Genomic DNA, 132,783 nt, shown 5'->3' with positions numbered 1-132,783 from the left:
ATTAAATATATTATAAAAAATATCTAATATATATTTTTATTATAATTTAAATAAATAATATATTAAAAATTTTATTTAATTTTAATATATTATATTGTATTTATCCTATATTATTATTTTTTACTCGTAATTTAAAAATTACTTAAAAATGTATTAACATAAAATTTTATTTTTAAAAATGTTCTCTATATTTTAAATCAATTTATATATATATTATATATTTAAAGTAGTAAAAATAAAAAAATAAATAATTAGGTTATTTATATAACTTTTTATATATTTCAAAGTATTTTTTTGAGCATTTAAAATATATCATTATTCTCTTAATCTTATATTTTCTATTTTTTTTTAGATTCATTACCTTATCTTGTACTTCCACATCTATATTATGATTACATAAATTTATAATTTTCGTAAAATTCTAGCAGATTATTATCTTAATTAAATTGAATCTGTTATTTTATTTCTTAAATTAACTTTTAACCATATTCTTGATTATTTTCTGCCTGATGAATATCATTAATTATAAAACATGCTTTATCAAGTGTTTCATTCGAAAAATCGACATCTTATTAAACTTTTTATAATAAAACTTAAAATAAAGTTAGGTCAATGTTATAATTTGTATTTAGAAGTTTTATTTAATTATTTTAACTTAATGAAATATGAACTAATCCCTTTAATTTATTAATTTCATTCATTAAAATAGAATATTTTTCATCCTAATTTTTATTATTACTTTCTGATATCAATTTAACTATTTATTCTACTTTTAATGAAGTAAACTAATATTGTTTTTCTTCAATTATTTATAATATTTCTTTCAACTATTTTTAATATTCCTAATATCTTTAAATTAAATAATTTATGCTTAGAATTTCTTATTCTATCCCTTAGGAAATATTTTTTAAATTGCTTTTAAAAGGGTTATTATTGCTAAAAAAGTTGGCTATATTAAAGCTTTTAACTAAAAACTTTCTTAAAGAATAACTCAAACAATTTTAATCTTTTGCACATATATCACATACTGGCGTATATTGCTGAACATTATCTTGGATAATTTATATGCTTATTTTGTTTAGTTACTTATGTTAAACTGATTTTTAACAAGCTGGAAATTAGAATTAATTTAATTATTGTAATATTTTGTTTTGTTATTAAACTAGCTATTATTATTCATCGTTTTGAACTATGTTTTAGTTACTTAACATTTATTTTAACAATTAATATTATTAATTTAAAAATTTAAATTGAAATATATTTATAACATATATAATAATATAATTTTTAAATTTTATTTATTAAATTGAAATATTTATATAATTATTTTTCATATTTAAACTTTATATTAATACATGATATATTATTAATACAAAAAAATCATTATAAATGATAAACAGTTTACTAAAAAAAAATTGTAAAATAAATTTAAAAATTATAAAAAATATTTTTTATTTTTAAACATAAATTATAATATTAAAAAAAAAAAACATTATTTATTTGTTTAATATATTATTTGTACTAAGATATTATAAATAAAATAATTATTTATATATAATCTAATTATGTGTATTAAAATATTATATTTTTATATATATTTAATATTTTTTTTTTTTAATTATTTATAAATGATTAATGCAAATTAATAATAAGCAGAATAGAGAATTTTAAATTTGAAATAATCATTAATGCAAAAATGCTTTTTTAGATTAAATACTAATAAGCAAGAAAACAATAACAAAAATAATTTGAATTAATAATAAGTATTTTTATAAAATTAATTCATTATTAAAAATTATTTTTTCATTCAATAGATATAACATATATTGGATTAAAATTAATAGTTTTAAATACTATCATAAATAAATATTTTAAGGATTGATAATTAAATGATTCAGCATAGTTAATTAATGTAAGCTTTAGTTGAAGGAAGCATTTTTTAATGTATTGTAACAAAAAAAGATTTAAAAAATAGGCAAATAATAGTTATTTTAAGTAAGTTTTAATCAATATGTGATATGAATCTAAAAATAAACCAAATTCTACTTTTAAATCAAAAACATAGAGAATTAAAAGAATTAAAATATATTTATTAGTATAAAATAAAAGCTATAATAAAAGAAGCAGATATTGTAATTTTTTTAATAAATATAAATAAATTTATAAAATAAATAATACTTATGTATATTTATTTTTATTTTATTTTTAATTAATTTTAAAAACTCAATCAAATTTTTTTTATTAATTATAGACTTTTCTCTCATATTAATATTTTTTGATTGAGTTTTGAAAATAAAAAATAATAATAATAAAAAAAGGCAATATAAACATTATAATTATAGTTATTAATATAAAATAAAATATATATCAAAATAAATTTTTTTTAACAATTATGAATTAATATATTTTATAACTATTAGATTGAATATTTTAATGTTTTTAGTAAAGATTATAATTTTGAAACAATAACAGAAGGAGATGAAATATTTGCAGTGACAACAAAGAATAATTTTTATAATAACAAAAATTTAAATTAATATATAGAAAACGAAATATATTTATAAATGAGTTCTAAAAACGAAATAATATAAAACTTAAAATTTCTTTCAGTATAAAATATATTAGATCCTTCAACATATGATTCTAATAACGATTAATTTGTTCGATTAGGTCATATTTATACTAATAATATAAAAGTAACTGAAGATGAGCTTTTATATTTATATTAATTTGGAATATTTCCTTATGATGTTTAAATAAAGAGAAATAACTACATTAAAAATATAGTTGTTTATATATATATATTATTTTTTCATCATTTTTTTTTTCTTTTTTTATTCCTAAGGCAAATAAAGAACTCTTAATAAAAAAATTAGGTTTAAATGAATACAAATCATTAAATGATCATTTTATTAATAAGGAAATATTTTTGATATGTTAAATTGACTATAGAAGGTTTTAATTTATATTTTTTTTTTATATTTTTTAAAATTTTATTTAGTATTAGAGAAATCTAAAATCATGAATGGGCCAATATATCTCTTAGAGAAGCGGCTTAACTTATAAATTAAGATAAACCTTAATAAGCAATAGAACATTTAAATACTGCTTTATCCTTTGATCCATATATACCTTAAATTTATATTACTAAAGGATGTGCCTTAGCAAATTTAGTATTTTTGTTAATCTAAAAATATTTTTTAATTTTTATATTTTGTAAAAGGGAAAATATAAAGAAGGAATAATTGAATATAAAAAAAGCTTGTAGCTTGATTCTGATAATGAATTAGCTAAAAAATATTTAGAGAAAGTTTAAAAAAAATATGATGAACAAATGAAATTTTAATACACAAAATAAGCAAAATAACTATGTTTCGATAAATAAAAAATGTAAATGAAAAATAATATAGGAAACAATTTTAATTTTTAAGAATAGAATTATAAGATCATTCCGGAAAATGATTTTAATGGTTAGCAATACAATAATTAACCAGAAAAACATTAGAAAAAATAAAGAAAGTCTTCATATGATTCAAAAAGTTCTGTAAAAAAAAAGATTAAGAAACAAAAGAAAGATAAAAAAAAAAAAAAAAAATTAAAATGAACTAAAAAACAGATTTTATTATATTACTCAAATATTATTAATAATTGATAAAATATAATTTAATTTAAATATAAATGCAATAATAAAAATAGATAATTATAATAATTTGATAAAAATATAAAAAATAAATATAATTAAATAAATAAAAATCAAAAAATTTATTTTAATTTATAATTTATTCAAATTTGTTTAATATTTTTTATTTCTTATTATATTATATTTCATTAAGTATTGTTTTTTTTTTAAAGTTAGTTTTGTTTGAATTTTACTTTATCGTTATCTGTTAGAATTTCAGCTAATTATATTTTACAATTTATTGCAGTTTATTTAGTATAGTCAAGTTCGTCTTTCAATTATTTATAAACATGTAAAAAATTGTCTTTTAATTCTCCTATATTATTGCAATTTTAAATCTGCTATAAATTTTCATCATATAGATTTAAATTTTTAGAATTATTTTATGATAATTATTATTATAAACTTTCTATTTATTATTGCAATGCCTAATTTTAATTTTATTATTCTATAAATTTATTTTAACAAATTAATTAACACTATTTAATTTTATTTTCTTCTTTTGTCTCATTTAATACGATTTCATTTATATTTTATTATGCTAATTTATTACTTTCATTTATGATATTTTTTTATTTTTGTGTAAGTTCAATTACTTTCAATATGTAGCATTATACATCTTTACATTATATTTCAAGCAATTATTACTCTATTTATATCAAAGAATTTAAAAACTAATAATTATATAAGTATTCATATTATTGTTTTATTATATATATATATATAAATATTTTATATTAAATACATTTTTGTTATTTTGAATTATTATATTATTTTATTTTTCTTATTCTTATTACAATTTTAGGCATATGTTTTTGAATCTTTCTAATTCCTTTTCCTGATTTTCTAAATAAATATATATATATTAAGATAACATTTTATTTAATAATAAATTTTAATATTTATATATTTTATAATAAACTATTTATATTTTTTAGTCTTAATTAATTATCTGAGATGTTTTCACAGTTTTCATCTTCAGTAAAACAATTATAAATGCATTAATGAGCTTCTTTTATATATTAGATTTAATTTTATTCGTTTAAACTTTACTTTTAAGTTTCTTATTCCATTATTTATTGTAATTCTTATAATTTAAATTTAAGTTTGTCAATTATTTAATTATATTTATTGCACAATTAAATTTCTCTTTATTCTATAATCTTTTATATAAAAGCATATTTTTCATCCTTTTTTTCCATTTTTCATAAAATAAAAAAAAAATTGACACTACCCATTATGATTCGTCGTATATTGATATTTAGTCTAAAGCTGTAATTCTTTAAATGCTTTCTTTTCTTGCCATTTATCTACCTTAAAAAATGTTTAGCTTTTTTAAATTAAAAAAAAAACAATTTAAATAAATCCACTTATTTGTTATTTTATACATTCATTTTAGTATATATTACTTCTTTAAATTTTACAAATGATTTTTTTTTTTAAATTAAAAATATATGCATATATAATGAATTGTTTTAAATAAAATTTTATAATAAATACGATTTTTCAATATTTTATTTATTTTATAATATATTTTATTATTTTCATATTGCTTAAAATATTAAATTTAATTAATTAATAATAAATACATAGATTGTTAAATAAAAAAATATAATTTTGTTTTTTTTTGTTTTTGAATAAAGTTATTTTAATTATCACTCCAATAAAATAATAAATTCACTTTAATTAACTTTCCCATCATTATTTTTATCAAAAATTTAAAATATAGATTAAATTTCTTCTTCCAAAACATTTTTATTAATAATTAGAATTAGCTTACTTAATATGTATAATCTAAATAATTTTCATTATTTTATTTCATATTTTTATAAAGAACTTTTATATCAATTTTGTTTTATTATAAAGTATTTTTCAATTCTGTAATAATTTTATGAGTTTTCTTTTTAGAATTAATACTTTAGTTTATTTCATAAGATAAAATATTTTAGAATTCTTCAAAAGTAAATAGTTTATGATTATTTTAATCAAATTTACTAAAACATTTTTCCATCTCATATTAAGGTAAAGCAGGAGCTATACCTTTATTAATTATTAGAATTCTTAAAAGTTTAAAATATCATTTTTTTAGGAGTTAATGTTTTGAAATATTAAGTTTATATTTATATTATTAAAATGTATTATTCCTTTCAAATCGTTAAAAATGTTTTATGCAATATCATCTACATCACTAATATCAAATTTATTAAAAATATCATCGATTTATATTAAATTGACTTTATTTTAATATTATTTTTAATCTAATATATATATATATTTAAATATATATATATATATATATATATATATATATATATATATATATATATATATAATATTAGATTTATATATTCTTACTTAATAATGCATATAAATGATTTGAATCCAATGAAGTCAAAGAATATTCAATTTTAGAAAGTAATTTATTAAAGTTTTTTTAATCCACTTCTTCTTAATCATCTTCTATTTATATTTTCTTAAACTTAATTGATTATTATAAAGAATATAATATTAATTTGTCTTCTTTCTCTAATTTTAATATAGGTTCTTCAACAGGATATATTTTCGAAACAGCTATTAATGGATGTTAAAAAATCTTAATTTTTTAAAAATAAAAAAATATTAATTAAATTATTTGTATTATAATAATCTCATCTCATCCAATTCTATTTTTTCTTTTATCTGAAGACAAATAATAATAAATTATTTGGTTTATAAGTTTATTGGTTTTATATAAGGAAATCTTAAAGGCACATTAATAACATTTTGATAATAAGCGAAGAAATCTCTAGAAGGCCACGGACTTTTTTAAAAACAATGGTTTAACTATATTTAAAAATATTAAATACGTTTTTGAAAAAACTATTTCAAATACAATTAAACCTATTGACCAAACATCACTTTTAGAAGTATAAATCTAATTATCTAATATTTTTGGGGACATATATAATTATGTCCCTACTTAATCCCTCATCTTTTATTTTCCATTAATATTATGCAAGACCAAAATCACATATTTTGAAAACTCCATTCATAATTAAAATATTTTCAGGTTTAATATCTCTATGTAATATATATTTTTTTATTAATTCTTAAAATCCATTAACTAATTATCTTAAAATGCTAATTACTTCTTCTTCTTTAAGTTTACCTCCTAACTTATTGTATATAATTTAAATTGTCTAAAATTATTTTTTCTTTACCTTTTTTTTAAATGTACTTTCTTAAATTTCCACCTTCACAATATTTTACAAATAAGTATTTTTTCCCTTATTCTCCTAGATGATAATCAATAAGTTTAACTTTTTATTATTGTATATGTTATTTAAAATATAATGTATTACTAATATTTTACGAATTTAATTATTTCATAATCTCGATCTCATTCATTATCTTATTTAAATCAGATTAAAAAATTAATTTTTTACTAAAAACTTTCACAGCTAATATTTCATTTGATTTCTTATTCTTGCATTTATATACAGTCCCAAATGTACCTTAACCTAATTTGTCTTTTTTTCTCCAAATATAATTATCATATTCATAATAAAGTTCTTACATGATTTATTTTCTTATAATTGTTTTATTGAAAATAAATATTTAATTAAAAAAGTAAAACAACTATAAATCATAAACTAAATTAAAAATTTTAAAATTAATTTGATAAATATAAAAATTATTGTTATTTAAATTATTAAACAGCGATTTTAAATATATTCGAAAAAAAATAAAAAATATGAAGAAATATTCAATTCATTAAAATATACATATTAAAAATTCTATTTTTATTTATTATTAAAAATGATATAATAATTTATTTAATAATAAATTATAAATAATTTAAAGCTATTATATTAGTTGATCGGTTATAAAAATAAATAAAAAATAATATAATAAGCAAATAAATTGTATTTAAATAAAACATATATTTAAAAAATAATGACAGAATCACAAATAACAAAAAAAACAGGGACAGATAAAAAACAGATAATATAAAAACAACATAAATTCTTCATTAACAATATAAACACTGTAGTAGGTTAAGCATTAGTTGAATCATTGAGAAACGATCACGAAAATGATGAAAACCCTCATTTGATTTTAGGCTCTTTGGATAAACAAGAATAAAATGAAATTCCAAGAGGAATTTATAAAATAATTGATGTAAAAAATTATGTTATATTCTTTATTTTGAGTTAAAAAATAGACAGAGAAAATATCATAATTTACAAAAATAATTCTTGAATGTGATGTTATTATATATGATTTAAGTAATTGTGACTTAGATGAAGCCGAATTTATAATAAAAAGTAAATAATAAAACATTAAGTTACAAATATAGTTTGTTATAAAATAAAAAATAGTTTTAAAAATGGGTTAATTTAAAGAAGATAAAATTCTTATTTACATATCAAATGTAATGACATGGTCAAACACATAATTAAAAATAAGAGAAAAAGTATTTTTTTATTTATCATAAATTTATTATTAAAAAATAGAAAGATAACGAATAAATAATAGACGAAGAAGGTTTAGAAGATATAAAAAGTGATAATGATGAATTATTTGATGATGATGATAATTAAAAAAAAAAAATTTTTAAATATACAGATAAGGAATTTACTTTACGAAGACCTCTACCATAATATGAATTTTAAAAATAATTAGAAAATATGTGTCTATAAGCAGGAAATGTGAAATCTAATTTAAAAACTTATGTTTTATGTTCAGGGATAAAATATGGAAATGGTGAAGATTTATTTTATGGTTTATTTAAAGTAATTTATATAAAAAATAAATAAACAAATATTAAATAAAAAAAGCAAGCTTGGGTTTCGAACAAACCAGATCTTGAAATAATAGGAAACGGAAAAAACAGAATACCAACAATTCACGTAAAGGATTTAGTAAATTTTGTGAAAAAAATAATAGAAAAACACCATAATAATAATATATATTTGCAATAGATCATAGTGTTAAAAATTCATAAGCAAATATTGTTCAAGCCATAAGTAAAGCTATAGGAACAGGCTAAACAAAACATATTGATATTTCTTAAGCAGCTTTAGAAGTAGAAAATTTTGATATTTTTACACTTGATTTGAGATTAAAACCTAGTAAAATATTCGAAAGTGCAGAATATTAAGCCGAATTAGTTACTGAAGAAAATTATACTACTGGAGTTGAAGATAGATATGCTAAAAATGACTTTGAATGGAATTACAAGGATGGATTAGTAGCTAATATTGGAAAATTAAACAAAGAGTTTAATGAATATAGAGGCTTAAGATCTAATAAGATATTTATTTATGGTCCTCCTGCTTCTGGAAAGACTACCATAAGTTAAAAAATAAGTCAGAAATTTAATATTCCACATATTTAAATATAATATGCAATTGAGTAAGCTAAAAATTTAAATAGTTAGTTAGGAGATGAAGTACGTAAATATTTGGAAGAAAAAAGAGAAGAATTAGTTGAAAAAGCATTACAAGAATTCGAAAACGAGAAAAAAAAGAAAAAGAAATCTAAAGGTGAGCCTGAAGTTGAATTCGATTCTTCAAAAGTAGTGGTAAAATTAAGTGAAGAGTTAGTTTTTAAAATTTTCAAATGGCGGCTCTCTTTACCTGATTGTTAAAATAAAGGATTTCTTTTAGATGGTTTTCCTAAAAATTATAAATAAGCTTAAGGGCTTTTTTTAAGTAACCTTTTTATTTTTAATTAAAAAAAAAATATGATAAATAGAAGAAAAATAAGAAGAAAATTTTAATTAAGTTGAAGATTCACTTTTACCTGAAAATGTTATTTTTCTTGAAGGAAATGAAGAATTTATTAGATAAAGGATTAAAGAAATTCCTGAAGATAAATTGACAAATATCCATTATAATGAAGAAGGTATGAATAGAAGATTTACTTTATATAAATAATATAATAATGCTACTTAAGGAAATTAAGTTTTGTCCGATTTCTTTTAATAAAATAATATTGAAACTTTTAAGGTTGATATTTAAGATGAAAATTTGTTCGAATAAATTTAAAATTTTATTGAAAGAGTACTTTTTTTTTAATATTTTGTTTATATAAAATAATTCATAGAATGGAAAATTTAATATTAATGAAGAAGTTAATTAATTATAAGAAAATTTGACAGCGTAATATAATGAAGAAGACGATAATAAAGATATTTTAGAATAAGAAAATCAAAAATAAAAAGAAGAAAAAGAAAAAGATCTAAAAAGATAATAAGAAGAAGAAAATAAAATCAAACTTGAAAAAATAAAAAATCAAGAAAGAGAAAAACTTGATGAAAGATCTTACACTTTAAGGTTTATAATTTTTAATATATTATTTCATTTTTTTTTTTTAATTAGATAATATTTAGCTGATAATATAGTTCCTTATTTGACTGAAGCATTAATAGAATTATGTAAAACATAAACAAATGATCCTGTTGATAAACTTGTATTTATTATTTTTCATATTATTTTATCAATTTTTAAAAAGGCAGATTTATTGCTAAGTAAAAGTTAAGAAGAGTCTTATATAGAAAACTTATTATAAATTTAAATAAATTGAAAATTTTATAATATATTATATTATACTATATTAAATTTTTATTAAAAAAATAATAATTCTTAGTTGATATAAAAAAATTAAAAGCTCAATAATATAAAAAGATTAAAAGTTTAAAAAAACATAATTATATATAATGACTCTTATTTTATAGATACCTTCATTACTATTCCCATTAATTAATTATATTGGGAAATATAACATTTTTTCATAAAAAATCAATTAGAAATATTAAATAGTTTATATTATATTGTATTATATATATATTTAAATAAAATTAAAAAAAAAAATATTTATTAATTTAAATATATTTATAAAAATAATACTGTTAAATTTTAAATAAAGAAAATAAAAAAATGAATCAATATTAAATAAAAAACGATTAATCAGAGCTGAGTAAGACAAGCTCGAATTCTTCTTAATTTAACTATTTACCCAAATAAAATTCCTATAACAAACCTTTAAATTTACACTTAGCCCAAACAAATACAATAATTTAAAATTAAATTGATGAAGTAAATTCATTTTTTTTCAAAAAAAATATAAATTTATGCAAAAAAACTAAAGCCAAAATTTAAACCCTAATTAAAATAAGCAAACTTTTAATAAAAATAATCAGTTGTTTTTGATGTAAAATAACCTTATTTTTGTTTGAATTAAAATTAATTAAAATATAGTTTAATAGTAAAGATAGAATTGAAAAAGAATTTAAATGGAAATCAAGTATAAAATAAATAAATAATACTAAAAATTGCACTTAAACGTATGATATATATCCAGGAAATCCAAGGTAAAATATCTAAAATATAAAACCTGATAGAAATCCTATACTTGAAGGTGATACAAAAAGTTATTATATAAAATAAATAAGAGCAAAAAAGGAATTTTTACCAGTGAATTAAATTGAATATTTTTGAAATAAAATAAAAATAAAAAAATTTATTTGTTAATTTAATTATTCTTAATTGAATTTATACTATTAAGAAATATAATTATAAGCCAAAATTTATAATTTTCATAAAAAACAATTTTATAGATTAAAGAGGTTAAAATGCTAAATTTATAATTTTCATAATAAATAAATTTTATAAATTAAAAAATAAGAAACTTAATTATTTAATTTATATTGTATAATCTTTAATAAAATTAAAAAGTTTTATTAGGCATATATAATAATTATTAATTTTAATTTTTAAAATATATAAATATAAATCATTAATTTTTTAAAAAAAATAGAGAAAATATAAATAATAATATTTTATTATTAAATGAAAATAATTTATCACAATATTTTTTTAATTTAATATTTAAGTTATATATAATACATTTAATCTAAAATAATAAATAAATATATATCGAAATAATTTAACAAATAATTAATTTATATTATTTTATTTTATAATCATTATATTTATTCTATTTTTATTTTATTAATAGTTAATTTTTTAATTATAGAAAAAAACTAAATATGAATATGATGAAACAATTTAAATAAATATTAATTTTCTTTATATTTGTCTTTGTAAATAAATGCGAAAATATATAAATATTTAATTATTCTAATAATTAAGCTATAGAATTAAACTTAAAAAAATCTTAGTTAAACTATACTTTTGGTATATCTTTCTAATTTTTACCATTAGAACTATAAAATTAATAAATAATGATTGAAGGAAATGTAATAAACTATGATGAAGTTAATTAAAGATTACCTGTTTTATGTTATGATGTAAATCAAAAAGTTAAAATTGAATAATTTTATAATATATTTGGCTAGTTAAAAGAAAAATTTTCTTACAAAGCTTGTGATTTTTATTAAAATGCATTGAATTCAAATTTGTATTATTTAACAATAAAACTTCCTAATACTTAATAAAATAATATAATATATTTTACTTTTTTGGATGTAAATAAATAATTTACATAAGGTAAATTGTTAATATTATTATCTATTAAATTAAAAAAAAGAATAATTATACAAAGTAAGATTAACAATAAATTAGTTGTATAAAGAACACCCAATAAAGTGCTTTAATTAAGGCTATAATAGTAAGGAAGTGAATAATTAATGCATATGCCCTTTATTTGAAAATTACATGGGTCGATAATGTGATATTAGGAAGGAAATTATTTATTAAAATGAAACTCAATAAGTTAATTTATAACCAGGAAATTGGATTTTTTACTAAATAAATGAAAATTTAAATAGTTACTCATTAGAATTAAAATGGGATAATCAGACTTATATAAAGTTAATTACCTTAAAAACTTTAATAGGAAGAATAGATGAAAATTAGTTATAAAGTTTGGAAAACGCCTTATTTCATAATGAGAATATTTATATTTTTAAAAGTGATGGAGAAAATAATAGTTATCACTTTGCAAAATTGATAGATGATGATAAATATAGAATTGTAGGTATCCAAAACTATATGATTTAACCAATATAATTGGATATTCATATTGGAGAAAATTCCAGAATTTATATATCTGATATAGGTACTTAAATAATATAAAACTTGTTCAATTATATTATTTATTCAATTGCAGGTATTAAAATAAATAATTAAATTAAGTATTTTTTAATTAATTATCTAATAAATTAGGAATATTCATATCTTTAGTCTTTGTTTACTCTTTTTGCTTTATAGTAAGATTATTCCTCCATAAAAACTCTATTAGAGAAAGAAAATAGCTTTTAGAAAAATCAATGCCAACAAAAATATACAAGAATATTCCAAATAATAAAAGAGCAATAGATTTATCTTGCTCTATTTGTTTGATTGATTTTCAAAATAATGATACTTGTAAAGTAACTCCTTGTGAGCATATTTTTCATGGTATATGTATAGAAGCTTGGATTCTTAGAAAAAACGAATGTCCTATTTGTAGGCAAAAAACATTAAACGAATAAACAAATTCTTTAATTAATTAAAGCAGTTCTAGCATTTCTACTAATCATACTTTAGCAAATGCTTACTAAAATTTGATTGAAATGAATGGAAGCTGATAATTTTAGTATAATATTTATTATTTTATATATAATCTTTTGTTGATAAAAGGTATTTTTTTCATCTATTAATTTTATTTTATTGTACAAAATAAAGGAATTAAAAAATTAAATATATTTTGAATTATTATATTTTTAATTTCCATTCATTTTTTATATAAACATATTTTCATAAAATTTTAAAAATTATATTTTCTTAATTTTAATTAATTTATCTTAATTTTATGATATAAATATATTAATAATTTTTAATAATATTAATTTAATAAAATATATTTATATAAATTAATTTTTATTATTAAAAAAATAAAATTAATGAGATATATAATAATAAAAAATAAAATTGATTAATTTAAGAAATAAAAAGAATTAAGAATTATAAATATTTGAAATTAATTATATAATTATTTTTATTTAAAATACTCAAAATTTAATTTTAAGATCATAAAAATATATAATTAATTATTTTATTTTATTTTATTTTCTATATTATAAAAAAAAATTAATGCAAATATTTTTAAAATATTAATAATTGTTTATTAAATATAATATATTTTTACATTATTATTAGCATACATTATTAAAAAATATAGTATAATGTTATAAATTTTTTTATAAATTAATATTATTTAATTAAAATAATCATTATAAATATTAATATATTTATTATTATTATTATTATTATTATTATTATTATTATTATTATTATTATTATTATTATTATTATTATTAATATTAAATTTATATTTATTTAATTTTCTATACTTTTTTTTATTTTAATTTTATATATTTTATTCATTTTTGTTTAATTATTTTTTATAATCAAAATAAAATTAATTTAAATATATTTTTATAAATTTTTTTTATATATATTTTTTTTTAATTAATAAATAATTATAATTAATAATAAATATACTAATAAAATAAAAGATATTTATAAATTTTTAATAATTATAAATAAATTTAAATATTTTTATTAATATATATTTTTATATTAAATCTATTTATTATTAATTTATCGATATCAATCCTTTTTAGCATAATAATCTGGATGTAATGAATTTTCGAGTTTAAATTATTCTACAGATTCTATTACTTTAAGGTTTGTATAAGGAGATGAGACTTTTTTAAGCAAATCATTTTATTCTTTATGCTAATGTGAAATTAAATGAATTTCCGCAACTTTTTTTTCTTAAATTAAAACTTATTTAAAAGTCTAAATAAACTCATTAATTTAAATTTAGTTAAGTTTTTCAAGCATTAATTATCCTATTTTATAAAAAAGTTTTAAATTAAAATCTATATAATAAAAATTCATTACTCAAATCAAATTAGTAATTATGAGTTAAAATTTAAGTGAAAAATCTTTAAGTTTCTTTAGTCAAGTTAACATCTTTTTCCTTTATATTTACCATAACTGAATTTTTCAATACTTAAAATTATTATTCTGAATATTAATCTAACTACTTATTTTATTGTTCTTTTTATATTTAAAAAATAAGAATATTTAGTTTTTTTAATTACACAAGAAATCATATATTCTAGATGCTAAATACTATGGAGATTGTACACTTGATTAAATTATAAATCGAATATGCCCAACTCCTCTAACTTCAACAATTTAAGACCATATAATGTACCCTAATTATTCTACCGTTCTTAGTTATGTATAAAATTAATCATTCAAAAAGTTGCCCAATAATTCAAGCATAACTTTATTTCTTATATTTTTAGTTTGTTTGAACTCAAATATAATAGAAATATAACTGTTATTCTCGCACTCATCTAATTATACTTCATAAATGTTTCTAATATCATTTTAAAGCATTACAGTTCTTCTATCTAATATCTGGTTCTTTGTTTTTTTTTGATAAATTAAAATGTTTAAAAAAAAAATATATATTTACTCTTTAAATGGGTTTAGCATTCCTTTAATCAAAAAATATTGAAGAAGTTAAATTAGTAATTTCAATAGCCTTTTCTTAATTTAAGTTTCCTGCTAAATATATTTCTAGTGAGATATTTTTTAAGTATTATTCATTAAATTTTTCAAAAGTTTCAAATGTCACTTTTTATGCTTCTTTACTTAATTCCTTAGGTGAAAATGTTCTTGTTGTTAAAATAAATAAATTGTAAATTCTTCCTTGTTCGTAAGGAGGTTTTTTAGAAAAATTAATTTTGCCTTTAATTAGCTTATCTAAATGAATTTCGAATTTATTTTAAATTTCTTTTGGATTAAAAGTAGTAGTCTTTTCTAAATATTATTAAATAAAAGTTTAAATAGATTCTGAAAAACCAACAATTTCTAACTGAATTTCATCTATAAATTCTATTTTTGTTTCTAAGCCTGCAGTTTTACCTAAATAAGCTAATTCTCTTGTATACTCTTAAAATAGACTGATCCATAATTCTGCTAAAACTTAAGCTTAGGCATTTTTTCCTAAACCACAACTAAAATTCATATTTTTAATAAAAAAAATTAAATATATTAATTTTTTTTAATAAATACTCATTATTTTTAATTCTTAATTTAAAAACAACCTTTGGTATTCTAAATTAATTGTCTTTTTTATACCAAAGCTCTAATTTTTCATTTTTCAGTAAGTTTATTGGATATTATTAATTCTCAGATTCTATTAAATCAAAAGATTTAGGCAAAAATTAATTAAGTTAAGGTATATCTAAATTTAATTATTAATTTCTTTCTTTTTTGAAATCTTCTATTATATCTTGTTCCAAATCTTATATAGAATATTTTGTTTTATAATAATATTCTTCAAGATTTAATTCTTCATTTTTAAATTATTAAGATATTAAATTAATTAAAATATTATCAATTTTTATTTATTCAAAAGTTTATTATAGTTATTATTAGTTGAATACTTCTTCTTCTACAGCTTCAAATCTTAAAATATCTTCTTACTTACAATATTACATTTTTGAAGCTATTTTACTTACATAATTAATTGGTTCCATTTATTCATTATAATTAAACTTTAAAACATTTATTTTCTACTTTTCATCAAAAATCCATTTTTAATTGGCTTTTTCTTTTAATAATTTAACATATTCGAAAACATAGTGCAGGACTTTTTTGTATTCTTAAAGTCCTTTTTAAGTTAATTAAATTTCAATTTAGATTTCACTAAAAAGTATCATTCTTGATTTATATCTGCATTTTAAATCTTCTGCGAAACCTTCATTTATTAAAGCATTTAAAAGACCTTTATTTCCTCTATGATTTATTAAATAACTTATATTTTGTAAAGGGTTATTTCGATATAATTCTGTATAATCTTTATCAAATATCCATAATATATTCATCTTTTTTTATTTTTTTTAGAATTTTTTGTTATATAGTTTATAATATTTACTCTATTTTCTTATTTGCAAGGAGATATTTTTATTAGCTTTTATAAATTTTAATTATCAAAAGGCTTTCCTGTAAATTAAATCGGTTTAAGATTTTTATTAGGAATATTCGAGAATAAATCTATTGCAAGTTATTCTAATTCGTTAAGAGTAGAATTAGATAAAATAACACCTTTCATTAGATTTGATGAATAGTATGAATCATAGAATTTTATTAAATCATCTCTTATTGAAGGATGGTTTAAAGTTTCTAAGTTTCCTGTTCCGAATTTGTTAAAAACAGTATCTTTATTACTAATTGATCGAATTAATTAATATTCTCTCCATAAATCTTGTTAAAGGTTTTTCTGATTTTCACTATGAACCGCATTTATTTCTCTTTCTACAAAATCAGCATTAAATAGAGGTTTAATAAAAAACTAAGCAAATCTTTTATATTTTTTGTTAAATTTAAATAAAAATAAAAAGATGCATTTACCTATCTAATGCTTCTTTAAAGCTACTGTTAGAGCAATTAAAAAAATAATTTGTTTAATCTAAGGAAGTATAAGCATTTGAATATCCTGAATTATCATTTAGAAATTTATCAAATTAAGAGCCATCTGGATATTTTTCAGTTCCTAAAAATAACATGTGTTCTAAAATATGTGCCAGTCCTTATTTTAATTTTATCATTTTAAAAAATATATAATTTTTTATAATGACCTTATCTTTCTTTTGGATCATTATACTAACCAACATTAACGTTTACTGCTGCTGCACTTTTATCTATTTATGGATCAGAAATCAGTAATATCTACATATCATTTTTTTATAGTTTTACTAATTTGTACTCTCTTTAATCAGTTTTTGGTGTAATAACCTTAGAAAGTTCAATAGACATAATATAAAAATAATTATAATGTAAATTAAATTTATTTAGATTAAAACTAATTGTTTTATATAAAAACAAATAAATTGTAAGTTTTTATTTATAATGTTTATATAAAAGATTTTTAAGAAAAATAAAAATAAAAAATTAATCAAAAAATAAAATAAATAAATGAATATATATATATTATTTTTATATTTTCGATAGTGTTATTTTTATTTTTTATTTTGTATTATAATAACTTTTTTTATATATTTATTACATAAGTATAAAAATAAATATGAACGAGCTTCTTTAAAATCTACTTATTATTTAAAATCCCCCTAATGAATAAGCAAGATAGCATGCTAATACTTATTTAATAAATCAAGAACAAGATGATTATTTTGCTCTACATCTTATACAAATATTTTAACTTGATTAAGTATTTTAAAAAATATTATATTTCTTTTTTTATTTTTGTTAAATAACGATGTAAATAATATTTCAAATAGAATGATGTTATAAGATTATCTGCTATAATATATTTAAAAAATATTATATTAAAATATTGGTAGTAAAAGAACAGTTTTTAAAAGAATTTGAATTCAAAGAAATGTATCTATTTTTTTATGATAAAATTTAAAACCATATATTAAAATAAAATTATATTAAATTTTAATTAAACTATATCAAATTTTAATTTATTTAAAAAAAAAGCATGTATAAATGATTAAACAAAAGTAACGATTAAAAATTGCTTAGTTTAAATGTTACAAAATGTTTAAGAATAAATTTATAGAAAATAAATAGATAATTGCCTTGCTTTAATAATAAAAAATGATTTTCCGATAAACTTTTTAGATTTATATAAATATATACACTCTGAATTTTAATAATTTTTAATCGAATTAACTTAAAACTAAAATTTGAACACATTATAAAAAGCATAAAACTTGTTAAAAACTTGTTAAATTTCATTAAAATAGTAAAGCAAAAAAAGGCTTTTTAATAATACTGATGGATTTAATGATTTTCTTTTGAATTTTCTATAAACTGTTCATTAAATTTGGGAAATAATTACAAACTAACAGTAGAATAACTAACTTTCAATTTAAACTTCGATAAGAATGGATAAAATAATATCTTATACTATTTGTTCAATATAAATTAATTAATAGATTGAGTAAGAAATCATATAAAAATATTAAATTTATTTTAAATATATATTTTTAAAAATATAGAGATTTAGTAAAACAAATAATAAGAAATCTTTTAGTTAAATCAGCTCGAATAATAAGTTTACTTTAATAAGATAATCTACTTTATATAAAATAAATAAAAGTAATTATGTAAAACTTGTCCTAAATTTAATTACTAAATTCAGTATTGTTTCATAATGATTTATAAGATTTTCTATAATTATGTGAATTAATGATTAATAAATGCTAACTTAATGAAAATACCGAAAGTTTAATTAAAAGCTCACTTTTAGCTTTATATAGAATGCTAAAATAATTATCTTATTATTCTACTCCTGAATAATTTACTAAATTAATTATGAAAAATATTAATGCTTAAAATTAAAGTTAATGTTATATTGCTTTTTCATAGTTTTTTTCTAATGAAAGAATAGAATTTATTCTTAATTGTTTTATTGAAAAGCTTTTTCCTTATGTATTTTAATAAAATTATGAAAGTTAAGATAAAATGGTTGAAGAAGGTATTTTTTTTTATTTATATGTGATAAATAAAAAATTCTAAAATACATGAAAAAAAAAAAAAAAGAGGATGATAATAATATTGATGAAACTATAAATGAACTTGATAATTCTTTACATAATATACTTGTTTGTACTATAGAATAGTTAATATATAGATTTACTAACTAATGTTTAACTAATATATAATTATTATTAAAAAAACTAATAGAAAGTAAACTAAAAAAAAAATTGAATAATTATTTAAAACAAAAAAAAAATATCAAGCAAATTACTAGTTTTTAAGAATTGAATATTAAGAAGGATTTTTGTGTATTTTAGGATTAATACCACAAATATCGAAAAAAATTAACTTTAATCCATCATAAATACTAAATATATTAAGTATATTAGAACATTTATATATGAATCGTAAAACTGTTTCTTTTGCTGCAAAAAGAATTCCTATATTAATATTAAAATGGATAGATTTTATCTGCCCATTAACTTATTAAAAAATGATTGAAATATGCTTATAAATAATAAAAGATCATACTGAGCCTGTAACAAGATATGAATGTTGTATTTGTATATAATAAATTATATAAAAAGAAAATGTTTAGATAGATTACAATTCTTTAGTTGATTAAATTACTCCCATCATTGTATAATTATTTAATTAATTTACTAATTCAAATATAATTTGGCATTTAATAAACTTCCTAACAATTATCTTATAAAAAGCTTAAAATTCTACCTAAATATTAAACTCTTTATAAGCAAGTAATTTAAATTTACTTTTAAGTACTGAAAGTGAATTTCTTAGAGAAGCCATAGTTGATATGTTTATGAATCTAATAGTGTTTTTTGATTAATATGCTAAAATACCTTAAATATTTTAACTTGCTATTTAATTTATTAATATAAATTTTGAAAAAAAAAAATATGAATTTATTCTTATTAAATTTTGGCATTTTTTACTTAAGGAATATGATTCTTGCTAATAAATAGATAATGCCATTGTTAATATTTTAATTGTAATTTTATATCTTTATATTTTAATTTAAATAACAAAAAATATTATTAGTAAAATATTTCAAATATTATAAATTTATAAGACGATGAAGAAATTATTGCTAAATCTCTTAACATTATAGAAGAATATATTTTACTTGACCTAAATCCGTTTTCTGCATAAGAATTAAGTCTTTTGTTAATAAAATAATATGAATTAACTAATTAAAATTATCAAGATGAGCTTTTTGAAGAAGAAGCTAGAGTAAAAGTAAGTATTTTAAATCTTTTAAACACTTGTTGGGAAAAAGGATAACCTTTTTCAAGTTATCTGCAAATAATTAAATATGCAATTAAGGATTTAATGAAAGAAAATATAAGTAAAACAACTTAATTTGTACCTGAATATCGATAATCTTTATAAAATACAATAAACATGCTATTAATTTTAAACTTAGAAGATTTTATTTAATTATTAAAAAGTATATATTTTTATTATAATATATATCAAATAGTTTTAAAAAAAAGTTGAATAATATGATTTAAATGCATTTTTGAAAATGTGGATTTAAAATATGGAATTCACAAATAATAAAAATTCTTCGAGGTTAAATACTATATCATTGCTATGTATATTACCTAATTTCACAAATGAAATATTTTTTGAAAATATAAAATTTTTATTATTAAGAATGCTACCAGACCTTCATAGTGAAGAAAAGGATAAACAATAAATTGAAAAATATTAAAAATAAGCTAGAATGAGCGAACATGTATCTTCTAAAAGAAAATAAATATTAAGATTTAATTAAAAATATTTCAAATTAAATTTAATTGATATTTTTAAAGAGAAAATAAATGTAAAAAAATATATAAATATATATAAAAGTATAAATACAAATACAAATACAAATATAAATATAAATATAAATATAAATATAAATACAAATACAAATACAAATATAAATATAAATATAAATATAAATATAAATATAAATATATTATTTATATATTATTAATATTATTATAATATTCTTATTTTATATTATTTTTTATTATATTTTATATTTTTTTTTTATTTAGGAAACTTTATAAAATCTCTAAATTAATTTTTATGATTTACAATTACTTTTATAAGATGAAAATAAATTTTTGCAAATTAAATCAATATTTTAAATTTGATATCGAAAATTATATATTTTATAGATTTTACAATTATTTCAAAAAAAAAAAATTAATAATTATTTAAATATATTTATATTAAATAATAATAAAGAAAATATTTTTTAATAAAAAAACATATTGAAATTAAATATATATTTATACTTAACAAATAAAAATATTTTAAATTTTTATCGATTTTTTTTGTTATTTTGTTTTTTTATTTTGCATCTTATATTTGAAATTAAAAAAACTATTTATTTTATTGATTTTATATATTTCTTTTTAAGAAAAATTACTAATTTTATTTTTATTTAAATTTATTTTATATTCGAATCTTTAAAATTCATCAAAAACTTATATTTGAAGTTTATTTAATTTTCTCTATTTATTTTTAACCTTTTTACATTTTTATAATTTAATTTCTTATTAAAAATATATATGGTATTTTTACTTTAATTTTGTTAATTACATTTATTTTCAAACAAATTATGTATTTATTCTACATAAATCATTTATTACTCAGTTAAATTATCAGGATCTTTTTAAATTTATAATTATAATTATTTTAATTCTTCCTAAGTAATTTAAATATTATCTAGAATAAATTAGCTATTTAATGTTAAATTAGAATCAATTTGATTATTATCTACGTTTTTATCATTTTAGTTTAATTAATTTAAATTTTAAATAACATTTTCTAAATTGATTTATAATTTCATTTTTAATTATTTTGGTATATTTTAATTATTTTTGGCAAATGATTTTTCACTATTTTTAACATATTAAAGCATACTTTTATTTATTTAATTTTATTTACCATAATAATCAAAACTACTTTCATCTGAATCATTTACAACTATAAAAATAAAATAAATTAACATATAGATATAAATATACTTGAATTATCAGCATCTCCCTAATAAGAATATATTTTTTAATTTTCTTTTTATTTTCTTAAATTATTGGAAACCATATTTTTATCTTATGAATCTTATTCAATTTATAACTCTTGGTTATCAATTTAATTAAAAAGAGCTTAAGCATCAAGTCCTTATTATTTTAAAATATCCATTATTTTTTAAAATATTTTATTTTTTCTTTTGTATTTGCTTATTTTTAATTCCAATTAATCAACATAATCTTAAAGTGCTTAGTTTTATTCTTATAGATATTAAGAGTTTATATTCTTATTAATTTCTTATATTTCATTTGATCCAATAATAGTTTATGTTTGTTAATTTGTATACTTTTAGCTAGAATATTTTGTATTAATTTATTATTCAAAAATTTTTTTTTTTTAGTTAATTCTTTATTAACTATTTCTTGATTCTCAATTTATTTCTATAAATCTTTATTTTTTTTTATAAATAATTAGTTTTATTTTTCTAAAAACTAAACTTTCTATTCCAACTTTTGATATTTAGAAATTTAAATTGCAAAATAATTATTTATTTTACTTTTATCAATATATATTTATTTAACAGAAGAAATATTTTTTAGTCTAATTTGTATACTTTATTCTATTTATTTTAGACAACTTTCAGAATCTAAATTATTTTATGAAAAATTAATTTTCTTTAGTTCTTAATTGTTACTTTTTATAAGGTTAAATTATTAATATTACTTATTTTATTATTTTTATTAAGAATTATTTTTTAAATAATAATTAGATTAATAAAATTTATTTTATGCTCCAGAAAAACTAACTGACTTAAGAACATTTTATTGTTTATTTTTATTAGATAAACAGTTATTTTTTTATTTTTAATTTTCGAAATTTTTTGATTAATTCAATGAATTTTATTCACTATTTGAAACTTAATAGCTTTATTTTTTATTTGATTATTAATTTTAATATATTATTTATAGATTTTTATTAATGTTTTCTTATTTTTCTTTATATTTATTTTAATTTGAATCAACTTATATACTATTAAAAATGCTTAATACTTTTTATTGTGGTTGTTGAATTTTAACTTATTTATTAATATTTTCTCGAATTTTTTTGATAGATAATAAGTGCGTTTACTTATCAATATATTAATATATTTACTTTTAAAAAATTAGCATTAGTTATGTATATATAATTTATAAAATAAAAATTACTTTTTAATTTTATTCTTAAGGCTTTTTTATGTTTTTCAGTTTTTATTTTAAATCACATATTTCATTCAATTATATTTTTTTTAACTTTTTTGAGTATTTTGAATTCGAATAAGAATCCTAAAGTTTAAAATTATCTTTTTTTTTTAAATATAATAGTAAATTTATAATTAGTTGATTTTTTACTCATTTTTAACGTTAAATTATTTTAGTTTTAAATTAATTATGAATTGCTTAATGATTTTGAGAGGCTCTATTAATTTTTACTTTTATCAATTTATTAATTTGTTTATCCTATTGGTTTTATTATATTCTAAAGTCCTTAAATACTTAAAAATTATTTTTTGTTAAATTCTTAATGTTTAATCTGATTTTCCTCTTCATTAAAAATCATTTTATTTTTTATGTTCGGTTAAAATAACTAATAATATATATTATTATTTTTAAATATTTAAAGATAAAACAAATAAATAATATATTTAACCTTATATTCAAAAAAAAAAATATCATTTATTTTATTATATACAATAAATTTTAAAATAAAATAAAAATTTAAAAAATCATTATTCTCGAATTATTTAATTAAAATAATTTTTTTTTTCAAGTAATCCTTTCTCTTAAATTTGAAAAAATATTCAAAAATATAGATTGACCAGCAGGAAATGATTTAGACATATAATTTCTCCAAGATTAACTAAACAAAAATAGAGGTAAACAAGGAAAAATCGCAAGAGCAAAAAATATAGGATATATTAGAATTCCAATTAAAATAAAGAAGAAATAAGCAATATAATAGCAAAAAAAGCAAAAATCTAAGCTTTTTGTTAATAAAAACGCCAATTTACTATCATAATATCTATACCATAAATAAAATCCAAAAATCAAAGGATAAATAATAAATACTCCAAAAATAATACATAATAAAATAAAAATAAAAATGGCAACCCTCCTCAAATAAATTTTCCATTTCGGCCATTAATCTGTAGTAAAATCTTAACCAGACATACCTGGACACCCAAACGGATTAGCAATCATATAATGTCCATATAAAATTTATTATCTACATAGCCAACACCAATTATAATTACAGACAAAACAAGTCATATGATTGCATCCTTCTAACTTTTCAACACGAACATTACATTTAGGACATAATTATATAGGCTTCCCTTTAGCCCAAGCTTCGTATTCTTCATTTAATTCTTCATCACAACTTTTATTGAAGAAACAACAAATTTTCTTAGAATGGGATTTCCGAAGGCATTTTAAACATATTTTTTCATTACAATATTAACATTATATTTCTTTAAATTTTTAACGAATTTATTCAGATAACTTTATATATCTACCACAAAAAGGGGATGGACACCAAATTACGTTCGGATCTTAGTTTAATAAATAAATTTCTTTAAGTTTAAAAAACTTTTCGGCTTTTTCTGAATCTAAAAGAGTTTTTATATGCTCGTCTTGAAATATAAAAAGGCAATCATAATTTAAACATCTAATATTTATATACTAAAAACAAATATTTTTGCCTCTATTTTTATTTTTTTACTTTTGCCTAATTCATACATGATAATATATGTTTTTCTACACAAAGCTAACAATAAATATGATTACATGGCAATTTTTTCATATCATTATATGAATATTTCATAAAACATACTTCACATTATTGTAATTTTTTTATTTCTTGAAACTTTGAGTTTAATAATGAATTTTAATTATTCATATATATATTGTTTATTATTATATTATTAAAACTTTAATCTATGTTATTATTATGTTGTGATATATTGTTGTTTTAATTGATTTAAATTATACTTTATTAATTTTAATGTTTACTTCCAATTTTTATTATTTATAAATTTTTGTTAATTGGTTAATTATACGAACTGCAATTACTATTATTATCTGAAAAATTTATTAATACTTAGTTCAAGTTCTAATTTTCATGTTCTGATAATGTTTCATTGCATATTGCGCATCTTTTTAATTTATTAAAATTAAAATATTTTTATATAGACACCTGTTTAATTCATTTAAATCACTTGCAAATTAATGAAGCCAACCATTTTAACCTTTAATTAAGAAATTTAATAACTCTTCTATATTATCTTTTTATTTTGCATATTTTTGTGCTTTTATTGCTTGTTCAGAGGGGAAACCTAAAAAAAATTAAAATAATTAAATTTATAAAAAAATTTACCCATTTCAATTAAGTTTTTAACTATTTACATCTTATTTTATGAATATTCATTAATTAAATTATTTTATAATTATAAATGCATTTGCAATTTTTGCTTGAAAAATAATAATAAAAATAAAATTTAAAACAAAAATTTTTTTAATTTAAAAATTATTTGGGAATATAATAATAATATGTTATTTAATAAAATTAGAGTTTTTTATAAAAAAAAAATTGGATTTTTTTTTTAAAATAAATCTTAATATTATTAATATAGAATTTTATAATAAAAAATCTTTGAATAAGAATCATAAATAAAACAAATAATATAAATTTAATTTATGAAAATTAAATGAAAATATAATTTATTATACTAATAAAAATAAAACATAAATACACTACATTAAAAAAATAAATGAATTTTTATTTTTAATTTAAAAAACCTTGAAAAATATAAAATTATAATTTGTATAATATTTTTTAAATTTATATTATTATTAAAATATATCTTTTTAATATTTGTGTTTTTTGTTAATTAAATAAATTCAATATTTATTTAGTTTTATTATATATTTATACTTTTTTTCTTAATTTTATTTTTAATGATTTTATTATATTAATTTATTTTCATATTTTTTTAAATTTTTTTTTTTATTGTTTTATATATTTTTTATTTATTTTATAATTAATATTTTTGTATATTTTTAAATTATTTAATTAAATATTAATTATTTTTTTTATTAAATTATAATCGTAATTATATTGAATATTTTTTTTTCATTTGTATTCAATATAGATTTTTTAAAATTTTGAATTTATTTTAGGTGCATAAAAATATATTTTTTTATTTAAATCAAAAAATTTATATTTAAATCATTTTTTATTTATTTATTACAATAACAAAAATGTCGAATCTTACAGATAGGATTAAAGAAATTTAAAATTAAACATACAATACTGGTAATTTTGATAAATATTATGACGACAATGTAGCTAAAAAAGATTTAGATCCTGACAGAGTACCCGAAAATAAGGAAGAAGCTGTAAAAAAGGCAGAACTTTATGCGGTTTAAACATATATATATAAATAAATAATAATAAAAAAATATGTAAAAGTATTCACTAACAGCAACTAGAGAAATTTTTAAAGAACATAAAATGAATGTTTTTTCTGGTAGAAATGAAGCTAGAGAAAAAATAGGACTTTTTGACGAAAACATAGAACTAAGTTTTTTGGGATCAGGATACCCTATGTATTTTGATTTTGTTAAAGGTTGTCTTTTAGTACTTTTTATGATTTTGATATCTTCAGGTGCTTTTAACTTATTGACAAATTTTTAACTTGGAAAAGATTGCTAAAAAGAGGAAGGGTAATAATCTTATTCGAATTTCTTTTTAAAAAAAGAATAATTAAAACCCAAGATTGATTGCTATGATACTTGGACTACTAAATTATCTTATGTTAATAAAATTCATAATGAAAGATTAATTTATTTATAAGACATTATGAACTTGATTACTGTTTGCACTATAATTTTTATTCTTTAATATTTGAGAACAACTTAAAGGAATTTAAATGAAAGATGTGATGAATTATGCATTTCAGCAAGTGATTATACTATTTGGATTTCTTAAATCCCATAATATGGGGATGATGTTGATGATATGGAAACTTAATTAAGAAATGACATCATTTAATCACTTTAAAATGTTTTCAAATAATAATATGAAGAAGCTTTAAATAAACAGAATTTTATGAAAATAGCTAATCTTACTTTAAGTTATAAACTTGATGATATTAATAATGTATATAAGGAAAAGCAAAAAATTACTGAATAATTCTAGAATGTTTATCAATTATAAAATTTGAATTAAGAAGAAAAAAACTAATAGCTCTAAGAACTTAAGGCTAAAGCAAAAGAAATTAATTAATAAATTACTGAATTAAAGAGATAATATTATGACGGTTTAAATGGAAAATAAAATAATTAGATTTTTACAGGTCATGCATTTGTTAGTTTTGAAAATGAAAATGGTAAATATAAAATAATCATTTTTTTTTTTAAAATAAGTATAAAAATTAAAAATAAAAAGATAAAAATTTAATCTTAGATGCTTACTAAGCTGAAAATAAATTATTTTTTGGAAGTAAAAATTTGATCCTAATAAATGGATAAAAAGTCAAGGTTTAGTAAGCACCTGAATGTACTGATGTAAATTGGGAATTTTTGTAATACAGCACATTTAATTAGTTAAAAAGTAATATAATTTCAACTTTAGTAACTATTTTATTGTTAGTAATTTGTGGATTAATTATATTTGCACTAATGTATATTTAAGATTAAATTAATAAAAATAATGAAAAAGATAAACTAGAAGATAAATAATCTAAAATATTTGCTATTTTAATTTCTGCAGTTATTCCTGCATTAAATTATGGTCTTTAAATATTTTTAACTTAATTATCAATGTAATTTATTTTCTAAATTTTTACATTTAAAAATAATTTAAATCAAGTTTTGAAAAGCATTATACAAGGACAGAAGAATTAAGCTCATTGTCTATAAAATTAACAATTTCTTAATTCTTAAATACTGCTATAATGACATTTTTAATAAAAGTCGGATTTTTTTACTTTAATGGATAAAGAGAATAAGCAGCTGAGAATATATATTCAAAAAGTAAAAAAAAATAAAAACAAAAATTCTTATTTTTTTTAATTTAGCTGGGCTTGTTTTTAATCAGCAATATGTATTTATTACATCTGGTTTAATTGCAGTTGTTTCTTTAATTGTAGATCCTTCTAGGATTGTTAAAATTATAATGAGATATACTAATAAGAAAAAAATCTAAACATATTTTACTTAGAGATAAATTAATGCCCTATATGAAGATGTGCCAAGTAATCTTGCTTAAGATTACGCTGCTCTTATGAAAAATATGTTTGTATGTATTTTCTATAGTCCTTTAATTCCTTTAGGTATTGTTATTTAATTTGTTTCTATTGGTTTACTTTACTTTATTTAGAAAGTAATTTATTTAATTTATTTAATTTTATTTTTATAAAAGTGGAAACTACTAAACCATAGATGTGTCAAATATTAAGTTAGTCATATTGTTTCTTAATAAATGATTGAAATAATGGAATTCTTATTACCTTTATATACTGTATTTAATTTATTTAAATATATATTTTTATATAATTAAAGATTTCTACTGTTAGTTTTGAATTTGTTCTTTTGTATACTAAATAAATTTAAGTTAGTTTTATTTCTTACATTGCTATATTTTTAGGATTTCTCAATATATTAATACCTACGGATAAAGTTAACTAAAAATTATTTTATGTAAAAGAAGCTGACTCTCTTACAACAAGTTATAGCGATAATTTAACTAAATTTTAATATGTAAAATATTAATTTGTTTTTCATTTATTTTATGAAATTTAAAAAATAGGATTATGATAGAGCTAATCCTGCAACAGATGAGATTGGAAAAGAAGCCTTAATTAATAAATAGAAAGAAATTATTATTCAATATAAAAATAAAAATCATTGATTAAAATAATTTATTTAACTATAGATTAAAATAATAAAAAATTAAATTTAAAAATAAACAAATATTTACTTATTTTTTTTTTCATTTATTATTTATTTTATATTATTTTCGTAATTAAATATCTAATAAATTTAATTATTTTAACTAAATATTATTGAGTTTATATATAAAATAGGTAATAAAATGATTTACTAAAGCAATATAAATGTATATGTTAAATTTTATTATTTTCAATAAAAAAAATATTAAGGATAAATAAAATCTTTTAGAAAAATTTTTGAAAAGTGACAAATAATTTGATTATATATATTTATAAATATAATTAAAAAAAATAAATTGATATGTTTCAAATCATAAAAATAAAGTATACCTTATAAAAATTATTAAACTACAAATAACTTTATATCATATAAAATTAAATTATCAATAGAAAATTTTATAAAATATATAAAAAAACAAACATATTTAAATTATAATTATTTTGATTTTATATCACAAATGAAGTTAAAATTTGAATTTATTTCTTAAATATTATGTACTTTTCTTTATTGAAAAACATTAATTAATATTTTAAATATTTATTTTATAATTAATAGCTCATTTAAATGATATGATGAATATTTTCATACATAAATAAAATTTATAATATTTTTAATGTATTAATAATAAAAGAAATATAATTATACTCCAAATAAACACGAAAAATGTAATTAAATTTAAAATAAGGAAAAAAGTTCTTAAATAATATTTTTAATTTAAGAATTTATTAGAAAAATTAATAAAATATATTTTATACAAAATGTTATAGTATTTTCGTAAAGATATGATGAATTAATTTATAATATTTAAGTGGATATTCAAATCTTATTAAAGTATAGTAATGTATTTAGATGAATTTATTAAAAATTAAGTTATTGTTAATGCTTTAGTGAATAAATAGAAATCTTAAACAATAATTATAGATTATTGTAAAATATATATTTCGAAATTAAATTAAATTAAATTTGATTTTTAATTTATTTATATTTTATTTCATTTTTTAAAAATAACAAAAACAAATCAAAAAAAGTTAAATTAAAATTAATTATACTTAATATAAAATAATAAAATAGTATATATTAAATAAAATAATTATAAAGCTTAATTTAAATTAAAATATGCAAAAAAAGAATTAAAATAACCTTACAAAACTATTTATGAATTAAAAACTAGTTAAGTTTTTAAAATATACTGAATTTATGCAATTTTTAATTAAAAAATTAAACATAAATATAAATAAATAGAATTGGTAATATATTAGATAAAAAAATTAAAATATTTTTTTTTTAAAAAAAAAGTAATAGATAACTTAGTTGATATACAGGGAAAACAATAATTTAATTAAAAGAGGATAAAATTTTGGATTAAAATACTGAATTTATGGAGAAAATTAATTAATTAGAAATACAACAAAATATTTAATCAATAAATCAAATAAATTTTGTGATGAAGTTTATAAGTTTATATTTATTCATTTAAAAAAATAAAAATAAGAAGATTAAATATAAAAATATGATTAAATATTTCAAACAAACACTTATTTAAACAATCGAGTTAATAATCTTGAAAATAAATAATTAAAATAATAAAATTAAATAATATAAAATACATAATAATATTCAATATGAAAATTAAAAATAAATCATATAAACATAATTTATTAAGGAATAAATTCATCAATAATTAATTTTTCTTTAACAATACTAGTAGTATTATTATTATAATTATTAATTGAAAAGGGACTTTATCCATTTTTTTCTTTATTACTTTCTTTATTTCGATTTAATAAATGTATATTTGGGATCCCATACTTATTAATTAATTACTAAAAATATTTTCCTTATTCGTTTGCTTTTACTATTTAATCAAATTCGTTTTTGTTTAAAAGCTATTATATTCCTTCATCGTAAAGAAGAGAGTTTTCTTTTTTATTTTAATTTTTCGAATAATTAATTTTATTTTCTTCAGAAATTTTTTTATCATAAATAATTCTTTTTTTTATCCTGAAAATCGTTTCGAAATATCTATAAAAGCATAAATAAGTTCTTGAATTGATTCATCATTACTTTTTAATTATTTTAAATTAATTTTTTCTTCAGTCACTTATTTTTCATTGTTTCTGTTTATTTAATTCGCATAATTAGATAACATTTATAATGGATATATTATTGCTTTTAAATAAAAAATATTGTTATTAAAGAAATGCATACAAATGCTATTATTGTATATAATAAGCATAATTATACATATTATACGTTATCGTGTATATAAGTTTTAATTATCTCTAATTAATCCATTCCTTCATGAAATGGAACTTATCCTATTAAAACGTATTCATATTTTGAATTAACACCTATACTTATAAATTCTCTATATATTAAAACTTTTTCGTTTTTAAAGTTTTCTATTTGAAATGTTTAGTTTTTTTTATAATTTAAATTTTTTATTAAATCCCTATTTTTTTTTTATTTTTTTCTATTTTTTTTTTAAATACCAATTAAATTTAGTAAATTGTGCAGTTTAACCTTAAAAAACAGAATATTATTAATTATTTTTATTAAATGGATCTATTTTATTCAAATTTAATGGATCATTTAGAATATATCCAGTTGAGATATTAACTAAATAGTATAAATCAGTTTTATATAAGCACTCCTTTTAGAATATACTTTAGAAATCAAATTAAAGTATATCAATAGAAGCAGTTCCAATCATTTATTTTTATTTAGAAACAATAGGTCTTATAAGAGTAATAATAGGTAAATTAGTAGCAAAATCAGTATAAGGACCTTCAAGAAGTGCGCTAATTTTATTTGTATCTGAAAATTCTTATTATGCATTTTTATACCATTCTCTTTCTAAAGCATTATACATAGGTTTACTTTATTTAAAGTGGTTAACAGAGCCTGCTGGGTAGAAAATATTAAGATCTTTTTCAAAACAGAGATAAAGGGTTTATATTTTACTAATTTCACGCTAAAAAAAGATAAGATCTTTCAAAAAATAATTAAGATTTTATGCTGCTAGTAAATATTCTTATCCTTTTAAAGAAAGTTAGTCAAAAGTAGGTTCTTTAGCTTCTGAAGAAAAGTAAGTAAATCCATCCAAGGAAACTAACTAATTTTAAAAATATCTGGATTTGGATAATTAAAGATCCTATTTTGTTAGATTTTATTCTAAAAAAATGTGAGTGAGGGGATATTTTTTTTCTTTTGAACTTAAAGGAATTTTATTAAATATTTTATCATATAATCGATCATCATATAAGTCATTTTAATTTAAAGAACTTAAAAAGATTCTGGTTACTATTTCTAATGATGATGCATATGATGTTATCATTTATTTAATTTAATTAGATTATTCTTTTGTAGCATTTATTAAAGTTTACTAAAACATAGATGTTACTTCTTCTTCAACACTTTTTTCTATTAAGTATTTTGAAATTTATAAGGATCCCAATATTGAAAATATGGAAAAAAAAATACTACTGATAACATTAAAAAAAAAGACAACATAATTTATTAATATATCTTCCATTCTTTATTTATTTTAACAAAACAAATTTACTCAAGTTATTTAGGTTATTAGGAATGACTCCCTGAAACCTAATCTTTAGATTATTATAAATCATTTAAATTTTATAAACTTTCATTTGAATTTACAATAAGTTGTTAGTTTTATTAACTTTATTTTAACATTTTAATTTATATTTTAAATAATATTATTTATTTATTTATTTATTTATTTATTTTATTTATTTATTTATTTATTATTTTATTTATTTATTTATTAATAGTTTTATTTTATTTTGTAAATAAATTTAATATTTTTTTATTTTTTAATATTATTTTTTTTATATTTTATTTTATTTATAAAAATATTAATAAGCTATATTATATCATATAGAATTTCTTAATAAAAAATACATAATATATTTTTCATTTTTAATTAAGATTTTTATTTTTGTTTAAATTAATATTATTTAATTTTATTTTTTAATATTTTTTAATAATTTTTTTTTTTTTATACTTTTATAAATATTCTTTTTTTTTTATTTTTATAAATTTAATATTATAATTTACATATGTTTATATAATATAATATTATTTTATCACTATTTAATGTATTGATTTAATTATATTTTATTTATAATTTAATTTTAAAATAATATTTAAAATATTAGTTAAATATTTTTTATTTTTTATTTATTATTAGTTATGTTAAATTAAAAATAATTAAATTATTTTTTATTTTAAAATAAAATTAAAAATAATTCTATTAAGTTTTCATTATTATTATTAATTATCTAAAATATTATATCTCGTTACATTTATTTAATTATCATAAATAGCATTATATTAGCTTAAAATTTTAATACTTTTATTAATTAATTATCAATTTAAATTCTTTAAACTTTATTATTGTGCAATTCAGTTAACATTTATATTGATAAATAAATACTAATTTTATTCAGGTTAATAAGAAAATCTAAAATATTAATTTTGAATGTAATTTTTATGTATATATTGTACTAATAACACATCATAATTTTTTTTTTTCTTAACACAATAAACAATAAAATATTATTGTAAAAAATAATTTTTTTAAATATAACTCAATTGAAAATAAATCATTTTAAATTAAATCTTTTATGAAAAAGAAAAAAGAATTTATTTCTAAATTTTAAAATATCAATTAATTAAGAAAAATAAGAATTTCCATTAAAATTAAAATTTTTATAGGTTATATAAAAGGAAGTTACAAAAAAATACAATAATAGACTTTTATCATTTTATTGATAATATTTAAGTAAATTTGATATTAAGTTAATAATAATTTGAAAAATTTTATAATAAACATTGTAACAATAAATATTTTCAATTATAATTTTAATAATTAAGATTTTAATAATAAAATAAAGTTGAATATTATAGACACTAATTTGTAATAAATATTTTTTTTTTGTATTGTTGGTTCATATTATATATTTATTTTTTCTGATTTTTTTTTCAAATTTTACTATATAAATAATGAACTTATTTGGTTGTTGATAGAGTTTTTAAAAAAAATTATTTGAAATAGTACTTTTTATTTTAAGAATTTAAAAATAAAATTAATTTAAAATTATAAATATTTATTAATAAAAAATTATGAAAAAAATTATTTTAACGTTTGAAAATGTTTATTCTGTTTTTTTTTAATATTTAAATTTTAAAAATGTAAAAATATTCATTTTTAAATAATTCTTAATAGTTTTTATATTTAAAACTTAACTTGTAATTATTTTTAATTTAAATTAAAATTTATATAATATAATAATTATATTTTAAACTTAAAATATAATAATTATATTTTACACTTATTATATTTTTTATTTTAATCGTTATTTTTCAAAATTTATTTTATTATTTAATAAATTTTCTACAACTAAATTAATTTTTGTATTTATTTAAAATGTTATTGATAAAGTATTATTTTGATTCTTTTAAATAAATTAATTTAGAAAAGATAAATACTAAAAATTAAATTTAAATTATTAATTTTTTCTTGCTTTTATTGATTCTCATTAAGCTTTTAAAGAAAAATTAAATAAAAATAAAATAAATATATAATGTAAAAAATAAATTTATGTATTTTATATTTAGTAAAGGTAACAAAATTAATTAATAATTTATTTATCTAAAAATAATAAAAATATTTATTAAATGCAAAATATATATATAGAAAAAATATGTATATGTAAGAACATGAAAAAATAGTTTTTAACTTAATAATAATATTATTTTAGATATTTTATAATATAATTATAATTAAATTACAATATAAAAACGTACAAAAATTATATAAAAAACATGAAAATATGATATTTACATATATTATTTTCTTTATAATTAAATTAAATATAATAACTCAATTTTTTTATTTTCATAATCAATTTGGAGTTATTTAAGATCTTTGAAATCTTGCACTATTAAATCGATTACTAACATTAGTAGAATTATTTATCATATTTATATTTATAGCATTATTATGATTAATTTTAGCACTATCATATTAATAATCATCAAACATGCCTTTATTTTTTATTTTTTTTATTAAATTTTAAAAAAATACTTTAAATGGAATGTCTTCTAAGCATTAATTCATTTTGCTAATCAAGTTCTTAATCACTATCTTTTCTATCAATGTTAGAATGAAAATTATCTTCATTAGCCTTTTTTTAAATTATTTTATACTATTCATTTTATTTTACATTAGGGATATAAGGAGATTCGTAAAATTTAGCTACTAATTAATCCCATGGAAAATTTTTGAACCATGCATGATTTTTTACTTCTTCAGGACCATTTAAGCCTAATCTGTTTGCTGGTTTTCTTTAAATTAACTATTTTTTAAAAAAATAAAAATAAAGTTTTATATAAATACTCTATTTGCAAAATCTGCAGCTTCTATAGACCATTTATCAGGAACTTCATTTTTTTTAATTTATATTTATTTCGCTAATATTTAATCTCTTATTTCTTATCTTGTCTTGCCTACATAAGGCCTTCTTCCAATCATGCATTCATATACGATAACTCCTAATGCATAATAATCAACTGCAACACCATGGTTTTATCTACACATTACTTCAGGAGCTTTGTTTATTATTAATTTATAAATTTGCTTATATCAAGTTATATACCCATATATCCTGGAGTTCCTGATGTGTCACTATTATTATCAGGTTTCCATATTCTTGCTATGCCCAAATCTGTTATTCTGATATATCCTCATTTTTATTTTACTAATATATGTACATATATATTTATATACCACGGCTATCAAATACTAGGTTTTCAGGTTTTATATCTCTATGTATAATTCCGTTTTAATGAAGATATTCTAATCCAATAATTATACAAGCAGAAAAAAATTCTATTAATTTAATTTATTTAAGAAAATATATATATTATTTTAATATTTTATTTTACTAGTTTAAGTTTCATTAAATTTTCTTTTTCTTGATATATGATACCTTAAATCACCTCCAGTTAATAAATCCATTACTAAATATAAATTATATCTATCTTAAAAAGCTACGACCATATTAATAATAAAACTTAATAATATTTTTAATAATATCAAAAAAAATAATAATTCTATTTGCTTTATTTTAGTACTCATGCCTTAAAGAAGAAAGTAATTACTTCTCATTCATAACAGATTAAACACTTCTTTTTGTAATAATTCTATTAATATAAAAATTATATTTTTATTAATATTAATTTTTAATAATTTACTTTGCTTTTGACATTTCTTTTAATGCATAATATTATTTACTTTTTTTACTTTCAACCTTCCATACCTATTTTATATTTTTATACAAATCAATTTTTATAATTAAAATACTTTTCCAAATCCTCCTCGTCCAATGACATAATGAAAATAATAATTGTGAACAGATTATACTTTATATAAAATTTATGTATATTAAAATATAAATTTTATTTTATTAACTTGATATATCTTTTTAATCTGTAGGATTATTGCAATTTCCCATATTTATATATACAAATATAAACTTAAAATATTTAATGAAAATTTAAACGAAAGCTAAGTCATTATTAAGTAAAAAATCAAACAAAAATATAATAAAGATAATATATTATGTACATTAAAATATTTGATATAAACAAAAAAAAAAATTTAGTAAATTTTGTATAAAAATATTATATATTATATTGATATATATAATTATAATTATATATATATATATACATATATATATATATATTTATATATAAATAAATAAATAAATAAATAAATAAATAATGAATAAATTTGTATAAAAATAAAACATAATTTCATATTTTTATATTAATTAAAATATAATTGTATATTTTTAAAAAATATTATATTTATTATTATATATTTTTTTTAATTTTATATTTTTAATATATTTAATAAAAAATATTTTAAATACCATATTATCTTTTAATTTCTATTTATTATATTATTTTCATTTTATTATTTAAAAAAAAAAATAACTTAATATTATTATACAAATTTATAAATATTATTATAAATTTATAACTATTATAAGATATTATATATTTTTATTTTATTATTATAATTATATAAATATTTATTTAAAATCAAATAAATTAATTTTTAATTAAATTTCTAATAATAATAAAAGTTTAAAAATAAATATAAAATATATTTAATTTATTATAAAAAATTAATTTACTAATATATATTTACTCAATAAATATTCAATTAATTGACTTGGCTGAATTTTTCATTATAAATCTTATTGAAAGCCTCTCTAATATCATCGTCAGTTATAACTTACCTATCATGATGAATACAGCAATATGCACTTTCATTTATAACATTTTCTAAATCAGCCCCACTTAAATTTAAAGCACTTTTAGCTATTTCTTCTAAAGCAGCATCACTAACATTATGAGATTTCTTAAATATTAATAAGTAGGTAAAATTTATTTTAAAATATAAAAATTACTTTTATTAAATGAATGTTTAAAATTCCTTTCTTTTCTTCAAAATTAGGCAAATGAACAGCTATTTTAGAGTCAAATCTCCCCGATCTTAATAAAGCTTCATCAATAAAATTAACTCTATTAGTGGCTGCAATAACGACAACATTAGTCATTTCTTAAAAACCATCCATCTCAGTCAATAACTTTTTTTTTGTAATATATATATATATATATATATATATATATATATATATATATATATATATAAATATATATAAATATATTATTCACTTAGTTTAATGTTGTTGTCCTTTCCATATCCCCTGATTCCTAATCAGAATTTTTTTATTTTTTTCTTTGGCCTATTCCATCTATTTCATCGATAAAAATTATACAAGGTTAATACTTTTTTGCTTAAGAAAATAATTCCCTTACTTTTTTTGCTCCTACACCAACATACATTTCTACAAACTCGCTTGCTGTAGTATGAATAAAATAAGATTTTGATTCTCCAGCAGTTGCTTTTGCTAACATTGTTTTTCCAGTCCCTGGAGGTCCATATATTAAAACTCCTTTTCTTAATCTTGCTCCTACTTTTTTATATTTCCAGGGATTTTATAAGTAATCAATGATTTCTTGTAATTGCTATTTTGGTTTATCTAGACCATAAATGTCGCTAAATTTTACTTTACTTCTGTATTCATCATCGATTGGTTATATTTATTATGTTTATAAAAGCCTTTTTTATTTTTTATTTTTTTTATATTTTATTTTTAATTTTACTTTTAAGTTATTTGATATGATAAATATGCACTTAGCCCTAATATTACTAATTTTTAAGAAAATGTTATGTCTTTGTTTTAATCATCTACACAAGAAAATACTATATCTGGTTTATCTCTTTTTTTAAATAGGATATAATTTTTATAATAGTTTTTTTTAACTTTAAAAGTGTATATAATTAATCTTTAGATAAAACTGATGAATATGTTTAATAATAATCTTTAGTTCCTGCAGATTTAAATAATAATGTAGATCCACTTATAATAATCTTTTTTTTTTACTCGATTTAAAATATATATTTATTTTTTACTTCTTAAACCAGATTTTAAGATAATGCTAATAAGAAATAACTTAATTTTACATTTTGATATTCTTAGGATTTATTTATTTTTCTTAAACATAAAAATGCTATAATGGCATAAGGAACATACATTTTTTTGCTTTGTAATATCTATTTTGTTTTCTTGATTATTTTTTAAAGTAATGACATTTTTTATTCTTTTTATTTTTTTTAATTTTATATACTTTATTCTTTTTTAAATATTTTATTATATTATATTTATTATTATTATATACTCTAATATATTTAGATATAATTTAATTAATTATATAATGTAATTTATAAAAAAAATTATTTTCTAATTTATTATTTATTTAATATTTATTAATGGAATTAAATTTATTTATATTTATAAATAATATCATTATATATATTTTATTGCTTTAAAATGACATATTGTTATATAAGAAATTTTTTAAACCCAGACTATTTTTTAAAATGTAAATTTTATGTTTGTCTTATAAATTAAAAGTATATAGAATGATTGATTTATTCGATTTTCATTTGTTTGTTATAATATATATTTTATTATTATAATTTTGAAAAATTAATTAACAAGTTTAAAAAATAAAATTATGTTATATTCATAAAAATATTCTATTAGCAAAAATAATTACAAATGGGATTTCAAAAAATTATATAATTTTCTTGAATACAAATATTTAATTAAAATTACAATTAATAATAATAATAAATAAAAACTTAAAATTTATGATTAAAATTTTTTACGCATACAATATTTATATTTTATATTCAATTTTATTTATATTTTTATCTTGAGCAGCAAGTTTAGTATAAATAATAAACTGAAAAAAGATTTAAAGTTATAAAAATAATAATAAACAATCCAGTTGAATAGAACCAATAATATAAATAATATCTAATTCCAGTTAGAACAGGATTAACCATAAGAACTGAGTTTTGAATATAAATATCTACATCTTTCACTTTAATAATTAAACCTTGTAAATCTAGAACAGTATTAGGTAATTTTTCAAAAAGAGTTTCATCTAATTCATAAATATATTAATTAATATCAATTCCGAAAAAATCAAGTATTTTTTAACCTAAACTTTGAATGACAAGTTCTATTTTATTTTATTTTCTTTGATTTTAATTTAGGTGCAAAACTTTTTTTGTAACAAAGTTTTGGCCATTTTTATCTATTATAATTGTTTCTATGGGAATTATTCCTGTCTTAAATACTTTATAGTTTAAATCAAATAATATGAATTTTAAATTTATTTGATATATTTCGTTTTAAAATATTAATTCTTAATTTGCACTTGGTATAAATATTCCACAAAAAGTCCTCAAATCTATATCATATTCTTTAAATTTCAATACAAACTCGTTATCATAATCAGATTGCTCTAGCTTATTTAGACTTAGCGTTGCACATATTTACTATTTGTAATCACTGTTGAAATAATAACTTATATAATTATTTTAATTATCTTTTTAAAATTATAAATTCAAATTTTATTGCATACTTGGGATGTATATGTAATATATTATAACAAATAGTTAGATTGAAAGTGTCAAAAACAATATAAGTACTATACTCTTTATTATAAAAAATTTTATAATCTGAAGAATTTTGTTTCCTCCAAATAAAGAAAAATTTTAAATAATTTTTTAAGATAAAAATTAACATTTTTTATTTTTATTTATTAATAATAATTTTTTTGTTTTGAATTAATATATTTTATAAGATAATAATTTATAAATGTAAATTATATACTTTTTTATATTGTTTTTGTTTTATTTTACATTGTTTTTTTTTAAAAAAAACTTTATCAAAAACAAAAAAATCTTTCTTTTATTCTGTGCTTTTGTTGTTGTTGATTTGGCTTTAAAAATAAACAAAAAATATATAAATTTGTAAATATGAAATAACTAACAATAAATATGAAAAATTAATAATATCTTAATTATTTTTATGTATATATTAATTTATATAATTTTATTATTTTTAAATTAAATTAATTTTTTTTTTAAGATTATTAGATTATTTATTTATATTATATTTTTTTAAGATTACATATTGTTTTTTAAACAATTGTAGCAATATTTTAATTATATCAGATAATAAATTATGTCAATGATTTATAATATGCTTACAAATTTAAATTTCTATCAAACATTTGATTGCAAATTTACAATTAATTATTCAATAAATCAAATAAGATAAAGTGTTTGTTTTCTTCTCTTTATTATATAAATCACTCAAGTAAAATTTAAATATAACATAATTATAATAATATTAAATGAATTTATAAAAAAATGCTTAAAATTAATAAGTAAATAATATATTTTTATTATAAAATAAATATTTATATTAAAGAAGTTTTTATATATATATAGATATATATATATATATATATATTTATATAATTATTTTTTTAAAACTAATACAAATAAATAATTTGAGCAGGAATAAGAATAATTTTTAAATAAATTTTAAATATCGAATAATTCAATTCATTCTTAAATTTCATTAGATTACTATATATTATTAAGATTTTGATTATTTTCTTTAGTTTATTAAAATTTAATCAAGTCATTAGCATTTAGTCCAGGAGATTTGGTAAAATAAGTATAATAGCTTTTAAGTAATCCATTTTAAATACATTTTTTTTCTTTTATTAATTTTTGTTTAATCATGATTTTCTCTTAATACTAATTTTATTTTTAATAAACTTTTCCTTACAACTAATCAAATGACTAATAAGATAGTTTTTAGAAGTTAAAACCTTATAACATAAAGGACATTCTTGAGCTTTTTGATTGTTTTTAAGGAACTCTTTAGAATGAACTTCTCTTACATGCCGCATGAAACCTCTTTTTTCATATGGCTTATCACATATAGCGCAAGTAAAATAAATTAAATTTGATGATTTGTCTACTTTTTTAGTTTTATTATCCTTAGCCTATTTAGTTGTTATTTCGATAAAATTTTAAACTTTATTCTTAATATCTTCTATTGAGTCATGTAGATTAAATAAATAATTATCTGAGTTTTTTTCATTATTTAACCTTTCCTTGGATTCACTTGTAAAATAGCAATCGTCTTCTATTTATTACAAATTTTAATTATCCTTTAATTTAAGTCTTTTGCTGGATAACTCTGATTCATTTTTTATTTTTTATTTGCTTTTTTATTTTTATTCACTCACCTATTCTATTTAAAAGGTTGGCATTATTTCAACTTTTAATTTTTAATGGGTAAAAATTTCGGATTCTTATATTAGTTTTTCTAAAAAAAAATTATTTTATTTTTTATGAAAATCAAAATAAAAAAATTATTTTTTATTTTTTTCTTTTTTTTATTTAATAAAAGGAAATTTTTATATTTTTTTAATATTTTTTTAATTTTTTTTTTTTAATTATTATGAACTTTTATTTTTTTACCTTAATTATTTAAAGTTTATTCAAAAATTTATTAAAATTGACTTTTTTAAGGCAAAATAGGTTAATATTCAGTTTTATTTTCTTAATATTTGATTTCATTTTATGAATCTTAAATAGATTCTTACATTTTTTTAATCTATTTTTTATTTTTTTGTTTTTTTTTTCTTTTTTACTTTTTGTAAATTTTTTAAATAAAAAAAAAAATTTAAATTTCAATTTTCAATTTTTTATAATTTTTTTTTTAAAAATAAAATTAATAATAAATTATTTTTTTACATTTTTATTTTTCGAATATTAAATAAATGTTATTTTTCAAATTATCATAAAACCGCCAAAAATAAACAAAAATTGAGAGTTTTATAAAACCTTAAACTATTACACAATTTCTCTTTTACCCTTTGCTAATTTTAAATTTCTTATTTTTTTTTTTTACTTAGTTTACTTTTTTTTTTTTTAAGAAAATATCTATAAATAAAAAAAAATTATATATTTTTTTTTTTAATTTATATAAATTAATTTTAATATCTAATTTTTTATTAATAATATGTAATGTATTTTTTTTTTTTCTTTTCAAAGTATAAATTAATTAAATATATACATATATTTATAAAATAAATTAAAATATATTATATTTTTTTATTTAAAATGAATTTTTTTTAAAAAATAAAATAAATTATAATATAATATATTTTATTTAGATTTTTTTTATAAAAACATAATTTTTTTTTGAATAAATATTTATTATAAAAAGTTTTTTTTTTGAATTAAAATAATAAATAAAAATAAAAAAAAAAAGTACAAAATAATAGTAAAATCAAAAAAAATTTCATTTATAATATTTTATTAAAAAAAAAAAATATTAAAAAAAAAATGAGTACATAATAAAAACCTTAATTAGTATAAACGTTTGGAAGAAAAAAAAATGCAGTTGCTGTTGCATCTGTTAGACCTGGTAAAGGTTTACTTAAAGTAAATGGTTCCCCAGTAGATTTGGTAAATCCTTAACTATTATAATCTAAAATTTGGGAACCTCTTCTTTTACTTGGATCATAAAGATTCGCTAAACTTGACATTAGAATTAGAGTGAGAGGATCAGGATATACATCTTAAATTTATGCTATTAGATAAGCATTATCGAAAGGTGTTGTTGCTTATCACTAAAAGTACAAAAATATAAATATTTTTTAAATTTATATATGATAAAAAGATATGTAGACGAAAACTCTAAAAGAGAAATTAAGGAATAATTAATGTAATACGATAGATCTCTATTAGTTGCTGATCCAAGAAGAATGGAAGCAAAAAAATGCGGCGGTAGAGGTGCAAGATCAAAAATGTAAAAAGCCTATAGATGAAAAAAATATTTTATCAAGTTTATTATCAAATAATAATATAAGTTTAGTGTTTTAACTTTAAATTTATTTGTATTTAATAAAGAAATACATATTAATGAGATTATTTGTTGTATTTTTTCCTTTTTATTTAAATATATTTTTATACATTAATTATTTTTAATCCTTTTTACAACTTATATCTAGGTCTTTAAAATATCAAGCTTTAACTTTTTTAAAAAAATATTTATATATTTTAATATTAAACTATTAATAATAAATATCAAATTATATATAAAATTATAATTATAAAAATAATTAATTAAATATTATATAATAAATGTAATAATTATTATATCAATATTTTTTAAATTTTAAATAAATTGTTTTTTTTAAGTTTATTATATATTCTAAATAAATTATTTATAATTTAATATATTTAACTAAACTATAAGCATAAGCATTTCAATTTCATATATTATTTTTATTTGTTTATATAATAATAATAATATTTAACTTTACAAATTAATTAAAATATATTTACAAATTGAATATTATTTCATAATTTCTTTCTATTGTTTATTAAAATATTAAAAGTAAAATAAATTAAACAATAAACTCTTCTACTGTTTTAAATTTAAAATATAAAGCATTCTAATAAATCCGAGCTAAATCTAAAAATATTATTTTTGAGTATTAAAATTAAAATATATAATATAATTTTAAACAAACTCCAAATAATAACGATAATTACAAGCTTAAAATTAAAGTATTTATTTGAATTTTAAGTAAATACAATAATTTATTATAAAATTATTATATTTAAAATAAAGTTATTTAATAAAATGAAGAAAAATATAAAATCTCTAAAAATATTATTTAATACATTTAAAAACTAGAATAAATAATTTTGTAAAAAAAAGACTTAAAAATTATTTTGAAAATAAAATAGATTTAAAGAAAAAGAAATTATATTCAAAAATTTAAAGGAAGAATCATAAAAAAATATATCAACAAGTAATTAATAGGAATAAATTATATATTTAAAATAAGCAGATATTAACATTTTATTTAAATAATTAATTAGCAAATAGAAATATAACGAATACAATTTTTGAATAAAAAAAATAAAAATGAAAGTTCCAAAGAAAATTAAGCTTAAATATAAGATTTGAAAGTAAAAATATAAATTTATGAAAAAAGAAAGAAGTCTTTTATAGAAATAAAATTAAAGAAAAATAAATAAAAAACTTATTGGAAAAAATAAAAAAAAATTAAAAAAAAAAAAAATTGATAATTGAATAATAAATAGAAAAAATATTAAAACTGCATTTTTAAACAGAAATAAATTTAATTTCATAATAATAATAATCTAAGATTATTTTAATCAAATTTATTTAAATTTGATAAATACGGGTAAAAAATTTAAGAATAAATAAAATATGGATATCTATAAAAGTATTTACAAAATCAAGTTTCAATACAGGAATTAAATAAATATTTAATAAAAAAGTAAAGAAATAAAAAAAAATTAAATTGAACTTTTGAAACTCATAAGAAATTGAATAAAATATTGAAAAAAAATAGTTTATAAATTATAATAATTAAATTAATAGTAACATAAAAATAATAAAAATAAAATTAATAGTACAATATGTTTTAAAAAAATAATTAAAAGATATTAAAATTAAATATATATATATATATATATTTTTTTCTTATCTATAAATTAATAAATTAAATAAAAATATTTAAATTCGATAAATTTTCATTTTTTTTCTCTATAAGATAAAGATCCTTCGCCTATCTTGGTTTATTTCTTTTATTCAATCAATTACAAAGTAGATTTATTTCTTCTCAAAGTCAATATCGAAGGAAAATTTTTTTATGATAAAAAATGTGAAGCAAGATAAATTTAGAAAATTCTTAGTACTTAATCTATGTTATTATGAATGAAATAACGTTTAAAGCGTTTAATTTATTCAAAATCATTTATTTTTAATTCTTTTTTGCTTTTCATTAAGAAAAATTCGACTTCATCAAATAAATAATTAACAAATTGATTTTTGCAATCAAATTATTATTTATAATTGTCAATTTTTTAATGAAGTTTTGTAAAACTAACCTATTTATCTTCTGACTAAGCCATATTTTAAATATCTTCATTTAAATTATCATCATTTTAATGGCAAAAATTAAATTCAGTAATATCGAAATCCTAATATAAATAATTATAACCATTTAAATCTAAAAATTCTATATTATTTTCCTAAAAAGTTTTTTGTTATTTTTAAACGATAGAATTATTTTTTAATGTTTAAAATCTTTTTTTGCTTTTATTTTAACGTTAGTATCTTATTTTTGGATTTATTATTTTTTATTCATTTATTATTTCCTTATTTGTTAACTTTATTATTAATAATTATATATATATAATTATAAATAAATTACTTTTAAAGCTTCTGGTATATAATGCATTTTATCGCATTTGTTTAGATAATGATTGTTACTTTTACATAAAGGGCATGTTATTCCTAACTCTTAAACATTTTAGTAAAAAATTATATTGTCTTTTATTTGGCAAAACCTTTCAAAATCTTATTCATTTTCTTTAATTATATTAATGAAATCTTCTCTTTTAATTGCAAAAAGTGTAGAAAAATCTAGGCTTTTTGCATTAAAATCTCTTTCTTTATTAGAGAAGAAACTTAACTCACCAAAGTTTTATCCATTAGAAATTATTTCACGCGAATCGAATTAGTCTAATTAATTTTTAGTACCATAGCAAATTTAGATGTTTCCGCTTTAAATAAAATAAATAGAGCAATCATCCATATCTCCTTTATTAAAAATGATATCATCAGGTGTACATTTAACTTCTCTTATAATTGGGCGAATTTTTTATATAGTCGAATTTGAAAAATTTTTACAAAAAATTGGAGAATCTTTAAGAACTATTTTGAAATTTTCTAACATAAGTTATTATTTTAGTGGCTCTGATAACATTTAAAGAAATTTATATTCATCTTCTGAGGCATTATTTGTAGTCTCAAAAATATAATATTAAAGATATTCCCTAATTTAGTTTTAAAGATCATTTTTAATATGTAACTTATCCATATAATTAGTAGCTATGATAAGCATATTTTTTTTCTTTTTATTTTCTTATTAAAAAGCCTATTCGATATTACTTATTTATCCAACAGTATATGCAAATATTCCAGAACTAACATACATCATACATATAGTAGTAAAATATTCGAGATCATTGTAAGGATGAACATCTCCATATCCTACAGTAGTCATAGTCATGGTAACAAAATAATAAGCATATAAATATTATTTGTAAATATTTGTTATTCCTGGAAAAAGTTAATTAATCCAAGTATTAGGGTCTCCTTCTCCTTACCTTACTAAGGCAATCTTTACTTGTATGCAAGTGAATATATGTGCCAAAAAAAGTACAGTAGTCAAAAGGTCAGTTAAAGATATTATATACATCATTTTTCTTTAAAAAAAAAGCTTTTATTCTAAACGCTTTTTTAGGTCTGATAAAAAAGGAAGGCGGATAAAAAAAAGTAAATAAAATATACTTTAAGATTCTGATATATTTTAATTATCTAATTAATCTTCTGAATAAGGAGCTATGCGGAATTCATCAGTTGTAAAAAGGGGAATAATTGCAATCAAATCCAAAAAAAAACGCTTTTTGAAGTATTTATAGCATATTTATGTTCTATCTGTAATCAATAAACCTTTGGAATAATAAGAAGTATTGAAATTGATAAAAATATCTGTAGCTAAAATTAACGAAAATATAATAGAATATTAATTCTGGTGCATTTTTAGATTATAAGTTATTTTTAAAGGAATAAAAATAAAGAAATAAACATTTGCAATTAAGTTTAAGACATCCCACATAACTTTAAATTTATGAAAAGGATAGAAAGGTTGAATAACACTGATTTTTTCTCTTAGTCTTTAGCTTGTTATGCATTAATAAAGTCTCAATAATAAATAGAAAACTTTATTACTTGAAATCTTTTAGTTATTTTTTAATTTATCTTTGTATTATTAGTTATGGCTGTTCTCACAGTTAGCATTCAATAATAAAGATTTATCATTTAAAAATCTTAAGCAGTTATTCTTGTTGGTTAATATATTATATATTTCTAAGTTCTTATGTATTAGATTTTATTCTTTTTTATAAAATGAGCACCTTACACTTGATTAGGATTCCATATAGCTACTTAGACTTGAATTATTCTGAGTTTGAGCTTGATACTTTTCCTAATTGTGATTCTTAAAATTTTAAATTTGTCTTATTTGATTAGATTCACTTTATATTTTTTAATTTTTTGCCGGGTTTATTGTTTGTAATTCTTAATATGTAATATTTTACGAATTTTAATGAATATTGGGATTCTAAAGAGGTTTAGAATTTAAGCGAGATTTTGAATTTTAAGGAAGTCTTCTCTTCTCAAGTAACGGATTTATCATTTATTTTGTTGAATCTTTTGAATTTTTAGTTTTACTAAGCTCTTATTTTAAATTTATTTATTTATAATATTAATTAAGTTTTATTGAATTGCTTTTAAATAAAAATATTTTCAAGTAATAGAAAATTTTTATAAAAAATAAAATTTTGTCTATTTAAAGTATTTTATTTTTTTATTTTTACTGATATTTTTAAAATCAAAATAAATGAATTTTAAAGATTATTTATAAAAAAAATTTACTTTATTCATACAAACTTCATATTTGGAAAAGTTTTAACTTCAAAATTAAATAATTAATCATTTGCTTGACTTTTAAAACTTAAACTCAAATGTAATTTTAATATGTTTATTTTTTAATTAGAAGATAATGCTTAATGAATGATTTAATTATTTTTAATAAATAGATAAAGTAATTTTTCGTTAGTATAATAAATGATAAATTTGAATCTTATATAAATTAATAATAAAATATTATTATTTTGAATAATATTAAAGATAACAAGAAAGTATAAAATATTTTTTATTTAAAAAAAAATAAAAGTCATTTAATAAATTTAAATTTAGATTTTAAATGATATTTTTTTAGAAATTTTATTTATCCAAAATATTGCAGAAAAACAAGATTTAAATGCCAAAAACACATAAAATAGTTGTCTCAAATTTTATCTTTCCGATGGAAAGTAAAAAATATAATATCTAAATATTTCAAAAAATATATAAAATGCTATAGTAATGTTTATATAGGAATAGAATAAAAAAAAATAAGCCATATCAAATAAAGTCTACATTAATTATAAAATAAAAAAGTAAACATTAATTTATAATATTATTTTTTTATTTATATATTTTTAAAATAGATTTTAATAAAATAAGGAACTGATATTTAATTTAATTTCATCTTGTTAAATAACTTTAATTGTAAAATTATTCATAATTTAGACGATTTAATATAAACTTAAGTATAAAAAAGGCACATAGATAATAATTAATTATAATATTAATAACAATTATAAATTAATAATATAGACTATTTGTAATTATAGAATATAAATGAATTTATTAATTCGATAGAATCTGAAGATGATGAAGTAATTAATTAATGATAAATTAGAAAAAAGAAAATTAAAAATTTAAATTTTTTATATTTTTTAAAAAAACTTATTAAAATAAATAATTTTTTTTTTTAAATAATAAAAAAATAAAAAAAATAAAAACAATATAATAAGAAAGCAAAATACATATATAAAATAAAAAAATATATATATATAATATATCCATATATATATAATTGATATTTATCAGAGTATTTTTTTTAATAAAATAAAAAGGTATTCATAAAATTTATAATATTAATATTATTTTTTATTAAAAAAAAAATATAATAAATTTCATTCAAAATCTTTCACCTCTAATTCTTCTTGCCAAATGTAAATCTTTTGTCATAATAGTGACTCTTTTAGCATGTATAGCACATAAGTTAGTATCTTCAAAAAGTCCAACTAAGTAAGCTTCAGAAGCTTCTTATAAAGCTAATATAGCTTGAGATTAAAATCTAACATCATTTTTTAATTCTAAAGCAATATCTCTAACTAATCTTTAAAATGGGAGTTTTCTAATCAATAAATCTGTCTTTTTTTAAATTTAAATAAATAAATTATAAAAATATAAAAAATTTTACTGTCTTTTAATATTTTCTTATTTCTCTTAAAGCAACTGTTCCTGGTCTAAATTTATGAGGTTTCTTTAATCCTCCAGTTGAAACAGGTGCGGATTTTCTAGCTGCCTTTGTAGCAAGTTGCTTTCTAGGTGCTTTTACACCAGTGGATTTTCTAGCAGTTTATTTAGTTCTAGCCATTTTTTTTTTTAATTTTTTGGTTGTTTTTTATATTTTTTTTTATTATTTTATTTATTTATTATTTATATTATTTATTATTATTTAACTATTAATTTTCTTTTTTTATTTTTAATTATTCTTCCTATATTAAGAAGAGAAAAAAAATCAGATTTTAAATTAGTTTGATTATTTTATTATATATTATATTATTAGGGAAGTTTTTTATTTTTCTTTTAATTTTTTTTCCCCTCATTTGTTTTTTTTTAATTTTTTTTATATACCACTATAATTTTTTTATTTATTTTTTCTCTTTAGTTTTTTTTTTTCTTTTATTTTATTTCTTTTTGGATTTAAATAAATTGAAATAGAAAAAATATTATAATAAAAGTATTTTCTAGTAAAAAAAGATTAAATTAATTATATATTTGAAGGTAAAAGTATAATTATCTATTAAATTAATTTATAATTTAATCTATAATATTTCTTTTAATTTAGTAATTATTTATTATTTATTGGTAGTAAACTATAATAAAAAATATATTTATTTTATAAAAGTATTAAACATTGTTATGTTTAATGCAAAAAAAATAATTGCAAAGATATTAATATTAAATAAATTATATTACATTTGAAAAACTTATATAAATTAAATATGATTAATAAAAAACAAATATAAAATTAAAAAGATTATTTCTTATATCTGTTTAAATAGAATATTGAACTTTTATAATATAAATTTTTAATATTTTTAAATATTTCTTCGCTATTTAAAAATAAAAAAATGCAAATTTTTAATAATATTTTTTTTTTAAATTTTATAAAAAACTATATATTATAAATTATATAATCAATATATATATTCTAAATTTTTTCATATTATTTGATAAGAATTATAAGTGATATATATATTTTTAAAAAAAAAATGTATAAAAGTAAAAATTATAAAATATATTATTATGCTTATTTATATATATATTCATTAATATTAATTATTAATGTATTAATTTTATCAATTTTCTATCATTTTTATTAAACTTTTAAGCATAAAATATTATTCTTTTTAATTGACTTTTTTATCATTTTACATTTTATTAAAAATTAATATATATATATAAGATTTTTTAATTAAAATATAAAAATATTAAAATTTAAAATTAATTAAATTTAAATTTTTTATATAATTGTTGACTATTTAATTATAATTATATTTTTGAAAATGAATATTACACATAAGTTTAATATTTATTAACTATGATTTTTATGATAAAAATAAATTTACTTAAAACTTTATTGTTACTTAAATAAAAAAATTATTATTTTATTTATCATGAATTATGAAAAATATGATATAATTATAAAAATTTATTATAAAATATATTAAAAATAAAAATTATTTTTTTATAAATTAAATATAAATAAATAAGCAAAATCTAAAAAAATAACAAAATCAATATATTTTTTTTTGATATTTAAATTAAGTATTTAATTATTATTTAAGAAACTAATCTATATCACATATCTTTTATTAAAATCTAAATTTTATAATCCAATTTTTATTTAAAAGAAAAATTCTGAACAGTCCTAATTTAAATAATATCAATTAAACTATATATTTTTATCTAAAAAAAAAAAAAAAATTAAAAATAGTGAGAATTAATATCTAAAAATAAAGAAATCAATAAATGCATTATTAGTTAAGATTTTATATATATTTAAGTATGTTAAGTAAGATTCAAGCTTTTAACATATAAAAAATATAGTAAAATTAAAATAAAAGTATATAGCTGTGAAAAAGGTAAATTCACAAGAAGAAACATAGAATTATTTATCAAATTATATGAAATTTTGTTTATAAATAAAATTTTCATTTTTAAAAAATCTTAGGTTAGAAAGTAAATGATGATAATTCTATATATATATAAATATTAATTAAATCGATATATTATTACGACTATTATATTAATACAATATAAGATAATTTAATAAGAATAAATTAAATATCACTTTGTAAAACTAATTAAGAATTTTGGTAATTTTTAGATTATATTGTACAAAAGTTTAAATAAAAATAATAGTAGGTTAATAAATGATAAATAATATTAAACACCAAAAATTTATTTAAATATATAAAGAGATATTACAATAAAATTATTTAAATATCTAATATTATATTTTTATTTTTATTAAAAATATTTTATTATAATATTAAAAACAGTTAAATAGCTGAACATAAATTAATGCTAGAAAATTAGTGTGAATATAAAAAATAAAAATTAATTTTTAAAAATAAATAAAGAATATATTATGTTGGTAAAATGAAATAATATATGTAATAATAATAAATAAGATATTAAAAATTAATTACATAACATTATTTTTAAAATATATTTATAATTAAAAATAAATTATCTAATATATTAAATAAGTAAATATATAAAAAAAAATTATTATAAATATATTTTTATGTATAAAAAAAAAAATATAATTGAACAAAATAAATTAAAATACAATAGTTAAAATAATTATAAATTTTTATATAAAAAATATTAAAGAATATATAAAAAAACAAAAAAATGATTAAAATATTAAATAATAATAATATTAATAATAATAATAATAATGATAATAATAATAATAATAAAAATAAATATTTAAAAAAATTTTATTATAATAATAATTAATTTTCAAATAATATTAAAAATAAAAAATGAAATTAAAATATATTTTAATAATTAAATATTTTTATTTATAATAATATAAATAATAATAATATTATAAATAATATTAATTTTTATATTATTAATAATAATAAAAATAATATAAAATTTTAGATAATATAAATAAAAATATCAATATATAAATACAAAATAATTATATATTAATTTTTAAGAAAACTATATATATATATATATATATTATATTAAATTTAAAATATCATCCTTTTTTAAGTAAATATTTTTTTATAATTAATTAATTAACATATTTCATAATTAAAATATACAAATTATATTAAGAAAAATATTGTAATTAATTAAATAATAGCTTTTTCTTTTATAACAATAATTTATTATTTATATTTTAAAACTTTTAAAATAAGATGTTAGCCTAATTTTTTTTTTATAATCAAAAACTGTTATTATAGTTTTATCAGACTATTTTAATTAATTGTACAATATTTAAAGCCTATATTAATTATTTAAATTAATACTTTTTGTAATAATAATTAAATATAAAATTTAAATTATAATTATTTTAATAATCATAGTAATTGACTATTTTATGTTTTATAATGTATTAATCTCAAACAATAAAGTTATATTTAGAATAATAAATCATAATAAATAAATATATAGATTAATATTAAAATAATATTATATTCAAAATATTATTTAATCAATATTATAATCATATTCTATTTTAAAAATTATAATTAATTTAATTTTAGTTGGTAAATAAAGATACAAAAATATTTAATATGCTAATAATGAATGTATTATACAAACTAATTAAATCAATAAAATAATAAATTATGCATAAACTAGAAATTAATAGTTTTTATCGAAATAATAAATAAAAAAAATTCATAAAAATATTTTTATTTTTAAAAAAATTACATATAAGCTTTAATATATATATATATATTATATATATATTTATATATATATATAATTATATATATATATAATTATATATATATATAATTAAATATTGAATATAAAAATTAAATATTTTATAAAAAAATTTAATAAAATGTATAACATTATAATATTGTAATTAATATAATAAAAAAATCATAAAAGAAAAGGTAAATCACAATTTTTTAATCCGTTTCCAATATAACAATATCCAAATATTCTCGAGTTAGCTCTATGGTATCCCACAAAACCTGGCCAAGTAAGACTTCTTAAAGTTGCCTTTTTTCAAAAAAAATTAAATAAGTAAAAACAAAAATAAAATAAAAGTAATTTATACATTTGTTTTAGAGGAGTCTGTCTATAAAGACCAGCAACCTTTAGGTAAATCATTATGAATAGGATCAAAAATATTGAAATGGAAAATAGCGTCATCTCTACTAATGAAATCTTTTTTTTCTTAAGTTTATGGAGCTCTAAAATGTTAATATAAACTTATTTAGTTAACTTCTTTTAAGCTTAGACCTTTAAAAGAATCATTATATCTTAATTCATGAGATGGAGTAAGTTTTAAAGCTCCTACAGGAACTAAAGAACAGTCATTTTCAATTGCTCTTATTATATAGGCCAATCTATCTGATTCTGTAAAAGGTTTTGGTTTCACTTTAGGATTTTCGTCTTCATCAGAATCAACAGGAGCTTTTTCTTGAATTTCTTCTTAGTTTGCATCTGCTGGAGGGGCTTCTTCTTCTTCTTTGAGAGGGATGATAACAGTTTTTGGATCTCCTGTAAATAATGTCCTAAATGTATCAACTTACTGTTAATATTCTAAATTACATTCAGGAAGTTCTTCAAAATCAAATGTATCACTTTTGGCAAAGTAAAATTTCTTAGAAGGAAACTCAAATTTTCCTTTATATTACAAAGCTAAAGCTACAAAATAATCTGCTTTTACACCTTGGATTTTTCCCCAAAATAATATTTAGTCGAAATTTTCATTTTCATTAATTTTTAATATGGATAATTCTAATTTCATTCTTTTTATATTGATTTTTTTTATTATTTTTTTATTTTATATACCTTTCTTCTACACTTAATGTCATACCAATTTAATTCATAAATTTTATGTCAGTTGAAAGACGATAAATGTCCATTTTTTTATTTCGTTTTTTTTTTTTTGATTTTTTGATTTTTTTTTTTAATTATATAAAAGTTATATTATTTTTTTCTCTTTAATTGAGAAAGTTAATTTTTTTTTATATATATATATATTTTGAATTTATATGTTCATTCTATTTTTTTTTTCTTTTTTTCTTTAAATTCTTAATAGTTAGAATACATATATATATATGATCCTATAAATGACATTAATAAACCAAATACTAAAAATACATCAACTTATATATCATTATGTATGAATAAAGAAACTATAGTGCTTAATATATCCTTTTAAAATATAAAAATACAATTTTACAAATATATAAATATATATATATATATATATATATATATATATATATATATATATATTACTTTTAAATTATTTGTCACAGAAACAGATAAAGTTGAACATTACATCGTGCATAAATTAACTGATAATTAATGCAAAAAACCTAAATATTTTTTTTTATTTATTTTTTATATATAACTATATTTTTTACTTAAAATTGAATAATATTATATTATTAATATAAAATTCCATGTTAGTATATTAGGATTAAATATATTTTATATATTTTTTTAAAGTAAAGTAAATATTAAACAAATAGGAAATAAATTTTTACTATTTTCATTAATAAGTTCTTTAATTTTTTATTATTAAAATAATATAATTTATATTTACAAAAAGGTGAAATATTAGAATTATCATTCAAAGTTTTGCTTAGTTATAAACCTATAGCAGTCAATATATTATTTAAAAAGCAGAATAAATAACCATATAAATTATCATCAAAAGTATTATACCCAGCAATTAAAGCTCCTGATGTTATACATGCAATTGATAGCTTAGCTTTCCCATTGTAATGCTAATTTTTTCCAAGTATTAATGAAATAATAAAAACAAAAAATATTAATGTTCTTCTTAATTAGAGGTACCTTTTTGTTTGTTCACAAATAAATTAGATTAAATAATTTTATTTTTTTAATATACATAGGTATAGGCAATATTGAATTTGCTTTTACTCCTGTATAAATATTTATTAAATAAATTATAGAATAAACTATGATTTATTAATTTTTTCTTAACTACTATAAAATTGATACCTTTTCAAATTCAGTTTCTTATTATTATATTTGAATTTTATTTTACTTTTTGTTTATTATTTATTATATTATTTAGCATAATATATAAGAAAATATTTATTAGTATGTGAATACCTTTGTTAATTATAAATATGATTGATTTTTTTATTTTAATTTTAATTACTGTAATGTAGCCAATTTAATTAATTTATTTTGAAATTGATTTTACTATAAATAAAATTTAAATTGAAATTGCTCCATAAAATATACAAGGATAACATTTTATTAAAATTTGTTTATAAATGCTAGTTTATGAATTCATATTTTTGTATAAATATTATTCATAAAATATATTTTTTTAAATTAAAACTTTAATAACCATAAAATTAATCTCATAAAATATATATATAAAAAATTATTTAATAAAACTATTAATTTAATTTTATTTAAGCAAAAAAAATAATAGATTTAAGAAATTGTAAAAATAATAAAGAAAAAGACATATTTTATTTAAAAATTTAAATAAATTTTAAATTATTCATATTCAATATAAATTTTATTTGATATATTTTTTTTTAGATTTATTTCTTTAATTATTAAATTATTTATTATTTTAAAAAATATTATTATTTTGGTTTTCTTATGTTTTTTATTCAATTTTGAATTTTAGTTAATGAATAGAATAATATTTATAATTATATTTTAAAATATTTTATTTATTTTAAATAATTATTTATGATAATTAAATTATGTATGCATGTATTTATAATTCAGAATAATCACGGTAGACTACTGCAATTAATTTTTTATTATATATGTATATTAAGCTCATACTACCTACATATAAAAATTTAAAAACAAACAATTAAGTATTAATATGATTAATAATAAAAAAAAGTTTCTAGAATTTATGATAAAATTTAAATAAGAGGAAAAAAATATCTATATTATAATTTTTTTTACAATCTAAACGCAGAATAACTAAAACTTCCATAACAGGAATCCCAATATCTATCTGATGACATATATACTAGTTCAGTGTCGTGAAAAAACTAAATATTAAAGAGGAAAGGCTAAATATTATCAACGTTATGATTTCATATGGATTTGGAGGAAAATTATATTAACTAATTGCATGATTTAGCTATATAAATATATTTTTATTTTTTGGAAAAAAATAAAATAAAATATATTATATTAATTAACCTAAAAAATATTGTGAATTATTAAAAATAAAAAAAATATAAAAAATTTTTATAGTTAAAATTTTTTTTTTTTTTTATTGAAATATTATATATAAAAAAAATATAAAGATAAAAATAATATATATATATATAATTATGAAATAAATTAAATTAAAAGAAATTACAGTTTAAATATATTAAAAAGAAAAAATTATATATAAAAAAAATATTATAATTATAAAAATAAATTTAACATTTTGATAATATTTAAATTAATAATTAAAAATATATTATTTTATTAAAATTAATAAATAAAAAAAACATAAATAAAAAGTATTCTTAATAAAAACTAAAAAATAAATTTTATTAGATAAAAAAAATAAAAAACTAAAAAAAAAAAAAGAAACAAATTAAATAAATATATATGTTTATAATATTAATTTATATATACAATAAAATATAAATATATATGATTTAAAATTAAATAAAATAAAAATGTTTTATATATAAAGTTAAATATAAATAATATAATAAATGTATATATAAATATATTTATATATATATATTTATATTTATATATTTATATTTATATTATTAATTTATTTTAGAAGTATATATTAATAAAAAAATAAAAATTTTAAAATTTTATTTTTAAAAGGAAAATAATATGTTAAAAAATACCTGTATTTTTTTTATTATTTATTATATTTACTAATTTAAATAATTTTGAATAAGATACATTAATATAAAGTATCTTATTTTATTATTAATAAATAAAAGTTCTGAAAATAAATAAAATTTATATAATATATTTTTAGTAAAAATAAAAAAAAGATATTATAAATTTAGACTATTATGATATAAAAAAAAATTATATGTATAAAAAATTTTAATATCTTTTTTTTTATTTAAAAAAAACAAATTAAAATATTTAATTTAATTTAATAAAATAAAAATAATATAAACATTAAATTTATACAAAATAATAATATATATATATATATATATGTCTATTAATTATAAATATTTAAAATGTAAAAAAAAAAAATTTATAATATAAAAAAAAAAAAAAATATATATATATATATATATATATATATATAAATATAAATATAAATATAAATATTATTAAAATTTATAATTTTTTCTTTTAAGACATTATAAATAGTTAATAAATATATATATATTTCTTTAATGTTTATAATTTTTTTTATCATTATCTTTTTAAACATATTATAATTTTAATTTTACTTTTTAGTTTTTATAATTGTATTATATAATTAAATTATTTATCAAAGCAAATAAACTTAAATATTTTTTGTTTATATAAATTCTTATAATTAAATATATAAAGATATAATATATTTTTTTCATAAATTATATTTTTTTTAATTAATTCAAATAAATTTTAATAGACCTTTAAACTAATCAATATTTCTAAATAAGTTAATGTTATAAATTTTGTATTTTTACATCATTTTTTAAATTTTCAATTTTTTTTCTGTTTAAACTATAATTATTATATTTATTTTTAAAATATTTATAGTCACTAACAGCTACAGGCCAAATGCATCCAATACTTCCTAAACTAATAATTATAAAAAGTTTAAAGATATTATTTTCTCCATAATACGGAATTACGATCTAAACAATCGCCGAGGAAATACAAGCAGCTCCCTCAATAATCCCAGTAACCCTTCCTATTGCTTCTTTATTATTTTTAAGAGATTCATGTTAACCAAGATCAACTACAAGTGGTCCATGATGTACATTATAAGGTCCACCAAGAAAAAATCCAATAAAAAATGAGTAAAAATAAAAATGTAAAATTGAATCATTTTATTAATTTAAAACACTGAAAAAATAAAGACAAATTACAAGTAAGAAAAGGCTTGGAGGTATTAAAATACCTCTTTTTTTATCTATTTTATCTCCTATCCATCCTGAAATTATTCCTCCTAAAAGTACTCCTACACTGCAGAAAATTGCGATGTATGAACTTTATTATTTAAGTCCTATATCCTGTAAAAACTTTGGATACCAAAAAAGTATTCCATAGTTTAAAGCTTTCAAAAACATCATAGTTAATGTATGCCAAAAAAGTCCTGGAATTGTATAAAAAGCTTAACTTATAGAAATATGTGTCTTTTAATGCGTTAGTTGTAAACTTTCTTATTATATTGTAGTTTCTTATTGAATTTTTAAGCCTATTTCTTCAGGATAATTAATTATTTATTTATATATTAAATAACTTATCAAAAAGCATATGAATGATTATATTATTAAACCATAATTCCATTATAAACTGAATTTATTAATTATTATATGAGATAAATATAATCCTTATACGTCTCCAAAACTACGGCTACCAGACCATATTCCTAATAAAATACCTCGATGTTGGCTTGAAAACCAGGTTCCTAAAAGTCTCATTGAACCTGGCTGTGCTGTAGATTCAAATAAACCATTTAATCCTTATAAAATAATGAAATATATTGGGGAATAAATTCCTAGAAAATAAAATATTGGTATCATGAATACAAATAATGCTGATAAAATTATGCCAAACATTAAATATTTTTTTGCACTTATTTTATCACCTAGTTTTTTTTAATTTTATTTTTAAGATATTATTTACCTAATCCTCCAAAAAAATATAAGCCGAACCCCATTAACAATAAAAAAGACGTGTTCATGTAACCTATTTGTTATGAAGTTATTTATTTTATGTCATTTATTATGTATTTTGAATAAAAAGACCAAGATGTTCGTAATGCTTTTTTAAGGTTTATTTTTTTTATTTTTATCTTTATTATTTTTACCGTGTAAAGATGCATGTGCGAAAAAAGTTATTATAAAAACTTTTAGTTATTATTGAAGCAATAAACTCTTTTAAATTTATAAAATTATTGATTGAATTTTTTACATTTTTATGTTTTTTTAATAAATTAAATTATAAAATATAAAAAACTATTTTTTAATAAGTAAATATTGATTTAATTTATATAAAATTATAAGATTATTAATTATCTTTATTATAATACAAATCAAAGATACATATACTTGTTATTTTTATAAAATTTTCTTAAAAATTATCAAAATAAATTAATCTTTTTTGGAGATATTTATTGTAAATAAGTTATTAATTTATAGGATATTTATTATTATTACAATAAAAAGGTATTTTTTTATATTATAAATCACAATATATTAAATATTTTAAAAAGTGAATTATATTATAATACTATTTTATTCAATTTATTTAAATCGAGTATTTTATTTAATCATTTAAAATATATATATGTTTTGAGCTATTTTATATAAATTTATTTTAATGGATTAGATAAAAAAATTAATAATATTAAAAAAAAAATGAAAATTTGTTTATTTTTTCAAAAATAGGATATATTTATAAAAAAATAAAATTGTTTAGTTAAAACTTTATATATTAAAAAAACGATTTAAAATATTAAACATAAAAAATTTAGTCTAATAATAAATTTAAAGACATTTATTTTGACCTAACAATCAATATTTTCAATATTACTTTATTGTTAACATAATAATTGATATTCCAATTTTCAAATCTATTCATAAAATATTTCAAGTCAACAATAAATTTAGTACAATATATACAAATTATTTTATATTTAATGTAAGAGAATTGTAAATATCCTGATAAATTGAAAACTGTTTTAAAATTAGTGCAAGTTTTTAAACTTTATATACAATTTTATTAGAAAAAGTAAAATATTAAGACAAATCGATAATCTTAACATAGTTAAAAGCAAATATTTGTTTAAAAAGATATTTTTACACATAATGAAGGAAATGAACAGATAAATTTATGATTTCAGCAAGAGTAATGATTATTTATATTTATATTTATATTTATATTTATATTTATATTTATATTTATATTTATATTTATATTTATATTTATATTTATATTTATATTTTTGAACATTATAAACATTTAATATATTTTATCAAAATATTAATAAAATTTCATGACAAATTTTAAATATTACTTAAATTGCCTTTTTTAAAGTATTTAATAAATTTTGCTCTCTTTATATTTTGATTTTTTTTTATTTTATTATTTTTTTTTTCTTTTACTTTTTTTTAATAACTAATTTCTAGTTAATTATACACATATTATATTTCTTTATTATTTCCATGCAATTTATATTTATTGATTTGTTTTTTAATACTATATAGATTTTTCATTATTTCTTTTTTTATACATAACCCTTAATTACTTTATTACATTCTAAATTCTGTAATTATTTAATTTTAACAATTTAAAAATCTTTTATATTTTTTAAGTTCTTATCCTAATTTATTTTCAAAATTGATAATTTTATGAATTTATGTTAAAAAAAATTCTTATTTGTATTTTTGTCTATTTTTAAATGATATTTTGCGTAGGTATATTTTTAAAAAATATACTTTACTGGAATTTTTGAAATTTTCGAAGCTGTTTGTTATTTATAAAATGTCTAATATTTTTTTATAAAATTTAAATTGTTTCGGAATAAATTTAACTTTTATTTATAAAATTAACATATTTTTTAAAAGCTTTTTTGAATTTTGTTTTTTATAAACTTTTTTTGTTTTTTATTTTACTAGTTAATTAAACATTTTCTCTTACCAATATATACAATTCAATTTTAAAAATATTATTATATTAAATTTGAATTTAATTAATATTTTTATATTCATTAAATTAAGTCATATGTCATTTTATTTTATTATAGAAATATAATTTAATAAAAAACACATATTAATTATTTATATTTTGTAAGAAATTTAAAATACAAATTATCACAGAATAATATAAAATAATATATATTTGGATAATCATTTTTTAAAATTTCAAATAAAAAAATATGTAAAGCTATTATTAAAAATTAAAATAGTAAATTAATTTAAATAAAGCTCTGTTAAAATTATTTGTAAACATTAAAATGCAAATACTTAATTATAATTATTTTTGATCGAAAAATTATTTTAGCATTTAAATATTTAATATCAAAATTAATATAAATTTAAAAAATAATTATAATTATAAAGTAAAAATCAAATTAAATTTAATAAAAAAATGCAAAGCATTAATAAAATAAATATAAAAATAAAACAATAAATTTAAAATAAATCAACTTTAGAATTTAACAATAGCATTAACTGCGTCACCGTCAGTTTCTCTTAAAGCTTTAATAGCATCAGCTTTAGAGCATTTACCATGTTCCATAACCATCTTAATAGATTCAGGGTCAAGACCAGTTTCATCTAAATTAGTTTCGTTAGCACCTTCACTAGTACTAGTAGTAGAAGTTTCTTTGGTTGCTTATTAAGCAGCTTCAGTAGGAGCTTAAGATTTAAATTTGTTAGCTTCTTTTGATGCCAAATTTTATGCGAAATCATTAATTTTGGCTTCACCGAATCTTAAATATATTTAATTTTTGTTATAATATAAATAAATAATTTATTGATATAAATATATTTTACATTATATAAGAATTATCAACTCCAGGTGATTTAAGAATTTCAGGATTATCAATATACAAAAGAAGATTTTTCCCTTTTCTAATAGTGACTCTGTTTATTCCTGATACTGGTTTCATGCCTAATTTGCTCATTGCTTTTTTGAATTTCTTTTCTCCTCTGTTTCCTTTCTTTCCATCATCAACATCATCTCCTGAATCACTGTCGTGTTTATGAGAATCGCATTTTTCATGATCGTGTTCATGTTCATGTTCATGATCGTGCTCATGATCGTGCTTATGTTCTTATTCTTATGTCATTTTTTTTTTTTTATTATTTTTATTTATTTATTAAATATTATTATTTTTTAAGGAAATCTTTTATTTTATATATAATTTATCCCTTTTTATGAATTTGTTTATTTAGTTTTTATTTATTTTTGTATAATTAAAAAATTAAAATAATTTAATAACAACAAAAATAATAAAATCTATTTTTTGGAAAAAGAAAAATATATAATGAAATTATCTTTAAAATTAGAAAAAAAATTAAAAGGTCAATTATTACTATTATTATTTAGATTTAATTAAATTAGGCCAAAAAAATTAAAGAGAACTCTAACCAAATCCTATAACTAATAAGGTTTTTCAATAAATCCTTACATTCCAATATTTTAGCATTTAAGCTTTTCATCAGAAAAAGCTGAAAGAGCAAACACAGGTGCTTTCAAAATAGTGCCTTTATTCATAAGTTCCTATAATTAAATAAAAGTTTAATATCCATCTAAATCAGGCATTTGAATATCCATAAAATAAAGCATGTAATTTAATCCTTATTTTTATTTGAGCCTAAGAACTTATTCAATACATTATTTTCCACTTTAAGCTTTATGAAAAATTATATTTTTACATTTTTCTAATGACTTTTCAAGTACAAATAAATTAAAAGGGATATCATCGATAGCCAATATATAAGAAGGTTTATCAAAAATTATATTTAATTAGTGTGTTATTTCATCAACACTATTTTTTTATTTTATAAAAGTTGCTTTTTTCATTGAACTTCTATTAAAAAAGGACTTAAATTCAGGTGAAACATTTGAATTGGAATAATTTTCTTGATTATTTTAAGATATTTTTTATAAAAAATTATCATTTGTGCTTAATTATTTTAACTTTTCATCCAAAATTTATTCTTCTTTAGGGATATCTAAAGAAATTTATTCAATAGAATGCACATATTTGTATTCATTTCCTAATTATTTACATTATATTTCGTTTTATTCATTATAGTCAAACTATTGAATTACTGAAAAATACATTTTTTCATTTACAGTAGAAATATTGGTTTTCTTTTTGATTTAGGATTTTGAAAAATTAATATCTTTTCTTTAATTTTTTTTAAAATTAACATAATCAGGAGTTAATATTTCTTCATTATTTTAATTCAAATCTTTAACAATTTTTTTTTTTATTTCTTCACAATTAGCGTTTTGCCTTTAATCCCAATCTTTAAAAAGTAAAATTTTAAATGAAGAACCTTAATTTTCACCTGATTAAATAAAAACCTTATCAAAAGGTCCTAAAATCCCAGCCATTTTTCTTGTAAATTCTAAACCTAACCCTGCATTAACCTTCATGGCGAATTTATTTTTCTCCAAAGAAACTCTCATAACGCTTTTTCGAACATTAAAAAGGTTATTTTAAACACTTTCAGTCATTCCTTTCCCTGTATCTGATATTTTAATCCAGAAAAAATCTTTATTTTCTTCTTTTGTGGATATTTAAATTTTACCTTTATCTGTGTATTTTATTGCATTTCCTATAATTTCAAATAAAACTTATTTAATTCGTTTTTTATCATTTTTTATATTTCTAATTTCATATTTCTCCTTGACTTTAAGATTCTTTTCTCCAACCTAATACCAATAAATATCCATAATTTCAGCCATAATACATCCAATATCAAATAATTCAGAGTCAATATGTCCAATATCTTAACTTAAATCTGTAATATTATGGATAGAATATTATAAAATAAGTCCATTATTTTTAATAAAATGTAAATTTTATACAATTTCTTCAACTTTTTATTTAATATTTTTGGTAAAAGCATACAAAAGTACATCAGCAATATTAATAATAGAATTTAAAGGAGTTCTACTTATATGAGATATCATATATAATAATTATTATTTATATTTATCGATTTCTTCAAACTTTTTATTGATCATTTATTATGTAGAATCAGTTACCATAATTATTAATGCAGGTTGATTGTCCCAAATAATTTAATTAATTTTAAAATCAAACTGCTTTTCTTATAATTCATCACTAAAAGTACTCAAATATTCATTTTTTTTTCTAAAAAAACCTCCAAATATTTACCCATTAAATGATTCAATTTATGAAACACTGTTTTCTTATTCTGCTTTTATTTTTTTATTAAAAAATTCTTGAATTTATGTGTATAAATTAGTTTATAAACTGCTTTTTTTAATAATTTCTTTTTTTTCATCGTATTTTTGGACTTTTATTTCTTTTAGTTTATTGATAATTTCCGTTTCTTTTTCTATTTATAATTGTTCTTTAATGATTTTATTCATAAATTTGGTTTTTATTTCCTCCTTTTCTTCATTTTTAGATATAATAACGACGCCAGAAGCTATTTTTTCGTCTATAAGATTTTATAATAAATCCATATTTTAATTTCGCATTTTTAATTCCAAGAAAAGTTCTCTTTAACCTTATTCTTCTTTATAAAAATACACACAAAAAGTCAAAGCAAATAAAATACTTACGAAAATAAACAAGAGTTTATTATTAATGATAATATCAAAAATAATTATATATAAAAAAGTTCCTGAAATCTTCAAATAATAATCTGCTTAATTCTAAATAATTTACATAGAACAGAAAATTCCTAAAAAACATTCTGTAAATAAATTTTCTTCATTTTATTTTAATTCTTTTTTATTTAAATAAAGCAAAAATATCACTTGCCCTAGTTAAAAAAAACACTTTGATATTCGAAAAAAATTATATTTGTATAAACGAATTAATAAAAGATTCAATAAAGATAAGATTATGTACTCGATTTTTATATTTTTGCCCTTATTTTGTTATAAGTTATTTGAAAACAAACCAATAAATATTATAAATAAACTTATTGACATTAATTTTGTACGGTATTATAATATTTCAGTCTAATTTTGGATATATTATATTTCTAATTTTTAATCAAAGAATTTCAAATGCTTGATTTTTAACAAATTTATTAAGCTTTTTATAGTTTTATTTAGACTTTATCGTTACTAAGTATCAACATTATTGTTAAATGTGGATTTCTTTTATAACTACATTTCTTTGTTTACAGTTATTACTTACTTTTTTTATATTGATATGATTAAATATATATATATATATATATATATATATATATATATATATATATATATATATATAATTTATGTTATTATATCTCTTTATTTTTTATTTAATTTAATTTAAAAAAAAAAAATTAATATTGATTTTTTTTTAATTTAATATTAAAAATATAGGTTTTCCAAAAATAAATTTTATTATAAACAAATATTATTTTTTTATGTTCATACTTTAATTAATTATATTTTAATAAATATTAACCAGCCAATAATAATGAATCTAATTTTTTTTTTTTAGAAATTTATGCCGAGTTTCTATTATTAAAATAATAAAATATATATATTAAACTTATTAATAAAAAATTAAAATATTTATAAAAATAAAAAAAAAATGAAAATAATAAAATCAAAAAAATAAAAAAGTTTATACAAAATATATTAACATAACAACGATTAAAATAAAATTATGAAAGCGTTGCAAAGCAATTAAAAAATCTCGATTAAAATTCATTAATAAAAAAAAATATTTTATTAAGATACATACAGAAATCAAAATATTAATTTCTAGTATTTTTTTTTTATTTTTTCTGTAATTTTTTTCAAAAACTCTATTAACAAAATTAAACAATCCATTTTTTCTCACCTTTTTTTTCGATTCTGGTTTTTTAAAAAAATACAAAAAAATCTTAATAAGTAATATATATAATAAATATAATCATCTAAATAATTCCGTATATATGAAATAATACAAAAATTCTGACTAAGAACATCAACATAATAATAAAAAAATTTATAAAAAATTAAAAAAATTGAATTTTATATTTATAGAAATATCAATACACTTTTATTTTCTTCTATATTAAAAATGGTATATAATTTTCTAAAATCATGCTTTTAATAAAGGAAGTAATTTTTTATCTCATCGCCTTATATTTTAAATTATATAGTGGTTGTTTCACAATATAAAGATTTATAAATAATTTATAATATTTACAGAAGAAATAATGCAAAAATGTTAAAATATATTAAATCCTAACAAAGAATATTTTTTTGAAAAAATTCGTAAATAATTCCTTATGGATAATTATAGAAGATAATTTATTACAGATTATGTAGATATAAAATAAAACTAATAGTAAATCTTATTTAAAATAATAATTAAATGGAAGCAAAAAAATATTATTTTTATTTAATTTATTTTAGGTATTAATTAGTAGTAATCAAATTAATCATCATAAATATCTATTTATTTTATTAAAATTCATTATTTTTTTTGAGATTGAATTATTCTGTTTGTTCTTCTTTTTACTTGAAAAAATAAAATTTAAACTTTTAAAAAATTAAAAATGATGTAAGTAAAATCAATTATAAGAATAGAAAATTAAAATTTTAATAAATAATTCACTAAAATGATTAAAAAATATATATACAAATACACCATTTGTTCATATATATTTTAATATACTGCTTACTCTGATTTTTTTTTTAAAAATAATAAAAATCAGAACATAAAATATATGTGTATAATATTTAATAAGAGCTAGATAAAATAGAACTAATTTAAAATAAATATTTAAATTATTTAAATTTTAAATATAAAAATATTTAAAATTGATTAAGAATATTTTTTATAATAATTAATTCGAATATATATAAGTAAAAACAATAAATAATCAATTTTTAATTAAAAATAATATAAAAAAGCAAGAAAAAAAATTACAAAGCAAATATAAAAAAAATATAAATAATTTTCAAAATAAAAATTTAAAAATGAAAAATAAATATATAATATTAACTATATTATAATAATAAATTGTATTTATAATTTAAAATAATTAAATAAATTTAATTATTATATTATTTGTAATTATTTTAATTTATTAGAAATAGGTATAAAATCTAGCATTAATTAAAATAAATAATTATAAGAAATAAAACTGATATAATTATATAGAATATTTTATTTAAATGTAAATATATTATATTTTTAAATATAATTTCATTATTCTTTATTATTTTAATAAATATGTTATATAAAGAATTGTTTTTTTATATTTAATTAAAAAGTATTATTTAAAATTTTTATGTTTTTATTTTTTTTAATTAAATATATTAAAATTATAATAAATGAAAATAAATATTTTTTGGAATAAATTTAAATATAATTATTATTTAATGAATAATATATATAAAATTTTTATCAATATTTAAAATAAATATAAAATATATTATTACTTATAATATTAATAATGTTTAAATTTATAATATTATCTTTATTTAAAATATTAAATATATCATTAAAATTAATATTTTATTTTTATTATTTAATAACTGTTTCATAAATTTTAGCAATTTAAATAATTAGTTTAAATGATAATTTACAAATAATAATTTAGAATAAATATAAATATATTATTTCTATTAATTTTAACAAATAATATATCATAAAAATGCAATATAAAAATACATGATTTAATATAAAATAAAATATTATTTTATTATTAAATCTAAGTAATTTTAATAATTAATTATAATTTTTTTTTTATAAAAAATCTATCTAGATTAAAACTTTATTATTATAATATAAATTAAAAATATACTTATTTATATTTAGTTATTTATAGCTTAATTATATTAATTATGATCAGCCGAATTTCTTGCAAAAACAGTTACTTCGACATTAAATATGGATGAGGGCACAAATGCTGTAAATTGCATATCTTGTGCAAGTTCTAGAGATGTTAGTACACAAACCGGAGGCATTATGGACTAAACTGGAAGAGGTACATAAGCTTGAACAGAGACATATAAACTAGAACAGAGACATATAAACTGGAACAGGGACATAAACTGGAACAGAAACATAAACTGGAACAGAGACATATAAACTGGAACAAGGATATAAACTTGCACTAGAACATAAGTAGGTACATGTAGATAAATTGGAGTATTTTAAAAACTTACACCCTGAATGCAGGAGAAGAAGAAGGTAAGCATATATAGCCTGGAAGTACAACAGCAAAAGACACCAATATAAATAGAGGAATAAAAATAAACATTTTTATAAAATATTTTAATTAGTTAATTTTATTTTAAATATTTGAACTTTTTAAAAATTTTATATATATAAAAGTTATACTATATATTTGATTTTAAGTAATTACAGAATAATAATATTATTCTTTAAAAATATAAATAAATATAAAAAAGTAATAAAAATATTAAAAAAAATTAATAATTATAAGTAAAAATTAATATATAATAATATAGAAATACTATATACTAATATTTTAATATATCTAAATAAAAATATAATGATTTAAACTTTAAAAAGAATAAATGCACCATATTATTAAATCCATTCATTATTTTTAGGGATATTTATAATCTACCATCTATATCTGTATATAAAAACAGAATATGACAAAAAATATTCATCAGAATTAATAACTAATTTTAATTCTTAAGGTTCAATAGTGATAACACTAATAGTATTGTTAATATTATAATCAATAAGGGGATGCACAATCGAAAAGCTTTTAAGTTAATATTTTTTTTTTGCGGAATTAACAATTTTTGCTCGATCCTTTTTAATAAATAGCTATTAACCATTTTTATATTTGCTACTTTTTATCATGTTTTATTTGTTTTTGAGAAAACCTAAGTATTTAGGATTTAACAAAAATATGAAAGAAATTAATTCAAAAGAGAGTTTTTATGATTGTATATAAAAGTTCAAAAAAAACAAAGAAAAAAAGGATGATAATACAAATACATATACTCATAAAAAAATGCAATTTGTTGAGTTTTATAGAACTTCAGATAGCAAATGTATTGATGTAAGTTTTTTTATTTTATTTTTTTTAAAAAAAATTAGCTTAGAGGTTTTTGGGGTTCTTTTGCAGATAAATATACTACTTAAGATTTTAATTTCTATTGTATAGAAGTTGATAGAAATAAAAAAATAGTAGAATAATATAATATAAATATTGATGTTAATTCTATGGATCTACCTACAGTTATTTTATTTGAAGACGGAGCAGAAGTATTAAGATATCCTTCAAAATAAATAAATGCTTCTTTAAATAGTTCATAAATGAATATGTATAAAAGAGTAAGAAAATTATTTTTTTTATTTAATTTTTTTTTTAAAGAAACTTTTTATTAAATATTTTGATTTAGAAAGAAGATATTTTGATACTTCTTTAAAAAGTTAAAAAAAAGTAGAGAAAAAACAAGAAGAAAATGAGATACCTGAATTAAAAACAAAATAAGATGATAATTTAACAAATTTAATAAAAAAATAAAATTGAATAAAAAAATAAATCAATTATTATATTAATCTAATTTTTTAAAACATTATTCATAAAATCTAAATTTTATCAATCAAAAATGTCGCATGAACCCATTTATAAAATAAATTTTATTTTTAAGTTTTTTTTTTCAAAATTTCTATATCTGCTGAATCTGTAAATTCATCTTCATTAATATGTTTTCTATTAAAACATTTAAAATGTAAATTAGGAATGTCTTATATAATTAATTTTTTGACATGTCTCTTATGACTTATATATTCAAAAGCGACTGGAAAATTAAACATGGCCATATGTTAAAATTTAAAATCCCAATTTTTGGGGAGAGTGTATGTTTCCTCTAGAATCTCCGACTAAAAAATCATACACTTTATTAATAATTAGTAACATAAGATTTTATTATAGTATCAGAAGTATCTAATAAACGATGACAGAAACATATTACAGGCAAATTTTCAATTCTTTTTTATTTACGCATTTCTGTACCCTGAAATATGTTAAGATTTCATCATATTTCATCTAAATTTAATGAACCTGATAAGGAAAATCATACTCATCGAATATTATAGTAAAAACAATTTAAGCTATATCAGGAATATTTTATTAGGTTTTTAAATAAAATAAAAAGGCTTTATTTTAAAAATAATAAGAAAAATATAATATAATATAAAATTTGCATTTTTTTTTTAATTTTTTATAATAAATATGTAAATTTTTTTTTTAATATATACCTGAAAATATATATTAATTTTAAAATTATTAATAAATACTTGTTTATAAAAAATTTATAGTAAAATATAATTTAAATTAAAAAAATAGTTTTTTCATTATTCACAAGTTTATTAAACAACCATAATTTCTTAAAATGCTTTATAAGCATTTCCATTTCTAAAACAAATAGTACCTCCTCCTCTTTTCCATTAAGAATTTTATCTATTAATATCTCCTAAGCAAACAAAAGGAGTTGTTGGATTACTTGAAATTGCATATTTCGAATGATCCTTTGTGAATTTATACTTTTCTCCAGTAGGCATTTTTACTTCAATATTAGAAAGAACTTCATATTATTAGTGGCAATCAGAATTTTCTTAAGGAGATCCCCAACTTTCTACATAAAGACCTGTTTTTAATTATTCAGTGACCACATTATCGTAAAAAGGAACTTCCCAATGACCTGATTTAGCCATTTTTAAGAACTTTGTGCCCTATAATGATGTAAATTCAACAGTTAATTTATGATCCTTTTCGTTTCTTTCATTATTCAGCATATCTTTAAGATATTAAAGTCCTTCAAAAGCTACATTTCCATCATAAACCATGGGCCAATCTACATTATAAGCTTAAGCAATGGCATCAAGTTCAGAAGTAGAAGAAGAAATACAGAAGAAATGTTAACCAAAAACTAGTTATCCACTTTCTATTTAAAGAACAATTTCTTTATTGATAATTTCTGGGAATTTAGGAGCAGAATGTATAAGTATAAAACCTTAATTTTAGCCAAAACCCATAACTCCTTTTGAATGGGCAACATTAAATGATGCTTTTTATTGAGGAGGTTGATCATTCCAAAAAATAGAACCATATTCAGAAGAGTCTACTTTTTAAATTTATTTTAGTGTATTTAATAAAGGAGAATCTTTAGGATTATTCAAATCTAATCCAGTGCTTCTTAGTTAAGTGCATTCATTTGAATCACAGTATGAATATTCAGTACCTTAAGGGTGTTTTAATATTATAAACCAATCTACCAGTTCGTCATTTTAATTTCTACATTAAGGTTCTGTAGTGGATTTTTGAATAGTTAATACTAAAAATGTTAAAAATAATAGTTGGATTTTCATTTTTATTTATTAATTTAATGTTTGTTTAATTATTTTACTTTTGTTATTTTTGTTTTATTTTGATTTTTTTTAAATTAAAATTCTAAATTAACTCAATTAAACCCACCAAAAGATTTTATTTAAATTTTTTTATTAAGTAAATTAAGTTAAGTCGGTTAAATATTTTTCAAAGAAAAATTAAATTGAATTTACTTTTTCTTTTTTATTTTTTTCAAATATTAATAAATATCTGGGAAAATTTTGAAAAATATTTTTTTTATGTTTTAAGAATTTAAATTAAAATAATAATTTTGTTTTATAGAAAAAAATAAATATAATGTTAATGGTGATTTCTAATTTTTTTTAATCTTCGTTAATTTTGATTAAAAATAATCTTATAAAATAAATATAATAAAACTTCAAATTAAATAAAATATTATATTATATTATTTTTTCATATCGTTTATTTAATTTTTTCAGTCTTCAAAAGAAAATTGTGTTATTAATTTTTATTCTCCATTTTATTTGTTAAAAATTGTATTTTTTTTAAAAAAATATTAACAAGTAATAGATATTTTTTATTAAATCATATATATAATAATCATTTATTTTAAAATAATAATATTTATAAAAAAATATAGATTATTAAACTTCTTTATATAATTTTTAAAAAAGTTAAGCAAATAAATAATTTTTTTTCAAAAAAAAAATATATATCAAATAATATTAATTAAATATATTCAAAGCTTTACTTTATTTAATTAAAAAATAGAGATTAATAATTATAATAAAATAAAATAATTATTAAATCAAAAAAACTTTATTTTAATAAATTATAAATAGTTTAAATAATATTAACAATATGTATGCTTATATTATCAATAAAGCATCGTTGGTCTAGTGGCAGGATTATTGCCTTCCAAGCAATCGGCTCGGGTTCAATTCCCGGACGATGCATTTTTTTATTTTTAAAAAAATAAAAAAATAATTAATTTGTTTAAAAAAATCTTTTTATATATTAATTATAAAAAAATAATTAATTGTGTATAAAAATTTTTTCTTTTAGATTTTTAGATTTTCATAATAATAATTAAATTTTTACTTTTCATTTAAATAATTTGTAATCAATAAAATTTTTAAACTCATATTCATAATATTATTGGATTTTATAATTTTTTTAAAAAATGTTATTAATAAAAATAAAATTTTAATAATCATGTTTTTTTAAATATTGTTTAATGCAGTAATTAACATTTAATATACAATATAAAATATTTAGGGTTAAAAATAATATTTTAATTATTTATAAAAAATAATTATTAATAATGTTAAAGAATATTATAAAATATAATTTTAGTAGAAAAGGTGGGACATTAGCAAAAAACAGAAATCGAGAATTAAAATTATTTTATAAATAATTATAAATTCGTGATATATCAAAAGAAAACCAATAATAATATTATCAGTATATAAAACTAATATAATTAAACTAAATAAATATAAATATATATACAAAAAGTTTTTTATAAGATGATTTACATTAACCTGATTTTAAAAGAATTCAAATATATGGAAAAGAGCATTTAATAATTGGATCATAATCAGATATGCGTTCACCATATTTTATATAATAAGTGATTGATACAAATTAACCAAATGTAAAAGACAAAATAAATAAAATATTTGAAATTAAATCTAAGCAAAAATAAATATTATTATTATAAAAAGTGTATTATATTTGGAGATTTAAATAAACCTTAACTTGAAGAATATAGAATCGGCTTGGAAAAATATAAAAGCAATCCAGTTATATATAATTAAGAAAAGGATTTGCCTGCAAAAGAAAAATTAACTCAATTTTTTTAATAAGATCTTTAATTTGGGCTTTAATTTTTTTAATAAGATTAATATATATATTCAATCTCAAATTAAACAAGATAAGGAAAAATGGAAGTAAAAAAAACTAAAAAAAAAACTAAACAAAAATAGAATAGTCTTTCAATAGCAAATTAACTTTATGAAAAAACTGGACATCATTTAATATTCGGAAAATGCGATTATAATTTAGTTTTAGAAGACTTAGCTTTAATAATCCCATTAGAAAAACTAAAAGAAATATACTTTGATATAATCGAAAAAATAAAAGATGAGTAAAAAAAAAAAAAAAAAAATTATAAAAAAAAAAAGCTTAATTAAAAATAATTTGTATCGATATTTTGAAAATGAAAGAATTTACAATTATATTAATAAAAAAGCTAGAGAAATATATAGTGATGTATTATTTTAGAAATAAATATTATACACATCATCCATATTTAAGAAATCAGCAAGAATATTTAAAAAAGTAGCCTTAATAGTACCTGATGAATTAAAATAGAAAATATCCTTTTAAACTTTTGAGCCTATGCTTCCTGAATGGGATTATATATTTCGAGCATATATAGATAAAGAAGAGGACAAAGACTTTTTTACAATAAATAAATACTATTCATAAAAATACATGAAAACGTTTCATAATATAAAAAAATATTTTCGAAACGACTAAGACTAACATGAAATATTTAATTTGGCCTAAAAATAAGCAGATAAATTTGATTTTAAATTATAAGAAAGACCTTTGTTTATAAAAGTTAAAGAAAACTAAATTTCAGCGAAAGAAATTCTCGAAAAATACGTAATTTTGAACCATATAATGGGAAAGGAAACACCTTTATACATCGAAAATGGAATAAATCCGTTTTAAGCTACTATATATTACCAAATAATTGAAAACGAATATAAAGGAAACCTATATAAAATGTTAAAAGATTGGTAATTAATAGATGAAAAATATTGCATAGAATTACATAGATTATAAAATTTTTAAATTTAAAGAATAGCAGATTATGGTACCTGCTAAAGATTAGATACAGAAAGCTTTTCTAAATAAATAGGAAGAATAGAAAGAAAGAATGAAGATTTTAATTATGAATTTTAAATAGGTTTAATAAATGCTAAAAAAAGAGACACTATAGTAAATAATTTATTAAATTATGCCCTTTTAGAAACATTAAAAATTAAAGAAAAATAAGGAATATCGCAATCAGATGTAGTAAAAGAATTAAGAGATTACTTTTCAGGAAATATGACAAAAAGCAGTGTAAGAACATATAACTAATTGCTATTGGAAGCAAATAATAGTTTGGGAAATATTGTAAAATTTCCAAAAGTATATAAGTAGTTTTTAGGATATTTGGTAAATTTGAGAAAATGGGAGATATAATAATGTATATCATAGAAATTAGAAGAAATAGAATAATAGGTATTTTTTGAAAAAAAAAAATACATTGAAAAATAAGGTATTAATATAATAAGTGCAAATGATTTAAGTGCTAAAAGAAATGTTAGTGAAAATAATGAAAATTAAATTGAGGACTTTTAAGAAATTTTCGATAATAATTCTTAATAATATTTCATTATTGGAAATAATCCAGAAAAATTCCCTTTAGATATTGAAGGAAAAAGTACAGAAGAATTAATAGAAATGGGATTTTAAACAGTTTATGATGGAGAGATTAATATAAATGAAAATGGCTAGATTTAAGGTGTTTCATAAGAATAACATAAAGAAATTTCTGATTTTTTAAAATAAATTAACGAATAAAATAAATGATTAATTTATGTATATTATATTTTTAAAAATTAAATAATTAGAATGATGAATTTAAGTATTTTTACAAAAAAAACATATTCGGTTTTCCAATACTTATTTTTAATTTAATAATAATTTTTAAAAATTAAAAAATAAAACAATAATATAATTAAAAAAATAATTTTTTATTAAATATTTTAGAAATATTACACGTTGTACATAATTTATAAATTTAAGATTATATATTAAATTATTTAACATAGATATAGATTTTTTTAAAAAAAATAAAATAATATATTAAAAAAAAAAAAAATTATTTAAATATAAACCCTATTAATAATAATAATAATATTTTATATAATAATATAGAAATAAAATATATGAAAGAAGTAAAGGTATAAAAATTTAAAATATTAAAAAATAAAAGAATAAATAATTTAAATAAAAGTAAAATAAAAATGATAAAATATAAAAAATTATTGAAGATTTTAAAATATTTAATTTATATTATAGTATATTTAAAAAATAAAATATATTAAGAGAATATAAAATTAAATAAAAATATATAAATTATTATTATATTATATATTATAAATGTTTGAAAAATAGTTATATTAAATAAAATATAAATATATTATATATAGTAAAATAAAAAAAAATAATATTTTAAATTGTTTTATATTAATTTATAAAATATTTTTTAAAAATAAAATGTAAATAAATAATTTATAATATATTAAAAATAGAAATAAATATTATAAATATAAATATAAATATAATTATAAATATATTTATATATATTTATATATATAAAATATTTTTAAATATAAATATTTTTATATTTATAATTTTTTATAATATTTTATATCTATAAAAATTTTATATATGTATATTTATTTTAATATATATTCTTTTATTAATATATAAATTTAATTATTATAAAAAATAAAAATTTACAAAGATTTACAAATATTTAAAATATTTATTTTATTTTTAATTTAACATAAATAAAAAAAAGTTTATAATTTATATTATATTATTATTAAATATTATTCATACAGGAAAATAATTTGGTAAAGGCAAACCTGATTTTATTTTGCATCCAGCTTAATGTAAAAGAGAAACAGCTGGATAAATTGGTCCTTTTTTTAAAACCTCATTTGTAAATGCTATTCCAAGAAAATTCCCATTTAATGCAAACGAAAGTTACCCTTTATTCATATTAAGGAAAATACCTAAATATCCTTCTTTTTTAAATCTTTAACCAAAAGAAGGGCCCGAAGCATTAGAGCCATGCCTTAATTGACCAAGTCCATAAAAAGCAAATCCATACTCGAAATCACAAAAAGCACTATTATAATTGAAATCTTTTTTTATACTTACTCCAATTTTAAGTTCATTTTCAGTTCTATCGTCAGCATGAATTTCCCAATAATGTGCTCCTTAATAAAAAGCCTAATTATTTTTTTTTAAATTTTATTCTTGAATTGTAAATAGTTTACTTAATCTGCTAATATGGTTCTAAACATATAAGAACTTTCTTGAAGCCAGCAATGTGTATTATTATTATATAGTTTTATTCCAGTTCCTGAACAATTAGGATTCCATTATAATTAATCATTAAGCTAAACTAAACCTTAGGGAATAATATTACTTTATTGTTAAATCTATGATTTTTAAGGAATTTATTAAAAAGCTTATTAGTTTATATCATTTTAAGGTTTTTATATTTAATTTTTTAAAAACTATGAAATTATTTTTAATTATTCTTGTTTATTAAACTATTATAAAAGTTAATATTAAAGATCACACTCCAAACTGCATATCTATTTATTACCAAATTATTAATTTTCCTTATTTTTGCATACTTAAAAGTTCAAACATTGTTTACTATTGCATATTATTTCGTGTTATGCGTAATCACTGAGCTTTATTTATTTCTCACAATCATTATTGGGACATTTCATATCTAAATTATTATATATTCTTAATAATGCTTTTGATTAAACCGGAATTATTTGATGAAGACTCATATCACATCTTTTAGGACATTCTCTTTTTTTTTTTTTTTTTTTACTTTTTTTACTTTTTTTACTTTTTTTTCTACAACCAATCGTCTATACAACATTTACAATACAAAGATCCACAGCCATTACATTCTTTTGGATCTCGTACTATATTTGAACATATTAAGCATTCAAATTATTCATCAATATATGTAAAAAGTTATGTATCATATCCACCTAATTTGTTATTCATTTATTTTATTTTCAGTTTTTTATTTTTTGCAAATTTATTTTGTATTTTTTTTTTAATAATTAAATTTCTTATATAAAATTATTTTTAATTCTATTTATTATTCAATTTTTTAATTTTCTTATTTAAATTATAATTTTTTTTTTATAAATTGATTGTCCAACAAAAATTAAATTTATACTTTTTTTCAAATAAAAAAAAATTTTGATATTATATAAAAATATTATTTTATATTATAATAATAATTATAATTTTTATTATACATTTAATTAATATTTATTATTAAAATGCTTTAAATTTTTAAAAATAAAGTAAAAGAACTAAAAAGTCTACTTTTAAAAAATTAGTGATATTTAAAATTTAATCATATTTGCAATAAAATTTATTAAAAATTAATTTTAATTTATAATTTTTTTCATTAATTTAAAGATCGAAATAATAATTATTTATAAATAAATAATTTAACAATAAAATTTTGGTAAAATTCTAAAAAATAATAGCAATTATATAAAACAAAAAGTTCTCATAACTTTTAAATGATTATTGTTTAATAAAAATATTTTATTTTCTTTACATTATTTAAATAAAAATATTTATATTATATATTTAATTTTTTTTATAAATTTTATCATGAAATTAAAAAAAAATTATTCATTATTCATTTTTTCCTATCTTTTTTTTCGCTTAAGTTTTTAAAAAATTACTGGAAAATAAATATGAATAAGTAATATTTTTAGATATATAAATAATATTAATTAAGAATAACTTTAATTTTTGAAGTCAAACTTTTAATAATTTTATTTGCATTTATTAATCAAGTTTTTAATTAATTATTAAATTCTATTAATAAAATAATTTTTTTATTATTTTTTTTAAATATACAAAAAATAAAAAAATATATGAATATATAATATTTTACATTTTAATATCATACGAAAAATCTATGCATAAATTTTAGATGTTTAATATGTAAAAGAACATTTTTTACAGTTTTCGTTATAAAATATCATTATTTTCACAATATTTTAGACATAACATAAATTTTCAAAATACATATTATTAAAATTTGATTAAATTAGAAAATTTATTAAACACAATCAATTATATTGAATATTCACATAAGGGCATACGCATTTACCTGATGAAAGAAATAGAGTATTATTTTAGTAAGGTGGCATAATTTTAAAACTAAAAGACTATCCGAAATTTAAAAAACAAAAAAGAGAAATTAAAATATTAGAAAAAGAAGGAATATAGGATTAATGCAATTTATTAAAATAAATAATATAAAAAAATAAAATAAAAATAAGGTTAATAAATGTAAATATTATATATATTTACCTATTCTAAATAATTACATTTTTTTATTTAAACTTAGATCTATAAAAATTATATAACTAAAAATAAAATACTAAAAAAATTAAATACTTAACATAAAATATATAATAAATTTTTATAATTGTTTTTGAATGTCAATTTATTCATAAATTATAAGTAAAATTAGTCAAAATTTATATTTTTTTCAATAAATGTATTATAATTATTAATAATTATTATATTTATATATATATTTAAATATATATTTTATATATAAATATAATTATTTTAAATATATTATAAATTTATATCATATTTAGATTATTTTTCTATTTATTTATTTAATTTTTATTAATAAATATTTTTATTTTTAATTATACTCAAATATATATTTATTATATATTATTTTTTATAATAATAAAAATTATATTTCTTTTTATTTTTTAATTTTATTTTATAATATATATTTTTTATTATATAATTTATATTTATTTACTATTAAATATATTTTTTTAGTTTTTTTATTAATAATTATTTATAATTTTATTTATATAGTTTAAAAAATATATATGTATCAATCGTAAAATGATTTTATGAAGCTTTTTTTATTTTTATTAACTTAAAGTATTTTTAATTTTTACATTGAAACAAGCTTATTTTAAAGTAAATATTCAAGGAAATTATTACATATACTTTTAAAATTTTCTTAAAGCTTCAAATTTTTAATTAGTTCAATTAATTTATATTTTTTTATTTCATTATGATTTAATTTGCATACATTTCTTAATTCAAGTAAACTTTTTATAGCCATAATTTAAATTTCTGGACATGATTTAGAATACGAAATTTCTAATAAAGCCTTTTTAGCAAGATTTTGAAGAGAAAAACTAACAATTTTTAAAGAATTTTTAGCAAAAAATGCATATAAAAGCGTAAGCATTTAAAGAACTTAAAATGAGCATTCTAATATTTCTACTGAAAATAAAAATTACATAAATTTTTTATTTAACAATTAATTTCTTGCTTTAAAAAGCATTTTTTTTTCCTATATATCTTCAGAACATCGTGTTCCTAATAAAAGCTTATAAATAAATGCCAAAACTTCATATTTATCGCCTTCCAATGAATTGTTTTTACTAGTAAAATTATTAAAATACTCTACTAATAATCCGAAAATCTATTAATTGTTTTAAAGGAATAATTTTTTATGCTAAGGATAATGAAATATTATCATATTCGATAAAAATATGATTTTTTTTTAAACATCTTAATCATTTTAATTTAATTAAAAAATATCTAATAAAAGTGATATTATTTCATTTAATTAAGAAATATTAACATCATTTTATTTATATTATATTTATTTAAAATTATCGAAAATATTAGCAAGAGCTTGGTTGGTTTTAAGCATTTTAAATGAACTAAATAAAAATATATTCTATGTTTTTGAAATTTATTTGTTTTTTTAAAAAATTCTTATCTTATTTTAAAATTTTAATAGTTTTTAATTTTTTTGTATTAATAATAATAAATGCATATATAATTTATAATATTTCTTATTTTATAATTTGTAAATTAATAAAATTATAATATTTCTTGTTATGTTTTTTTCTATATTATTTTTTTAAAAAAATATGTATTTTTATTTAAATATTATAATATATTATATTATTTATAATTTATAAAAAAAAAATATATAACATTATTAATAGAAATTTTGTAGATTAAAATAATAAAAAAAAAAATAATTTTATAATACATTTGTATGTTAAGAAAAAAATAAGTAAAATTATTAATAAATATTAAAATTAAATATATATATTTATATATTTATATTTATATTTATATTAAATATATATATATATATATATATTTTTAATAAATTATATTTTTATTATAATCTTATTTTTTATAGATTTTATTTTATATAAAATAATTTTTTTTAATATATATATTTTTTTTTTTATTTATAAAAAATATATTCTTATTTTTAATTGTTTTATAAATATACTGTTTTATGCAAAATATTTTTTTTTATATTCACTTTTTTTATATTATATATAATAAATAATTTATATTTTTCATATATAAATCATTAAAAAAAAGCCAACTATAAACTATTAATAAAAATGCTAACAAAAAAATTATTTTTGAGTAATATTTTTATTATTCATTTTTATTTTTTTATTTAATTAAATATTATATTTTTTTTTAAATTTTTTTAAACTTCAAAATAAATTATACTAAAATTAAAAATCGTTTTTACTAATAATTGTTTTAAATTTATTTCAAAGTCATATATCTTTAATTTTTTTTTTACAATTATTAACTCTCGATTCCTAATTTTAACTTTAATTATAATAAAAGAAATAATTAATTATTACATTAAATATATTTATATATATATAAAATTAAAATTCTATTTATATAAATATAAATTACCTTATTATTTATTTAAGAACATTTTTTATGATTTTATTGTTATTTAATTTTAATTTCTATTTTTATAAGTATTTTTTTACTTTTTTAATTAAAATAAACATTTAAGATTTTTCTTTTATTATTTCAATAAATATAATCTTAATATGAATTTGTACTTTTTTAACTGTTATTTTATTAGTTTAAATTTTTTTGCGATTTTATTTAGCTTCATTTTATTTTAAACATCCATTTATTATTACGTTAAAATTTAATATGAAAAAAAGAATATTTTTGTTATGTTCTCTTTACTTTTAATTTTTTGAATATAAAATATTTCAAAATACATAAAACAATTTAAATCGCATATTTTTCTCTTTTTAAAAAATTTGAATAAACATATTATTTAATTTTATAAATATAATTTCCTTCATTATTTTAAATTAATTGTTTTAAGTTCCTTAAATTTCACATAGTTTAAAAAATTATAAAGATAAAAAATTATTTTTAGAATGTAAATTATATTTTTATATATAGTTTATATAATTTATATTTTTATTTAACCCTTTTTGCTCTTTTTGATTGACTTTTTTTTAAAAAAAAATAAAGGATAAAAAGTAATATGAGAAAATAAATATAACTGATTTTAATTTAATAATTAAAATTCATTTAAGCTAATTCATATTTTAAAAAATTATATTTAATTTACTCTATATAAAATAGGCTTATTAAATTGTGGTTATAATAAAAAGTTTTCAGGATAAAATAAATAAGGATTTTCTCCTTCTTTTTATAAATTTTAACTTTCGCTTTAAATATAAATTAATTTCTTTTTTGAAAACATTTGATTTTATAAATTCTAAATAAATGTACTAATTTTATAAGTTTTTAAATTTTAATTAAAAAAAATATTAACTTTTTGCTTATCTTAATTATGATAAAACTACTCTTAAAAAATAAAATTTAATTTAAATTTAAATTTTAACAATATTATATTATTAAAATAGCAAACACTTGATAATAAATTAATTTCACTTTTATAAATTATTTATTTATTGTTAAAAATTAATAAATAATAAATCTAAAAGTAAAAATAAAATATACGAATAGTTTTTTATTATTTTTGTTTACAAAATATTATAATTATATATATATTAGTATAATAATATTTTTTATTTAACTATTATAATTTATTTATTAAAATAAAAGACTTTTTTAGATTCAAATTTCATATATTAATTTAATTAAACTTTTCAGTTTAAAAATCAAAGTAGCTTTAATACTCGCAAAAATATATTCTATTTTTTACTTTTAATATAAATTAAAGTTTATTTAATATGAAATCACCTAAAATTGAAATATGAATAAATATCATCTAAATCTTTTTATTATTAAATATTTAAAAAAATAATCTATTTCATTGAAATTTATTAAGACAATTTTTAGGAATCCTTTTAAATTTTTTAAAGGGATCAAGTAAAATATAATTTCAATATAGCAGGATGAATAAAATAGGAAAGTCCTGATATTTTATACTTAATAATTGGTTAAAACATTAATTTCCTTGAGTAATTCTTTTCAAACATTAAGATATATTAATAGCTTTTTGAAAATAGTTTTGGCTTTCAATAATTTTTATATTTCCTAATATTTGAATAACAATTAATATTTGTAATATTTTTGGATTTATTTATTTTCATGTAATATTTATTAAACTTATAAAATCTATTGGTTTATTTTATTTTATATTATGCTATTTATTTTATAAATATTTCTGTAATTTTTTTATTGTAATATTAAATGTGTTTTTTAATTTTTTTAACTCAAATTATGCATATTTTGAATTTCTATTTAATTCTATAAATTAAATTAATATATTCCAAAAATATTTTTAAATTTATTAAACCCTTAAAATAATAATATTATAAAATTATTTGAAGTCTATTATCAGTTTATAAATATTAATTTATTAACTACTTTAAATTAGTCTATATATTTAGTAATTTTTATATTTTTGTATTACCAAAACTTATATTATTTTTTATAATCTTGATTTGTTTATAAATATAAAAAAATGTTTTAGTCTTAATTCGATATATTATTGTTTTATATTCTTTATTAAATTAAATTAAATAAAATTTAAAAATTATTATTATTATTTCATAAAGCATTTTTTTAAAAAAAAAATAATAATATTATATAAATTGGTTGAAGAAATCCATATAGCATACAACGGAATTATGCTGTCAAGGCACATATACATATCATCATAATATGCTCTTTTTCACACTGGTGAATATGCCAAACTCTGTTACAGGGATTGATTTGAATTTCATTCTTTCAACTAAATGACTTTTGCGAAGAATTAATAAGTATTTTAAATTTATAATTATAAATTAAAGAAATATTTTTTATAAAATTTAAAAAAAAAAATATAATCTTTAAATAAATAAAAATCAAATTTTTTTAATAAAATTAAAAAAATAAAAATAAAAATAAATTTTATAAGTATATAAGACAAATAATTTATTTATAAAAGAAAAAAAAAACAATTGGAAAAATATTTCTTGATGGATCGAAATTAATATTAAAAAATAATAAATGAACATTTAAATATAATAATAATATAACCTACAATAAATTTTCAAAACAAAAGTATATGTTTTTTTACTTTACTATTTAAAAATAATTATAATCAGTAAATATATTATATTATTTAGTTTACAATCCAAATTTAAATTATTTTAATTTCATTTAATTAGATTTAATTTTTTACTTTGTTAAAAAGGAGTTTACTTAATTTCAGCGCATTTTATTTGGTTATGCTCATCATTTTAACTACTTATTTAAGAAAAAACCAAATTTAAACATTCAATATTTGATTTCTAAGCCTCTTATTTTTAAATTCTTTGATTAACTTTTTTTTAAATATTTTATAAACTTAATTGATCTTTATCATTAAAATTAAATAATTCAGATATTTTCGGATCAATTAATTTTATTAGTTTTAAATCAATTTCATTCGACTCGGAATCGCTATTTATGATTTCAATATAAGCTTAATAAGCTTCTTTTACTTTTTACAATTCAGACCTCTTATCTGTATATAAAACATTAAATTATTAATTTATATTTTATGAATCTTAATTTTCATTGCAATTTTAAGTATTTATAATTGGTTTGGGTAAATATTCAAATAATTTTAGTTGATTTTGATTTAGCAAAAGTATTTTCAATTTATCAACTTCTAAAAGTTTTTTTATTACATATAAAACATCGAAATGATGATAAAGATTTTCAATGCTATAGTGTATTATTTTTTTTTTTTATTTAAATCTACCAAAAGGCCATATAAAGTATTTTATATATTCAAAAAAATTAAGCTTTATAAGTTTTTAAGTTTTAAAAAGCATTTTTTTGAATAAATTTTGTTATTTTTAAAACTCAAATAATTATGATTAACATAAATTTGAAAATTCCATTTATGAATATTATAAATTGTTTTTGCTCTTTTAGCTTTAAAAATATTATATTTCTTAATTATTTTTGTGGTTATTAATTGTAGAATTAATTATATTTTTTTTTAACTAATAAGTTCAAATAATTACTATTATTCGTTTTTTCTACTTATTGGTGCACTATTTAATGATTTGGATTACTTTCGAAAAAACATATTTTTTTTTTAATTTTTTTACATTTTTATTTTATATTTAACCCTAAATTGTGATACTTTATGTTTTGGTGAATGTTTTTTAAGTTCTTAATTCAAAACATTATCATTTTAGTTTTCTTATTATAAATCAAAATCGAAAAATTAATTAATTAATTATTATTATAGGTTTAATTTAGAAAACGGTTTACATATAATTGATCCTATTATTAAACAAATTGTTAAATATCCACCTATATCAGATATAAAATTATTTATATTTTTATAGATTCTTTAATATTAATTTATTTTATCTTTTTATAGTTTAATATCAAGCTTAATAAAATAATCACTAGAAGGATTTAATTCAAACTAATTTTTTAAAAATTAATAAATAAAAAGTTAAATATTTAATATAATTTAAATATTATTTTTAACTAAAGATTATTAAAAAAATTACTTCTTCTTTAAATTAAAAAAAAGTAGGCATTTTTTAATTTGTTATATTTTCAAAAAAGGTTCCCTCATCTGAACTTACAAATGAATTTTTCATAACTAATTATATATCTTTTTATATGTTTTAGTTTATGTTCCAATTTTATTTTTCAAAATGGCTTTGAAAACCACTTTCTGATAAATAATCGAATATATTATCTTGATATATGATAGATAGTTATGAATATTGCAAAGCTTATTATATTTTATCTCGACTTAGGCATTATTCTTAATTTTTGCATTCTTTTAGAATTATCTAAACATAAGAATCAAAATCTTATTAATTTTATTAAATATCTATTTACTAATCAAAACAATAATAATTTTATAAAGATAATTGCCTTAATTAAGTTAAATTAAAGCCTAAATTCTAATCTTTTAATAGTAAGTTCTAACAAGGTATTAAAGGCAAATTAATTGTCTTTATTTTTTCTTAGTTTAAAGATAGAAAAACTTATTATGCTTCTATTTAATAAATTGAATTATTTATTAATCTTTAATTGTTATTTTTATTCTAAATAGCAAATGCAATAAAAAATTCTTTCGAATTTATTTAAAAAGATTATAACTAAGTATTTACTTGGTCTTTATATAAAATTTAAAGTTATTAATTGTTGATTAAAGATTTTAATATGTAAAAACTTCTGATAAAAATGATAATAAATATTAAAAATGTTATAATTGAACCAAACTTTGTACCATTAAATTATTTATTATTGAGCATAAATTAAATGTTAGAACCAAATATATCGAATTTATTCATATATCAATAAGAACAAAAATATTAGTATAATTATATAGAATAAAATAAATTATTTTGCAAAAAATTATAAATTTAATTTGAATAATTTTATTTAAATAAAAATAAGTAATAAATATAAACATTATTATTTAATAATTTTTAAATAACAATAAAAAAAATATTTAAAAATATATAAATTGTATTGAAATTAAATCTGTTTTTATCTTAAAGACTAAAATAATTCTTATATTAAGTAAATTCTCATCATTGTAATATATCATATATATTTTATATTCTAACAAAAAAAAATAGATTTCAAATTCATAGCTTCTTTTATTTATTTATTATATTATATTATATTATTTGTTAATATTTTTTTATTTTTTTAAAACTCTAACAAAATATATATACTATTAAATATGGTTAGTGTCATATATTTTATTTTAAATTGAGTTTTTTTAAAAAATACATAAAATATAAAAATATATTTAATATTTAAATTAAATAATCTTTAAATCATTTATATTTTTTAATTATATTCTCTTATTATTGTAATAATTTTTTTTTATAAAAAAGCAAAGGTAAATATTTTAATAAATATATAGCTTTTATAACAGCATGAATAACATAATTAAATAATATTTTAATATTAAGAATATAATTATCTTTAGTCTTTTAAACCATAGAAACTTTCTTTATCTTAAAAAATTTTTTCCAGTAATTTTATAAAATTATTTAATTAAATCTAAGGAATTGTACTTACTTATATGTTTTTTGCATTTGCTTAAAAAAATATATGCTAACAAATAATTTAAAATCATCCAAAAACATAATTATGTTCTAAAATATGAAATATTTTTTATATTTATCCTATTATATATTTATTTGAATTTAGATTTAATCTTTAAAATATCTTATTTATATAATATATTATTAAAATTTTTTTATTTTTTATTTGATTTTTATATAAAAAAAACCATAAATTACTTCTTTTATAATTGCAAATAATAAACTAATTTGAAAAGCTTTTTTTTAAAAAATTAATTTTATAAGTAAATGTATAAAATATTCATTATATAATATTTTTACTTAGATTTTTTAATATATCATCTTAACTTTTATTTTTATTATTTTTTTTACATAAAACTATTAAATATTTTTAATCTATTTAATTAAATTGTTCGATTATCATAAAAGCCAGTTATCAAAATAGAAAAAAATTATGATTAAAAAAATTAATAAATGGAATAATTATGTATATTTTTTTTTAAACAAAACAATAAATTTACAGTTTTCTCTAAAATTTTACTATTTGTATTTATAACAATTATATTTTTAATATACTTAGAAATATCATCTATGAATAACTAATTTAAATATAAAAATAGATATTTTAAACCTATTAATTTTTTTATGAATTTAATTATAGTTTATATATTATTTTTTCCTTACTTTATGTGCTTTTCTTTAATATTAGTTTAAAAATTATGGCCTATATATATTTTATTTAGTTAGATACATTATATATTAATTTATTTTGAAAAATCCCTTTTACTAAATTTATTTTCTATTATATTTATTTTAATTTTTTATTTATTTCTTTTATTTAATTTATATTGTAATTGGAATATAATGTTTAGAAAAATAACGTTTAAATTAAATAATTTAACTATTTTTATAAAGTTATTAAAATATTTTAATTTTATTTAATTTATTATTTTTAATATTACTAGCTATTATAATATCTATATTAATACGCTTTACACATTTCTAATATATATTTTAAGAATTAATTGATATTATATCTATTAATATCTATATTTTATCTGCATATAGCATATAATAAAAATATTAAAACTCTAAATTTATAAATTTATAAATTTTGATAAATTATTAAAACTTATTTATAAAACATAAATATATTTATATATTTAAGTATTTTAGGTTATTAATATTCTATTTGAATTTTTGTTAATGCATAAATTTAGCTATTAAAATTATTAGAGACTTATAAATTAACTTTTTATATTATAAATAGAAATTATTATTAATTATATAAAGTAATAAAGATTTCATTTATTTCTAACTAAATTATATAATCTTAAATAGAGATTCAAACTTTTTAAATTCATTTATATTTATTTTTAATTCTGATTCTGTAATTATGATAAATTATTAAATTTTAATTGTAAATAATGAATATTTATAATTATTAATTTATGATATTTAATTGTTTTTGTTTTTATATAATATAATTATAATTAAAATATAATTTAATTATAATATATATCTATATATTTAATTAAATATTTTTTTTTTTTTTTTTTTATAAAAACTTAAAATATTATATTTAAAATTATATTTAAATATAACTACGACTTTGTTTTAAATTGAACGAATAATATTTTTGAAATTATAATTTTTAAAAAGTAACGTAAAATTGACAAGTACTTAAATTCAATTCATTTTAATATTTTTTTTTTTATCATAAATATTTCGAAAAAAAAATAATATTTACAAATCTAAAAATAAAAATATTTTCAATTTTATTATATAATTATATAGCTGAAGTATTAATTACTAATTATATAAATTATTATTATATTATTATTATATTATTATGTTTTTTTTTTAAATATAATTATCATTTTTTTTTAAGAAACATTAAATAAAATTTGAAATATATGTTTTTTCGTGTATATAAATTAAAATTAAATGAATACTATCAAAATTATTTTATAATTTTAAAATTTAATTGAAAGATATTAATTTATAATATTTTGTATTTAATGATATAAAAAATTATAATTTATATTTTAAAATTATAGATTTGATTTAAAAATAAAAAATAAAAAATTAGCTTTTACCTGATAAATAATTAAATAATCTAAAATATTTCATACAATAAATAGTTTAATAATATTTAAAATATTCATAAAAGAAATATATAAATAATTACTAAGTTTATAAAGATATATATAAAATATATGAATTTGTGTAATACATTAGTTTAAAATATTTATATAATATAATTTTTTATTTTATTTTATTAAAATAAATATTTACATTAATATTTTTAATTATCATAAATTTCAATTTTTCATTTTAATTTTTTTTAGTTAATTAAATATTTAGAAATGATTATCAAATATAAAATCTGATATAGCTTCTTATACAACTTCATACAGCTCTTCATATTTGAATTAATAATATCTGTCCCAAAATGAATTACTTTAATAATTTTAATTTAATATTATAAATATATATAAATAATACTGTTTCCAATTTTTTAAAGGATAAGAATATGAAGAAATTCCCTGAAATATTCTTGTTAAAATTTTTGCGTTTTTAAATTTTTCAATAATTTCCAATTATTCTTATTCGTTTTTATCTTATAATTATTCTCTTAAAATATTTAAGTATCTCTTTGAATATCATTTTTATCTTATAATAAAATTTTTTAGTATGGTAGAATATCTTAAAGGCTAATATTTTCACTTTCTTAAATTATTTATTTGACATTATTAGACGTAAAATAAGCATCAAAATATTTACTTATATTAACTTTATTCTCTTAACTTTTGCTAATATAATTTTATATAATAAAATTAATAGTTGAAAATGAATTTAATTTTGAAACACAATAAAGAAACTCGATTTTATTAATTAATACTTACTCATATGATTTAATTTCATTACAAACCTATAAAATAATATATAAACCTAATATTTAAAAATATTTACTTTTTCAATTAAAAGATCTACTTCTTATTAAGAAAACTTTCTTAAAATTTAATATATAAAACACTCTTCTTTAAGTTCGTAAAAAATACCGAATTAATTTAGAGTTTTAAGTTTTTTAGATAATTCTTAAGAATCAATTTTAAGTTGATTACATATTTCACAAACATTAAAAGTAAAACATCCTTAAGTAACTTTACAGAATTTCACAATATCTTCCAAAAATTCATTTTTTATATTTTCTATTTTATCTTTATAAAATTTAAGTGTACAAAACGAATAAAACGATGGAAATAACTTAAATAATGGTTTTTCTTAATCTTAAAATTACTTAAATTTCATTAGAAGTGTCTATATATTTTCTTTTTTAGCATCCATTTAATTACAATAATCCTTACTATTTATATAGAGGAATTATTGTATTTCTTCTGTTTAAATATTCTAATTTTCATCATCCTCTTCTTCCTAATTTACTGAAAAAATAGATTAGGCTAATAGTTTTAATTAAAATAATCCACAGAATCACTCTAAACATATCCTCTTTCTCTCCAAAAATCTTCATCATTTAAAAACATATGGCAATGTGAAATTAATCCATCTCTTCCTGCTCTTCCAGTTTCTTAAATATAATTTTCAATTGTTTTAGGCATATTCATATGTATTACTGTCCTTACATTATTCTTATCAATTCCCATTCCGAATGCAATTGTAGCAACAACAATTTGTACTTAATTATTCATAAAATCATTTTAAATACTAATTTTATTTTTCTCTTCTAATTAAGAATGATATGCAGCAGCAGTAATTCCAGAGTTATTTAAATATTAAGCTATTAATTCGCACTAGTATTTATATTTGCAATATACAATTCCACTTTATTCCTTTTATTCCTTAAATTTTAGAAAACATAAGTATTTATATAAAGCTTGATTTCTTTCCTTATCTCTAGAAATAGTCATTAAAAGGTTTTCTCTATGTACAGAATCTCCCCTTATTACAGACTAAATTTTTAATTTTTGCATTATTGAAGTTTATGTTTATATTGTTGCAGTTGCAGTTAGGGCAACAAGATTATCACAATGTAATTTTTCCTTTATAAGTTCATGAATAATCAAATAAGAAGTTCTAAAATTATGAGACCATTCAGAAATACAATGTGCTTCATCAATACATACATAATTAATATGCGGAAACACAGAAAATAAATAAATGAAATCAGTCTGTAGAATTTCTGGTGATATATAAAGAATTTTTAACTTATTTTCTTTTATTAGATTTATTATTTTTTCCTTTTCAGTTTTACTTAATGTAGAATTGTAAGCAGCTCCAGCGATTTATTTTGGTAGTTTACTTATTTGGTCCATCATAAGGGAAATTAGAGGACTAATAACTATTGTAAGTCCATTTATAAATAAAGTTGGGAATTAATAAATTAAAGATTTTCCATGACCTGTATTTTAAATTATTAATGTGTTTCGCTTTTATAATATATTTCGAATACCCTCTAATTAACCTGTTCGAAAATTATCAAATTTATATACTATTTATAATGTTTTAATTAGATTTTCATCTGATAGATCAGAAGTATTTATTTCTAAAAGTTCATTTTCTTCTTATGATTTATTATTATAATCTTAATTTTTATTACTATCATTATTATCTATAAATGTGCATAAAGCATTTGAAATATAATTCATATATACATTTTATTCTTAACCCTTTTCTAATATATTTTGATTTCCACTTTTTTGATTTACTTCCATAAACTAATATTCTTTTAATTCGTTATTTTCATCTTCTTAAATTTGATTTTAATATTTTTCCTTATACTTTTATTTTAAACGTCCACTCTTCGTATATCTTCTTTTTAAAGAATTTATTGGACCCCTGAAGTGATCTTTCCAATTTAATTTTAAATTCATTTTAACAAAATTTTCTTCTTTCGATTTTTTCAATATTGTTTTATGACTTTTTACTTTGGAATTTTTAACTTATTTATCCTCTTTTTTTTTATATTCTATTTTTCCAACTTTATATTATTATTCATTGTCTTATGTATTTTCCTTTGGTAATTTTGACTTTCTATTTTTAGTTCTATTTTATTTGGAAATTTTCGATTTATGGTTTTCATTCAAAGTTTGTTTTAATTATTCAGATTATTAAGAATATTCATTTTTATCTTAAGTAAAGTTATTCTCTTAAATTTAAAGTTATTCAAAATTAATTAGAATTTCTTTATCAAAGTTTTATGGATTATTGTTAATATCATTTAAATTACATGTTTATGATATTTAATTATTACTTTGAAGTTATATATTTTCAAATTATTATAAGTTCAAAATTTAAGTTTCTAAAATTACTTAATTATCATTATGTTAGTTAATTTATTCATTTTTTAAAAATTATTATTATTATTATTATTATTATTATTATTATTATTATTATTATTATTATTATTCTTATTATTATTATTATTATTATCTTATTTTTCTTATTATTAATTTTCTTATTGTTATTTTTCTTACTATTATTTTAAAATTTTTTTTTATTATTTTTCTTTTTTTTATTATTATTTTTATTTTTATTATATTATTTCTTATTCTTATTATTATTCTTATTCTTATTCTTTTTTTTATTCTTATTCTTTTTCTTATTTTTATTAAATTTATTAGCTAAACTTATTTTATGTGTCCTCTTTTTAAATTATTTCACAATTTTATGTATCAATTTTTATATTACTTTTAATCAAACATTATGGTTTAAATTAAAAAACATGTTTTTTTGTTTTCGAATTTATATTTTATTCAATTGTAGAACTTCTTTTTTTAAAAAAAGCATCTTTTAATTGAAAGTTTTATTCCGTTTTTTATTATTTTTACTATTTAATCAAGCTTTGTTACTTTCTTTAATTTTTAATTATTTTTTCTTGATTTTCTTCATAAGTTTTAATCAAATTTTAATCATATCTAAAATTGATTCTCATTTTTTTTTTCGCGCTAAATTTTAGAATTTATTTTGACTATATTTAAAAATTATATTTTTATTTTTATTTAAATAATAATTATATAATATTAAATCAAAAGAAATAATATATTTTTATTAATATTCGTATCAAAAAGGTCTACAATTAAATGAAATATATATTTTTTAATTTTTTAATTTCTTAATTTTAATAAAATGAATTATGTATAATAAAATATATCCTTTTTTAATAAACACTATAGCTAAAATTTTGATAATAATTATTGAAAGTATATCCTATAACTATGATTTTATTATACATATATATATTTATATATAATATCATATTATTTACTTAAAATCTAAATTTAAAAAATTAAAAATATTTTATAAAAATAATTATATTATTTAATTTTTCTTAATATTTTTTTAAATTGTCAATTAGAATAAACATAGAAAAATAAAAAACAATTAAACATATTTTTAAATGCAAAATTCAACTTTACTATTAGAAGATTTGCGCAATTTTATAAAATAAGCTAGGTATAATGATTAAAAATATAAATATATATTATTCTTATAATATAATTTTTAAATTAAATAAAATGATAAAATTTTTAGAGAAAATGCATTTTTTGGCAAATACAACGAGGCTTTAATAGCTTTTAAGTAATCATTAACAAATATTCAAAGATTTTAATAAGAATCTGATTTTTAAATGCAAATAATATGGAAAACATTTTATGAAAATATATAACAAGAATGTGATATAGTAACTGAATTATTATAAATAAGCTAAGGAATAAAATTGCAAGCCCCATAAATTTCAATAACATAACAATAATAATTATAAAACCCTATTTTAAACTAATAATATATTTAATAATATCCATAAGTATAACAAATATAGTAATAACAATAAATTTAATAATAATTAAAGTAAGATAAAAAAAATTATCCTTTTAATTAAAAACCATTTTAATAATTATAAGAATAATATATGTAACCATCACCATAATAGATATAATAATAATAATAGTTATTATAGTAACAATAATTCGAATCAAATTTATTTTATTAGCCTTAAAAGCCAGCAAAAGATGTTTCTCCTAGAGACCCTGATGTTTGGGTAATTTTATTTTATGAAATAGAAAAAAAAATTATAAAAAGGAACCGCCAGCAAGATAAGCTCCTTAAAAACCAAAGACTTCTGCTCCATAAAAGAAAATAAATAATCCTTAATGTAATAATAATTAAAATAACAATAATAACAAAAGACGAAATTATGCTAAACCATGGTAAAATAATGCAGTCGACAATAGCAATCCTAAGAAACATTTAATTGATGAAAACGGGGAAAAGAGAAAATCATTTCTTAATCATTGTTATCCAGATGGAGTAGGTCCAGATTCTGATTTAGTTGGCATGTTAGAAAAAGAAGTTGTATGTTTTAACCCAGATATTAGTTTTGATTAAATTGCAGAGCTCGATAAAGCTAAAGAAATGCTTTAAGAAGCTGTCTTACTCCCTATTTTAATTCCTTAATATTTTAGAGGAATTAGAAGGCCATTGAAAGGAGTACTTATGTTTGGACCTCCTGGAACAGGTAAAACTATGCTTGCTAAAGCTGTCGCAACTGTATTTTAATATAATTTTTTATTTATATAAAATATTTTATTTTTTTTAAACAAAAAGCTTGGTAAGACAACTTTTTTTAATGTTTCTGCTAGTAGTTTAGCTTCCAAATGGAGGGGTGATTCAGAGAAATTAGTGAGGGTATTTAAATATATTATTTTTAAAAAAATTAAAATATATATTTATTTAAAAAAAAAGATATTATTTGAAATGGCAAGATATTATGCCCCTAGTACAATATTTTTTGATGAAGTAGATGCTTTAGGTTCTAAGAGGACTGAAGGTGAATGTGAATCAAATAGAAAGTAAATACATATATTTAATAAAAATAAATAAATAAAAGAATGAAAGCAGAAATGCTTATATAAATGGATGGTGTTTCTAATTCATCAAGTGATGAAAAAGAGAGAAAACAAGTAATGGTATTAGCAGCTACTAATAGACCTTGGGATCTCGATGAAGCCTTAAGACGTAGATTAGAAAAAAGAATTCGTAATAGATATTTTTTTATTAAATATTTAGTTTTTTAATATAGTAATTCCTTTACCCTCTATTTTAGGAAGAAAATAAATGTTTGAAATATGCATGAAGAAAATAAATTGTAGAGCAGATATTGATTGGGATGAAATAGTAAGAAAGACTGAAGGTTATTCAGGTGCTGATATTGCATTAGTAGAAGATATTTATATATATATTTTTTTTTTCTAAATTAATATAAAACAAATAGGTATGCAGGGAAGCTTCTTTCATGCCTATGAGAGATATATTAAAATAAGAAGGAGGTTTTAAAAATATAGAAAATATTAACAATCTTGCATGTAATTTTTATTTATTAAATTGAATAAAAAAAAAATATACTTTTAAAATAAAAAATAAGAAAATGGAGAAACGCCATTAAGTTAAAGTGATTTTGAAAGAGCAATAAAAAATGTAAATAAATCTGTTTCAAATGATGATTTAGAAAATTTTGAAAAGTGGATGATTGAATTTGGATCCACGTGAGTTAAGATATTAAAAAAAGAATTAATCAAATTATTAACTATAAAATATACAAATATATATATGAAAAAATAATTATAACTTAAAATATATAAAAAATTATTCTAACTAAAATAAAAAATATTATAAACATTTTATTTGGTTGGAAATATGAAACTCTTACTTATATAATATTTTCAATTTTATAAATATATATCAATAATTATTTTATATTTAAAATTCTTTTAAAATACAAAGCTTATTTTAGAATATTTAAGGATATTATAATAATTTGTTTAGTTTTTATTTTAAGAATACAAATCAGTTTAATGTTTTTTAAATTATAAAAATATTTTAAGAAAATTCTGTAAAATAAATTCTTAAAAATAAATTAAAATAATATAATAAGTAAATAAATAATCGCTTTATTAATAAATAAAATAATAAATTAAATGGAAAACTAAATAAAAATTATATTTTTTTTTTATTTATTTATAAAAATAATATTAACTTTATTATATTTTTTATTTTATTTTCTTTTCTTTTAAGCTTTATTTTATATAGTGTTTCACATATATACATAATTAAATAATTTAGACAATTATTTAAAATATATATATATAAATTATATATATATATATATATATATATATATATATATATATATATATTATTATTGTTTTTATCAATTTTTATATATTTTATTAAAAAAGTTACTTTTTTTTATTTTATTGCAAATATTTAGAATGAAAATTGTTACAATAATATAAATAAATTTTATTATTATGTATATATTTAAAATAGTTATATATTAAAAAAATATTTTAATATCAACAAAAAAATTTAAATTAATAAATTAAAAAAATATATCAAAAATAAAAATAAAATCAAAAAATATATGAATTAAAAATCTATTATTGAAGTAACTGATTAATAATAATTCAAATCGATTTAATAATTTCTTTAGAATGCGCCGTATTTATTCCTAATTTCTACTTTTTTTACTGTAATAATTGATTTGAACATAAATGTTAACACAGTTGCTAGCGCTTTAACTTTATATCTTTCGATTTATATTTCTTAATTCAAGGATGAACAATAATAATTTCATCATATATCTGATTATGAAAATGTAACATCTTTTTTAAAATATACATTTCTATTAGATATTTTATGGATATTAATGTAACATGATATGATAAATAAAATTAATGGCCAAGAAAATTCTTTCATCGAAGTAGCATATTTATCTTTATTATTTATTTAATTTTTATTTAAAATTTGGGTAACTTATTGTTTAGATAGTTTAACAACATTTATAATATTTAAAAAAATAAAAAATTGTTGGATTAATAAGAAAATCGAGTAATACCTGAATAAGAAATAGCAATTTCAGTTCCATAAACTAATTATCCAAAGATAGTTAAAAAATAAAACAATTAAATATATTAAGAAAATGAAAGATTATAATAATCAAATTTTGAAAAAATATAAAATTTTTAATAATATTATGAAAATGAAATTCAAGATATAAAATAAAAGTTATGGGATATAGAATTGAAAAAATAATAGTAAAACTTATAGTAATCATAATAATAATATTAACTTTTTAATTATGAGCAACAGTAAGATTTATCAATTATTTAAAACGAGAAAAATCTATAAAATAAAATAAATTAATTTTTAAAATTACTGAACCCAGATTTAAGTATAACTTGTTAATAAGTTGAGTTTTTTAAATTATATTTATTAATTACTTATAATTAACTTTCATAAAATGAAATATTTAAATTATAATAGTAAACATAACAAATTTTATCAGAAATTAAATCTCCTTAAAATGATGACTTTATTTTAGGTCTTCTTTACTATTATTTCCATCAAAATAATATTGAAGTACAAATTTCTGATGTTTAAAATTCTAATCCAAATTTAAATTTATCCTAATAAATGTAATAATATTTAATTATGGCTACACCTATTCATTATTCTTAATTTTTTGAAATGGAAATCATATGTTAAGGGCATTTTTATTATAATAAAATTATTTCGAGTCAATAATAGTTTACAAATTTTATTTCATATTTTAAGGATTTAGTTTCGCAAGAATTTAAATACTAGAAAGTATTTGTTTTCAATTTAATATAAGAAAAAAATGATAAAATTAAAGTAATTTTTAAAATTGATAGAAATAAAACTGTTTTACCTGAAGATCTTAAAATTATTTCGCTTTAAAATTTCGAAAAGTATAAAATACAAGTTAACTTTTCTTTAAACTCTTTACTTGCAAATACACTTTTAACAAATTAATTATTTGATAAAAATTTTAATAATAACTGGCAAAATAAAAATTACGTAAACAACCAAAATTATAGAGGATCTTATTATGATGTTTAATAATAAAAAATGTAACCTATTATTTATAATTACCCAGTAGGATTTTAAGGTTATGGAATAAATATAAAAGGAAAAATTGAATCAACGATTTAAAATTGGTTTTCTAAAGAAATTGATGTCTAAACTTGGCCAGTATTCTATTAAGGCAATTACAATTAACAAATTAATTAAGTTATTGATTTAATTTTGAAAAACAAGAAAAAATAGTTTGATGAATTGGAATTTAAAAAATTAATGGAAAGTACCAAAGTCATTTTTGATGATTCTTCTAAATGCAGTTAATATGTTCAAGAGGTATAATTTTTAAGCAAAAAATATAAAATAATTTGGTAATGCAGAGCACTATATTCTCATTTAGAAAATCTATAAAATGTTAATAGAGCTTTTATAGTTGGAGATGTGAAGAATAATGTTATTCCTTATAGAATATTAGTAAAGTAGATAGATTGAGCATAGAATAGTATAAATAAAAAAAATAAAAAAATAAAAAAATTTAAACTAAATCAAAATATAATAATAAGAAAATATTAAATCATATTATTTTTATAAATATCATAATTTAAATCTTATATTGATTATCGTAAAAATAATACAATAAAATTTATACATTTCGTATTTTGATAATTTTATTTTATTGAAAATATTAATTTAGTTTAGTATATTAATTATTTATGTGATTTTTTTTTAAAAAAAAAATCAACTATAACTATAAAAAAATAGGCCAAATAAATTTATAATAGCATTTTTTTTATTGATTGTGAGTATTGATTTTTTTTAAAAATTTATAGTAAAAATAAAAATAAAATATTTATAAGCATATCTTAAAAAAAAATATATAATTGAAATTAAAACTAAAAATTAAAAAAATTATACTTTATGATTCTGTGGTTTATTATTTTATATAATTTAATTAAAAAATATATATAAAATTATTTTTAATTAAACTTTATTATAAAAATTACTATTTCATGTTAAAAAATAATTAATTTGAAAACTTAAAGTAAATTAAATAAAATTATATCTAATTAATAAAGCTAAAAATATAAATATTTTAAAAAAATTTGTAAATTAAAATACAATAACATAAACAATGAATATGAACAATCTTAGTAAAATTTTATTTAGTATACCTATTATAAAAAATAAATGTTATTATTAATTTGCAAGAAAAAATATGAGATTTAAATAAATTATAGATTATGAAAATATTAGAGATAATGCCAAATTAAATATACAAAGTTAAAATTTAGAATAAATAAATATTAATCAATTACAAAAATAAAGTTAAAAGGATTATACAAACGACAATTAAAATGAACTTGAAAACTAAAATAATTAAAATGAAAAGATAAAATAAAATAAATAAAATTAAAATAAAGATTATAAATTTAATATAATAAATCAAAATAAGACTGTGTAAGATATTTAAAATGAAAATTAATCCAAATAAGAATAAAAATAAAAATAAGAAAAATTTATAAAAAATCAAAAATCAAATAATATTGATAATTAATCTTAATAAAAAAACAATTAAGAAAACAATAGTATCAATCCTAATAATTCAATATTAAATAGTGATATTTAAAATATTTAAAGCTTAGATGAAAATACTAGAATTTAATTATTAAAGAATTAAAAAGTATTATAAGAGTTAAAGCTCGAAAGATTAAGAAGAAAAATGCTTTGTAAATTTTACATTTTTTTACTTATTAATATTATTTATTTTATATTATTTTAGAATAGGAAAGGCTTTCAAAATATTTAAGTAGATCTGGTGTTTGTTCAAGAAGATAAGCTGAAAAAATGATTTAAAATGGGATAATTTTTGTAGATGGTAAAAAAGCTACATCTAATATAGATGTTACTCCAGAAAATGAAATCAAAATATTTACTCGTCAAGGCGAAAAATAAATTCCTATAAAATAAAATTCAAAAATATGGATATTCTACAAGCCAAAAGGATTAATATGTTCACATAATGGTTATATATATATATTTATATAAAATTAAAATCCTTCATATAAAAAATTATAATAAAAATTTTAAAATAATTATTATAATTTTATATTTTGTAAATTATTATAAAAGATCCTTTGAATAGACCTACGATATTTTAATATATTTATAATAATACACAACTTAGAGATAATCATATATAAGCAGTGGTAAATTAAAAATCTTATTTAAATTTTAAAATTATTAGGGCAGGCTTGATTTTAATTCTGAAGGTTTAATTCTTCTTACTAATGATGGCGAAATAGCTTAATGTTTAGAATTACCTGAATCTAAAATATATAGATAATACAGAGTTAGAGTATAAGGCAAAGTAGATGAAAAAAAATTGATGAAATTAAGATAAGGAGTAATTATAAATGGTGTATAATATGGGCCTTTTCATGCTGAAATAGATAGAAGACAAACTACAAATACTTGGTTAGATATTGGTCTTTATACAGGTAAAAATAGAGAAATAAGAAAAGTTATGTAAAAACTTGATTTAAGAGTTAGTAGACTTAAAAGAGAAGTTTTTGGACCATACAAAACTGGAAAAGTAAAATATATATATAAATATATATATATATATATATATATATATATATATATATATAAATATATATATCATATTTATTTAAAAGATGTTACCTGGATAAATATTTGAAACTTATATAACTAGTGATCTTAAGAGAAAGTTATATTTACACATGAGAAAAAATTTGAATTAAAATAAGAAGACATGAAAAATTTCCTTATTGATACATTTGGGGAAGATATCTTTTTAGAAAAAAAGATTAAGAAGAACTTACTTTAGATAAAATTTAAAAAAAAATATTAAGAGTATAAGATTAAAATAATGAAGATAATTTAATTAAAGAACCTAAAAAATAAAACACTAGGATTATAAGCTAAAGAAATATAAAAGGTTAAATTAAAATAAAAAGTGAAATATATAAATAACTAAAAAGAATTTTTTATAAAAAATTGACAATAAAATATTTATATTATTAATTTTAATCAAAAAGTAAAATTATTTTAAAAATATTTACATATTTATTTATGTTTTTAATAAAATGATATATATTTTTTATTAATATATTTTGAGAAATTATTTTTATTGTTATATTATTTTCTGTATTAACGATTGCTAAGCTTTTTATTAATATATAATAAATTAATACAAAGAAATCTATAAAAATGTGATTAAGAAAAACAAAAAATTATTTTAATTTATTAATTATTTATTAGATAACCTTTTTATATATTTAAATATCATTCAATTAAATTTTAAATATTTAATTCTTAATTGTGCTAATATATCTATTAAATTGTTTGTAATAAAATATTATACGACTAGTCAAATTATTATTTTTCATTTTTAAATATCTATAATATTTAAATTTTTGCCTTTAAAAAAAAAATTAGATATAAAAAATATATTCATAATAAAATTATACTTATTGTATTTTTGCTAATTAGCAAAGTTATTTAAATTTCACTATTAATTTTTATAAATCCTAAAAAAATATATTGTTTAATTAAGCACCACCATAAGAAGAGTTCTAAAGAATTTCTAAAGTTTTTTTAGCGATTGAAGAGTTGATATCTTTGAGATTCGTATAAACAGCTTTTAAAAATTAAAAATTTGATAAAGTATTTATAAAATGTTTTATTACTTTTTTAATTTTATAGAACGTCTTATATTTATGACAAATCAATAATTTCATTGTGTTTTGCATTAATCTTCTAAAACTAAAATTAAAAGTTTTAATAAAATTTTAGATATATTAAATTTATAATTTATATAACATATTATTAATATAAAAATTAAATATGTTACATCAATTATTTTTCCTAAGTTAAAATATTAATTATTTTAAGTTATCAATTTTAAATTAGGAGGCGATATTTTAATATCAGAAGTAAATCTTGTATAATGATAGGGTGGTGGAACAAATAGTTAATTTGATTTTTAGGCATTTATAGTTAAATCTTCTATATAACTAATTGGTATTTATAATTCTACTAAATCTTAGTTTTTTATATTATTTTATACTAATTATAAATGAGATAAATCGAATTCTTATTCTTTGGAATTATATTTAGTATTAATTTATTAAAGTTATTAAATATTATCTTCACTTTAAATATTTTCTTAACCCAAAAAAGTATGTTTTTATTAAATATTATCATTTACATTATAAGGTGATTAAGGTAATTAACTTTATTATGCATTATTCAATTATTAATGACAAATCTATTATTATGGATATTATTAGACTTCTTATATTTATTATTAGAATTATGTGTTTGATTATTATTTTTAGTTATAATCATTTTATTGGTTATTACCTGTTATATTTTCTATGCTTTACTATCTATTTTAATAATTTTGATTATCACAAGCATTTTCATTATCAAATTATCCCAAATTATCATTTTACTCTCCTTAAAAATAAAATTCTTTTTTTTAGTTATTTTTATAATTATTTTAATAAAAATTTTATTTATACCATTGTTAATTTATTAGTTGTCTTATTGATCTCTCGGTTCTTAAATTATATTATCATCTTTTTATTCATCATCAGAAAAATAAAATGGGTTATCTTCATTCATTTTTAAAATATAATTATAATATTTTTATATTTTTTAATTTGATTTTTATTTTAAAATTATAATTTTTTTTTTTAGTTTATTAATTATTTTATGGAATAATATTTTATTTATTTTTTATAGATATATTGTATATTTTTTTATTTTATATCTTGTTGATTTTATATTTTAATTATATTTTCAATAATAAATTTGATAAATATTTATATTTTTTTATTAAATAAATAAAATAATATTTTCTATATATTTATTAAAATAATTTATTTATTTTATTTATGATTAATCTATTAAAGTTATTATAAAAAGTATTTATATGATTTTTCTTTTTCTTTTTCTTTTAATAGTTTTTTTTTTAATATATATTTTTTAATAGTCACTTTTTTTTCATTTTATTGTTTTTTCTATTGAGGTGCTATTTAAATTTAAAATTTTTTACAAATATTATATTATTTCTAATTTATCTTTTAAATCTTAGTAATTTATTTAGTTTTAAATATATTTACTATTAGCAACATTTTATGCCTTCCTTTGCCATAAACTCACATAATTATAATTTTTATTTGTAATGAGCCAATAAGAATAAGAAACTATAATATCAAAAATACCGCATAGACAAGTAAGTGGTTCAACTATATCCCAACTAAATTAAATATAAGTAAAATATTAAAGAAAGAAAATTTAAAGAAAAACTAATTTAAAAAATCTCTTAATAAAAACATTTTGCTTTCTATAAATATATGTATTTTATAAATCTTCTTACTATTATTATAACTCATTTACCTTTTGAGACGCAATATCTATAAAGTTATGTAATTATGATTCTTTTTTTTAGTTTTCAATAGATATTTAATTTAGAATATTCTACATAGATAAAAGTATATATTATTTATCAATTTATTAATCTTTATACTATTACAAAAGAGAGATAAACTATTGAATAAACTAAGTATTAATCTTTTACTATTAAAAGTTATTACCAGTTTAATCAATAAGAGTCAATACTCCACTTTAATTTAAATTGCTTTCATAATCATTTTCGATACCTATTTTTAAATTATTTTCGCCTTATGTATTAATAACAACATATCTTTGTCCTTCTATATTAAAAAAAAACTAGATTAGGTAATTAACTATAAAGGAGTAATTTCTGAATATTTATTTTAGTTTAAATTATTAAAGTTTATTGTTTTAGAGTTAATTCCTTTTTGATTTAAATCTGATTTAAACTACTAAATATTATGGTTTTAATAAAAAAAATTGTTTATCCTTATATTTGAATAAAATTTTTGTCATTTACACGTTTTAATTTTATAATATCAGCTAAAGTTTTTATTTTTAAAAAATAATTTAAATTTGTAATTTTCTTACATATATCATAATTTAAAGATGAAAAAAATTTAGGATGATGTAACTACATATTGTTTTTTAAAAAAATGCATTTTTTTGATAGAAAATTCATTTTAGGTAAAAATTAATAATATATTATATTTATATTAAATACAGTTTATATAAAATTTAAAATAAAAAAAATATTAAATAAAATAATAATAAAGGAAAAAAAAATATATAACATATAATTAATATAATAAATTTCATTAATGTATTTATAATTATTAAAATAATTTATAATAACAATAAAATCATTATATTTATTATAAAAAAAATTAATTTAAAATATTTTATGAAATATTCTTTATTAGTATTATTTTATTTATATTAAAACAAATTTAATTTTTATTTATTTATTAATAAATATATTTTTTATATATTTATTTTTCACATTCTAAAACATGCAAACATAATTCTTTACTTGAATATTTTTTTTTTTTTTTATCCGTTTTAAATATTTATAATAAAAAAATTCTTAAAACAGCAAATCGTTTTTAAAACCAAAAAAAGAAAAGAAATAAATAAACAAAATAAAGCCAAAGGGAAAAAAAAAATCTCAAATATTAAAAATAAAACTAAAAAAAAAAAATATTACAAAAAAAAATATGAAAACATAATTTATAATTCTTTCATTATTAATAGTATCTTCTATTGCTTTAACCAATAAGAAGCCATTATAAGCCCACAAAAATATTGAAGCTTTAAAAAAAGATAAATCATGGTCTAAGATTATATTGACATTGGCTGAACTCCATATGATGTCTGAAGATAATGCTGTTAACGATTTATTAGAAGCTGTTGTTTAATTAGTTGAAGACTTATAAGAAAAATAAGAAAGATAAGATAATTATTTCTAAGAAAAAACTTCTTAATATCGCGCCGATGTCGGTAAATTATAAGGAGAAATTGATTCTGCTATAACTGATGTATCAATTGCTACAGAAGATCTTTAGAACAACTTATATCCTCGTAGAAAGAACTTATAAGACGATATTGTAAGTGGTGAATAACACTTAGCTGAAAACAAAGCTAGATTAGAAAAAATAAAGAATCTCAGAGAATAAGAAAGGGCTGCTTATCTTGAAAGATAAGAAGAACATGAATCTGCTTTATCAGCATTAGATGAAGCATTAAACTTATTAGAATAATTAGCTGGTAGTTCTTTCGTTTAAGTTAAATTTGCCAAAACAAACCTTTAAAAAATCTAAAACAAACTCGGAAAACACCTCCACGAAACTCTTGCAAAAGCTCTCGTTTAATTAGCAACAAGCGAATTTGCTGATGCTAGATTAGTTAGAGATGTAATTGAAAAATTGAGTCAAATTTAATAAAACATTAAAAAATCTTAAGCCGATGAAAAATAATAAGAATAATTATAATAAAAATAATACGATGAAGAAGTTTAAAGATTAGAATAAAATAATCTTGATACTTTAACTGTTCTTAATTCTGATAAATTAAGTCTTGATGCTACTAATTATTCAATTGATGAGTAAGAAAAATTCAAAGCATAAAGAGAAAGTGATTTAGCTGGATCATAAGCCGATTTATAACATACTAATGAAAATTATGAATAATTATTAAAAGCTAATGAAGAATTATCAGCATAATTAGCCTCTGAACTTAGTGCTGCTTCTGAAGCTTTAGAAATATTATAAAATGGAGAATTCACTGAATATATTAGATAGAGATTAAGTTCTTTCTGAAAATATTTTTATAAATGATTCAAAGAAATTTATATTAATATTTATGTTTTTTATTGATAATACATATATATTTTTTTAGAATTTTATTTCTTTTAATTATATATATATATATATATATATGAATTTAAACTAATAAAATAATCAAGAAAATTTATAAACAAATAGATTAGAATAAAATATTCCTAATGACTATATAGCATTATCTTAATCAAAATGGTTTGATCCTTTCGGAATTTTTTATATTTTTTAAATAAATATGTAATCATCATAATAAGATATTTAAAAGTTTTCTTTTTTTATTTTATTTTTTATATATGTTTCTCATTTTATACTAAAGAGCAATAATGGTATTTAAAAATTAATTTAGTAGTTAAATATAATATTCAATTGACTAATTCGAAAATTAATATTTTTAATAAATTACTTCAAAAACAAAAGACGATCCTATTTCTTTTGATATTAACTATGTTTTTAATAAAAAAGACTTCGTAAAAGGATTTGGAGTTTAAAATATTATAAATTTTGATTAATATTAACAATTATGTTAGAAAATTTCGATGGCAGAGGCAATTTTAAAAAACTAATAAGTATTAAAATAAATAAAAAAAAATTAATTGATTATAAAAATAAAGAAAGTTAAATAATATTAATATATTTATTAAATAAGAGCAATTCTGTATTAAGCTATTAATTAAGAATAATGTGATTTATATCAAGGTATTAATGTTTAAATTTTATTTATTACGATTTATTTTTTAAATCAGAATCAAAAGTATATTTATATAGTGCATTTGAAGTCTATAAAGATAACAATAAAAAAGTAAAAAAATTATATTTAATCTAGAATAATTTTTATATAAAACTAAATTATAAAAAGCTATTGCTAATTTTAATAATAAGTTTTATAAATTAAGAAATAATAATTCAAAATTAAGAAAACTAATAGAAATATGATTTTTAAAATATATAAGTAAAACTTAAAAAATTAAAAAATAATATTAAAAAAAGAATGCGAATTAAGGTTACGAGGAAGACTGCTTTTATGTGAGTATTAATGAAAGAATATAAGATTTTAGGCAAGATACTCATTTCAAAGAGATTTAATTGTAAATACAATAAATCTAATACCATAATAAAAAAAGTAGTTTACACAATAATATAAATAAGTAATAGTAACAAACCTTGAATTAATTTAAAGTGATAATATAGTTCCTCCAAAAGGAATTTTAACATACTAATTAAAATAAAAAATAATGCAAAAAAAATAATAATATTCCAATATATTTAACTTTGGGGATAAATAATATAATAGTTCATTCGTTTGGAGACGATTAAATAACAAATATATATAATATAATACCTTATAATAATGAGTATTTTTATTAAGGGTTTGAGGGAGAATCTAACGGTATTTAAAAGCAAAATTGTATATACATATATATATTATAAAAAAGAACTTGTATGCTTTATTAAATAAGAAAAGTCTGTTTTTTAATTTTAGTCTTGTGAATTATGCAATAATGTAAAAAAAGCAATAAGGCTTGTTTTAAAAAGAGAAATTTTTCATGAATAAATAATTGTTAATTTTCCTGATTTTAATTTAAATTCTATTAATAGTTCCTTCAAAATTAAAAACATAAAGAGATTTCTTAAGAAATAATAAAATTAGAAAAAAAAATTGAATAATTAGAATAATAAAAGTAATTTTTTATTATTTTTTTCAGGTTTATATTTTAAATTAAAAGAAATTTATTAGATTATGATATTACTTAAAATTAAAATAGTTAATAATTAAATTGCTATATGCCTGAGATTCGAAAATAAAATAGTTTAAATAGTTAATTATAAAAACCTTGATAATTAATAATTTAGTTATTAGATTTAAATATAAATAAAAAAAAATTATATTATATATATATATTATAAAAATTTATAAAAACAAACATATTTCCATCTTATCATAAAAAATTCAAAAAATTATATTTTCATTACTATAATTTTACCATTTATGTCCAACAATTTGATCAAAATCATTTAAGTGATTATTTTTTATATTAAGAATGTTTTTAAAGTCTTAAATACTGTAATTAGATTATACTTAAACATATATTTTTTTATCAATTATTAAATTAAATAAGCTTAAAGATGATTATACTATATAAATAATAAATAAATTAATAAGTAAAATATACATACATAATCCACAAAATCCAATAAAAATAGGATCTAAATATTTATAACCAAATATTTTAAGGCTTTTATACAACATTAAAAGTCTACAAATATCTGTAGTAATTTACATCCATTCAATTCTTATTTTTTTTTTTTAGAAATTAACTTTTAGCATAACTTTTAAGAAATATTATCTTTTTCGATAATTTTATCATCATATTATTAAAGTTAATTTAGTACTATACCAGCTTTTCTATATAATAAACAATAAAAAAAAATATTTAGTTTTACTAATATCTCATTTTTAAACTCCAAATATGAGTTAAAATACTTGAAATAATTCTCATTAAAGAAAACATATTTTTTTAATCTTTCCATTTTTTTTCTAATTCTCTTGATTATATTTTACTAAATAAAAAAAATTAAATACAATCTATGAAAAAAAATAGTTTTATTTTTACGCTTTTACAAGTAAATTTACAAAAAATAATATATTATCACTAACATAATACATAAAAGATGCATAATGGCCCAAAAATCCTAAAAATTTGAAAAAGTTTGGCTTTTTCTTTTGTTTCATTACTCTTTAAACCCCTTTAAAATCATCCAAAAATTTCAATAACCTAAAAGTCTTACGTGCATTTGATAAGTTTTCTTTAAAAACATACATAAACCGTATAGTGGAAATCATATTCTAGGATACTTAATCTTAAATAAACTTTACATTTGAATGCTTTCCACATATACATAAAAATTCAGACCAATATTAAAGTAAAGACAAAACTTTTTCTCTTCCTGAACTTGTACTTACTAATGAAGAGAAATAAGTAGAAATACTTGTAGTTTAAAGTACTAAATTTTGTCTAAAATACTAAGATATTTAGAAATTTTTCATAAGGTTTTCTTGTATATTGGATTAATTTAAGTCAGTTTTTAATTAATTTTTTAAAGGAAGCTTTTGAAGTTTATTCATTTTAATAAATATAAGATTTAATTTATATATTTTTAAATTATTCTTTAATAAATTAATTAAATATTTTTACTATAAATTAATATTTTATTTTATAATAATAAATTTAATAACTTTTTAAGAAAATATATTCTATTAAATTCTAATATATAAGAAATTTTTATTGAATTTTATAAATATGAAAAAATGTATGTATTTCTGTACTTTTTTTAAATTAAATTTAGATTTTTATTTTGTAGTATTAAAAATTTTGAATAATGTGTAATAAAATTATATATATAAATTTAATTAAAAAAGATAAATATCTTTAAATAATTTATGAATCTAAATATATAAAAAAAGAAAGAGTATATAAATATATAAACATATAAATAAATAAATATATATATATATATATATATAATATATATTTATAAATTTATATATTTATACATTAATATATATATATTTTTACTATATGTTTTATATATATTTAATCTTTTTTTTTATATTTATATTTATATTTTTACATATCTTTCTTATATTTTTTTTATTTTTTTTTTGATTTATAAATTTTAATTTATAATAAAATTTAAAATAATTTATATTTTTTTATTTTTTTTTTGAGATTAAATATTTTTTATTTAAATGGATGAAGATATTTTTTCTAAAATAATGTTATAAACCTAACAATAAATATAAGATAGGATAATATTTTGCGATTCAAAAGATTTATCTCATATAAAACTTTTTTAAAATTCCTAGTGTATTTTAGGAATTAAAAAATCATCATTAGTTACTTTATGTATGTATCGTTTTACAATAAATAATGATTTTAAAAATTATGCTTTAAAAAAGATTCCTCTAATTAAATTTAATAATCTTTCTTATACAATAAAATAATCTGATTTAAATTAAAAAATATAATATTTGTATTTATTTCACTAAACAAACATTAAAAAAAACAAAAATATTGATCTTTTTGAGGTTTTTTTTTATAAATAACATTTATTAAACAATACTATTCGAAATTTTTAATATATAATATCTCCTTTACAAAACCCAAAATGTTCTTTAGAATATATATTAAAACACAAAAATTTAGCCTCAATATTTGATACTGAATATATATGTAAAATCGGTAAGAAAATAGCTTCTGCCCTTAAATATTATCATGAAAGAAATTTAGTTCATGGAAATTTAAGTTTAACAAACATATTCGTATACGATAAATAAATTTATGAAAAATTAAAATAAGAAGGATTAGAAGTAGAAGAAAAATAAATTATATCAGAAGAGTAGAAAGATAATTCATTTCAAATAAAAGTAATAGATGGGGGTTTACATTATTTTTTTTAATCATAAAAAAATAAAGAAAATATAAAATCATCTTTTATTTCTTCATATGATTTTCATTCTCCCGAAATAAGAATTTAAATTAGTTAATAAAGTAGCTTTTTTCCTACATAAGAAAATGATATTTTTTAATTTGGATTGGTTCTATAATGTATGAAATCATTTCTTTCTCTATAAGAATTTCTTTAAAATCTCAATTATTAGAACGATATTTTTGAAGTAGAACAAGAAAATAAGACATAAGATAAACTAAAATAATTAATAAATGAAATGTGTAGTAGTAAAAATAAAGAAAAAAAACCTTCTTTAGAGAAAATTAAAGCCGAATTAAAAGATATAATATAATAAGAATAAAATCGTAAAAAATAAGAAGAAGAAAACAAAAAAAATACTTAAGAAATGAATATTCAAGAATTCAAAAAAGAATTTGAATATTTCAATAAAAAATTTAAAGAGGTTTTAATTGAAAAATAATAAATAATGTTTGGATAAATAAACAAAAGTAATGTTTAATATAAATCAATGGAAGAGTTTGTAAATAATTATTTGAATGTAGTAGATTATTTTACTTAATATTTAATGATATTTGGGCAAAAGAAACTCTTAAAATAGTGCGAAGAATTAAAGGAACTCTTAAACAAGGAAAATATAATATAGCATATTAATGATTATGAATTCGGGGATAAAAAAAGCATATAAAAAAATGCTAAAAAAGACACTGCTTTTTTCACTGTTTTTTCGAATGAGTTTTTTCGTTTTGCTTAAATAAAAAAAATTTAGTTTTTGAAAAAGATAATATCAACATTTTCATTACAAATAATTTTTAAATAGTATGTTCGTGCTTTTTAGATGATTTTAATTTTTTGACATTAGATTAAAACGGAAGCTTAAAAGTTTGGAATGTCTTTTAAAAATTCCCTGTTTTGGAAAAAAAACAAGAAGGATTAAACTTAAAAAAAATATAAATTTTACTATTAAATAATAAAGAATGTTTAATTTAAGATTCTAATCAAATTCTTGTTTTTGATATTTTAAAAGAAAGTTAAAATTAACACTCTAGGGTATTTTTGAGTGGAAAACCGAGCTTTTGTTTAAAAGAAAAAAATATTTAATAAATTATTGTTTTAGATGATTTTTTTTTAATTTTTTCAAATTTTGAAAAAGTTATGGTTTTTGAATAAAAAACGAAGATTCTTTTAAAAGAATAATTTTTTAGTTTCCCAATTAAGGATTTAAATATAATTAATATAAAAATTTTTGTAAATAAAAATGTAGAAAAGAAACAAAAATAAAGTAAATATTAAAGAATTTTTTAACTTTTTTAAAAAAAAGACTAACTTTAACTCCCAAATCATCTAATATGTATACTTTTTAATTTTTAGAATTTTCAGAATTTTTATTTGACATATTTAAATGATTTATTAAATTAAAAATATTAACAAAATATAAAATTCCATAATTTTGAAAATCAAAATATTCTTAATATTTTCTTTCATACAAAATTAGATTATATTTTTTATTTTTTAAATGACAAAAAACAATTCCTGCTTTATAATTGGAAGAAAAAATAAATATAAGTTCTTGGTGAAAAAATAGGAGATATTTATTAATATAATATTTAAAACTAATGTATATTTTTATATTTTGATGAATAATTTCTTTATTTTTAAAATATTGATTCTGTTGATAATAAATATGAAAGAAAAGTAAAATAAAACAATATTTATATATATATATATAAAAAAAAAATTAATATAAAATTTTAAGTAAATTATTAATTGTTTTTATATAAAAATTTTAAAACTTTAAAAATTTATATTTTTTATTGTTATTAAATTTTTTTAAAGAAAATTTTCGATGAACCAAGAGTATACAGAAAGATAGTTTTCAAGTGAATATTTTTAATTATATAACTTATTCATAATTTAATTTTTATGTAATTTTATATTAAAAAATTAATCTAAAACAAAAAAAAATTTACAGTTGCTTTTTTTTTATTTTGATGGAATTTTTAAAAAAAATCACAGGAAAAAATAAAAATATCTAAAAACTATTTATAATAATTTTTTTTATTTAAAAATTATTATTAAAAAAAATTCATTATATATATTTAAATTTTTTTTTATCTTTCTTATAATTTTATTAAATTTTTTTTAATTAAAATTTTCATTATTTATATTAGCTTTCTGAATAGAAACAAGAAATTAATCAAACTTATGATTTATAAAATAGTATTTATTAATTTAAAAATCAAGAAAGTTTTGTTATATTAAATAATAATTAATACAGTTATATTGAAATAAATACAACTCTATTAATTTATCTTTTTAAATCATTTTAAATATATATATAATCTAGAAATTAAAAAATAATTAAATAAACAAATTAAAATTATTAATAAGAAAAAAATCATTATTAATTTTAAATAAATTAAAAAGAAAATAATTATTTAATTAAAATATATAAGAATTTTATTACATTAAATTAATAAGAATGTAAAAACATAAACAGCAACCTAATAGAAAAAAAATATTAAAATATTATGAAAAACATAAATTTTCAATAGAAAACATTAAATATTATATATAGTAATAATAAGTATGTAATTATTAAGATAATAAACATTAAATAAAAATAAATTTGAAAATTAAATTCTATATATAAGGAAAAGAATATCTTTGAGAAAATTTTTAATTATTTTAAGATTTAAAATAAATAAATAAAGTAATTGATTTTCCATTCTTAGAAGACTAAAAAATAAATACAATAAAATAATAAATGAAAAAATAAGAAAATTGTTATCTTTGAATAAAAAAACTTTAATAATTAAATTAAAAAAATAATAATTTCAATAAAAATTGATTTCCTTTTTAACAATGACAAAAAAGAACAAAAAATGATTAAAAGAAAGCAAAAACTGGCAATTAAAATTCTTAATAAAAATTATGTTTTAAAGAAAATTAATAAAATTTTATTAAAAAAGTTTGATTTGAAAAATGAGCATAAAAAATATATAAATCTTAATTTAATTATTTATTTTAGTGTGTAATTAATTAATCGCATTAAAATTCTAGAAATTAATCTTTTAATAAATAAATTGGGAAAAAAAATAAAATCAATAAATCTACATTTAAACAAATAACATAAAAAATAAACTAAAATAATAATTAATTTTAGAAAAATTAACTAAAAGCAAATTAAAAAGCATTAATGATTTTAAAAATAATAAAATGACTTAAATAATACTTAAAAATTTTAAAAACACTAATTTTAACATAAATAATAATAAAATATCTTATTAAATAATAATAAATGAAACCAATTAAATACTAAAACATAAATAAACTAAAAGTTAAGTAAAAACTAGACTCAATAATAAAATATTAATAAGCTTTATACTTAAACAAGTTAGTTATGAGAACCATATCAGATAATAATTAAAATTTATCTAATTATAGAAACTTCTAAAATAATTCAGTCCATAACAATTTTAATCAAAAATAATTAAATTAATTGTAGTAAATTTAATAATTTTAAAGAATAATAAAAGAGCAAAGAAAATAATTATTTTAAATAAAATTTAATTTAACAATATGTAATAAATAATCAAGTAAATGTATATATATTAATAATAATAATCTATCAATAAATTAAATTAAATAATAAAAGCTTAAATAATGGATCTTATAAATTAACATTTATATCCGTATAAAATTAATTGCGTTTATAAAATGTATTCCTCGAAAAACAAATAATGAATCATTATAATATTTTAATAAAGAAGTATGTTTGATTATTGAGTCTAATACTTAAAGAAAAATAATTAGAAATATGATTTAGCTCTAAAAAAAGTAGAATAAACTCACTTTAATTAATTTGAAAATAAAAAAGTGTTTATAAATATAATCAACTTTATTATAAAAAAAAAATATTTTAAACTTAAAATAAGATAAATGATTTTTTATATATATATTTTTTTGTTAAATTTCATACTTTTACAATGTCATTATAATTTTAATTAGTATAATTAAAAGAAATATTCAAAATTTAAATAGAGATATAATAAAATATTATATTTAATACATAATTTTTTTATATATACTATATATATAAATAATTTTTAAATAATATTTTTAAGTAAAAAATATTTGTAATATGGATAATAAAAAATAAAATTATTTATTATTTTCTCCGTAATAAAAACCAAGAAATCATATGACATAAAGATAATTTAATTATTCATAATAATTTTAATAACCAAACCAGATTTCAAGTAAACCATAATTTTATCAATAAAGTTATTAACTTTTCCAAAATAAATCACAAACTTAATTATTTTAATAAAATAATTAAAACTTATACAAATAGCCATTATAAAAAACGATAAATTATTATGCTGTTCCATAGTCTATTTAAAATAAAAATAGTTATTAAGAATTGTATCCTATTAAAACAAGTTAAATAAACCAAAGATAAAATTATCAATATCCTGAATATAATTAATAATAAAATACACCTTATAGAAGTTAGCAACCGTAGGTATTTTAGAATTATGAGATAAAAAAATCAAATTTTCTAAACGAATAAAAATGCAAATTTAGTTAGCAATTGGATATTAAAATTAAATATGAAGACTTACAAAATAGTCGAAAACTTGAAAACGAAAAAAATGAACAAAATTATTAATAAAAGCAAAATCTATATTGGATAGCAAATTTGCAAAGTCCTTAAATAGAAAAATTTGATGAATTTACATTAAAATAAAGAAATATTAATAATGTTTTATTTTAATAAAATAATTAGGAATATATAACAGATTATTTTAAGATAATTCTTCATTTTTCAAGAGAAATAGAATATTTAAAGTAAAATAATTTTTACAAAAAAATAATAGTATATATATATATATATTTAATAATTATTTTAAAGAACAAAATTAGCAGTTTAGTCAGATTATAACTTCGAACTTTTTTACGAAATATTTGACTAAGAATCTAAAAATGAACTATTATCAATTAGTTAAATTATTGAAGGTTTAAAATTTTTCAAAATATAAGCAGACGAAGAGGATATCAGATTATTAATTATGAGGTATTCGAATTAGAAAAATAATAACTTTAGGTACATTTTTGATATTTATAATTTAAAATAATTAAGAAAATATTTTTTAAAATTTTTATTCTTTAAGTAAATAGGAATTCTTAAATATGATTTGTCCTTTTACAAAGTAATCAATGGTTCACCTTTTTGAAAAAAAGTAATACATAAATATTTAAAATTTATCATAAAACACTTTATAAATGATGACAAAATTAATAAAATCATTATTAAATCTTGAATTATCTTTAGAAAAATAAAGAAAAATTATTTAACATAAAGAATTAGATTTAAATTAATTATTTAACTAAATAATTTAAACAAGTTTTTTAAATTTAGAAGCTTTGCGTTAATTCCTTGGACAAAATGGAATATATATTAGTAAAGAAGAAACTTTCTTTATTGTAATTTTATTTAATCCAGAATATACTTAAGGAATTTATTTAAAGGATTTTATTAGAGAATTATAACCTAGATTTTGTTGAATAAATTAATATATAAATTAAACTATTAAATAAAATAATTTATATTAATAAATTTAATAAATTTTTACATATAATTATTATTATTTAGTTTAATAATTTCTATAAATTATTCATAATTTTATTTATATTTACAAAAAGAAGTATAAAATACCAAACCATTTATTATAAATAAGAGAAAATATATATAGTTGTTTTAAGTAATAATTAAAGATAAAAATTAATTTGTTTTATTTTTTTAAATATTATAAAATGATGTGCATAATTAATTAATTAGTTAAACAATTAATACATTTTTATTATAATGAAAATATATTAAAATAAATGTATTAAATTTAAATATAATATATATAAAATAAAATTAAAAATAATTATATTCTCTCTCTGTAAAACTTTGAGACAAAGCAATCAAGCAAATATAATATACTAAATTACCTATAAATAAATATAATAATTTTTATTTTTATAAATAAAGAATAAACAATAATAAAATAAATTATTTAATCAATAAATTAACAATATTTAAATAATTAACCAATTCCTGGTGATAAAACAAAAAAATCGAATAGATTTTCAACTAATTTAATAAATTGATTCTTTTTTTTTTTTAATGCTACTCGTGATTATATAATAATTGATTGCTGTGCTGTCTTGGTATTTTTGTTTTTAATTATTTTAAATATAAATTGTTTAATTTTTTTAAAAAATGAGTTATTAATGTTATATTAATATCTGATAAATAACAGAATAATGTTATTTAAGTTGAAAATAAATTTAAAAAATAACGAAATTGATAATTAATCAAAGGATAAGTATAAAATATTAGTAATCAAATAATAAATATCTTAATAAAATATAATTATAATAAGTAATAATTAAATATTAAACAAATAGGAAAAAAATTGAGATATTATAAATATATAGTAAAATATAAGTTAAAAAAAAATATAAATTCTTTTTAAATAAAATATTTTAGATTTTAAAATTATTTATAAATAAAAATGAAATAGTAAAATTGATAAAAATATATCAAATTATGTATATTTAAATAATAATAATAAAACTAAAATAAGAAAATTTTCAGATTTCGTTGAAAAAAAACTATTAGTTTTTAATAATTTACTTTAATAGTAAAAATTTAAACTATAATTTTATAATATATAAAAATATTAATAATAGATTTTATACTTAATAATTGCATAATTATTATTATTATAATTGTTAAGTAAAATAAATAAATATGAAATACAAATAAATCAATGTTGTATTTTAAATAAAAAAAATATTATATAAAAATAATTATTATATAAAATTTAATTCAATATATTTTTTTTTTATATAAATATCTATATTAATTTATAAAAATAATTATACATAATTTCTATTTTTTAATAATCAAAATTAAAAATAAAAATAAATACTTAATAATTAATAATGAGTATCTAAAGACCAAAAGGATTTTTATAATTTACACCTTTTATAAAAGAAGATGATGAATCTGAAGAAATAACATTTATAAATGAAAGTAATAGCTAAAATATAGAAAACATTTGTAAATACTATTTACCTTTTTACGAAATTCATGACGAGGAAGATCCTGTAATTGTATGTCCTGAACTGGTAAAAAGTTCGGAAAAAAATGAATTTTCTGCCCTTGACTGGCCTTAATTTTTCGGTATTTCGAGAGTTGGACCTAACTAATATATAATGACTGGTGGAGTGCAAATGAAAACTGACTATTATCCTTTTTTAAATGAGAAATTCAACGCATAGAAAAAAGCAAATGAAGAAATTGAATAATTAAATAATTATAAAAACTTAATAAATTAATATTTAGAAAATAAATAAGATAATGAATCTTCAAAATAATAAGTTTTAAGATTAGAATCTGAATTATCAAAAAAATACCCAAATGTTAATTTTAAAAGCATAGAGGAAGCAAAAAAAAGCCTTTAAACTGAAAAAAAAAATATCTAAAATTCCATAAAAATCTTAAAAAGTAAAACTGAAAACCATAAAATTTAAATCGATAAAAGATATTGCGACTAAGCTGGTATTTGTTTTGATGAATAGGAACTTAATAAAGAAAAATAAACAGAAGAAATCAAAGAAGGAAATGAAGAAAATAAAGAGCAATCAGAAAAAGAACTTTTCCTCAAAGATTCTCCTTATCTTGCTAGTACTATTTAAATTAATATTTAATTAGATGAAGAGTCTGAACAATATGAATTTAATGCTATTTATCTTCAAAGTATGCCTATTAGTCGTTCACATCATCAATCAGTATTCCATAATAATATTCTTTATGTAATTGGAGGAGTTTCTAATCATAATATTATAAATGATTGTTCTTCTTTTGATTTATAAAATAACTAATGGATTTAACTTCCTTCTATGAATATTCCAAGAAGTGACTTTTCAGCTGTTTCACATGGAAAATTTATTTATGTTTATGGAGGATTTTCTGTAAAAATTTATTTTATAATTATTTATAATATAATATTCTTTTTTGTTAATATTTTTTTTAAAAAAGAAAATGTTTACTGAAAATTATAATGAATTAAGCTTTGAAAAATATAATCCTGAAGGCGAATTATGGGAATAAATTGAAGTTAAAAAAAGCTTAGATAAGACGAAAATAACAAGAGCAGGAAGTCTAATTTCTATAAATGAATAAATTTATTTATTTGGAGGTATTTATTTATAAGATAATATTGACAATAAGTAGATTTTATCGTCTGAAGATTTACCTAAATCTGCTATTATAAAATTAAACATTGACGATTCTACTAATATTTGTAAGTATAAGGAAATAAAAGATTTAAAAGTAGTCTAAAGATATGGATAAGTCATAGGAAAAAACAAATATTAGAACGATGATTGCTTATTTGTTTTTGGAGGTAGCCCCTATTAAGTTTTGGAATGCTTTAAAATCGAAAAAGAAGCTAATAAACCAGAATTAACTAGAGCTTTTGTTAATGATTATACAGAAGAATTGTAAGAGTATTATAGTTTTATTTAGCCTACTCTATATGTAGATTGAAGAAATTATATTATAAGTCAATTTTTTTTATTTAAAAAAATTTATTTAAAATTAAATATCAAATTATTCAAAAAATATTGTTAAAACTTTTAATTTAATAAAAAAATAAAAAAAAATTAATTATTATATAATACATTTTTTATTTTAATAAATTATTTATAAAAAAAAGTATAACAATTTGATTTAAATTCTGATTATATTATTATTATTTTAATTTCAAAAAGAAAAAAAGAAAATAACATTTTAGCAAAATAATAGGTAAATAAAAAATAACTATATCATTTTATAAAATACAAACTAAAATAAAAAGATATATTTTTAAGACAAAGAAAAATAAAATAAAAAAATAAAGAAAATTTTAAATTATAAATAAAAATAAAATATAAAAAATATAATTTTATAAGTTAGGTAGCATTGTTTTTTATGTATCTAAATTTTTATAGATAATATTAAATTAAAATATTATAAAAAGAAAATATTTAAAATTATAAATAAATATACGTTTTATAAATATCTATAATTATATAGATTAAATATATTTTATATATTTTATATATATATATATATATATATTATATATATATATATAAAATATGTTTTTTAAAACAAATTTTTGATATAGTGCTTTTATTTATATTAAAAATAAATAAATAAAATAATTATCATTTTTGAAATCAAAAATATAAAATTTAATTATAAATATAAACATTCTAAATTTTTATTTAATTAAACTAATTTTCTGAAAAAAAATAAAAAAAAGTTCATTTTCTATTATATTAATTTTAGTTGTTCTTTTTTTATTTAATTTAATAAATCTGAATGTTTTTAATATTTATATTATTAAAAAAATCTTGATTCATAAAAAGATTATTTAGTTTCTTAAAATAGTTAATTTAATTCTTTTAATGTTAAAAATTTTCAGCTGTTCTTCAAACAAAAAATTGACAAAAATTTAAGTAGATAATATATTTTAAATATAAAAAGCTAGAAATCAATAATAAATAAATGATAAAATTTTATATATTTAAATAAATAAAAAATTAATATAAATTTAAATTATCATAATTTAATTTAATTTTTTAATTATATTCATTATTAATATTTATAAATTTAATAGTAGTATTACATTTTTTACTATATTATTTTCATTTAATAAATAACATTACATGTAATTTTTATAAAAAATAGTTTTAAATTTTAATTGTTTACTTTATTTATTAATTATTTGCATTGAATAATTATTATACCTTTTTATAAAATATTTTTTTTTAAAATAAAAAATATTAAAATTCTTTTTTAAAAATATTTTCAAAATTAATTTTTAAATAATTAATTATTTGTTTATTTCCCATAATTTAAAGAACAAAAGTCTATTAATCTTAATAATAAATAAGATATTAACATTCATTTTAAAATACAATTTTTTTAATTATTTTTATATTGCTATTGTATTAAATTTCTGCTAATATGATATGTATATATTCCACATTTTTATTTAATTAAAGATATATTTATATTTAATAACTATAAAATTTAATATAATATTAATTAATAATATTATTTTTATATTATATTATTTTATAAAAAAATTTCAATATCATAAATTAAAAATTTTGGAGACAATAAGCTTAAAAAAATAAAAGTTTAAACAGAAATTTAAGTACTTGATGTACGATAAGCCACCAATATTATTTTCTTACAATAAAAAAAAGAAAATTAATTATAAAAATGCTGATATGATGAAATTAACAAGCTTTATTGATTAAAATAGCTAGGTAGTTTAACCAGCTCAATCAATCGTAAAATATTTTATTAAAATTGTAACGTCCTTAAAAAAAAAAAATGCGCCTGTGATTAATATTTCTTAAAAATTTCAAATAATAATATATCTCCAGCTTTAAATTTAGAATATTCGCCCTATACTATGATATGCTAAAAATACCACCAGATTGGGAAATTGCATGTAAATATGCATTATCTCTGATAAGAAATAGTTAGATTTTATGAGTTCAGGATTTCCTTTATTTATTAATTATTTAAAGTTTAGTATAATTATGTTGACTTTTCTATTTTTAATTCAAGTTATTCCAAATAAAGTATATAATTATTAAGGGTAATATTGCTACAGCAGTATAGAAAAATTCCATCAAAAAATAGAAGAAAACAAACTCCATCCTGATCCAAATTTTATAGCTCCATATGCAAAAAATGAGTTTGTAATTTTTTCTATCGCAAATTAATTAATTAAATAATTCTAATAATAAAGAAAAATTAGTTTTTTTACTACTGCTGTTTTTATCTAAATAATTCTAGGATTTTTTTTTAGAAAAGTATAAAAATCAATTGAAGCAGAAGTAGATCAAAAAAATTCAACTCCATCTAACTTTAGTGTTATTGTATTTAATATATCTCATGAACTTTAAAATCCTTTAGAAACAATAAAAAGCCTATTTATAAGTTAATCAGTTCATAATAAATAAATAGAAGTAAATAATGATATCTTAGTGTAATACTAACTAATTAGAATATATAGATCATTAATCAAATTAAAAGTAAATGCTAAATAAAAAATCTGATTTAGAAAACACTTAAATTAAATAAATTAATTAAGAAATATAGTTAATTACACTAGGATTAGAAAACAAAGAAATTCAAATATAAAAAGACACTTCGAAATTTGCTGGTATCGCATTACTAAGCTTTTAAACATGAAATGAAAAAGGCAAAGCTTTACAAAATAATCCAAAAAACAAATGGAAGTAATTCCTTTATTATTTTAATGATGGTAAGTAAGTCTTAAATATATAATAATTCTTTATGTTTGTAAGAAAGGCACTTATTTATTGAACAAGCTCCAGAACCAAATGATATAGATTGATAATTTATTCATGTAAAGTGAAAGATCATATAAAAGTAAGAATAAAAGGTTATATTATCATGTTGCACTTTTGGAGCAATTGCATTTATTTCTCACTAATAATCAATATAAACAGAGCATACGTATGAAAATACTCTTAAAAAACACGGAAAAGTATATAATAATTCATAAATTAATTTAATAATCTTTCTCACATAGTTGATAAAGAGAAATTGTTCGTAAAAACATAACTTAATATTTCTTATGTATCAAGGTTAACTTTTGCCCTATTTATAAATACATTATTAATAACATTTTGTGTTGAATACTTTTTCATAACTATTACGGAATCGGAGGAGGAATAATTTATTAAGAGTTTCTTGCGTTTGTTATGAATTTTTTTGTGCCATATTTAGTATGCTTAATAGACCCTTGGGTAACAATAAAACTCTTTAAAAGAAAAAATGAACTTAAAAAAAAAGGTAATTAATCAAGTTTGACCTAACAAGAGCTAATACTTTAATAGAATTTTCCGAATATTTTATGGGAAAAAGATATGCAGATATCATGAAAACAATATGGTTTACATTTTTTTATTGTCCTACAATTCTTTTATGTCTCAGTCTCATTATGTATTATTATATAGATAAATATAACCTTAATTTTAGGAGAATAGTTAAAGAAAGCATATGTAAAAAATTATCTGATAAAACTATAGAAATGCTAAATTATTGTATTGTTCTTCACTCTTTTAGATATTTTTTCTTTTAATGGGAATTAAGATTATACATAGATAAAGCAAAGCTTGCATTTTTGGAATTCCAGTTGTAATTATGCTACTTTGTATGTAATAAATTACTGATTATATTTTTCTTATTAAAGGAATTCTATTAGTACTTATTCTGAATCTAAACTTTATTTTGAGATTTGATAATGATTATGAAAGAAAAAATCCTGCTACTAGAAATCATGCATTAATTAATTATTAAAATTAAACAGAAAATAAAAGGAACTTAAGAACATAAAATAATATCGAATAATTTTTAAGATTAATTTAATATTGCAAAAAATACTTAAAATTATTTAAAAATAAAAAGGAGTATATTTATATTTTATATCATTATATATATTTATTATATATATATTAACTAAAAAAAATATTTATTTTTAGGAACAGAGTATAATTATATATTGTATATAATATACAGTGTAATAGAGAATATTTTGCAAAATTTAAAATTAAATATTTTCAATGTATTATATATTATTATAACATTTTTTATTTGTATACTTATTCTATGCTTTTTAAAATGTTTTTTTAACTTTAAATTATTTTGGTATATTTAAATAATTAGATGGAATTTAATTTATTAATAAATTTTATAATAATTTTTTTTTTTTTATAGAAAATTTTTTTTAAAAAAATAAAAATATTCTTTATATAAAATAATAAGTAAAATTCATATATACTATATGGATATTAAATTCTATGTAAAAAAGCTTTTTAAATGTAAAATTACTTATTAATTTCCATTTATCTTAAAAATTTATTTTATATACTTTATACTGCATTTTAAAAATAATTATTATTATATAGTTTATTTTTTTTAAATTTTGTATTATTAAAAAATCTATACTTAATTAACTTTAAATTTAATTTTTTCTTCTAATTATTTTATATATTTGCTTTTTTTTAATAACCTTTATTTTTTAAAAGAGTAATAAAACTTAATTCTGTAAAAAAAAAAATATATAAAAAACATTAATAAAAATAAATATATTAAATATAAAAATAAAATTTAAAATGATAACACAATAACTTTTCATATATAAATGTTTGTTTTAATTATAAATAAATAATAAATATTATAAAATAATAATTTTTTTCAATAATTAATTAACTTAAAAAGAAAAAAATATTAAATTAATTATTTTTATGAATAAAAAAATATAAATATACTCATAATTTATTTTATAAATATACTTATATAAATTAAATATACTTTATATATATATATTTATTTTTACTATTTTAAGAAAAAGAAAAAAAAAAAAAATGAACAATTTTAACCTAGTTATTATTGAGTAAAACAAAAGAAAAAAAGGAAGACCAAAAGGTTCTAAGAATAAATCTAAAATAGTAAATTAATCTGAGTTAAATTCATAATATGGTCTTAAGTAATTTTTTATTTATATTTTTGATATTTTTTGTTTAAGTAATTAGAAAAATAATAAAAAAAATCATTTATTTTTAAAATATTCTTTGAATTGCAATTTTTTTTTTATATATTTTTATATTTAAAAAAGATAAAATGCTGAAAAAAAGATAAGCTAAACAAAAATATCTAAAATGAACATTTTTATTATAAAACCTAAGTCAAGTTATTGCTATTATTAAAATATAGTTGTAGTAAATTTTTAACCTTAGCAAAAGTAATATATTATAAATAAATATATATACAAATTATTAATCATATATAATCAAAATATGTATTTTGATAATTATTTCTTATATATCTATAAAAAATTTATTTATATTATTTATATTTTTTCTTTCATAATTAATTTTTTATAAAAATAATAGTTTAAGCATTATTCCAAAATTAAATAATGATAATAAACCTCATATGCCGACTTTTCTTTTGGAAATTGATAAAGTATATATTTAATAATATATTTTTCCTTTTTTTAAAAAAAAAATTGTTATGATTGATATTAATTTAATTTTACTAGTCATATTATTTAAAAAATGATTAAAGATTTTAAAAAGAACATATGGAGAAAAAAGAATTTGCTAAATAAAAATTTGTTTTATTATAACCAAAACCTGGAAAAAGACACAATTATTGTTGTGTATGTAGGTTTTCATATGAATAATATCAAAATGTAAAATATTAAATATATTTAACTATAAAATTAAATTTATTTTTATTATTTTAATTAATTAATAATTTAGCATGTTGATTCTATCTAACATAAAAAGAATTTTAGAAATAATTAATTTTTGAAAAATATAAATGAAATAAGTAAAGAATTTCAAATTGAAAATTAAAAAAATTACTATTTGAATTAATTTTTATATTCCTAAAATTAAATAAGTGATTAATAATCTACTAAAGATACTATAGCAATAAATGAAAATTAATCTTAAACATACTATTTCAATTAACCAGATTTCTCATCTATAAATTGCAAAAATAAAGTTAAAAAGTAAAAATAATATAAAAAAAAAGTATTTATATTATAATTATCAAATAATATATTATATAGAAAATATGTAAAATAATAATATAATAATCAAATAAATAATTAACTCTTTCATAATAATCAATATCCTATAAATTAATTTTAATTTATAAATAATAATTTTTTATATTTTAATAATTAACTAAATTAATTTAATGTCAGTAATTATGATTTTATGAATAATAACAATAATTAAAATATAAATTAAATTTAAAAAATATAAAATAATAATAATTTAGGCTTAACATTAAATAAAAAGAAAATAAACTATATAATATTGACAATAACCATTATAATCTTTAGAAAGATAAATACAATTATAATGAAACTGATTTAAATGTAAAAAGACACTAATAAAGTATTGGATTAGAAAATAATGATATTATTAGAAAATAGCTTTATTGTAGTTATGAAAATAATTAAAATATCAAAATTTAATAATATATCTAAAACCCAAATTAATAAATGGACTAATAATAAAATATACCTTAATAAAATAATTATAAATAAAATGTAATTATTTAAAAATTATGAAAATCAATATACTTTAATTTTTTATAATATAATTATATATTTTTTATTCTATTTTCATGTTTTATTTTATCTTATATTTTAACAAAATTTTGTTTATGTGTATATTGTTTTGTTTAATTACTAAAAAAAAGTAAAAATGTTAATAATTAAAAAAATTCTTTTATTTAAAAAACACAAAACAGTAAAATATCTCGATTTTAAAAACTATATAAGCAAAGTATAAAAAAAGAAGGTAACTTAATATGCAATCAAACAATAAAATTTAATAAATTACGCTAAATAAATAGAAGGTTTAATAAGGAAAAGATCAATTTTAAATAATGCTTATTTTTACATAAAAATAGTTCAAATATCTATTCTGAAAAAAAAAAACTCAATTAAATAGAAAAATTAGTTTGGATTTCTTTAATAAAAATTAGGCTTTTCATTTTATTTAATTTCATTACTAAATTAAATTATAATTTACATTTATTATTTTAAAATTTTTATTTATTATATTAAATTTTAATCTTTCTTTATTTTTTTATAATTTAGCTTTTCGATTTTCTTTATTAATTTTAAAATAACTTCTTAGAAAATCATTAGTTAGTATATTAGAATTCGCAATAGCTTCAAATATACCTCCAATCACAATATCTTATATCCCCAAAAATATAAAAATAAAAAGTAAGATTATTATTATTTCTAGTGGAAGATAAATCTATGGTTAGAAAAACATATTTTTTTCTAAAGAAATTTATCTAGTTTTTTTTATTAATTTATTTAAAAGCTAAAATAAATTAATTTTGATTTAAACTAAGATATTTAATTAAAAAATCATAAAAACTAAGAAATAAATATTTAAGAATTCAAGAAATTTAAAAATATATGTATTTTAGAAATAAAATACATTTTTTCCATAATATCATTGAATAATTCTATTAATTTAAAATATAAAATAAAAAAAACAAATCTTTATATTTTATTTTTTAAAAAAAATAGTTTTCTTTTAAATATTAAAAGTATTATAATCTAATTAATATTTTTTGCAAACCAATAAATAAATAAAGATTGTTAAAAATATTATTCAAAAATACTTAAAATTTTCAGAAGAAAAATTAAAATAACAAGAATTTAGTAATTTTTTTTTATAATTAATTTTATGTTATATATTTGTAAAATTATTTATTATATAAATTTTTTTCTTCGGTATAAATATTTTTCATTTCGAAAATTTGTGAGTTTCGGATTTATAAATATAATTAATATTTTTTTTAATATATAAGGTATTATTTTATTATCTTAAATTAAAATTACATTATTATTAAATAAATCATTTGATTATACTTAAATTCTTATTGCTTTATTTTGATTTTAATTCAGGATTTCATAAATAAACAACAATATTAAATTAAAAATATATAGGATTATAATAATAATACTGTATGTAATGTTCAGTATTATACTAAGAAATATTTATTAATTTCTCTAATCTTCCTATTTAAATTTAATATTTATTTTTATATAAATTAAAATATAGATTAACTTTGTGAGTTTAATCATATTTGATTAGTATTTGTTGTTTTTGTAAAATGGAAAATGTATTTTTCTTTCTTATTTTATCTTTTCAAATATATAGAAATTTAAAAATATTAAATATTATAGTGAATTATTTTTATTACCTATAATTAAAACATTTATATAAATCAGTGTTTTAAAAAATAAAATTAGATTGCTTTAAATAAACACATTAATATATAAAATTACATTTACAATTATTATTATTCATTAAATAACATTTAATAAAATATACAATAATTAATTTTTTTATGTATTATATTTAGTAAATTATAAATATTTATACAAATAATATTTTTACATTCATTTAATTAAATTATTTTTGTTTATTTAGGGCTAAAATAACAAAAAAAAATTAAAAAAATTAAATAAATATATAAATAAAATACATATAAATTTATAATAAAGAAGAAAAAAAAAAAAAAAAATACAAAATAAAAAAAAAAAATTACAAAATTACAAAATGGATAAAAAAGTTAGAGTTCATAAGCTTAGACCATAAAACGAAAGTTAACTTACAACTGATTTGTAAAAACTTTAAGACGAACTTTCTTAATTAAGAGTTGCAAAAATTGCTGGTGGTACAGCAAACAAATTAGGAAAAATTAAAGTAATTTTATTATATATATATATATATATATATATTATTATTTGTATTAATAAATTAAAAATCATTTATTGATTATCTATATAAAAAACTAAATGATTTTAATATTTATAAAAAAATTATTATTTTTTTGTTTTTTTTCTGTTTTGTTTATTTTAAAAACAAAAATATTTATTTATATTATTAGCTTTTATTTTTTAAAGATTTATTTATTTAAAATAGTTAGTAAGAAAATCAATTGCTAAATATTTGACTGTCATTAATGAAAAAAGAAGAAGTGCAGTCAAAAGTGAATTCAAAGGAAAATCTTTAAAGCCATTAGATATTAGAATTAAAAAAACAAGAGCAATTAGAAGAAAACTCACAAAAAAATAAAGAAGTGCAGTTCTTTAAAGAATTTAAAAAGTAAGAGATAACTTTGGTCTTAGAAAATATGCTTTAAGAGCTTGATTTTAAAATTTTTTTGTTAAATTTAATATTTTACAAATATTTGTAATATATATTATTAGTAAAAAAAATTATTTAAATTTATTAAGTAAAAAAAATTTTTTTTTACATATATAATAAGTTGATAATTATTCTAAAAAAAATATCTAAATACTTATAATTATATAGATTTTTTTTTTATTTTTTTAATATAAATATATATTTATTAATATATTTATTTAAAAAATATATTATATTAATGTTAATATTTAATTTTATTACTAATTAATTAATAAAATAAATAAACAAGTAAACTTTTTATAGATTAATATGAGTTTTTTGTTTATTTAGAAAATAAAATAAATAAATTATTTTTTCAAAAACAATTAAAAAATCAAAACTATATAATATATTAAATAATAAATAATATAATTTTTATTTTTATAATAATTTAAAGTATAAAAATAAATATAATGATAATATTTTTATTTGAGGAAAAAACGATAAAATAAACTTTTTATTTGAAAATTGATAATATATGAACATTGTTTTATTTGTAAAGGAATATTGATAGTAGTTATTCAACAAATAATTAACATTATAAGAAATTTATTATTAAAAATTAAATAAAAATAATAATTATTATATTATTAGTAAATTCCTAAAAATAAACAGTTTCGAAGATAAAGAATTATTAAGTAAAAATTCTTCATCTAAAATTGATTCTAATAAAAGTAAAAATTAACCTAAATATACTTATAATATATTTACTTGGTAAAATTTTTTTCTAAGTAATCAAATATAGAAGAAATAATTAATTCAGAGAAAAATAAATAAAAATATAATATCAATAATTAGATATAGAGCATTTCCTAAATAATATAAATAATCTAACTCTAAATTTAATAGTAATTTTAGCTACTTATTATAAAAACTTTTAAAATATTATTATAAAATAAAAATGATGAAAAAGGTAAATACATTAACAAGTTTTATTAAAAACTTATTCTTTATAAAAAATATTAGAATAATAAATAACTCCTTTATTTGAAAATGAAAAAATTAATACAAAATATTAAAAATATATATCGGTATTTTTTCCAAATGCTAATTATAAATATAAATGCAATATTAACTATATTTTGTATAAATTTAGATTTTAATAAATATTAAACAATCTATTCTATATAATTTGATAAATAAAGTCATAATAGTTATCTTTAATTTATAAAGCCAAATTATATATAAAAATATTTTTTGTTTCAAATTTTAATAATATAATTTGATTTGCTTTTTATTTTTAATTTATATTTGTCTTTATTTTGTATAATAATAGAAAATTCAATTATACTTATTTTATTTATTTTTTTCGATTTTAAATTTTATTTAAATATATATTAATAAATAAAAAGAAACTAAAAAAATCCTGAGAAAAAATTATAAAAATGTAATCATATACATGTAAAACAATTTTTATATATTATAAGATCTAAAATATAAAAAAATGTTTATTTTTTAAGATTACTCAAGTTATTTAAAACCAGCTTAGCAATCTCATTAACTTTACAGTCCAAATTATACAAAATTAAATAAAGATTGTAATTTAAATAATATTTTTAAAAAATAACTTTCTAAAAATTTAAAGCAGAAATATAGAAAAAGTTAATGAAGTCTGCTTAATAAGAAAATGAAATAAAAAAAGCAAAAAGCTAAGAATTGAATAATTCGAGTAATTAAAAAAATTAAAAACATAATTATGTTTATAAATAAAATGATTTGAATGAAATAAAAAGTATTTTTATTTTTTAAAAATAAATATATAATTTTCATAATTTATATAGGAAAAAATTAACTACTTGAAGAATCTTTGAAAAAATTAAATTAAACATAGAAAAAACTGAAAGTTATAAAGTCTTAATTAATTATGGAAATACTTTACCTTCTTAATAATCTACTAATGTTGATGTTGAAAAAAGAGAAAGAGAATAAAGAAAAAGTGAAATAATGAAAAAAATATAAGATTTAAATGAAAAATTAAATATTAGTTATTAATATAGTCATTTAAATAACTATTAAAATATTGAAAACAATTTATAATATATTGATAATGAAACTAATTTTAGTGATAGAAATTTATCTTCAAAATAAAACTATTAATAAAATATATAAAGCATTTAAGAAAAAAGATAAAATTATTAAGAAAGTAAATAAAATTATCAAGAAAATAAATAAAACTACTAAGAAAATAAAAATAACAATTATAAAAATAAATAAAATAATTAATAGATATAATAAAATTATTTAGAAGATAAATAAGTTTTTTAAGAAAATAAACAAAATTATTAAGAAAATAAATAAAATTATTTTGAAAATAAAAAAAATCATTAAGAATATAGATAGAAAAATGAAGAAACTAGATAAAATCATTAAGACAATATATAAAATCTTTAAGAAAATAGATAAACTTATTAAGAGAATAGATATAATATATTAACATAAAATATTGAAAGTAAATATGAATAGAAAGTTGAAGAGCCAATATAGGCAAAAACATAACAAATTAATCAATAAAATTAATAAGAAATCAAAAATTAAAATGAAGAAAGACTAAAAAAAGAAATATAAGAATTAACTTAAAATAACAAATTATATCAAAAATAAGTTTTTTTTTTTTTAATATTTTTTAACAAATATTATATTTAATATAAAAGATTGAAAATATGGAATAATAATAAAAAATGATCGAACATAAATGTTGTGAATAAATAAAATAATAATAATAAGAACATTAATAATTAATGCTTTAAGCATAAAAACAATTTGAAGAAGAAAAGAAAAAACTCGAATATTAAGTAATATTAAAAAAATAAAAATTACTTTTTGATAAGCAATTAAAAAATTAATTATAAAATAATAGTTAAATGAGTAAATTGTCTTATTAAAACTGGAAAATCAGAAAAATGTTTAACTTTAAGATTAATTAAATTAATAATAAAATGAATTTGAATAATAGTATATTTAAATGAATGAATAGCTAAATTAAATAAAATAAGAGTATGAAGAGAAACTAAATGAATTTGAATTTTTATTAAAAGAATCTTAAGAAAAAATATTATAACTTCAAACTTAATTTGCAGATGACCCTCTAATAAAAACGATCTAAGAAAATCCAGAAATCTTGAAATTTTTAAATGAAAAAATTCAAAATGAAGTCGAATAAAAAGATGTAGAGAATTTAATGGAATAAAAAATAATTGAAATCGAAGAATAAAATGAATAAAAAGATAAAATAATAAAATAAAGTTATAAAGCTTTTTATATACAATTTATATATACATATTTTATTATTATTTTATTTATTAAAGTGGGTGAAAATATTTAATTAAAAGACTTAGAAATATAAAAAATGGAAGAATTAATAGAAAAATTCAAATCTTTGTTTTAACATATGAATGAAGAAAAAAATATCTTAACTGAAGAAAATGAAAGAATAAATAATGAACTAGTAATTTTTTTTATTTATATATATATATATATATATTAAATAAAGGAATAATTTAAATAATTATTTACTGAAAATTTACATTTATTTAATATTGATTAAAATAATATAAATGAAAACTAAGAAAATGAGAATGATTAAGAGTATAATTAAAATTAAGAAGATTACGAGTAATAATAAGAATATGATTAATAGTAAGTAGAATACAATTAAGAATAGGATGGAGAATACTAGAATAATGATCAAAATGATGAAAGTGATTTATATGAAGAATAAAATTAAGTTTAAGAAGAAGACTAAGATTAAGATTAAGATTAATAATGAAGAAAATTTTATATTTTAAAATTATATTTTTCATTTTATTTACATTTGTTATTATTTTTTTTCAAATAATTGTTTTATTTATATTGAATAATCATACTAAAACATATTTTTTCAATATATATACTTTTTCATATTTAAATAATAATAAAAATTAAAAAGAAATAGAGAAAAACAAATTTTAAATTATCTTTATTATTTTCTATTGAATAACATTATCCAATACAATTTTTTAATAATTATAATTTATTATTTTAGCTTGCACATGTTATTTGAAATAAATCTTAGTATTAATAAATATTACTTATTTTTAATTTATTTGTTTCAAAACATTAATCAAATATTTTTTATGAATTTTAACATTCTTAATCGCATTAAAATGCTTCGCAATATTATATACAATTCATATGTTATTAATCAAATTAGCTAAGTATTTAGCAAGCTTCTATACATTGATTATTTTTGCAATTATCATAGCAGGATAAATAATCGTCCTCTACATCCATTTCTTAACATGATTATATACATGGTTAACAATTTTATACACATTTATCTAATTAAAAAGCATCTAAAGAGTTTATTTATTATAAAAATATTAAAAATAATAAAAAACATAATAATTTATTCATATATTAAACTTATTATTTAAATTATAAATAAAAAATATTTATAATTTAAAATATATATATATATATTTATATATATATATATATATATA

At 15.9% G+C, this 132,783-nt stretch overlaps 22 protein-coding genes and 1 non-coding gene across 23 annotated transcripts, besides 173 other annotated features; 10 read left to right on the top strand and 13 right to left on the bottom strand. All coding sequences in view use genetic code 6, as the record gives it.

Moving 5' to 3' along the window:
• Positions 1 to 796: 796 nt before the first annotated feature.
• Positions 797 to 841: a microsatellite.
• A 688-nt stretch (positions 842 to 1,529) lies between these two features.
• Positions 1,530 to 1,595: a microsatellite.
• Positions 1,596 to 2,962: 1,367 nt separating this feature from the next.
• Positions 2,963 to 2,987: a microsatellite.
• A 559-nt stretch (positions 2,988 to 3,546) lies between these two features.
• Positions 3,547 to 3,601: a microsatellite.
• A 1,579-nt stretch (positions 3,602 to 5,180) lies between these two features.
• Positions 5,181 to 5,224: a microsatellite.
• Positions 5,225 to 5,940: 716 nt separating this feature from the next.
• Positions 5,941 to 6,028: a microsatellite.
• A 545-nt stretch (positions 6,029 to 6,573) lies between these two features.
• On the bottom strand, positions 6,574 to 7,237 carry IMG5_145940 (protein kinase domain protein; the record flags this gene model as incomplete). The annotated part of the gene is made up of 2 exons (XM_004031127.1): positions 6,574 to 6,830; positions 6,880 to 7,237. 2 exons carry the CDS (start codon positions 7,235 to 7,237, stop codon positions 6,574 to 6,576), a joined length of 615 nt encoding a protein of 204 aa, XP_004031175.1.
• Positions 7,238 to 7,444: 207 nt separating this feature from the next.
• Positions 7,445 to 7,519: a microsatellite.
• Positions 7,520 to 7,593: 74 nt separating this feature from the next.
• Positions 7,594 to 10,249, top strand: IMG5_145930 (hypothetical protein; the record flags this gene model as incomplete). The annotated part of the gene is made up of 8 exons (XM_004031126.1): positions 7,594 to 7,840; positions 7,884 to 8,135; positions 8,176 to 8,425; positions 8,644 to 9,306; positions 9,419 to 9,726; positions 9,770 to 9,999; positions 10,045 to 10,135; positions 10,178 to 10,249. The coding sequence occupies exons 1-8, from the start codon at positions 7,616 to 7,618 to the stop codon at positions 10,247 to 10,249; spliced, it is 2,091 nt and encodes a 696-aa protein (XP_004031174.1). The 5' UTR covers positions 7,594 to 7,615.
• A 1,164-nt stretch (positions 10,250 to 11,413) lies between these two features.
• Positions 11,414 to 11,475: a microsatellite.
• A 421-nt stretch (positions 11,476 to 11,896) lies between these two features.
• Positions 11,897 to 11,943: a microsatellite.
• Positions 11,944 to 13,440: 1,497 nt separating this feature from the next.
• Positions 13,441 to 13,481: a microsatellite.
• Positions 13,482 to 13,919: 438 nt separating this feature from the next.
• Positions 13,920 to 13,994: a microsatellite.
• A 12-nt stretch (positions 13,995 to 14,006) lies between these two features.
• Positions 14,007 to 14,059: a microsatellite.
• A 164-nt stretch (positions 14,060 to 14,223) lies between these two features.
• Positions 14,224 to 14,271: a microsatellite.
• A 9-nt stretch (positions 14,272 to 14,280) lies between these two features.
• Positions 14,281 to 17,511, bottom strand: IMG5_145920 (insulin-degrading enzyme, putative; the record flags this gene model as incomplete). The annotated part of the gene is made up of 8 exons (XM_004031125.1): positions 14,281 to 14,525; positions 14,578 to 14,736; positions 14,781 to 15,111; positions 15,164 to 15,707; positions 15,766 to 16,580; positions 16,631 to 17,057; positions 17,107 to 17,284; positions 17,334 to 17,511. 8 exons carry the CDS (start codon positions 17,509 to 17,511, stop codon positions 14,281 to 14,283), a joined length of 2,877 nt encoding a protein of 958 aa, XP_004031173.1.
• Positions 16,054 to 16,089: a microsatellite.
• Positions 17,512 to 18,774: 1,263 nt separating the features above from the next.
• Positions 18,775 to 18,816: a microsatellite.
• Positions 18,817 to 20,204: 1,388 nt separating this feature from the next.
• Positions 20,205 to 20,243: a microsatellite.
• Positions 20,244 to 21,062: 819 nt separating this feature from the next.
• Positions 21,063 to 21,193: a microsatellite.
• Positions 21,189 to 21,258: a microsatellite.
• Positions 21,190 to 21,272: a microsatellite.
• Positions 21,194 to 21,273: a microsatellite.
• Positions 21,229 to 21,271: a microsatellite.
• A 154-nt stretch (positions 21,274 to 21,427) lies between the features above and the next one.
• Positions 21,428 to 21,464: a microsatellite.
• Positions 21,465 to 22,406: 942 nt separating this feature from the next.
• Positions 22,407 to 22,453: a microsatellite.
• A 3,824-nt stretch (positions 22,454 to 26,277) lies between these two features.
• Positions 26,278 to 26,328: a microsatellite.
• A 477-nt stretch (positions 26,329 to 26,805) lies between these two features.
• IMG5_145910 (hypothetical protein) lies at positions 26,806 to 29,205 on the top strand (the record flags this gene model as incomplete). Its single annotated transcript, XM_004031124.1, has 4 exons — positions 26,806 to 27,682; positions 27,742 to 28,117; positions 28,165 to 28,328; positions 28,373 to 29,205. 4 exons carry the CDS (start codon positions 26,806 to 26,808, stop codon positions 29,203 to 29,205), a joined length of 2,250 nt encoding a protein of 749 aa, XP_004031172.1.
• A 1,605-nt stretch (positions 29,206 to 30,810) lies between these two features.
• Positions 30,811 to 30,848: a microsatellite.
• Positions 30,811 to 30,862: a microsatellite.
• A 1,989-nt stretch (positions 30,863 to 32,851) lies between these two features.
• Positions 32,852 to 32,893: a microsatellite.
• A 72-nt stretch (positions 32,894 to 32,965) lies between these two features.
• Positions 32,966 to 33,035: a microsatellite.
• A 38-nt stretch (positions 33,036 to 33,073) lies between these two features.
• Positions 33,074 to 33,118: a microsatellite.
• Positions 33,119 to 33,229: 111 nt separating this feature from the next.
• Positions 33,230 to 33,309: a microsatellite.
• Positions 33,231 to 33,309: a microsatellite.
• A 1,244-nt stretch (positions 33,310 to 34,553) lies between these two features.
• Positions 34,554 to 34,606: a microsatellite.
• A 201-nt stretch (positions 34,607 to 34,807) lies between these two features.
• Positions 34,808 to 38,966, bottom strand: IMG5_145900 (protein kinase domain protein; the record flags this gene model as incomplete). The annotated part of the gene is made up of 18 exons (XM_004031123.1): positions 38,824 to 38,966; positions 38,675 to 38,781; positions 38,514 to 38,630; positions 38,022 to 38,469; positions 37,754 to 37,933; positions 37,516 to 37,704; positions 37,211 to 37,228; positions 36,745 to 36,808; positions 36,637 to 36,695; positions 36,528 to 36,592; positions 36,408 to 36,476; positions 36,219 to 36,346; positions 36,061 to 36,162; positions 35,930 to 36,016; positions 35,671 to 35,882; positions 35,498 to 35,629; positions 35,359 to 35,458; positions 34,808 to 34,815 (listed from the first exon to the last, which is right to left on the bottom strand). Exons 1-18 carry the CDS (start codon positions 38,944 to 38,946, stop codon positions 34,808 to 34,810), a joined length of 2,208 nt encoding a protein of 735 aa, XP_004031171.1. The 5' UTR covers positions 38,947 to 38,966.
• Positions 35,247 to 35,303: a microsatellite.
• Positions 36,491 to 36,523: a microsatellite.
• Positions 36,954 to 37,030: a microsatellite.
• Positions 37,028 to 37,068: a microsatellite.
• Positions 37,278 to 37,327: a microsatellite.
• Positions 37,947 to 38,014: a microsatellite.
• Positions 38,471 to 38,505: a microsatellite.
• Positions 38,473 to 38,519: a microsatellite.
• A 91-nt stretch (positions 38,967 to 39,057) lies between the features above and the next one.
• Positions 39,058 to 39,087: a microsatellite.
• A 1,512-nt stretch (positions 39,088 to 40,599) lies between these two features.
• Positions 40,600 to 40,640: a microsatellite.
• Positions 40,641 to 41,158: 518 nt separating this feature from the next.
• Positions 41,159 to 41,197: a microsatellite.
• A 10-nt stretch (positions 41,198 to 41,207) lies between these two features.
• Positions 41,208 to 41,249: a microsatellite.
• Positions 41,250 to 42,200: 951 nt separating this feature from the next.
• Positions 42,201 to 42,237: a microsatellite.
• Positions 42,238 to 42,547: 310 nt separating this feature from the next.
• Positions 42,548 to 42,594: a microsatellite.
• Positions 42,595 to 44,500: 1,906 nt separating this feature from the next.
• Positions 44,501 to 44,557: a microsatellite.
• Positions 44,558 to 44,857: 300 nt separating this feature from the next.
• Positions 44,858 to 44,890: a microsatellite.
• Positions 44,891 to 45,747: 857 nt separating this feature from the next.
• Positions 45,748 to 45,784: a microsatellite.
• Positions 45,785 to 45,979: 195 nt separating this feature from the next.
• On the bottom strand, positions 45,980 to 47,995 carry IMG5_145890 (hypothetical protein; the record flags this gene model as incomplete). The annotated part of the gene is made up of 2 exons (XM_004031122.1): positions 46,790 to 47,995; positions 45,980 to 46,005 (listed from the first exon to the last, which is right to left on the bottom strand). Exons 1-2 carry the CDS (start codon positions 47,838 to 47,840, stop codon positions 45,980 to 45,982), a joined length of 1,077 nt encoding a protein of 358 aa, XP_004031170.1. The 5' UTR covers positions 47,841 to 47,995.
• A 1,089-nt stretch (positions 47,996 to 49,084) lies between these two features.
• Positions 49,085 to 49,118: a microsatellite.
• A 168-nt stretch (positions 49,119 to 49,286) lies between these two features.
• Positions 49,287 to 49,359: a microsatellite.
• Positions 49,329 to 49,368: a microsatellite.
• Positions 49,369 to 49,482: 114 nt separating this feature from the next.
• Positions 49,483 to 50,021, bottom strand: IMG5_145880 (hypothetical protein). The gene is made up of 2 exons (XM_004031121.1): positions 49,776 to 50,021; positions 49,483 to 49,726 (listed from the first exon to the last, which is right to left on the bottom strand). The coding sequence occupies exons 1-2, from the start codon at positions 49,950 to 49,952 to the stop codon at positions 49,490 to 49,492; spliced, it is 414 nt and encodes a 137-aa protein (XP_004031169.1). The 5' UTR covers positions 49,953 to 50,021; the 3' UTR covers positions 49,483 to 49,489.
• Positions 49,979 to 50,028: a microsatellite.
• Positions 49,991 to 50,031: a microsatellite.
• A 192-nt stretch (positions 50,032 to 50,223) lies between these two features.
• Positions 50,224 to 50,267: a microsatellite.
• A 263-nt stretch (positions 50,268 to 50,530) lies between these two features.
• Positions 50,531 to 50,584: a microsatellite.
• Positions 50,585 to 51,052: 468 nt separating this feature from the next.
• Positions 51,053 to 51,100: a microsatellite.
• A 161-nt stretch (positions 51,101 to 51,261) lies between these two features.
• Positions 51,262 to 51,326: a microsatellite.
• A 12-nt stretch (positions 51,327 to 51,338) lies between these two features.
• Positions 51,339 to 51,380: a microsatellite.
• Positions 51,381 to 52,502: 1,122 nt separating this feature from the next.
• Positions 52,503 to 52,562: a microsatellite.
• Positions 52,520 to 52,578: a microsatellite.
• Positions 52,525 to 52,752: a microsatellite.
• Positions 52,681 to 52,720: a microsatellite.
• Positions 52,753 to 52,765: 13 nt separating the features above from the next.
• Positions 52,766 to 52,810: a microsatellite.
• Positions 52,811 to 53,288: 478 nt separating this feature from the next.
• Positions 53,289 to 53,321: a microsatellite.
• A 236-nt stretch (positions 53,322 to 53,557) lies between these two features.
• Positions 53,558 to 53,631: a microsatellite.
• Positions 53,558 to 53,640: a microsatellite.
• An 82-nt stretch (positions 53,641 to 53,722) lies between these two features.
• Positions 53,723 to 54,717, bottom strand: IMG5_145870 (radial spoke head protein, putative; the record flags this gene model as incomplete). The annotated part of the gene is made up of 3 exons (XM_004031120.1): positions 53,723 to 53,845; positions 53,904 to 54,600; positions 54,644 to 54,717. 3 exons carry the CDS (start codon positions 54,715 to 54,717, stop codon positions 53,723 to 53,725), a joined length of 894 nt encoding a protein of 297 aa, XP_004031168.1.
• Positions 54,602 to 54,634: a microsatellite.
• Positions 54,602 to 54,639: a microsatellite.
• A 322-nt stretch (positions 54,718 to 55,039) lies between the features above and the next one.
• Positions 55,040 to 55,093: a microsatellite.
• A 1,398-nt stretch (positions 55,094 to 56,491) lies between these two features.
• Positions 56,492 to 56,533: a microsatellite.
• Positions 56,534 to 57,196: 663 nt separating this feature from the next.
• Positions 57,197 to 57,240: a microsatellite.
• A 158-nt stretch (positions 57,241 to 57,398) lies between these two features.
• Positions 57,399 to 57,533: a microsatellite.
• Positions 57,406 to 57,478: a microsatellite.
• Positions 57,491 to 57,552: a microsatellite.
• Positions 57,493 to 57,550: a microsatellite.
• Positions 57,508 to 57,583: a microsatellite.
• Positions 57,531 to 57,583: a microsatellite.
• Positions 57,538 to 57,583: a microsatellite.
• Positions 57,539 to 57,584: a microsatellite.
• Positions 57,585 to 58,016: 432 nt separating this feature from the next.
• Positions 58,017 to 58,061: a microsatellite.
• Positions 58,028 to 58,076: a microsatellite.
• Positions 58,064 to 58,117: a microsatellite.
• Positions 58,118 to 58,419: 302 nt separating this feature from the next.
• On the bottom strand, positions 58,420 to 59,828 carry IMG5_145860 (major facilitator superfamily protein, putative; the record flags this gene model as incomplete). Its single annotated transcript, XM_004031119.1, has 2 exons — positions 58,420 to 59,591; positions 59,630 to 59,828. The coding sequence occupies 2 exons, from the start codon at positions 59,826 to 59,828 to the stop codon at positions 58,420 to 58,422; spliced, it is 1,371 nt and encodes a 456-aa protein (XP_004031167.1).
• Positions 59,779 to 59,812: a microsatellite.
• Positions 59,829 to 60,861: 1,033 nt separating the features above from the next.
• Positions 60,862 to 60,950: a microsatellite.
• A 113-nt stretch (positions 60,951 to 61,063) lies between these two features.
• Positions 61,064 to 61,119: a microsatellite.
• Positions 61,068 to 61,100: a microsatellite.
• Positions 61,076 to 61,118: a microsatellite.
• Positions 61,120 to 61,559: 440 nt separating the features above from the next.
• Positions 61,560 to 61,618: a microsatellite.
• A 445-nt stretch (positions 61,619 to 62,063) lies between these two features.
• On the bottom strand, positions 62,064 to 62,798 carry IMG5_145850 (hypothetical protein; the record flags this gene model as incomplete). The annotated part of the gene is made up of 2 exons (XM_004031118.1): positions 62,064 to 62,438; positions 62,503 to 62,798. 2 exons carry the CDS (start codon positions 62,796 to 62,798, stop codon positions 62,150 to 62,152), a joined length of 585 nt encoding a protein of 194 aa, XP_004031166.1. The 3' UTR covers positions 62,064 to 62,149.
• Positions 62,727 to 62,774: a microsatellite.
• Positions 62,797 to 62,831: a microsatellite.
• Positions 62,832 to 63,034: 203 nt separating this feature from the next.
• On the bottom strand, positions 63,035 to 65,736 carry IMG5_145840 (hypothetical protein; the record flags this gene model as incomplete). The annotated part of the gene is made up of 4 exons (XM_004031117.1): positions 64,966 to 65,736; positions 63,890 to 64,485; positions 63,141 to 63,232; positions 63,035 to 63,044 (listed from the first exon to the last, which is right to left on the bottom strand). Exons 1-4 carry the CDS (start codon positions 65,651 to 65,653, stop codon positions 63,035 to 63,037), a joined length of 1,386 nt encoding a protein of 461 aa, XP_004031165.1. The 5' UTR covers positions 65,654 to 65,736.
• A 151-nt stretch (positions 65,737 to 65,887) lies between these two features.
• Positions 65,888 to 65,942: a microsatellite.
• A 260-nt stretch (positions 65,943 to 66,202) lies between these two features.
• Positions 66,203 to 66,241: a microsatellite.
• A 1-nt stretch (position 66,242) lies between these two features.
• Positions 66,243 to 66,280: a microsatellite.
• A 1,146-nt stretch (positions 66,281 to 67,426) lies between these two features.
• Positions 67,427 to 67,470: a microsatellite.
• Positions 67,471 to 68,504: 1,034 nt separating this feature from the next.
• On the bottom strand, positions 68,505 to 69,208 carry IMG5_145830 (hypothetical protein; the record flags this gene model as incomplete). The annotated part of the gene is made up of 3 exons (XM_004031116.1): positions 68,505 to 68,772; positions 69,025 to 69,041; positions 69,206 to 69,208. 3 exons carry the CDS (start codon positions 69,206 to 69,208, stop codon positions 68,505 to 68,507), a joined length of 288 nt encoding a protein of 95 aa, XP_004031164.1.
• Positions 68,631 to 68,782: a microsatellite.
• Positions 68,631 to 68,783: a microsatellite.
• Positions 68,656 to 68,756: a microsatellite.
• Positions 68,656 to 68,768: a microsatellite.
• Positions 69,046 to 69,104: a microsatellite.
• A 443-nt stretch (positions 69,209 to 69,651) lies between the features above and the next one.
• IMG5_145820 (hypothetical protein) lies at positions 69,652 to 70,425 on the top strand (the record flags this gene model as incomplete). Its single annotated transcript, XM_004031115.1, has 4 exons — positions 69,652 to 69,699; positions 69,738 to 69,905; positions 69,950 to 69,974; positions 70,385 to 70,425. 4 exons carry the CDS (start codon positions 69,652 to 69,654, stop codon positions 70,423 to 70,425), a joined length of 282 nt encoding a protein of 93 aa, XP_004031163.1.
• Positions 70,149 to 70,186: a microsatellite.
• A 572-nt stretch (positions 70,426 to 70,997) lies between the features above and the next one.
• Positions 70,998 to 72,014, bottom strand: IMG5_145810 (hypothetical protein; the record flags this gene model as incomplete). Its single annotated transcript, XM_004031114.1, has 1 exon — positions 70,998 to 72,014. One exon carries the CDS (start codon positions 72,012 to 72,014, stop codon positions 70,998 to 71,000), a length of 1,017 nt encoding a protein of 338 aa, XP_004031162.1.
• Positions 72,015 to 72,879: 865 nt separating this feature from the next.
• On the top strand, positions 72,880 to 72,950 carry IMG5_145800. The gene has a single exon. It is a non-coding gene; the product is annotated as a tRNA-Gly (tRNA).
• A 998-nt stretch (positions 72,951 to 73,948) lies between these two features.
• Positions 73,949 to 73,979: a microsatellite.
• Positions 73,980 to 74,127: 148 nt separating this feature from the next.
• Positions 74,128 to 74,179: a microsatellite.
• Positions 74,180 to 76,352: 2,173 nt separating this feature from the next.
• Positions 76,353 to 76,457: a microsatellite.
• Positions 76,379 to 76,437: a microsatellite.
• Positions 76,380 to 76,420: a microsatellite.
• Positions 76,387 to 76,472: a microsatellite.
• Positions 76,410 to 76,435: a microsatellite.
• Positions 76,411 to 76,481: a microsatellite.
• Positions 76,417 to 76,485: a microsatellite.
• A 90-nt stretch (positions 76,486 to 76,575) lies between these two features.
• Positions 76,576 to 76,609: a microsatellite.
• A 68-nt stretch (positions 76,610 to 76,677) lies between these two features.
• Positions 76,678 to 77,883, bottom strand: IMG5_145790 (spry domain protein; the record flags this gene model as incomplete). Its single annotated transcript, XM_004031113.1, has 3 exons — positions 76,678 to 77,079; positions 77,127 to 77,679; positions 77,720 to 77,883. The coding sequence occupies 3 exons, from the start codon at positions 77,881 to 77,883 to the stop codon at positions 76,678 to 76,680; spliced, it is 1,119 nt and encodes a 372-aa protein (XP_004031161.1).
• Positions 77,684 to 77,727: a microsatellite.
• Positions 77,684 to 77,729: a microsatellite.
• Positions 77,693 to 77,726: a microsatellite.
• Positions 77,884 to 77,993: 110 nt separating the features above from the next.
• Positions 77,994 to 78,033: a microsatellite.
• Positions 78,034 to 78,081: 48 nt separating this feature from the next.
• Positions 78,082 to 78,142: a microsatellite.
• A 1,273-nt stretch (positions 78,143 to 79,415) lies between these two features.
• Positions 79,416 to 79,508: a microsatellite.
• Positions 79,435 to 79,473: a microsatellite.
• Positions 79,445 to 79,508: a microsatellite.
• Positions 79,447 to 79,494: a microsatellite.
• A 123-nt stretch (positions 79,509 to 79,631) lies between the features above and the next one.
• Positions 79,632 to 79,670: a microsatellite.
• Positions 79,645 to 79,710: a microsatellite.
• Positions 79,657 to 79,730: a microsatellite.
• Positions 79,731 to 81,009: 1,279 nt separating this feature from the next.
• Positions 81,010 to 81,070: a microsatellite.
• Positions 81,020 to 81,092: a microsatellite.
• Positions 81,059 to 81,157: a microsatellite.
• Positions 81,066 to 81,111: a microsatellite.
• Positions 81,068 to 81,128: a microsatellite.
• Positions 81,108 to 81,170: a microsatellite.
• Positions 81,171 to 84,193: 3,023 nt separating this feature from the next.
• Positions 84,194 to 84,237: a microsatellite.
• Positions 84,238 to 84,347: 110 nt separating this feature from the next.
• Positions 84,348 to 84,386: a microsatellite.
• Positions 84,387 to 84,847: 461 nt separating this feature from the next.
• On the bottom strand, positions 84,848 to 86,522 carry IMG5_145780 (hypothetical protein; the record flags this gene model as incomplete). Its single annotated transcript, XM_004031112.1, has 2 exons — positions 84,848 to 85,636; positions 85,725 to 86,522. 2 exons carry the CDS (start codon positions 86,520 to 86,522, stop codon positions 84,848 to 84,850), a joined length of 1,587 nt encoding a protein of 528 aa, XP_004031160.1.
• Positions 86,523 to 88,060: 1,538 nt separating this feature from the next.
• Positions 88,061 to 88,109: a microsatellite.
• Positions 88,110 to 88,746: 637 nt separating this feature from the next.
• Positions 88,747 to 88,806: a microsatellite.
• Positions 88,807 to 89,093: 287 nt separating this feature from the next.
• Positions 89,094 to 89,123: a microsatellite.
• Positions 89,114 to 89,159: a microsatellite.
• A 140-nt stretch (positions 89,160 to 89,299) lies between these two features.
• Positions 89,300 to 89,344: a microsatellite.
• Positions 89,345 to 89,371: 27 nt separating this feature from the next.
• Positions 89,372 to 89,457: a microsatellite.
• A 2,963-nt stretch (positions 89,458 to 92,420) lies between these two features.
• Positions 92,421 to 92,458: a microsatellite.
• Positions 92,459 to 92,643: 185 nt separating this feature from the next.
• Positions 92,644 to 92,904: a microsatellite.
• Positions 92,905 to 94,203: 1,299 nt separating this feature from the next.
• On the top strand, positions 94,204 to 95,840 carry IMG5_145770 (katanin p60 subunit a, putative; the record flags this gene model as incomplete). The annotated part of the gene is made up of 8 exons (XM_004031111.1): positions 94,204 to 94,332; positions 94,374 to 94,841; positions 94,899 to 94,979; positions 95,037 to 95,143; positions 95,182 to 95,330; positions 95,374 to 95,510; positions 95,566 to 95,656; positions 95,716 to 95,840. The coding sequence occupies 8 exons, from the start codon at positions 94,204 to 94,206 to the stop codon at positions 95,838 to 95,840; spliced, it is 1,287 nt and encodes a 428-aa protein (XP_004031159.1).
• Positions 94,984 to 95,045: a microsatellite.
• Positions 95,841 to 95,896: 56 nt separating the features above from the next.
• Positions 95,897 to 95,953: a microsatellite.
• Positions 95,954 to 96,176: 223 nt separating this feature from the next.
• Positions 96,177 to 96,209: a microsatellite.
• Positions 96,210 to 96,426: 217 nt separating this feature from the next.
• Positions 96,427 to 96,487: a microsatellite.
• Positions 96,488 to 96,622: 135 nt separating this feature from the next.
• Positions 96,623 to 96,684: a microsatellite.
• Positions 96,677 to 96,710: a microsatellite.
• A 3,316-nt stretch (positions 96,711 to 100,026) lies between these two features.
• Positions 100,027 to 100,951, top strand: IMG5_145760 (tRNA rRNA pseudouridine synthase, putative; the record flags this gene model as incomplete). The annotated part of the gene is made up of 3 exons (XM_004031110.1): positions 100,027 to 100,047; positions 100,417 to 100,764; positions 100,850 to 100,951. The coding sequence occupies 3 exons, from the start codon at positions 100,027 to 100,029 to the stop codon at positions 100,949 to 100,951; spliced, it is 471 nt and encodes a 156-aa protein (XP_004031158.1).
• Positions 100,770 to 100,838: a microsatellite.
• A 1,895-nt stretch (positions 100,952 to 102,846) lies between the features above and the next one.
• Positions 102,847 to 102,898: a microsatellite.
• A 252-nt stretch (positions 102,899 to 103,150) lies between these two features.
• Positions 103,151 to 103,195: a microsatellite.
• Positions 103,196 to 103,478: 283 nt separating this feature from the next.
• Positions 103,479 to 103,508: a microsatellite.
• A 1,013-nt stretch (positions 103,509 to 104,521) lies between these two features.
• Positions 104,522 to 104,595: a microsatellite.
• A 189-nt stretch (positions 104,596 to 104,784) lies between these two features.
• On the top strand, positions 104,785 to 106,014 carry IMG5_145750 (hypothetical protein; the record flags this gene model as incomplete). Its single annotated transcript, XM_004031109.1, has 1 exon — positions 104,785 to 106,014. A coding segment is annotated over one exon (1,131 nt), but the record flags the coding sequence as incomplete, so codon positions are not given.
• A 3,079-nt stretch (positions 106,015 to 109,093) lies between these two features.
• Positions 109,094 to 109,142: a microsatellite.
• Positions 109,143 to 109,406: 264 nt separating this feature from the next.
• Positions 109,407 to 109,506: a microsatellite.
• Positions 109,439 to 109,517: a microsatellite.
• Positions 109,496 to 109,608: a microsatellite.
• A 6,849-nt stretch (positions 109,609 to 116,457) lies between these two features.
• Positions 116,458 to 116,498: a microsatellite.
• Positions 116,499 to 117,245: 747 nt separating this feature from the next.
• Positions 117,246 to 117,284: a microsatellite.
• A 122-nt stretch (positions 117,285 to 117,406) lies between these two features.
• On the top strand, positions 117,407 to 119,216 carry IMG5_145740 (kelch motif family protein, putative; the record flags this gene model as incomplete). The annotated part of the gene is made up of 2 exons (XM_004031108.1): positions 117,407 to 118,438; positions 118,506 to 119,216. 2 exons carry the CDS (start codon positions 117,407 to 117,409, stop codon positions 119,013 to 119,015), a joined length of 1,542 nt encoding a protein of 513 aa, XP_004031156.1. The 3' UTR covers positions 119,016 to 119,216.
• An 86-nt stretch (positions 119,217 to 119,302) lies between these two features.
• Positions 119,303 to 119,407: a microsatellite.
• Positions 119,408 to 119,536: 129 nt separating this feature from the next.
• Positions 119,537 to 119,604: a microsatellite.
• Positions 119,557 to 119,604: a microsatellite.
• A 409-nt stretch (positions 119,605 to 120,013) lies between these two features.
• Positions 120,014 to 120,072: a microsatellite.
• Positions 120,073 to 120,547: 475 nt separating this feature from the next.
• Positions 120,548 to 120,596: a microsatellite.
• A 2,654-nt stretch (positions 120,597 to 123,250) lies between these two features.
• Positions 123,251 to 123,290: a microsatellite.
• Positions 123,291 to 125,657: 2,367 nt separating this feature from the next.
• Positions 125,658 to 125,699: a microsatellite.
• Positions 125,700 to 126,111: 412 nt separating this feature from the next.
• Positions 126,112 to 126,159: a microsatellite.
• Positions 126,119 to 126,158: a microsatellite.
• A 1,461-nt stretch (positions 126,160 to 127,620) lies between the features above and the next one.
• Positions 127,621 to 127,666: a microsatellite.
• IMG5_145730 (hypothetical protein) lies at positions 127,637 to 128,376 on the top strand. Its single transcript, XM_004031107.1, has 2 exons — positions 127,637 to 127,819; positions 128,039 to 128,376. Exons 1-2 carry the CDS (start codon positions 127,673 to 127,675, stop codon positions 128,264 to 128,266), a joined length of 375 nt encoding a protein of 124 aa, XP_004031155.1. The 5' UTR covers positions 127,637 to 127,672; the 3' UTR covers positions 128,267 to 128,376.
• Positions 127,830 to 127,854: a microsatellite.
• Positions 128,377 to 128,441: 65 nt separating the features above from the next.
• Positions 128,442 to 128,503: a microsatellite.
• Positions 128,504 to 130,384: 1,881 nt separating this feature from the next.
• Positions 130,385 to 130,721: a microsatellite.
• Positions 130,429 to 130,630: a microsatellite.
• Positions 130,722 to 130,980: 259 nt separating the features above from the next.
• Positions 130,981 to 132,068, top strand: IMG5_145720 (hypothetical protein; the record flags this gene model as incomplete). The annotated part of the gene is made up of 4 exons (XM_004031106.1): positions 130,981 to 131,094; positions 131,256 to 131,544; positions 131,608 to 131,747; positions 131,793 to 132,068. The coding sequence occupies 4 exons, from the start codon at positions 130,981 to 130,983 to the stop codon at positions 132,066 to 132,068; spliced, it is 819 nt and encodes a 272-aa protein (XP_004031154.1).
• Positions 132,012 to 132,058: a microsatellite.
• Positions 132,069 to 132,722: 654 nt separating the features above from the next.
• Positions 132,723 to 132,780: a microsatellite.
• Positions 132,745 to 132,783: a microsatellite.

The sequence above is a fragment of the Ichthyophthirius multifiliis genome (assembly GCF_000220395.1).
Source record: "Ichthyophthirius multifiliis unplaced genomic scaffold scaff_1120509251129, whole genome shotgun sequence".
Lineage (NCBI taxonomy): Eukaryota > Ciliophora > Oligohymenophorea > Hymenostomatida > Ichthyophthirius > Ichthyophthirius multifiliis.
The sequence above is the reverse complement of the archived record's forward strand: the minus strand, read 5'-3'. Positions and strand labels throughout refer to the sequence as shown.